Here is a 127,941-nt window from a genome sequence, read left to right as displayed (position 1 = left end):
ATAAAGTACATTACTCTGCAAGTTGACATTAAATGGTGCAGCACCTTCAACTCTGTACAAGTAGCATTTAGCCACGATAAAAGAGAGAGGCGTCACCTGGGTGCGTTTGCATCCAGATTTCATATCGTTTCAAGCTTAACTAGGATCGGAATGATATCAAGTTTGAATATTTTCGGGTTCAAACTTTTTAATTTTTGGAATTATTCGAACTTGGTGTGACTTTTAAATTCGGATTCATTTCGTCACCTCTACTAAGCTTGTATTTAATCTAATTTATAGCAATAATAGCATGGTGTTGACCCTTTGATAAGGAGTCTCAATCACAATAGTTGTACAGGTACTATTACCCAATAACTTAATGGCACAGCTTGTAAATGCAATCACTAGCTTCGTTGTAGTGTGAAGAATGTCAGTTTTTCTTTGCTTTGCTTGTTTATTTCCAAGAGAGAGGAGCATTAATCCGGAAAGTCGCACTGTTTAATCCAATCAGGGATTGATTGAGTGAAGTGAGAACTTTGAAAAAGCTCAACAACTAATTAATGAGAGACTAGCCATCTAGTAACTTGGTTTAACCTTGACTAACATGATTAATCAAGGGAAAATTTGTGCGACAGTTGACCAAACGGCGCAATGGATCAGAATTATGGAAACCCTTGATCAAGATCCTCTTCAAAAACCTTCCAACCCCACTTGGTTTCCTACTTTCCTTTCAATATCAGCTATGGGGGGAGTAGTGCTTGACTTTTCCTAACTTTAGTGGCCCAAAAAGGTGTGTAAAGTAATCCAGCTAGGATCTTATTTTGCAAGAAACATATAACTACGTGATCTATCATATATAATTCCAGAGTTTTGATAAATTCACAGAAATTGCATTCCTATAATTAATGATGATCTCAAGTGTCATTGACTCACCTAACTAGCTGCAACCCATTTTAATTTCCATTCCAGATTCCAAGTTTGACACTAAATATATATATATATATATATATATATATATATTTCTTCCTGCCCTATGATTCTTATGAGAAACAATAATTTTCCTAGTGATCATCACATTTGGTGCCAGAATTTGATGCAGTTTAGTTACCAGGTTTTGATAATTACAATAGTGGTTAGAGAGGTAAACAAGTATAATCAAACTACACTGACTTTTATTCTTTTTTATTTCCTTTATTTATTTTCCCTCAAAAGTCCAAACTGTTAGTGGAATGCGACCAATGCAAACTCTTTTCTGTGGGTGATCATGGGAATTAGCTCAAAGAGTTTAGATGGACAATCAGCAGATGACAAATCTTTTCTTTACAAGTAGAAAAGTTTTAGGTATTGCTATTAATATTAACTAATCTGTTGAGATTTTTCAAACTATAAAACATATCATTTAATGACACAAAAAGTTGTGTTAAAAAGCTTTAATACAACTAAAATAATTAGTTTCGAAAAAAGTTCAATTTCATTAACTAAGATTGTTTAAGTTGAAAATTAACAAATTGTAGGACCATTCAAACATTACTCATCGATATTATCAATGACATTTAATTTTGTGATCTAAGATAAAATAGAAATAAACGTAAATTGAATTCAATTAAATATATTAATTTTATGTAAGGGTTTCCATTACTGTGATTTGATTCAAAATCTAAATAGAACTTAGAACTGAAGATGAATCATTTCTATTGTTGTAGCAGAATTTTTCTTGTCCCCTATTTGTAATAATTACAATCAAGTAAGGGCTGCTATGCATGAGGAATAATATATTAGGAAAGCTATTATTATTATTATTATGAACTAATCTTTGATTAAAACGCCCACATGTGGCGTTGGATAAGAGGATTATATATATATATATAAGCAGCTAAGCAATAAAAAGACCTCTTTGCTTAGTTATAGTAATTAAGAAAAGACGAAGAAAACAATAAAAAAAAAAAAAAAAAAAAGGCAGTGTGCTTACTCCAAACTGCCCCTTCCTTCCATCCGGAGACTAGCTAGGTGGTCCTACATAACATTTAATTAGCTCTTTCAAAGCTTCTTAAAGGTTCATCACTCAACAGAAATTCATCGACTCTCTTGAGTATGCCCTAAGAATTGCTGGTGAGGGAGGACCTTAGCTTCCTCACTATAACCACATGCACCATTATTACTCATATCAAGCCACACACATGCACCTTTATCATTAATTAGGCCATATGTATAAAAAGCGACGACTCCACATATACACGTAACTAACTCATATATACATACATACATATCTACATTCATAAATATATATATTAAATTTCATCTTGAATCATCAAAATAAAATAATATGAAAAAACTGTCTCCAATTATATATATATATAGTTCAAGAGACTCGTAAAACTCCATACGTAAAGCATTAAAACAAAAAAAAAAAATTCAATTCTTTCACATAACGACTTAAACAATTTTGTTATTTGACGTTAATTAGCATATAAACTTTGAATTCAGATTATATATAGTAATTAGGTGTTAACAGAAAAGTTTCACAAAGTGAAAGGCCGCCTAAGGAGAAGATTCTCAGCAACTTTACCACGCAATTTCCTTTTACACTTTTTCCCATATTAATTTTTATTTGTGGGGGGAAGCTAGCTAAGCAGTTATTTGACTTGTCACTAAAGCAGTTGGGTTAGAATGCCCCAACCGGCAAGCCTTGTACCTATGATTTGATTAAAGCCTTAGCATGCTTATTACAGATGCAACTTAATTTATAATCATTTCCGAAGATTTTAATAATCACTGAGGAGTGTCGGCTGAAGCTTAGCTGACCAATCAAAGTAACTCAAACCTTGTGTACTAAAGTCATAGGACATCTAAACCAATTCTAAAGCTTTTGCTTCATGTAGTGAAAGAACCCACATGCCCACAATATCTATCTTTTCCTTTTGCAATGTCCTCAACTAACTTCTTTTTCTTTTTTTATTTTTTTCTCTTTGCATTATTTTCTTGTATCCAACCAAATTCATTTATGCAGAAAATGGCTGCACAACCTTATTAGATTTTGCTTTGCTATTCCATAAAGTTTATATAACAACTTGCATTGTAGTAGTATTTTGTTATTTACCAACATCAATTTATATTGTTGACTGATCTCTCTTCCCTATATAAATAAAATTTATGTTGAGAGTAATGTATAGAAATTATGTAATGCAGTGGCAATGTACAAATTCTAATTAAGATCTAGCATGAGCTATTTATCATACTGATCCTTTTTGGTGAATGTATAGGTTCACTTCTTGCTTTCAAGGGCTGAGGTCTTTTAATTCATGCTTGGCAAAAAGGGATTGAAGAGGGTTGTTTCCATATTTAAGAGATCCATCCAAGGAATCGTACTCATACTATCTAACAATAAAAATTTGTAGTAACAAGCCAAAACAATTTGCACCATCCAACTAGGCTACAAAGAATTCTTACATATTGATTCAATCTAGCTTGTTGTTGCTAGAGGATTTATTTAATTGGTTTCTTAAAAGTAACAGAATGCATGTATAAAGGTAGTGTGGATAGATTGAATATAAGAAAATCTTGGGGTTGGTGAGTGGTGACAAAGGAAGGAATGAAGAGGAGTAAGAGAAAAGAAAAAGCTTAGATGGGTTTGGAATTTTGGGAGTGATATAGCAGAAGAGGAATAGGGCTAGTGGGCTCATGCTATGGGTCAATGTCCCACCAATGTTGGTTCCAGGATTATGTCATATGACTCATGCATGGTCTGAGCAGGGAGAAGAGCTTCATCAAGCATAAAGCCAAAGTTGGGCATCTTATCTTACCCTGATATATATACTACATGTATAAATGTAAGGCATGGCAGAAGACAAGGAGTGGCCAAATCTTTCCTTGGAAGTTGTCTACTTGTCCATTTGAGCATATCACTTTTGAAGGACCAAGCTAGCAGGCCAACACTCTTGACTCTCAAGTGAAGTTTCTGCAGACAGCAGCCACTAGCCATTTAGCATATGCCAAACACCACTACACATTTCTGTGAATTACTTTGAAGCTTCTTCTATATTAGAACATTTTTCTTATGCATACAGTATATTTAACTATGGCCAGAAAACAAAAATAAAATTGGCTTGAAAAATAAGCTGAGATTGAAGTAAAACGAAACTTCCATTAATTATTAAATTGAACAGATGCATGCCTGGCAGGTTAATTAGCAGCATAAAATACATATTTCACTTTTGAGTTTGAAAGCAAATTGCCTACATCGATCTGTAATCATTTGTTGGAAAATATGTTCAATCAGCAAATTCACTGCAGCAATACACAAATTGTGCATCTTTCGATATGTGTAGTTGTGTTCAGAACTAGTTCCTCTTTTTGTTTTGATGGAAAATGGTAGATTATGCTTTTTGGAGGGTCTTTAATATCATATATTATATGTGCAGACCTGCATTAAATGATTTGGTTCCTATAACTATATAACTATATATATATATATATTTATTATCTACTAGTCTGTCTGCTTAAACCAAGTTCGAATCCAAAGGACAGTAGAAAATTATATATATTCCGAAGCAGTTAAAATAATTGGCTCAAACATTATAGTGCATAAATACTCAGTGGCCAGCATAGGCATTCATAATGTGCAAGCACATGATGTTTAGAATACTATTGTGGCAAAAGGCAAATAATATTCCATTTTTTGCCCTAACGGCTTTGTGTTTGACACCTCCTCAGCTATCAGTGCATAAACAACTAGGAGAGAAGAGATTTTTAGACGAGTTTACAGCTAAACATTGTACTAAAATGCCGGCAAAGAGGGCACAAAAGAAGGGAGTTGTGGCGAGTAAGATGCGATTATCAGCTGCTAATAAGACATTCACGTTGAGGTTAGTGCAAAGAAAGCCGGCTTTTGATCATGAATAAAGGCCGGCATCATCACTCACGTTTGGTCTTGCTGGACGGACAATTCCTGACAATGTAATACTGAACATGAGCTAACATCCAAACCCTCCTTTTGTTTTTCAAAATTGCAAAAGCACTCGGAAATCACAGACAGCTTGTATTAATTCATTTTTTTTGTGTTGGGTGTTTCATGGGATATAGCAATCCCAATGCTAGGAAAGGCACACTTCATAAAATATATATATATATGTGTGTGTGACCAGATTAATCTTCATAACTATATAGTACCCCCCCAACTTGTGCAGATAATTATTTATTTTTAGTTTACCAGTTTCAATAAGTTAGAGAGGCTTAAATCATCAACAAGTCATTTTAATTTATCAAGTTCATTTTACCTACACACTCCTCAAATATATACTATTTAATCAAGTTGACCTCCATAAGCAATTTATGTACAAGTGGCTTGTGAACAAGGCATTCCTTCACTGACTTGAAGAAGTGTTACCCAAGGATATAAAGTTCTGAATGGTGAAACAGTCAAACAGATCCTTCAAAGGCAGATTTTGCCTACAGGTGTTGGGACGAGGGTAAATTTTTTTACTGGTAATAAAAATTTCTTTTCTTGTATTGTTATTTGTAACACCTTTATTTGCAATCAAGGTGGCGTTTGGTACTTTACAATGTAATGTGATTACAGGTAATATGATTACAAGTAATGTGATTGCAGAGAAAATAACATTACAGTATTTGGTATACAAGTAAAATAATGATTAAAATGCAAGAAAGATAATATTGCAGCGTTTGATTTACAAATATTTTGTTGAAAATGTAATGTTAATTTTCAAAATTACCCCTATATATTAAAATACAAGTTTAATATACTTATATTTTTTATTATTAATTTTTATATAATATCATCTCTTAAATATATTTTTAATATCATATATTTTATTTTTATTTCTTATTATAATCTTATATAGTTTATTTTTATTTTTTAATATAATTTTTTATATTATATATTTTATTTTAATTTCTTTTACCTATATTATATAAATTTCAATTTCTTATATTTTATTTTATTCTAATTTTTAATTTTTGTATTATATATTTTATGTTAATATTTTTTATTTTAATTACAACATTACAAAATATTTTTAACTAGGTAATAAATTTAAAAAGTAAAGTATCTTTAAGAGTATTGTAGAGTGTAATATAATGTAATTGTATTAGTTTTAGACTGTAATCACATTACATCTCTTGACTGTAATATGATTGCATTACAATCTTATATTACAGTAATTTATTATAAAATAAATACCATAATATAATTTAATTGAGTATATTACAAAAAATGTGTTTTCACTTTTTTCATACCAAACGGTACCAAAATATTTTTAATGCACAGCAAGATAGAAAAATAAATGTGCGAAGGCTCTTAGTTAAATAGCAATCTTCCTTGCAGTTTACAATCCTAGGAAGATGTGCACAAATTTTATTTTTTCTTTTGTTTTTGGTAGTTAAAAAACCATGCTCGCAAGTTGCAGGCTTAGTTGATGGAGGTGTCAGATATTTCAACGAAATTACCTGCCGATGAAGCCAAAAGTGACTCTCTCTCTCTCTCTCTCTCTTTCTAAAAGAAGCGGTCCAGATTTCTTTCTTTACCTTCTCCATTAGTCTTACAGTAAAAGATGAGCTACATCATTCCAAACCCAAGTTAACCATTATGTGATCCATACTAGAAAGTTTAGCTGGAGACATACGGATCTTGAGGGGAGCAAAGATTATTGATTCCAGAAGAATACAAAATTATTGAAACAAAGAGATAAAGAAAGAGGAATGGTCTTGTGGGAATAGGATGCTTACAAATATGCCAACATAACAGCAGATAAATTATTATCTGCAGGCTTCCAGCAGCAGCAGATGAAGTACTCAATTGTGTCATGAGATCTTCTCAAAGTACAGCTTTCCCAAGTCCCACACCACCCAATCAGATCACTCCAAATGAACCTTGCTTAGCTGAAATGACCAGATAACCCTCGTCATTGATAAGCCCAATGACCATACACCACACCCAAAAAAGTACAAGAAATATGCATGCCCTTGGCAGGAGAAAATCTTTATTTTATAGCAGTGAAATGGAAAAAAGAAATACACCACTCATTTTTTAGTATGGAGTACGAAAAATGGAATTAGTCCAAAATTAAAAAGAATAACGGCCGGAGAGCAGAAGCTTTCACTTGCTGCTGGGGTGTGTGAGAGAGAGTGGGGCTGCCAATTCCTTAATAGCAAGACAAAGGAAAGAATAGTTAGGGGCAGTTAGTGTTTTAGTAGGTTCCTCAACCATAGGGATGCTCGACTGGAGGAATCACAGCCATTGGATGTCTGGGGATGGCGTAGGATTCTCAGTTGAGTACACGTGCTGCTATCTTTCTTCCCCCCTTTACCTCTCTTTATCTCTTTATCTTTGCTTCCATGCATGGATTTCTCCTCCAAATATAGTCAATTTTAGAGAAAGAGAGAGAGTGAAAGAAAAACTAAAACATACTTAACAGAGAGAGAGAAAGAAACGCTCGCTCTCCCTTACAATTCTCTTTTTCCTTCTTATTTGGCTTTGTTCATCGCCATCATTAGCAACAAAGGTAACAACAACAACAAAGACCCCCACCTCTTCAAAGTTTTGATCTTTTCTTCATATTTCAACTACCCCAAGAAGCCATATTGAGAGAGAAAAAAAGCTAGCTAGCATACTTAATTCAGCTAGGCCTCTTTCTTTTCAGCTATCAGATCTTGTTCTTTCCGCAGAATTCTATGCCATCTGAGAAAATTTCTTGTCTAGTCAGCAAAAACCGTCATTTGAAACATGTGTGCAACTAAATTTGAGCTACTACCTTAATTTTCTGATCTGGGGTCTTACAATTTTTGTTTTTAGAGTGCTCTGTTTCATCGCCGTTTGGCTTTTCTTCTGAGTATAATGAGATCAAGAATTGAAGCATTGTTTCCAATTCTTTAACCAGATTTAAAGTTTCATTTTTTTTTCCTTCTGATCTGTGTTTTCTTTATTGAATTGTGAATTATCTTTTCAATGGAAGAAGATCAAAAATTCAAGCATGTTTGCAAGTTTTGTAGCAAGAGCTTCTCCTGTGGCAGATCCTTGGGTGGTCATATGAGGTCTCACATGACTACCAACAATAATTCAGCTGAAACTAATGACAAGCTCAGCAAGAAAAAGCTTGTTTCTGTCAATAACGTTGGTTGTGGTGCTAACACTGAAGCTGGTCTAGATGCTGGGATTAATGGTGGTTATGTCCTCAGAGGGAACCCCAAGAAGACATGGAGAGTAGCAGATTCAAGTGAAGATACTTTAGTTCATGACAAGGTTTGCAAAGAGTGTGGCAAAGGTTTCCAATCTTGGAAAGCATTGTTTGGTCACATGAAGTGCCATTCAGAGAAAGAAAGAGCTTCCAATAATAGCTTGGAGGAACAAGATTCTTGGACTAGTGCTAACCAAAGGCTGGTCATGGATAGCCAATCTGACAATGAAACTGCTGCTCCTAGTAAAGGGAGGAGATCGAAAAGAAGAACAAGGTACATGGGCACTGCAAATTCTTCTACTTTCTCTTTAACTAACCATGCTTCCTCTTCCATGTCTGAGATCGAGCAAGAACAAGAAGAGGTTGCTCTAAGCTTGATGATGCTTTCTAGAGATGTGGGTCATTGGGGTGGCTTAAATTCTGTTGCTGAATCTTCCGATAATAACTCTGTGTTTTTGGAAGCCAAATTTGAGATCAAAACTTCCAGCTGTAATGGTAACGAGGTTAGGTTGTTGAAAAAACAGAAAGAGAAGGAGTTAGAATCTGGTACAGTGGATTCTGAGACTTTCCAAGCTGGAGCGGGACAAGCAGAATTTTGTGCTTCTGGGCTGTCAAAAACTGGGATTAGAGTGAATAAAAGTAAAAATGAAGTTTCTGTTCATGAGTCCGTCAAGGATGAAAGAAACAGTAAGTCCCAACTAGATGGTCAGTTTGGAGCAGAAAATTCTGAAGTTGAATTGAGCAGGAATTTAGTGAAACAAACTGGTGTAAATCGAGCTCAACTAGGTTCCAGTAAGTTGAATTCAAGCAAGAGGAAGTTACAATACTCTTATGATCCTGAACTGAAATCAGGTTCTGTGAACAAACTGACAACTGATGTTCTTGACTCTGAATTCTGTAAGGATCCTCATAAGAGAAGCAAGTTTGAGTGCACTACTTGTAACAAGATCTTCCACTCTTACCAAGCTCTAGGAGGTCATAGAGCTAGCCATAAAAAAATCAAGGGCTGCTTTGCTTCAAGAATTGACAGCAGTGAAAATAGCATTGAAACTGAACACTCTCCCGACCCAACAGCAGATAGCAAGCTTGTCAAATCAATTGGCAATGAATTTCCCATTGCTCAATTAACTGCAGACAGTGATGATAAGGCTGAGATAAGCTATGGGGTTAAGAAGAGCAAAGGGCATGAATGCCCCATTTGTCTCAAGGTTTTCCCATCAGGCCAAGCCTTAGGCGGTCACAAGAGATCTCATTTAGTCGCTGAGGCAAAAGCAAATCAAGCAATTGTAATCCAAAAGCCCATTCCGGAAATTCGTGACTTTCTTGATCTTAATCTGCCTGCTCCTGTTGAAGAAGAAACCAGTGCTCATGTGGGGTTCAAGCCGTGGTGGGTTGGAAGCAGCCACAAGCACGAAGCATTAGTGGGGTTGATTTCTAACTGAGTTTCCAAATCCTTTCATCGCTATGGTTTTCCAATAAAGATTCGAGAGTGTACACTGTACAGTGCAAACAAAGTTTCTGCATATTATTTTATTCATTCTTTACAGATTCAAGAATTCACCCAAGGTACTGCTGCTTGTTAATCGTTAAAGTAGGCATTCTTCAATCTTACAAGTTTCCCGTTAACTGTTTTTTTGTTTTTGTTCTTACAATTCTCTACTCATTCTCATTTTGGCTTCTTGGTCCTGTTGGCCATTGAATAAGTCTTTATTGCTGCAAAATTTTCTAGCTCCTTGATCTGTTCATGACTAGAAACTTGGAAACTGTAATTGAATATTTCAAGCTTCTCCTTGTCACATTTGGAATGTACTTTTCAATGAAAAGCAACTGTTTTTGAGGGCAATTATTTTATCTTGGGACCAAAGAAGAAATGAGTGAGGTGTTGAAAATTGAATCGGTGTGTGAAGTCATGGGGGAAGATAAAAGCATTTTTATAATGTACACAAGGATGGCATGTGAGCTCAAAGGTGGTTGTTTAGTCACCTACCATAAAAGCATGACAACCCATCTCACTTCTCCTCTCTTTCTCATACTCACTAGCCAGTACACTAGTGCTGTTAATTTATGTGTCTTCAGTCCAAAGACTAAGCTGGGTAGAAACTTCATGATTATACCCCCCAGCATCGATTAGAATATTGGACCACACCACATCTCCAATTTGCTGAGTTTGTTCAGCAAGATAATACCAGTACAATGCACCGCATATATCACTCCAAGATTCCGTATCCAATATTTATTAGAAAACCAAATGACAACTAGTTTTAACAAAGACAAATTCAGCCTAACTTCACTTCAATTCTTAGATGCACTAATTAAAGTCTAATCACTTGTCCCTAACTTCCATTAGCTTAATTTGACTCCAACACATAGAACTGGTCTGCGCTGATCACGGGCCTAATCTCACACATACTTGCCCGGAATGGTCATTTATTGCTGCGATCTTTTTCTTTTCTCCGGTTCAGAAATTTATGTACCAGACAACCATGAACCTGAGAGCTTCCGTCCATTAAGAAATATTACTTACGCTTAAAATACATAGGCCGATAGCAGACACACGTTGGCTAGCTCAGTCTTTACAGGTTCAGGATTATGGACGTAAAAAGCACTTTCGCAGCAACATTATTTGGCTACCAAGGCAACGCCCGCCCTTAGGTAATGCCAGGGTGATAGTGCAGGGCAATGATACTGCTAATGCACCAAGTTTCCTTTGTTTCCATTCATTGTGCTCATGCAATCACACTCTTTTTCACAGATTGAAAATTAACAAAGCTGCAGTGTTTAACTAGTTTAGTTTTTCGGCATGGACCTGGCAACAACATAACATGGAGTTGGCTGGGTGTGTGTTTCCCTTTGCTTTTAGTAGCAGCTGGCAGTTGGTGCTCCCTTGTCAATTAGTAGAAAGAACCAACCAGCAACTACCACCAAGAAAAAATTTTGTATCTAGTTAAGCTTTTACCCCCTTAATTTCTTAATAGTTTGTCTTGGTCTTCAAGTTAACTTTCCAAAGAGGAAGTGCTTCCATCAAGGTTATTGGATTTGGACAGGACAGGTCTAGTACACACACACACACACACAAGTGTGAGTGAAGATTGAAAAAGAAAAGCACAAGGAAGGAGGGAAGGAAGCGTGATGCCATGTGTCAAGTCAGTTATTGTTGTACTTGTCCAAGATACTGTGGGACTACTTTTTGCTTTGTTCTTCTCAGGGGTCTTTTTTATGAAGGTGTGACTCACGCTATGAAGTTTGGGCTTTTGCAGATCTAATCTAAGTAAGCTGGAAGCTTTAACCTACTGCTTTTGTTGTCTGATGATTCAAGTCAATTTCTACTTAAATGTCAAATGTCAAATTGGGTGGTTTAGAGGCCCAATGGGCTTGAGTTGAGTTGATCACACTTTCAATTTTTTTTCTATTTTTTTTATAATACTTAGAAAACTTTCTCAAGTATTTAAGAAAATTTAAATAATTTTTTATTTTTCTATTACATTCAATCAAATCTTTCTACTTTTTTTTAAATAAAATAAATTCTTATAATTAATAGTTGACTTATCATTTTTTTTATACAACATGGCATTGACATGTTGATGATATGGCATAAATGTAGAGAGTGAAAAATGTAACATCAGCATGTTATGTCATTATCGATTATGATATATTAACATACTACATCGACACTATGTGATATAGAATGACAATTGACATTTTAATTAATAATAGTTAATCAATCATTAATTATATGAATTTATTTAATTCAAAATAAAAAAATAAGAATTTGATTGAATGTAATAAAAAAATTATTTGAATTTTTTTGAATATTATATTTTTTTTCTTTAGGTGTTATGTCAAATTAATGGACTACTATGATGTTAATTTAATATTTAAAATTCAATTATTTAAGGTCAAATTCTTTACTCATTAGCAAATAAAATAAGTGAATAAAAATATAAGCTCAATTGGGAAATCTTTCTAATCTATTGCTATTATATTCTGTATTTGTACTTTATTTTATTTTCATTGTATTGTCATTGTCGTCATGTCATCATTTTTTTTATTATCATTATCCTATCACATTATTATGACTTTAGTTTGTAATTATATATGTTGAGTACAAATATTTTCATTATTTTTTTTCTAAATTATGTCATGTTGATGTCACAACATAGTAAGGAAATAGTATCAATTTAAAAATAAATAGTTGTCCAATGTATTTGTTTTTTGTAAATAGGGAAAGAGATATTAATCAAACAAAATCCAATTACATCATCTTGGGCCATACATTGCTTAACATGTCTGTTAATAAAAACAAAGTAATTCTAGAATGATGTAAACCCAAAGATATCTTCATGTTGAGTTACCATAAAATCAACATATTAGTTGGTTTTACGGTAAATGTGAGTAAGAGAAACATCCCAATCGAAGAAGCTTCTTTATATATCTCGAAAGATGTATATTCGGTTTCAAATTTGAAATTGAGCTTGAAATCTTTTGTATAACAAGTAAAGAATTTGATTCAACTTGAAACCTGTTTGTATCCCATATTGCATAGTTTTAAACTTTGCTTTGGTATCTCATTACATTATCTTTGTCGTTATTATCTTATCTTAAAATTATAATTTTAGTATTAATTTTATCAATAATTTTTAATCATTATGTCATGTTGATGTCGTAATTTATGATGAGAAACCATATTATAAATAAAAACATGAAAAATCATTTGCTCAATAATTTTAGTATTTTACCTTGATCTTTTTTGTAATTATAATGGTATATTGATGTCACATTTCCTTTCACTTGAATCTTTCAACCCTTTGATCCGTTCTTTGAAGTTTGTTTCAAGTAGGGAAATGTTTGTTCCTTTCTTCAATTATAAAAGTTGGACATAAGATCGATCACTCATAAAATATATTTGATTAGCTCGATAATTTTATATAAAAATAAAAAATAAAATAATATATACAATTTTTTAAAATTATTTTAAAAAATTTAAATAAACTTTTTTTTTATGGTTCAATGAAACTGTTATATATTTATTTATAATTAAATAAATTTTTATGATTAACAAAATGGTATGAAAGATGAATAATAACATGTGATTATGTCATCATATTATACTAACATGTCACGTCATATTTCATTATAACATAACCACGTGCGCTTTAGCATTACGTGAAAAAAATGACAAGTAGTATTTGATTAATTATAATTAATAGACCATTAATTATAAAAGTTTATTTAACTCAATATAAAAATTTAATTAAATCTAATAATAAAATAAAAATTTATTTGAGTTTTTTAATAGTTTTAAAATTTTTTTAAGGAATTATGATGATAAAAAATGAATAATTTTTAAGTAATGGGCTGTGGATCCTTGTATTCCAATTACAGCACCATGGAAATATTGTGGTTTTGTTATGAAAAAAAAAAAAGAGAAAGAAAAAGAAGAGATTTCTGACAGCCCAATGGGCTGGGCGGAAATGAAATCGAGAGTTGAGACCATTGGCTGGGGCAATTGTAAAACCAGAATTGGGATCAACTTCAACCGGCCCACTACCCTGCCCTTCCACTTCTCCTTCCGATTTCCACGCTCAACTCCATGGCAGCAAGCAACAACGAACAAATCCACAACAAAACCCTAACCTGAAAATTCTCTTCAAAATTCACGTAAATGTCCCAATCACAACAACTGCCACAATCTTCATTCACTTACCTCCCTCACTCTCCAAATTCTTTACCCAATACTCTTTTACCATTTCCTCAACCACCCAACCTTCTCTCTCAGCCACTCTTGTACCCTCCAGGAACCGAGCCGTATGCCCATTCTGGTCACCTCACCTTAACCCATGTCGAATTTGAAGCGCATGCTCAATTTCATGACCCAAATGTGGGTCAAAGTTGGATTACGAGACAGGCTGATCCCATTAAATATGATACTACTGTAAGCTTTTCTTGGGTGCAATTTCTTCTTTTTCCTGCATTTATTAATGTGAATTTTGGATTTTTTGTTGTAAATGTTTTATTTTTTGTTTGGATTTTATTGTTGGGTTTTTTGATTAATATGTTTGGTTCTAATTTGCATTAATCTTTACCAATAATCATTTTTGAAGATGTAAATTAGCCAGTATGAGTTCAAATTCAACCTCGAAAATTTACTACTATCCAGCCTCGAGTTTTTTTCCCAACTGGAAACCATTCATAGACTATTAAACTGATGAATTCTGGAATAATTTGGGATCAGTCGTTCCATTTGTATCCTTAGTATCTACGGTTGAGTAAATGTGCAAGATCTTTTCACTTATCACGGAATGGGTTGTGCTTTGTTCTGGATCCGTTATGATTCCTATAATACTCAGTGACAAAGGAATGCTTTCTGTTAATGAAGTTTTTGTTTTCTGTCTGTAATATCCTGAAAATGCTACCACCATATAATTACCCATTTTTTTGCTCATGTATGCATCTATATTTGCACATATTTGCGTTTACTCAACTATCTGGCTATTGCTATTTATTAATTTATTTATTTGTGTTAGTGGAATAGATTAATGGCTTTGAGTAATTTGGAGTTATTTATGTATTTTGGGGTTTGCAGTTGTCAGTAGAGACTTTGAATTCCTCTAATAACAACAGTTGGATGAATCAGTCTTTGGCGAATGATGTAATAGGAAGCACACCAAATGAAACCCAGTTGCTTCAACCAGTGTGGTGTGAGGTTTGCAATGTTGACTGCAATACCAAAGATGTTTATGAGAAACACCTTATGGGAAAGAAGCATCAGAAGAATTTGCAAGCAAAAACTAATCTCACTACTGTAGCATTTCCAGAAACTTCCAACACAATCAACAATGTAAGCATCGTTGGCCAAGCTGGCAATGTAGGCAGACAAATGATAGTTGGGGCTTCTGGTGTGGCAAATGGTCAGGAGTTGGAGAAAAAGAAGCAAAAGCTTTTGAATGCTGGGGCAGCTGTTGATTCTGTTAGGATATGCACCATATGCAATGTTGCTTGCAATAGCCATGAAGTGTTCAGCAAACACCTTTCTGGGAGAAGACATGCTGCTCAGGTATATTAATTAGTAAACTAAGAAATAAAAATGTAGCCCTTTATTTTAATTTATTAAATTCAAAGTGTTTTCTAATTACTTTTATATTATTTTAAAATTTGCATGTGAAGATTATTTGCCACTACCGCCTGCTAGTACTAACTTTTTTCACGAGTTCAATTTTCTTTTAAAGAAAATGCAAGAAGTTTCAGCTTTGTCTAGTTTCGACATATTAGGACAATTGTTTTCTTTCTAATTATTTTTCCCAATCCGGGACCTATTTTATTAATCCATTTGTTATCTTTTTAAGTTTGATTTCTGCTTTCCATTTTCATAAGTGTTCAAGTAGTGTGATTCGTATACGTGTATGCGATCATGTAGGCTGGATTAATTGCTGTTAATGGGATTGGACCTTATCTTGCTGCCATCCGAGCTAATGATCACTTTTGGAGTAAAGGCAAGAAGCCAAATAAGGTCAATCAATCTGCATGGTGTGAAGTCTGCCAAATCAACTGTAACAGCAATGATGCCTATGCAAAACACTTATCAGGTAGAAAACACCTGAAGAACTTGGAGAAATTGGAAAAATCTAAGAATGGCACTGGTGATCCTTCTTCAACTGGTGCAACAAATCTGGTAATTGGACCAGTGGAGAACCCAGTAGCAAAAAATAGCAGTAGTGATAATGTACAAAAATCAGAGAAGAGGGCAGAACAGCCTGAGGCACCCAAAGAGGATTTGGAGATGAAGAAAAGGAAAGTTATGGAAGGTGGAGCAGCAGCTGCTGCTGTTAGAGTATGCACTATCTGTAATGTGGTATGCAATAGTCAGAAGGTCTTCAACTATCATCTTACTGGACAGAAGCATGCTGCCATGGTAAAGAAGCAAGCAGATGCCAGAATATCAACTGCCACCCCTCAAACTATACCTTCATAAAGACGTAGATGGAGAGTGCATGGAAAATTACTCATGATCATTAATTGTGTGGTTCATGTGATTTGCGACATGGCCTCCCTACCGTGCCTTAATCCTCGTTTAAATTTTTTCCTACTTTATCTGCTGTAAATCTTGAACTGTGTATAATGAAAAACTTTTTGGAACAATGAAATGCACCTTTGAACTGTTTGTAGATGTCAGAACTTTTTTTAACATGTAGGATATGTTAAAGAAGAGTCAATCCCGACATGTGAGTGTGTTTATTATACCTAGGAAGGGGTTTATTTGAACTTGTAGCTAACATTGGTTGGATTAGGGTAGGGTAGTTTGCCAAGTTATTTTTGATAAGGATGGGGAAAACAACCACCTCTTTGCTTAGAGCCAATTGGACTAAGCTCAACCACATCTTCAGTGTGGGTGTGGGTAGCTTTCTAGTGCTATAGGATGCAATTTTATAGAAAGGGAGGCATTAAATCTTTGTTTTTGTTTTCTCATTTTTTGGATTTAAATCATTTAGTACAATACTTAACCAAATTGGCCAGCCAAATATAATAAAATTAGCTTTAAATCTAATTTGGCCACTCAATTGTACCAAAAAAAAGGGAAAAAAAATCCTATAGGTCATTATACTTTTTGGGCCAGATTATTTTAGGGCATTGAAAGTTGGGGTTTTGGTGGTTTGCTTTGCTAGCGGGGAATAAAATAGGAAAGCCAAGGAACTACCCACCAATAGTGGACCCCGACCCGACCCACACTGCTATCCAATTTGAACTTTTAATTGCTAGTAATTCCTGCAAAGCTGAGCTGGCCCATGGCCACCCCATCAACATTATGTTAAGTTTATGAACACATTCAAATTATTTTCGATTAAATCGCCAACAGTTGAGCACAACACCAGAAGACGTTGATTCCGCTCATTTTTTCACAAGGTGATAACTTTCTCATTTCTTTTTCCTTTTCCGATATGCAGGTGCATTGTTTGTAAAGTTGTCTCCTCCTTTTCAATTTTCCTTTTGCCCCCCTCTTTTTTTTTTTTTTGATTTATGATACCAAATTCATCATATTAATCTGGGTTCTGCCGTTTCTATTTTTTTTTTTTTCATTTTTCGGTTTTTTTAGTTTGTGTAATATATTATTAAGTCTAAAACGCTTGATTTAATTGAGAAATTTCAATGCCTTTTTTTTTTTTTTTGAGTCCTGACATTTACGTTGTAAAGCTATCCTATTTCACTTATCTATTTTATGCAGGTTTTTTTTTTTTTATTTTACTTTCAGGAAAAGTTTATGCTTGGGTTATAAGAAGAGTTAATTGATATTATTAGAAATGTCAAGTAGCTCAAAGAGTGAAGGAGACAACTCTATTAATGTTGAAGAACTCTTAGAGATTGAAACAAGATGCAGAGAGGTAGATTCTTTTCCTTCTTGCAATGACTAATAAAATTTGTCTTTCAAGTTTCAGGATTCTCCAATAACCCTTTTTCTTGTTTCAACATCTTTGTAAATGTTGTGTAAGTTTTTATGTATTTTCTATTGTTTCTGTAATTTTCAACCTTTAGATGAACAGCTTAGTGTAGTGGCTTGCACAGCTTGAACTGTCCTCTTTTTCTTTTCTTTCAGTTAATGTTAGAGAATGAAGCTTCATTTAGTTACTTTGTTGTTTTATGGAAAAAAAAATATGTATGAAAGTTTTTACCCTTCAAATATTTGAGCTTTTGAAGGTTGTTTGGTGTTTTATTTATTCATCCTTTCAGTGTATTTGTACTTATGATGATGTTTTTAATTTGTTATCAATCATGAATTCTTTTTATCTATTTGTGTTGAATATTGTATTGTTTACTTATCTTTCTATATGCAGTTACGGAAAGAAAAAGAGATGTTGAAAGAATCACAATCTCAGGGCTTTGAACTAATCAGGGTAATTTCTGTATGCCCTGTTGGTTATTCTGTCATCTGGAACATGCTATCTGAAATGTTCATAATCTTTCATCTTTTTTTTTTTTAAAGAAATTAAATCTCTGGTATGTATTTATCAAGCGTAAACGAACAGTCTCTGGGTATGCTGAAGTCTGCAATTGCTATCTATACAGATCTTTAATAATAATTTCTTGCCTCTAGATTTTCCATCTTGTTTAATAACATGATCAAATTTTGACCTGCAAGCCTGCTGCTAAAGTAACTGCCAGGGTCAGTAAATTTTCCTTCTTTTTAGTCCTTGACCATCATAGAAGATTTATAAACAAACACCCTGAAGACAGTAGGTTTGACATTAATAAGGGTCTCCATTATTTTAGTATGGATTGAATTATGGAAGTTGAGAAAAATGACGGGAAAAATTCTGCTGCACCTTTGAATATTTCAATGTTCAAACCTGAACCAAAAAAGGTAGCAATTAAGGTTTGAATATTTTGACCTTCAGTACAGTCTAATTGTAACTTGGTTCAGTGCAGAGTCTAGAAGTACATGTGAAGTCATTATCAGAAGCTCGTGTCCAAGACAAAAAACATATTAAGAAATTGGAAGGAGAGCTGAAGAACTGTTCTCAAGAAATAGGTAATGGTTCTATCTCTATTTTCTTCACAGTATTGCTAAGGGTTGCTTTTACTTATTTTATGTAATGGCCTTTCCTTTTACATGAAAGTAGGTTATTCGCTTCTGTTAATAACTCCCATTCTACATACTGTTATGGTGTTTGTAAAATACAGATTTCTCTTTGCACTTTAAATATGCGAGTAAGTTCTTCTCATTTTAATTTTCCAGCTAAGCTTACACGAATTGGATTTGTATTTGAAAAAAATATTATTATAAGAACTAAAACTGTCACCAATCCTTTATTTTTAATCATTTCTTTGTTTTTCTAGAATTTGGTTGGGATAATTGTTTTCATTCCTTCCGTTATAAAAGGGTTATTACAATACTGCATTGCTGTGTCTTGTACTGGGTTACATTAGCCTTTTACTACAGGCAGGGCAGGTTAAAAGATTTGTTTTTCTCTGAATACACATTTGCTTATGTTTTTCTTTCTTTATCTTCCCATGAACATAATCACATTTTTTTCCCTCAATATTTTACCGTATGATAGCAAATTAGTATATGGTATTAAAATCGATTCCCCTCTAATCTTTGGACCATGTATTGAATACTTAGTCTAACCTTTGTGGCACTGATTGAATAATTGTTTGTATCCTGCCTTCTATGCTTGTCTTGAGTATAAATTACTGTTTCTAAGGTCTGAACCTTATGGTGGCATTCTTCAGATTACTTGCAGGATCAACTAAGTGCAAGGAATGAAGAGGTCAACTTTCTAACTGAGCATGTACACGACCTTGAGATCAAATTAGCAGACAAGGGAAATTTACAGGAGAAAGTGGACCGGTTGATAGGAGAGTTGAACAGCTCCAACTCTGATCGCTTGTCACTAATGCAGGAAATAGAGAACAAAGAAGAAGAGTTGCAACAGTCAGCTTTATGCATAGAGAAATTGGAGGAGTCAGTTTCATCCATGGCACTGGAGTCCCAGTGTGAAATAGAGAGCATGAAGCTTGATATAACCGCCTTGGAGCAGATGTGCCTTGAAGCTAAGAAAACTGAGGAAGAAAAGTCCAGGATGAATATTTTAATTGAAGAGCTTGAGGTTCAGCTTCAGAATGCACTAAAAATTATTGAAGGGCTAGATGATGAAAATAAAGAGCTAAGAGGAAAGCTTATTACATCTGAAAAGAATGCTAAGATATTCTGTCAGAAGATCAAGGAGTGGCTGAAAAGCAAGGACAGATCACAGCTCAATATGCATTCTGTCTTGGGTGAACAGGAAAGCATGATGACAATATCAAAAGATATAAGGTTCGTTGCAACCTAAAATTTGTTATATATTTCCTAAGTTACACGGCTATCCTGTCTGATCAAAAACGTTGTTTGACTGTGTGATAATGCAGGGAAACAAAAGAAGCTTTTATTCAGCACTTGAACATTTTATATATGCTTTTTTGTTAAGCCTATTCGGCATATTCTTGATAAAAGATTTGTTTTCTAAAAGTGTCTGGTTGTTCTAAATCATTTAGCAATATAGGATTGATAGACTAATGAATATAATCTTTTTGAGGTGGGCTCAGATCTTGTTGAAGTAGTTCTGTGCATAAAATGCTTTATTTAGTTTTGTCTCTTAAAATTGATAGGTAATACCTTACAATACTGGTCTACATCTCTTTGGTATCTACTAAAGATCTGGTAATTTTTTATGAATTCCTCTAATTCTTTGTAACATTTTTGTAATGCTGTTGAAGTGGCTGCAAAGAACTCTTCAGCGCGCTCCTTTCTGAAGTGGCATTACTACTGGAATCTGATGCTGATTCGAAGGAGCAGTATGAAAGCATGTCACATCAGATAAATGAATATGAACTCCTGGTGAAGCAACTTAAGGTACAAATTATGTCCTTAAGAGAACTTGCAGTTACCCTTTATAGTGTTATGGGAGGGGGACAAGGTGAAATATGAGTTTAGTCTGCTCCATTTGTGTCCTCTCTAGTTTTTGAGATTTCACTGCTAAGTTAAATATAGTTGATCTGAAAATGGTTATTAGGATGAACTGAGAGAGCAAAAGTTGAAAGCAAAGGAAGAAGCAGAGGATTTAGCACAAGAAATGGCTGAGCTGAGGTACCGGATGATGGGCTTGCTTGAAGAAGAGTGCAAGCGCCGTGCTTGCATTGAGCAAGCATCTTTACAGAGAATAGCTGAGTTGGAGGCACAGGTAACACTCTTATGTTAGGCAACTTTTTGTCCCTGAGTAATGTATTTTACTTGGATTCTGATGTTTTACCTTCCTTTTTTGGTCAAGATTCAAAAAGAGCCTCAAAAATCAGATGCTGTTGTTAGCCATCTCCATGAATCATAAGGATTGGCTGCAGTTAGGATTTTTGATGTCCATTAGTTAAAAACTGAGTCAAAGGTTGGTACCTTTTTGAAATCTTTTTCTTTGTTTTCTGTAGATTGCCCTTAGGCTTTTTGTTTTATTTTCTTGTTCCAATGTCTTAGATGAATGTAAATGCAAATGCTAATATTCTTGTACTCACCTACTTTCTTACACCTCGGTTGCTGTTTTAGATATTTTCCATGTAGATAACCTATTCCCCATGCATGCTTCTCTATAGTTACTTTTCCCTGGTGCTTTATTTAATGTAACTGTCAATAGAATTATAGTATTACGTATTTGATTTCTGGACATTATCTGTGGCTTTATTTTTCAGGTCAAATCATGATAAAATCATTACATTTCACCATTCTAAGACAGCACTGCAAAAGTCATTTTAAACAAATGTGCTTCATGCATTTATTCACTGGTGTTTATTCAGTTTGGTGCTTAGTGCCACCAAATTTTCACCCAATTTGCAGGGTAATTAGCACAACATTTGAAACTATATAGTAGCCATGGATGGACTGAGAATCAAGGCCACTAGTGTTGTCATACACCATCCCGCTCTTTTCAGTTGCCATGTCAAGATTATGGTTGTTTCAATTGACAAGCATAATAATTTAGTTGTCTCCTAAGTTTGCTGGTTTACTTGTGTTCTTTTACCAGTTTTTTGTCATAACTACTAATTATTTTGTGCTGGGTTTTGGTTGCATTACGACAGAAACTACTGCCAATGGTTAACCTCAGGGAAGATGTGTATGATTTGCATTGACCAGGGCTCTCGGAAAGATGGCAGTACGAGGCAGCCAAATATCCCAAGGTAGAAATACTATTGTTTGGTGTGTGTGTTTTCAAGTGGTGTGCAATTATGCAGTAGTTTATTGTTTGGTGCAGCTGGTCTGGGAGGTTCTGAAGCTTTTGGATTCGCGTGGTCTTCTTCATTTTTCTTGTACAAATTTCTGTGATGAAAAGTTGTCAGTTTTACAATACATATAGAGAGAAAACATTGCATCCGGATCTGCGAAAAAGGATGGTGGACATGATAGAGTTTCTCTCCCCCTTGTAAGATCAAGCACTGATTGTGTCCAGGGTCTAATAGTGCAGCAGATTATCTGATTGAACAGTGTGTTGAAATTGGTTATCAATGGGAAAAAAGATAGAGTCTGGACTCTATATTTCCGTTTAAAAACATCAATGTTGAACGCATTTGCACTTTGGTCATAGGAGCAAAGATGATTGTTGTGCTTTGGATTAGGGGAATTATAATAAATTTGAATTCAGCTCTTAAGAGAAGAGAAAAGGCTTTACCATCTCAGCCGCTTTCTTTTGTTGGGAGTAATGTCATATTTATCAAGTTACCTAAAACTATTTGAACGCAATCCATGGAATGAGCCAAGTTATATGGTAATTTCTTCAAAGTGAAGGGAGTGCCAAATAGTTCAAAACTTCACATACTTGTCTTTCCTAGAAGTTTCGCCAATTTTGTTTTGGTCACCAATCTCTTGATGGAGTTTTGTCGGATGAATGGATAGTTTCAGTCTTGGACTTTTCCCAAATCTTCCATCAGCATGTAATGGGGTTATTATTGGATAGTTATATTTTTTAAACTTGGTCTTTTATGTTAATTGATGTGATTACTATGTTCAAAATAATACATTCAAATAGATATGGATTTGGTTACAATGTAATAGGATAGAGTGCTTTTCAAAAATCATGTTTTTTTTTTTTTTTCTAAATAATTGAATAAATTATACCCTATACATCTTTTCTTATACATACATAGATAATACTTGTATTTTTTAAATAAATCCGGTTAACGGGTATTTATAAAAAATTTTAATTTTTTTATAAATATAAATTTCTTCTATCATATGTTCATCTTACATATACCCATAAAAATATATTTTTTTTATTTACCACAATAATATTAATTTAAATTTTTTAAATAAATAATACATATATTTACTATCGAACAAAATGTTAGAATATGATTGTTTTGTTGATCCGAATGAATGATTATTATGTAAACAAATTTATGTTGGAAATTGTTGCTAGAGATTATACCCTAATTCCAAGAAGAAATAGAAAATCCAAGGATGACCTTGTCAAGGTCAATAGCTTGATTTTCTGGAATCATAAAAGGGAAAAAGAAAACCCCACTTTGTGAATTCCTTACCTATGCTAGGAAGAACCCGTCAAGCTTCATATCCGGAGCTTACCATAAAAGTCATTCATTACTTAACCATATGATTATATCACACTTTTTGTTGAGTTGCCATTTGGATTAAAACTTAGGTGGTATGACCAAAATTCAATTCAAGTAGGGGAAAAAAAAAAAAAAAAAAGATAAAAGATTGGTTGTCCCTAGTTACAAAAGAAGAGAGCAACAGATTTTAATTTTAATCTATTATTAAGCCAAGATCTAATTAATCGATCTATTATTGCATTTTTTTTTAATTAATAAATAGGTTAGATCGAGTTTGAGGGCATTGTTAATCTAAACATTATTCTAAACTATATGGTTTGGCGTGCAGTTAATGCGCATCATTTCAGTTGCTATCAAGCCCATAACTCGGAAAAGGATGTTCTCTTTTTTCTTTTTCTTGATATATTCAATTAGAGATTTATTTTACCAAAAAATAAAAAAATTATTTTCTCGATATATATTTTTGGTATGTTATTATTTTCTAATTAATCTTAAATTTTCAACAAAATTCACATCATTGTTTTCAATCAATCGAATAAATATGGTTTATATGAGTTATGATTAAATAGTTCTAATAAATATGCAGTGTGTTTTTCAATTATTACGATTTCAAAATTTGAATTTAAAAATTTTATATTTGATTTTTAATATATATATATATATATATTATAAAATAATAGTTAATAAATTTTAAAGTGGAAATAGCGGCCTGAATAGAGTGGGTTTGTTTAATTAAGGGAAATTAGCATCATCAAAGTGGGAGTAGTTCTGGTCAAAAAGGTGCGCGTATCGTAATTCACAAACTCCATGTTTGAATTGTTCAACAAAAATCAAAGATTTTTTTATTTTTGAAAGAAGTCATTTTCAAAAAGTCAAATAAAAGTATTATAACTATTTATTTTTTTAAAGAGAAAATATTCTAAATTCTCGAAAAGGCAAAAACATGATGCAGCGAAGAGAGGGAAAAAGGTTTTGTTATTATTATTATTTTCAAAAATTTAAATGGCAATATCTATTTTTAATAAAATAATCATAATTACGCTTCGCCCACTTCCTTACCAATTTCCACTTTGATTCAAGACTTCCTCTTTAGAGTCTCCAGACGCGTTTCCTGCATCTCCCTCTCTCTCTCTCTCTCTCTTTAAAAGTTGAAGATCCTCATTCTCGAATTTCGACCAACATTTCCAAAACTTTTCTCTTGATTTTGTTTGTTGTTAAATTTTGAAAGATTTATCTCTGCATTTCCATTTCTCCAGGTACTCCCTACCGTTCTATCTTTTCTTCTTTCTTCCTTTTTCGCCTTCATTTCTGCATATGGGTTGTTTCAGTTTTCTTGCTCCTTGTTGTGGACAGAAATCGATCTTTCTGGTTAACCAAACAACACCCCTTTTTTCTTGTATTATATGAATGATTTTGGTCCTTTTTATGTCATTTTGCTCTTTGAAATTTTAGAGCAGCCTCGATTGATATCTTGATGGGTTCTTCTCGAGTCTTACCTTTGATGTTTGCTTCACGGCTTTCTTCCTTGTTTCTATGTTTGGTTGCCTGCCGTGAAAACTTAGGGAATCTTATGCTTTTTTCTGTTTTCTGGGTATTCTAGAAAGTGTCGAAAAATCTAAAGTCAACCTACTTTGTTTAGTCTTTGATGATAAACTTCGTATTTTAACATCTCTTCTTCCAGTCATGGGTATTGTTGTTTCTGATTGCGTTTCTTTATACGTGATTGCTGATCTGGTTTTCTTGCTTTTGGCCTTTTGAATTCCGTTTTAAGTCCCCCCTTTTCCCACCTAGAATATTTTCAAAAGGAAGAGTATGAAGGAGACTGTTCAATCGAGTTCCCTTTTTTGTTTTTTTTTGAATAAAAGGTTTTACATATTCAATTTCATTATCTTTCTGATTATTTCACCTTTGCTGCTAGAAATCGATGCGTATGTTGTCTACTCACAGAATTCCTTGGATTTCTGCCTTTTATCTGTATTTTTCTTTGCACCACGATCTAATAAGTGAATGTTGATTGCTTTGCAGATTGAATATAATTTCTTCCTGTCTCCTGCCTGATCAAGCAGTGTATTTTTACTCATTAAAAGAATGTTAGGTTTTAAGAAATCTCCATTGAAGACTGCTAAGCATAATTCAGTTGATCCTGGGCGTGTTGTTCCTTCTCGCTCCAACCCTTTTGATTCTGATGACGAGTTGGACAATAAGCAAACCCTTAAACCTTCCAGAAGGACTTCTTCTGAGCCTACGCTGAATCCTCCTAACTTTGGCACAAATCCTTTTGATGATGATGAACAGAAAGTGAACTCTTCTTCTTCTTCATATTGGCAAGCTTCAGCAACTCGCGACAAGTATAAGAATGATTTCCGTGACTCTGGAGGACTAGAGAACCAATCAGTGCAAGAATTGGAGAACTATGCTGTCTACAAGGCTGAGGAGACTACAAAGACTGTCAATAACTGTGTGAAGATTGCAGAAGAAATGAGGGAGGGTGCCACCAACACTTTGATCACCTTACATCAGCAGGGTGAGCAAATTACCAGGACCCACAATGTGGCTGCTGGCATTGATCACGACCTCAGTCGGGTATGTCTTTCATTTTGGAAAAGCAAAACCTTCTGCTAAATGATGGAAGAATAGCCATAAAAGACAAAAACATGAAAAATTTTTATGATGACCTTTCTTACAGTTTATATTTTTATAATTAAGTGGATATTTGCATTTGTTCATGTTGCTAGCATGATGATCAAAAGGAGTCACCTAAACTTAAATCGTTAATGAGTTTTCAGTTTACGTTTCTATGGGATTGAACAGATAGTTACCCCTGAACATCACAATCATGGTATGAAGTGTTGATGCCATCATGTTCTGAAACTTTAGAACCCCAAAATGCTCCATTCCTCATCCAATAGACTACTTCGTAAGATTCCTACTTGAGACATATAAGATCATTTCCCTAACCTACTTACAGCTTTATAAAAGCTTCTTTCTTGCTTGATCTGTCACTGTCAATGTCTTTGATCTGGTGTTAGCCATTAGACCATCAACCTGGACAAGGCAAGGGTCATCTTGGCCGCCTGCTTGTGTTATGTAACTCATGATTTTTGCCTCTTCTGATAGTTTGTATAGGGGAAATCCTTGATCAAACGTGGGAAGGAAACTAGTCTTTACTAAGGTAGCGATGTTAATAGTTTAAGTAGAAACAAAGTAATTGTATTTTGGTGGAATTGCCACTTTTGAAGAAAGATGAAGAGTTGAATTTCAGAATTCATATCTTTCGTGCTCCATGAAAATTGCTCCTTTATGCATGTTCATCTTTCTTATCATTCATCTCTGATCCCTCATCATTCATGCCTTCCTATGTGTTGAAATACTGTTTTCTTTAAATTAAAAAAATCTTTCACTTTATTGTTCCATAGTATCTCTTATCAGATGCTTCTATGACTTTCCAATGGCATAAATTTAGAGCCTAAGTGCTGAAAGTAAATATCATTGTTGATTGAAAGTGATACACATGACTTGATTGAATGACTGTTAACTATCAATTTGTTCTTTTCTTGATCTTGAAAATTTTAATAAACTTGTACTTTTCCTCTTGTGGATTGATCTTATGAAATTAAAGAGTCTCTTAATCATAGTTTCTTTCTGATTTCAGGGTGAGAAGCTTTTGGGAAGTCTTGGAGGCATGTTCTCTAGAACTTGGAAGCCAAAGAAGACTCGCCCAATAGTTGGCCCTGTTATAACAAGAGGTTATTTTTCTTTCCGTGAATTATCTCTTCTTTTTCCTCCCATTTTATAGAAAATATGAAAGTTTTATTTCCTGTATAAGATTGAAGGCTGGTGGTGACTTCGAAATTATTTCTGCATCTATGTCTGTTTTGTTGCATATTTTCTGAACATTATGTGTAATCTACTTGGTCTTCAGATGTATCACCTAAGCGAAGTGGTGGCCACTTGGAACAGAAAGAGAAGCTGGGATTGAATCCTGTTCGTAGGGGACACTCGAAATCTCAAACACCACCCCCGGAACCCACAAATGCATTTCAGAAAGTTGAGGTATGTGTTGTTGTGCCTATTTTTTTTAATATAAATATAACTTTTTTTTTCTTTAAAAAAATATTTAAACAACTAGTATATGAGATAAAGGCATAATACAATGCACTAATCTAAGCTTTTAATGAGAATATGCAATTTATTTCATTATATGGGATTGTGAAACAGGTTGAAAAGGCAAAGCAGGATGATGCCCTCTCTGATTTAAGTGACCTACTGGGAGAGCTTAAGGATATGGCCGTTGATATGGGGTCTGAAATTGAGAGGTTAGTTTCTTGTTAATTTTCTTAAATGATATTGCGGTTTTTTTTTTTCTTTGGTTCAGTCGAATTACATGCTGGACTTCATTTAATCTTTTGCCCTTGTTTTTACGTTGCTAAAAGGAAATGAGCAACTTGATTTGTCGATTTTCTATTTTGGTGTATTTTGCCTGCATTTTTGGTTATTTAAGTACATCTCACATTAACACTACACTTAACACTTATTGCAGGCAAAATAAAGGTCTGAATGGTCTCCAAGACGATGTGGATGAGCTAAATTTCCGTGTGAAAGGTGCAAATCAACGTGCTCGTCGATTACTTGGAAAGTAAATTTCAAGTCTCAAAGATTTTGCTTATGCTGCCAGCCTTCCCTGCCCTTCTATTTCGCTGTTCTGCCCTGTCATAGTGATTCCGTGCACATACAAATTTGGATTAGACATCTTTATTCACATCTGTTGATATACAGTGAAACTCTTGACTATTTGTATCAAATTTCCTCCTCTTACCATGCATGGATGTGTTCATTATTAAGACCTTTTTGGCCTTTGTATGCTTTCCACTTATGAGGCATATGGCTTTTTCTATCTGCCATTGTCGGCACTAGTGCCATGCCATTTCCAAAACCAATTTTGTGATGTGCAAAATAAAAGGATGATTTTTGCGCAAGACAAACAGCAAAGCTTCAGTAATGACTCAATAGAACTGGAATGATGAGAATTACCGTGGAATCTCATAATGGTATCACCATAGATGTTATATAACAAGGTAATACGGTCTGTTAAAAGTCAAGATGAACTTGGTTGCGTGGCATATGGCTTGACGACCTATCTAACATTTAATACATTCAACAACATCATATGAACAAGGGCATGTCCCTGGATTTAGAAGCAAGAGATCATGCATGCTCTTCAAATATTTGTTAGATCTTTCCCGTCAGTGGCAGAATCCACTGGAGACATTTGAGTATGAAATTCTCATGAAGAAACTAACTAATTCAACCAAAAAAAATCCCTCATTTCTTCTCATCTTAGAAAGGGGAGGGGGGAGGGTGTCTAAAGGAAATTACCATCCACAATGAAAAGCATTATTAGACATTGATGAAGGGCAAAATCCTAGGCACCAACAAACCCCCAACATTCATAGGGTAGAATCAATGAAATGTTAAAATTCACTGCAAGCCATAACAAATCAAGTGACTAATGAGAGCCAAAACTCTGATGGGACTAATGGGGAGTCCCATTTTCTGGCAATACAACAAATGTCATGTGTCAAATATCTCTCAAAGGCACAAGGAAATTACACAACTTCAATGAGCAGGCCAATGGCACAACTCATCTCCAGACAGTAAAACCCAACCTTGCTTGAGATTTATTAAGCAGGCAGTGATCAGAAAATTCCTGTATTATATAATCCTTATTCTAAGCATACTGCCAGAAAGAGGGGCATAACTGCATGTACCTACTCCAAAGGAATAACAGTACTATAGTAGGATTTACTTGAATAACATATAACTACAACCAGTAAGAGTTAAACTCAAGAAACAAACATAATAATTACTAAGACTGAGTTGTCCACCATAATTCCTGGGATGCCAAACTTCTGAAAAGTATACACAGCGATGATCATAATTATAATATAGCTAAAAAACTCTACGAACTTCATGGATCTAGGCATCTAAGATTGTCTATGGGATGCTTAAATCTGCTCACTTTCACACTCATCGCCCACTGCTAATATGGAACATGACAAAGATTGTCCAAGACGATTATTCTGCAATTACACTCAAAACTGGCTAGTCATACCAATAAATGATTTCAAACTCACCCAGATCTCTTCATTGACCATGAAAACTCATTAATCCCAATAAAAGTTCCACTACAGCAATTCATTCCCAAAAATAATTGCTTGCAATTGTTACTCCAAAAGTAACCAGAACCTTTATCAAAGGCATGATAAAAGGCCATTAGTTAAGCCAGGATATGCTGTTGGACATGCTTCTCAAAACCTTGACTATCTAACGTCTAGTGACTTCCTTTAAGTAGCACACCCTGAATCCTAGGGGTGATTAAATGATTTTGATAACTTTGAATACTTCATATTAGGGATTGATATCAACATGTCTCGAAAACTACTTCAGCTTTTACCCGAAGGAGGGGAAACAAGGAAAAGAGCGAAGCTTGTTATCAAAAACATTTGCATTTCATAACAACATAATTGCCAACAACTCAACGCCTGCAAAAGCCATCTAATTCAACTTTTAACTCAAAATATCATAATTTAAATCTCTAATATCAGTCTTTTGCCTAAGTTCTCAAAAAGCCACAACTAATATGTGTTATTAACATTTACTTACATATCTAACATTCAAAACATGCTTTTGACATACTCGATATCTACCAAGGACAAAATAATTAATTAAAATCGTATGAGAATAACACATCAATAATCAAATTATATATCCACTTTTCCGCATAAAAGCGCAACTTGAACTAACAATCCAGCTATGCAAGTGCTTCCTAACCTGCATCTAATCAAGTTCCACCTCCACCAACGACAACCCAGACTACCTTTCACCGGAATTGGGCCAAAAAGCACTAACTTACTAGCTAAAAGAATATATAATTAAACAAAATAAAAAGAAAACCCCATATGTAAAATAAAACAAACGAAACCCAACATGCCACTAATCGAAAACTTGTATTAAATAACAAAAATTCAACTTCAGACACCATAAAAAAACTTACTTTTTCTCAATAAATCACAGTTTATTTCTTTTTTCTAAAAAATAAAAGGCAGCAAAAAGTAATTTTTTAAGAGGGCTTAATATCCATAATGCTTTTGACCTTAGGAGCATAGAGGGAATAAACGACGGCTTGTCGTTTAGCGACTTCCAGCTGAGCTTTGCCATCGGAGAAAGCAGCGAACAGCTGAGAAGGGTCTGTTAAGTTCTTGTTGTCTCGAAAAGCATCGATGGTTCGTCGTTTTGTGTACTCCCTTATGTTGTAGTCACAGAACTGCCGTGCCACTCGCAGCAGTGAACGGTATAGCTGTAAAACCTCCGTTCTTGTAGGCGATGCTACCCCCGACGCCGCCATTAGCTCTTTTTTTTTTTTTGAGAGAGAGCGGGGGTTTCAGGTTTGTTTGATTTTATAGAGCTGTGCCGTGGGCAAGACAGAATCTTTGCGCGGTAGCTTTACCTGGCTGAATGACTACGGAGATGTAGAGCAAAACGCATCGTTTTAGGTTTTCATGATAAATAAAAAAATAAAAAAGAAATTACAAGGGAATAATTATACAATCTGAAATAGGAGTAAAAGTCTATTTTCAAATAATAAAAATTTTATATTTTAATTTAAAATTAGATGATAAAAATTAGAGATTTATGTAAATTGGCATTTAAAATTAGAGATTTATGTTTTTTATGTGATAAAAAATATAATTTTTCCAAAAAAAAGAAATTGGCATTTAAAATTCGCCCTTTTTTTTTTTTCACATTATCTAAATAGGAAGTGTACAAAAATATTTATTTATTTGTTTACCCTTGTTCCCCCCCACAGTTCACCTGTGTCGGCAAAGGCCAATAATGTATAAAAGAGTTACTGTGTAAAACTGAGAAAAAGAGAGTGACCGGATCTCCAATTTTGTTACATATAAATGAGGATTTATTTTCACTCTCCTTGGGCTTAGATCTCTCTCTACCGAAAAACATGGCTTCCCTTTGGCCAATAGCTTTGATTTGCATTTTCGCATTCTCACTCTCCATTGCTCACTCCAAGACTCTCAAGAGAGATGGTAAGTTTTCCCTTCACCCTTTCCGCTGGATCTTCCTTCGTTTGCTTTGTTTGGTTCTGAGGAAATGCCGCGAGAAATAATTAAGAAGCCGGAAAGTTTTTTTTTTTTTTTACCATACCTAGAATGTCATACTTGTTCGTTTCATTAAAGTAAAGAAAACCCATTTTTTGGTTGAATTGGTTCTTTCAGTAATTGTGTTCATTTTTTATGAATTCAAGTTGTGATCTTTTTGCTTGTTTAGTTATTTTAGGATCTCTTTTAACTTTCTACCCATTTCGCTTCAACTTTTTAGCAACTTAGTTGATAAATACACTAAAATTTATCTTGATCTAAATGGATTTGACCCTTTATTTTTTGTTAAATATAAGAATTTGTTTTCCCGATTGCAAAAGCCATAGAATGATTAGAACTTGCAAATTGCTTTTTATGGTCTGATATTTGTTGTTACTGTTGATGTAGTGAGAATTGGAGTTATTATCTTTAAGAAGATTAGTATAGAATGTGAATGTGCACCATGCGATGGGTTAAGAGTTTGTATTTTTATTGCAGTAAAAGCCTTAAATGAAATAAAAGCATCACTTGGATGGAGAGTGGTATATGCATGGATTGGGGATGATCCCTGCGGAGATGGTGATTTACCACCCTGGTCTGGTGTAACGTGTTCTACTCAAGGAGATTATAGAGTTGTTACTGAATTGTAAGTATCATAGCTGGTTATTCATTCTATTTTAAAATTTGAAGTTTGTGCCTCAATTTTGCTTAATATGCTCATAAATTAAAGCGTATGTCTTTGATTTATTAAAGCAACCTAGTGAATAATTCAATTTCAAATCATTTCGCTTTCTCATTCTATCTTTGATTCCAACTTTTATTTATATCTTATGTCAGAGGTTAGGATACTTTTCTGCCATGATTCACCACAAATGTAATTCTATTGGTTTGTCTCAACTTTCTCCTTGGCTCATGATTATGATTATTTTCTTTTACAGGGAAGTTTATGCTGTATCAATTGTTGGTCCTTTTCCTATTGCTGTAACTAATTTGTTGGATTTAACAAGGCTGTAAGTTCAATCTTTCTTGCCTAATAAGCTAAAATATATTTGTTGTTTGAAGGTGAACAAAATGTGTACCTTGTTATTCATTTTCTGACTGTCCTTCAAAATGGCAATCGAATCTCCTGTAAATTGGAGCGTCAAATAACAAGATCAAGTTTTGATGCCCATAAGTTCTTTTTGGTCATGACTGTTAGGCGTCACAATATTGCATGTGCACAAGTGTCATTTCCTGCTCTTGATCTGTAGACCATGCAGATGAAATTGGCATTTTAAAGCGGTAAGCATATATAGAGGGAAAAGCAACCTGTGCATTTCTCCACTTCCGTCTGGTAAGGAGCAGAGAAAAAGGGAGAAATTAGGCTGGTAACTCAAAAGCTTGATGAAAATGGATTCTTCTATTTACCTTTTTGATATTGCCCCTTATCTCTTTTTCAGCTGCATCAATTGCTTTACTACGCCTACTGTGGATTGCATGTCTTGTATAGTGTTCATATGCATAATTTATGCATTCATTCCTTCGCATTGTTGCTTTTAATTGTGTACACAAATTACAACTCCTTGAAATAGTTTAGAAATAATGTGTCATGTAGTATCCTAGTATGTGGTAGTCTTGGTTCTCACTAACATAAAAATAATTTTATGAACAGAATAATCACATAGTGGGGCTATCATGTAGATGTTTTAGCCTCAAAAATTAATTTGAGAGTTCTAAGTGGAACTTTTTCCTTCTTGACTTTGCTAATGTGCAGGGATCTCCATAACAACAAGCTAACTGGCCCTCTTCCTCCCCAAATTGGACGGCTGAGACGACTTAGGATGTTGTATGTTTTCTTCTTCTGTGATCTGCTATTCGTGTGGGACACTTCATAATAACTCTCTTTCTGTAGATATTAGTATGAATTGACTCAATTCTTGTACTCTGCTTTGAGTTTCAGTTAACAGTTTCTTGCTTTTGTTTTTTCTCATAACTATTTTTCCATGAGTGAAGCAATTTTGATTCCAGGTCTTTGTTATCAGTGACGTACTTGTCTGTCTCAAATTGTTCTGAAGTATACTACATACACCAGCAAAGCTACAGCTTGCTATATAAATTATATTAACCATGTCACCCTTACTGGCAGCATTTTGTGTGCAACTATACTTCTGTTACTTTGCTACCTTACACTACATCAGTAGATCCAAAAGCTTCAGTATTGGATATTAACCACGTGCAATATCTAGGCCAATATTTATAAGTGCCATTCTTTTTTACTGAACAAATTATGTATAAACTTGTAGGCAAAAGCATTTTAGTTTCTTCAAAATTTTGTTAGCATTCATCTGAGAATAAGTTTTTTCCATAACTGCGATGCATTGCACAGAAATTTGAGGTGGAATAAACTCCAAGATGTCCTTCCTCCTGAGATTGGTGAGCTGAAAAGACTAACCCATCTGTGAGTAACTGTATATTTGCACAAATATCTCTCTCTCTCTCAGTGTTGAATGTGTTTGTATGTACATTCATGCTAGCATAAATTGGGAAAGATCTAACCGAAATTTCTTTAGGTCTCTGAGCTTTAATAATTTTAAGGGTGAGATTCCTAAGGAGCTTGCCAATCTACCAGAGCTTCGCTATCTGTACCTTCAAGAAAACCGTTTCGTTGGACGAATTCCGCCAGAATTGGGGACTTTACAAAACCTTCGGCACTTGTAATATTCTGTCGACTACTTCTGTACCTTTCTATAACATTTTTTTGAGAAGTGCCTTTCTATAACATTTAGTGGTTATCCTTTATTGGCAGGATATTTTAATCATTATGCTACATGTTCATGTTTGGTTTTTCAGGGATGTTGGTAATAATCATTTGGTGGGTACCATTAGGGAGCTTATTCGTTTTGAAGGAGGCTTTCCAGTTCTACGTAATTTGTATGTTATATTTTAATTGTTAATGTGTTATAAAACTCTTGTTGTCAAGAATTTATGTTGTGCAAGTTTTTGCATGATTGTTATGCAATATGATCAAAGACACAGTTTTCTTAGAGTTTGCATTGATGCAGGTACTTAAATAACAATTATTTGACTGGAGGAATTCCTGCTCAGCTGGCAAATTTGACAAATTTGGAGATTTTGTGAGTGCAACTAATACAGTAACTAAGCAATCTGTACTATGGGATTCTTCTTCTTTTAGGCTTTGGAATCCTTAAAACTTAATTTTGTGCTGGTTACAGGTACCTTTCATACAACAAGATGTCTGGTGCAATACCATCAGCACTTGCCCATATTCCTAAACTGACATATTTGTAAGATTTTCTAAAACACTTAGTCTAGTTTGATTTGGAAATCTGGACTAATTTTCTTGCTCAGTCTCTTCACTTTTTTTTGCAAATGCTTGTTCCATGGTCTTTGCATTTCTTTTAATTGATGAAACTTTAAGGGGAAAAAAAAAGGACAGGCGAGGGGGGGGGGGGGGGGGGGGGAACGGTGTCTATAACATGAAGAACAGGTAGCATGAGTCTATTTCAATTTGATCTTTAACTTCTGCACTTAAACTTCAACAATAACAGGTACTTGGATCATAACCAGTTCTCAGGCAGGATTCCGGATGCATTCTATAAGCATCCTTTCTTGAAAGAATTGTGAGTTGACTTCATCTCTTAATTTGCGAGGAAAATAGCCTCTTTGGAACCTCGCTAATGTCAAAAAGAAAAAAATATTTAACTTCATTTTATTCCAATTGCAGGTATATTGAAGGGAATGGATTCCGGCCAGGTGTAAACCCCATTGGTCCTCACAAGGTGCTTGAACTTTCTGACACAGATTTCTTGGTTTAGTCAAACTGTCAGAAGACTAAACTGCTATTATAAATCTATGGCCATTTGTTCCAAGCAAGTGTGGGACTCATATTTAATATATTCTTTTTACTATGCTAGAGAAAAAGGTTCTGCTAGTTAGTCAAGTCGGTGGCATTTGTACTGTAGATATGATAGACTCTTTCTTTAGCATCATCTGCAGCTCTATTGTATCAATATATGGTCTTTTTCATCAAACAGCCGAAAGCTTGAATATTGAGATAGAGAATGATCAAATATCACATTTGTATTAATGAAATTTGAAATTTTGAAAAGGAGTTGTCTTGTTGTTTTTCAGTTTCTCCGCATTTACAGGTTGCTCTATTTAATTTGGTTGCAGAGAATGATTGAAACAGAAGCATTGTTAACTCTTTTTTGTGTGTGGTTATCTTAAAAAATGAACTCCTTACTATAATTTTTATTTTGGATAAATAATCCCATAAGTGAGAAAAAGGGAACAAGAGAAGTGATTGAAATTTTCACTATGCAGTTTGTCTTTTTTCCTTATTTTCCTAATACATATGATTTTGTTTATTTTATAGATACTAATCTTCTACAAAAAGTATTTCCATCATTTGAAAATGTGAAGCTTTGAACATTATCTGTTCTTTTATCTTTCCTGATTCCTTGCAATAGGAGTAATATACTTTCCCTGAATGAGACTTGACACCAGGTAGTTCATTGTCATCATCCACCTTACAGAATGTGGTGTAAGTAACATAACATCCAGTAATTGTTGGTATCTACCACCCCCTCCCTCTAAGCTTTTAATTAGAAACTACATATCTAGCCAAATACAGTCTACATAAATGCATATTATACACATCCAGCTCCATATACATTTGCAAACATATATACATATATTAGAAATATATAACATAGTTGGCTCTGCACCACACTCACCACCAGGTATGCTGTATGCATCCATACCCTCCCAGGTTTTTGCAGCTCACAATGTAGTATATTCATGTAGGCATTCCATGATCCATGGCATCGACAGCATCAAGCTTTCCTAGAAGATCCAGTGTAGTCAAGCCCCAGTGTGCCCCATTCAGTATAAATTAGCTAGTGATGAACAACAATCCATTATTGATTAAACCCTATTAATTAATTAAAATTCAATATTAAAAGCCATAATAGATTTTAACTAAAAAATTGTAATTAATGATTTATAATATTACACCAAACATGACAGTTTGAGATTACCAGCAATCAAATTATCTTGATAATCTTATGACTATAGTAATTAGATCACCACACAGTGATCTTGGAATTGAATACTACACCCTGCCTTAAGTGCCACCTAATGATTAGCTTAGTTTTTATTTTATTTTCATTACTACTAATTTTACTAAATAAGTAATTACTATTTCTTGGAACTGAAAAAGTGAAAAAAAAAAACAAATAAAATATCATCATAATAATATGAAATGATATACAACTGATCAGTGCATAACTAGTAATAATGATTTATACAATTGCTACAGAAATTATTTTCCACATAACATTGCTGCAGAAATTATTTTCCACATAACATTGCTCCAGAAATTAGTGATAATTACAATTACTCAAAACTATATTCACCAAAAACTTAGAAATTCTGCTAGTAATACAATTATCATATGCAACACCTCATTCTTGAATCACTGCTGTAAGGAAAATGGAAAATCAGCCACAAGCTGGAGCATCGAAGTTGGGGAATACTATGAATGCAATCGACAAAGGAGCCAAAGATATTGGAGACATCACATTAACACGGATAGGGTCTAGCCTTGGGATGTTTCCAGCATCTGTAAGTAAAGGAACACCATTAAGAACCATAGTTCGGCTTTGAAGGTATCCATTTTTTGGAGTTAAATGATACTCCTCTCTGAGTAGAGGTTCATCTGAAGCTTTAACTCCAACCCAAGAAAATGTTTTCTTAAGACTATGTGTGAAACTGTCCGGGCTAATGTTTTCTTCTTTCACAGCCAACTTGATGTTGATGCTATTTTGAACATCCATTATGAATTTTGTCTGCTTGCTCAAGTTGATCAGGAGCAAAGTTACACCGGCCTGCAACAAGATGTCAGTATCATAATCAAAGAAACTATAAAAAGATACTACACTAGAGAAATTGTGTTTTAATTTCAAAAATTAAAATCTCTAAGATTTCAGGTGTTTCATAATTTCTGAGGCAAGAGCAACAGCCACAAATTTCATAGGAAAAATGAATAAAATTAATCTGAGAAAGTCAACAATTAGCATACTCTACAGATTGCGCATATGGGTCTGAGACATTGACATAATTCATCATGGTTCAATCATTATGTTCACAGCTCATGTCAAAAACTTAATGGTATTTATTGGTAATCACCTATCAGAAAAAACAAAAGGTTACTAAATTAATGCAAACCAAATTAAAGATGAATAGCAGCAATTTGAACACCTAGATGGGAAATCACCACATGATTAAGCCATTTAAAAGAACGAATTTCAGTTTTAAATGTTTGATAGTCTGCATTAATTGGAAGAGGGAGGTGGTTAAGTAAATTCTCAAATAAGTAAGCTTTGAAATGTGAACCATCAAATTATACGTGTGAACAGACCTCAAGAGAGCCTCAGGCAATATCATCACATTTGTTACCCCTTAAGCCCTGAGTAGAGAAACAAGGTAGGAAAACCACAACCAAAAGTTGACATAATTGGGCAAGTTGGTATGCTTGTTATTAGCTCGGTCCATAGCAATAGGGAGGATCTTGCTTAGAGTAGATCTGCCTATGACTAATGCTAAAACTGGACCAGCAGAAAAAAAAAAATTCTTTCAAATGGTTGTTAATCAGCTAAAAGTAATCATGGATTCAAAAATTCTCCATCATATTAAATAAAGCTAGAAATCTAAGCACCTGAGGCTTTTTGTACCACTGTCAACCTAAGAGTTAGGATGCCTGCATTCTCCTAATAGTATTTCTTTCAGAATTAACTGGAATAAAAGAAAAAACAATCAACTTACTCTTCCTTTCGAACAATGGGCATAAGTTCGCAGAAAGGATGAAGCATCACTATCAACAGCTAGAACCACTTTTCCCATTAGTCGATGCCATAGAAGTGCACTGTTCAGAACCATTAAAACAAAAGGTATAAAGACTCTGCTTATAAGTCCAGCATAGTCATATGTGAAAAAGGTTTTCAATATCTTCTTTCTCGCCAACCCTTCCCCTCCCCCTCCAATTTGATCAAACATTTAAACAACACACAAGCAAAGAATCTAGCATTTATACACTCCAATTAAGAATTTCAAATCTCTTGCTCTTGCCTGTAATAATCAGGGTTGGGAACATATGTTGTTGCATTGAGGAGACCATAGTTCCCACCAATTAGTGTTTGCCTACAATATACTTTAGTATGGTACTTGGATGCCATTCCAAGCTGATCCAAATACCTAAAATCATGTACAAGAGAAAGAAAACTTGAGCATTCATTCATGACAACAATACATTAATGGTAAACTTAATCTTTTACAACGATAAAAAAGCATAAATGAAGAGAGGAGAAAGATAATTAAAGCAGTTGAGAAAGTGTGATTACCAGAAGCTGTTCACAAATGTGTCAGACACATGAGGACCACCACTGTTATAGGCCCCACCAGACTCTCCAACCCATGCAGAAGCCCAAGGACCATGCCTTCGGATGACGTGTGTAAGATTGCTGAATGTATTTGCTACCTTGCTTAAGTGGTTTGGATCCAATATCTTACTTATAAGTTTGGGATCAACACCTGAAACAAGAGGAGGGCTTAAAACGTATTAAATGGAGGCAGGACTGACAAACAGCAATGTCTCAATGCGTTGAAGCCAACAAACACAATAGTTGATGGTTTGTCTGAATCTTGGATAAAAAATTATCTTAGATGAAAGTTTAGAAAATATTATTAGGGATTGTTTGAAATTATTTCTTTAGCGTTTATTTTTTTACTACTAATTCTAAATCAATAGTTCATTATGTAGGGCAGTTGGCTTTATAAGTACATTCTGCAAAAGAATTTGGTACTATCCCAACTTACCTGCACCCAAATTGTATATATGATGGCTCATGGCATCAAGTATGCTTGAACCCGAGATCTGAAGAAGCTTCACAAACCACTCTTGGTCAAAGAATCCTCCAGGTGCCACAAGTGATGGTTTGTATTGAGAGCCTTTGTATAACTCATTTATAATTTTCTTTAGGTAGATCAAGTCTTTCCCATACTGGCTAGCAAGAACATGCGCACCAACACCATTTCCACTCAACTCATTACCTAAAACAACAAAGGCCACATCAGAGGTGAGAAGGAGAGAAAAAAGGTATGGATATGCAAAGGCCTTTGTCTATAATTCCATACCAAATTCCCATGAATCTATTTGGTACCCCTTTGAAATGGTGTATTTCATAAAATCTTGTGCATTGCTAGAGTCCCAATCCCCTCCCCAGAGGCTCCTCCTTATTTTATGTCTCCCGTGGAGTGCATTCAAGCTAAATGTCAACATTACCCTGCAAATGTAGGATTCAAGTGAATACTCATAGCAGCAGCAGAAGCCTAAACTAATCCATTCATAAAGTTGAAAAACCTTGTGAACATTAGAATAAACTTGGGGAAGAACTTACTAAAATATAAGCACTTCTATGAGAATCACTTAGGGTAGAAAAATTAATCTTCGTCCTATAATTGTCCATAAATCCATCTTTACCACATATGATTAAAATCTCATCCAACTTTGTTATGAAATGAATTTGTAACAATGTAGCTCTTGCATTTACTAGATGTTATATTCAATAACGAACAGATTCAGTCAGCCTTTCTGATTAAATCACCTTGTTAATACGAATAAGAAATAACCCAGCTCAAGCCAGTTAAGTTAATGGACCATACACATGATATCATTGACTTCTGTTTATAGACAATACTGGAAATCTGCAGGGCAAAAGCATGTTTCCTTTTGGTGAAGAGAGAGAATGGTATTTGAAATGCTAGGATCTTACCCTGTTGCATTGAAAAAATGGTTCAGCTGGTCCCACCTCTCCATGTGTAAGCATCCCTTTGAAAATCCAAACAACCCATCTTTCATCTGTCTGAATGGATGGCAAGGAGACTTCAAATTTCCAACATTATACAACACTTGATCTTGCAAAGAGCCTCCAATTCTTATCCTCAAACGGTTGAAAGCTAACAGTGTCAGGAACATTGAGTAGCATCATACATCAGAACAAAAAATTTCAACAAGATACTATAACATTTATGTCAAGGGAACGGCTACATCATTACTGATGTAGAAATACAAACCTTGGACAGCTTTGGCAAGGAAAGGATGAGTCAAGTCCTGTAAAAAGAAAAGCAGGTAGAGCTGTTACTAAATTGCTTCAATTTTCCAGAAGCTTAACAGAATGAGTTGACAAAGTTCTAAGAAAAACCATTTACTCTTATGAAGATGATAGTTCTTCTTAAGCCTCACCAGATTTATTGCAGATGTATAGTGCCATGGACACTGCTTGTAATCACACTTATCATGAGGCCACCAATCAATTGTAGCACAGATGAAGTTATCATCAGTTTGAGCAACAGTTGTAGTCCCATCAACTACAATTGTCCCATGACTAATCTCTTCCGCCAAAATTGCAGGGAGGGAAGCCACAAATAAGAATAAAATGAGACGAAATTCCATTTGGTAAATCAACCGTGACAGCCTCGCTTCCACTTCAGTGTATTGAAGTTAACTGTGATAAAGGGTGTAAAATTCTATCAGAAACAGGACCTCTGAGGTGGCATTTGGAATGAAATGAGTGAAATTTTAATTATATTTCAACAAGAAAAAAAGGAAATTAGAAGTATCAAGTTCCAGACAGTAATTTGTCCCAAACTACGCAGTTTATCACCTGTCTTTCCAGATTATTAATAACTTGAAAGATATCAAACCTTAAAACCTAGGTTAGCTGTTTACAGCATCCAATAATATATAATCAATGACCTAAATCAAAGCCACGCCGAGTAAAGATATGGTGGGAATTGGACTTATATTGGATAACACACAACTTTACAATAGACTGCAACTTCCTACTTCTTTTGTTCCATCGAAAAATTGGCTCTGAAAATGAGCTAATTTAGCATTTTCTAAGTAGATTTAAGAAGAAGATACCTCCTTTAGAAAAGAAAATATTAATCATAGAAATGGGATGTGTGATTTTAAAGCTTCAGTGAGATTGCCATAAAAACAAATACCAACAACATCAATATTCAACATGTTTGAAGAGGTACTGAGCTGAATAACAGAAACATCAGATCTCAAAATATCAAAAACATTCTTAACGCATCAACAGACACGTCCTGAAGAATGGAACAAGAAATGCCTTTTTTTTTTTTTTTATTTCACAACGTTTACTGTTAAAGTACAAGCAAATGAAAACCATTCAAAGTTTCAAAATTTAACAAAACTAAAAGAAACCCATTGAAGAAAAAAAAAAAGAAACTACCCTGAAATAGCCAGAAACAAAGAATATGTTCAATTGGCATACACAATGACAAAGCTCAACTCCCAGACGCAATTCGAGGAAAACAAGGACAAACCAGATAAGAAACTAACCCCCAAAAGAGGCTACAAACCAGGCATTGGAAAAGCAAACAGAGAAATGCAGGGAAGTTTCCTTAGAAACAAGTACACCACCGATAATGTTGAAAAGCTACAAGTTTTTCTTTAGCCAAAACAGAAGCTGTATCTGTCTGTCTTGGCTTCTTATCCTTGGGCTCCAGTTACTTTCCCGTGACAAGATAAACATGTTTGGTGGAATGGGTGGGACTCAGATTTGTCGGTTTGGCTAAAAAATTACATTAAGATTCTTGTCCAAAAACTTGCACTAAAAACTGTAGGTATTTTGGTTTAGCCGTAAGCCCTTTTAGCACTCACAAAAGAAAGACATAACTGGCTTGGAAACAGGGGTAGGTGGCGGGGGCAACAGTCAAGTGTATGTTTCCATTTCCAAGTAGTAAAAGGCAAATTAGAAAGAGTAAATCAAATCTTGTTTGTATTTAAGATTCCAAGTTTTCCTGGGGAGGTTGCAGTTGGCTTTAAGTTGAGGTAATGCCTACACCAAATCTCACTTACTTGGAATAATGGTTTCTATTTTACTAGAAATATTTCTTTACTCTTTTTTTAATTCTAAATTCTAATTAAACATCAGCCGCCAGATTTGTTATACTTTATTGATTAATTAATTAATTAATTAATTAATTATAACAGAACTTGATGCCTTTTTCAACTTGGAAAATGAAAAAAGCAAGCATTCAATTGCCCATATTAAGAAAGGAGACTACTTTTCCAATGTTGCCTCATCATTACTAGTTTTCTTTTTCTTTTTCTTTGATTAATTTAGGCTTCATTTATTTTGTGAAAATGGGTTTTCAAACAAAATTTTTTTTGGAAAATATTGATTTTTTTAAAATATATAATATTTTTTATTATTTAGATGACTTTATGAAAAATATATATTGTTTTAAGTTGTTTTTCCAAAAATTGATTAGGATTCCTGTCAAAATTGTAGTACTAACATTACTATTAAAGTATTTATCATAAAATATTATATTATTAAAATACTTATTATATTTAAAAAAGTATTAAAATAGAAATAATAAAAAAGTATTTACTATTATATTAATACCTATTACTTATTATTAAATAATAATATAATAAATTTTATTATTAAAGATTAAAAATATTTAAAATAGCTATATTTATTATTATTATTATTATTAATATAATGAAAATATTTTATATTATTTTTAATTAAAATAAATAAAAATATTTATAAATATAATAATATTTTAAATTAGATTAAGTTAAACTCAACCTGCATCTGAAAATCTCAAAATCAAATAGCTCGATTCCTAGACAAGTCTAGTTGGGAAAAGGGTTTTAATTTTTGCATAAATTTAATCTAAAAATTGTGTTCTACTTTTGTAAAATGAAAGATAATTTTAAAAATTTTAAATTAATTATTAAATAATTTTCTAAGGGCCATCTCATTTTTAACCAACCAAACATAAAAAAAAAAAAAAAAAAAGTGAAAATCAATCTCTACGGAACAAACGGAGCTTAATTAGTGTATCCTAATAATAATATGATAGGGTAAAAATGTAAATTTGAAACACAGGGTGATACAAGATAGTTTAATATAAAAGAAAAAATGTGGTCATTTAAAGCACGTGATCGTCCTAATACACTCCCTGCCTCATCATCTGTGTTTATATCTGAATCTCACTATTACCTTAAGTTTGGCATCAAAACATTATTATTTTAATTAAGTATGCATGCCTTTGTCCTTTGTTTTTTTATTACTACAAAACATTCCTCCAGACCACCTGTACATAAATTATAGCGGAGGAAAATGTACCGTTACTTTGTAGGAACCAATCCATGTACGTGTCATTTTGTTAACGAATAAGTAAGGAAAGTTTAGGAATATTAAATAATTTGTGATAATTAAGGCATTTGATTTTTTAGTTGATGTATTATTTTTTTATTTAAATAATAGAGTTCGAATCTTCTCTATGCAATTTAAAAAAGAAGATTAAACACCCAAATAAAACCCTAAACTAAATCAAAAAAATTAATTCAGTCCTTATTGTATTCAAAAAAGCCTCTGAACTTTTATTTCGGGTCAAATAAGCCTCTCTCCCTAATCGTTGGCTAACTTCCATTAATTAATTGTATATGTGACACTTTTATACCATATTATATATCATGTGACAGATGACGTGGTATTAAATATTGTTGATTAGGATTAAGTAAATGGGTACAAAAGTAAGCACACAAATCTTAATCAATAATATTTAATGCCACGTCATCTGTCACCTTGTTGATGATATGGTATAAAAATGTCACATGTATCGTTGAATAATAAAAGTTAGTCAATAGTTAGGGAGATGAGCTTATGTGACTCGAAATAGAAATTCAAGTACTTATTTAAACGTGATAAAAAAACAATGATTGAATTAATTTTTTTGACATAATTCAATAGTTTATTTGGGTATTTAGCAAAAAAAAAATTTGTGATAAGTTTGATTCGTGGAGCAATTTTTTTAGGTGAACATGTCAATTTTGTGATACAAGGAAGGGACATGTGGAAGTGGAACCTACTTTCATTCTGCCCATCTTACCTATTGATGACAAAATGTGATCATGTTATTTTTTATTTTTTTTTATCTATATCTAACCCAAGATAATTAATCTCTAAAATGGAAGGTTTATTGAATACGGTATCACCAGCAACCTATATATTTTCTACCCAAAATAAAAAAGTTAATTAATTTTCACATGTAAAAATTAAAAATGAAAAGCTACTTTGACATTACCAATCTGGGATTCTAACTTTTTCTTCCTATAATATTGAATTAAGTTTTAGGTAGAAAATTTAATAGTTTTAATCCCTTGGGCTCCTAGATAATGAACTCCTTAAGTTTGTGAACATTAAACTTAAATTATAACTCATGGTACCTTATGACAAGATATATATATATATATATATATAGGTTTCATTTAGTTGATGCTTTTATTATTTAGTTTCAACTTTTATAAGTAAATAAAAAGTAAAAAATGCAGTTGAGTTTAAAACTCGCACAAAATTTTCTAAAGATTATACATAAAATATTACATGTTTTAGATAACAAAATGTCAAAAAAAAATTTCATACAAATTGATTATATTTTAATTGATATTACATTATTATTATTATTTTTATTTTAAATCTATGAAGATATCATTTTCCCCTTAAACTTTTGCTTTATAATATTTTTTAAAAAATTAAAAATAGTTATAAAATGAAACCTTAAAAATACAAATAAGAACATTTAAATATTGTAAGACCCGATCCAAAAGCCCAAGATTAATAGAAAGATCGGTATTTGGGTTAAAGCCCATAAGTCTATACTTATTGTACGAATTAATTTTGGAAAGGGCACATTCTAAATGTCCTTGGATGACTTAGATTAATGATTTGAGTCTCCTTTTGTGTTTTTATATTTTCAAAATCAGCTTTAATATGAGTTCATGTATAATTTTTTTTTTCATTTGATTTATTAAATTACGTTAAGTATGCAAAATATATAATTTATTTACTTTTAATTTCGAACCTGATTTTGTTTGATATATGTATTCTTACTTTTGCAAAAATGTATACTTTTGAGTGATTTTTGTTTAGTTTTATTATAATGTTATTTGGTTTTTGAAACAAATATATGTTTTTGAATATTAGATTATTCAATTTTGATTTCAAATCATTGTCTATGATAATTTAATTTAAATATTTTATAACTTACTCAACTCAAATAAAGGGATGTTAGTTATTTGTTGAGTGTTTATATTTATTTCTTTACTTTTATAGATTGTGATATATAGGGATTAGTTTCGGCAAAAGCTAAAGTTAGCGAGATTAGCAATTGTGTCCTTCACTTTTATAGATGTTGTTTAGATGAAATCTATGGAGTGATTTTTTTTTATAAGTTTGGAAATTTGAATTTCGATACATTATAACTTTTGAGATATTTTTAAATTTTGATTTTAGTTTCATATGATATTTGTTATCTTATATACTTATAAAATTCATTCTATGAGTATGTAACAATTCCTTTCTTTAAATTTTGGGTTGGGGGGTGACAAATGTGCTATCGTTTATACTTTGGAAATGTACATTTCAAGCACTAGCCATTGTTTGAGATAATCTTATATATATTCCTTTGGTAAAAAGGTAACGGCCTATGCATTATTTTTCATACCTTAGATGATAAAAATTTAAGATATAGAATTAAATTAGGAAAATAAAGTAAAATTTATGTCCAAATTATGTTAAAATTAAGGTATATGTTTGCTACAAATAGGTTTCATTGTAGGAAGTAATTGAACCAATCATGTGTGACATGTGATGTTAATTAAATGAAAAAAAGAAAAAAAGAAAGATGAAATCTCACCCACCCCAAAATAAAAAACACAAATCTCACCAATTTTGCAGCAACACTTGATAATGTCAATACCTAAACCATCTGATCTTTTCTTTGCAAAAACCTATTGAAGGAAAAAAAAAAAAAAAAAACCCTACTGGTAATCATTTGATTGACTTTGATTCTCCTAGCTAGCTTACCTTTGAGAAAGCCTTCTTGCCATTATTGAGCTCTTGGTCCAAGAAAGTCAAGATCACCGATTTTTCTTTGATTTTTCTCGTGACCTTTGGATTATCAATCTTAATGTAGAAAAAAGAAAAGTCTTTTTTTAAGATTAATTTCTCTAAAATTATTGTTGTTATTTGTTCAATCAAATATATATATATATATATATTTATTTTAAATTAAATAAATATTTATAATTAATTATTATTAATTAAATATTATTTATCATTATATACAAGTGTTGACGTGATATTAACGTAAATAATGATAAATCATATAATCATAAAATCATTTTATTGAAATATGTTATGTCATCATTTACATAATATGTTAATATGTCATATCAATATCATTTAATTAAAAATAAAAAATTTTGTTTTGATTAATAATGATTAATGAACTAATAATTATAAAAATATAAAAATTTAATTAAACCTAATAAAAAATAATTTTTTTTAAATAATTCAAAAGCTTTTTAAATATTATATTTTATATTGGGACTCCCCACCAAATATGCTTCTCTTTGGACTTGTATTCTAATCACAACCCATGATTTTCACTCATCAGCAAATTTATCATATTTAAAATTTTTTTTATTCTCTTTATTTTGGGCTTTCTGTAAGGGGAATTTGTGTCCATAACAATAGCTATAAGCTGCTAGTATAAATCAAGAAAATTGGTTTTTGGAGAGTATTTAAGCAGTTAGGTAAGGAGGCAGGCATATCTTTTATCACATAGAAATGGTAGTTGTTTTTCTTTTCTTCTACTTTGTGTTTCCTCCTACCATACTTTTTATTTATTTTCTGTTCCATCTAATGAATTGTCCTTTGTCTCTTTAAAGATGCCATAGACATTTAGAAATAGGCCAAGAAGCAGCACCATTTTCAGCATTCTTGTTGGTAGTGAAGAACATGTTTACCTCATCAATGGTTCATTGCCCTCAACTAAAGTCTTCCTCTAGCTCAAAATTTGGATGTAGTTTCACATACTATTTAGCATCTACCTACACTTCTTCTTTTTTTTTTTTTTTTCTTTTGGCTAATTTATATTGTGTAACACTTCTGAGTTTCTCTTTGCATAATAATATGCTCTCATTTTATTATAAATATTTTTAATGGAAATTTTCTTCACTGTTAGCACTTGCTGCAACAGATAATTTTTTTTAAAAAGAAAGTAAACAAAAAAATAAAATGGTTAAATTGCATATGGGATATATCTGTCTTTAGGAGGAAAAGTAAGGATAGATCAGTAATAATGCACTTTTACCCCACTTTCTTCTTTGCTATAAAACCCCACTCTTCTCCCTCTACTTGCCTTCTTCCCTTTCCCTTCTTTCCCCATATCAAAAAGAAGGACAAAAACCCCTTGAAAATTCCCCATTTCATCAAAAACCAGAACTTTTCTTCAAAGATTGAAGTCTTTTTAACAATTACCCACATTTCTCTTGATTCCTTGAAAATTCCATTTACCAGAAACCCAATTTCGAATTCAGAGCTCGCATTTCCCCTATAAATACTGGAAAGACTTCATTTTCTTTTTCTATTTTTCTTAATATAACAATTCATCACATTTGGATTGTTTTTCTCCTTACATCTTCAATCACCCAAGTATTTTTAAAATTGTTAATTGCCCAATTTGATATTGATCATGTTGATCGTGTATGATTAACAAAGTTTCCATTTTGCTGTACAAATTAGAGGAATTTTTGACTATTTTTCTTCTGTTGTAAAATGAGGGTTTTCTGATGATAACTTATATCCCTCTTTTATGTTGTAAATTACTTATTTTGAGTGGGTACTTAGGAGTTTTTATTGCTTGGAGATGATGGAGAACAGTGAAGAAGCAGTGGATGATCAAGGCTCAGGATGGCTTGAAGTGAAAAAGGTCTTCTTTCTTAGTGAATATTTATTTAATACCCATTCACATTTTTCGTAATTTGGTGATTTTTGTTGCGTTTTATGTTTATGATCTTTTTTGGTTGCTTGAAAGTTGAAAACTGAAAAATGGGGGAAAGGGAATTTTTTTTTGTCTTTTGATTATTGGCTTAATTAAACTTGATTGCTGCTTTGAGCTTAGTTGACTGAAATTTATTTATCTTAGTATGAAAAATGAAAGTTTGGAAATTGCTGTACTTTTCTCAGCAGCTAAACAAATGTAAAGAAAGTTATTAGAGTTTCTTCTATGCTGATTGCTGAGTTAATGATGGACATAAGGTTAGATTATGAGTGAAATGCACTTTCTATGGTTACTAATTCATAAGTAAATTGTTCTTAAAATAGCCTGGGGAATCAAATTGTTTAATTACAAATTATTTGGGTCTACCAGATTGGGGGGAATGTGTTCCTAAGTATCTATCTGAATGAAGTATGATTCCAACAACAAAGATTGGCTGGGGAATATTTTTGTTAACAAATAGACTGGGAGTCTCAGACTGAAAAATTTAGTTATTCACTCAAAAAGTTAGGAAACATTGCTTTGTTGGAGGTGTTCATCTTGACCATGTTGTGCCTTTCATTGCAACCCAAGGCCTCATTTTTCTTAACTTCGTGCTTGATGTGAGATTGTTAGTGTTATGTTGTTGGTATTTCTGGCATAAAGAGATTCTGGGTCTTGCTTCTCTGATATCGCCACCTAGTCCTTCTACATGGCACCACTTACATGGAGGTCTCTTGAGTTAACTAAAATTTTGCTTAAAAAATTGCTTTGCTATTCTAATTTGTCTCCTAAGACTATTACATGAGTATTTTATTCTCTACTGTCAATGTTTCTCTCATATGTCATATTGGTAATCCACAGCAGTATACTATTCAAGAAGTGGCATAATGATATTGATATATTAAAATGTTAAATGCTCTTTTGATTATGTGTCAGTGTCATGTGTTGCTGTAATTGTGACTTTTTCTTATTTCATTCTCAGAAGCACAGAAGCAGCTCGAAGTTTTCTGTACAAAGCGGGGTTGGGGGATTTTCAGCAAAAAATGCTAATAATTTGATTAGAGGTCAGCCTTCGTCATATGAGAAGGGTGGAATTGTGCATGGAAAATGCAGATCTCAGCTTCAAACATCTGGAAGAAATTCGGATGTACATAGCAGGGGTGGTCTTGCAAAGTCTACGGCTGAGTCAAATGAAGATAAAAAGGATTTGTGTTATCTTGATAAATGTGTTGTTAAGCAGGACCATGAAGACCCCATGACCCCTTCTTTTTTTGTTAAAAATTCTAATGGTAGTTGTGCAGATAACCAAAAAATTTTATCAAAGGATAAACCCCATATTGTTCACAAAATCAAGTGGGGTGATTTAGAAGATGATGTTCTGGTAGCGCATCATGAAACCAACATTGGAGCTGAAATCAAGTTCGGTGATATTGGAGATGATAATGTGCGAGGCTGTAGGAAGCATGACAATACTTGTAACTCACTTTCATGTAGTTCATGTACTAAAATCCAAGAAAACACCGTCGAAGCATCCATGGATGTAGATAGTCATTCTTGTCAGATATCTCCATTGACTCCTAAGGATGAAATAATGGAAGAAACCTTTAAAGAGGCGTGTGAAATATCTTCAGAAGCGTTGGAAGCACAGACTGACAATGACAAAGTAATTTCTGAGGATGATGGTTACAAGGAAATACATACTGAACACATCAAACCAATAAATGATAATCAAGTAGATTCTAGCTTCCTATCTTGTCAAGACTCTGGACCAGCAGCGATACTTGAGGTGCCTGATGTGATGTTGGAGGTTGGTAAGCCAAAAATATCAGAAGCATCTCTTGTAGATGGTGGTTCAAGCACAAAGATGGTTTCCCAGGGTGGAGTGTTACTTCCACCTGAGAACAGTGGACCTGAAACTCTGACTGAATCAATTATGACAGATTGTATACAGGATGGTAGAATACCTGGTGATCTGTCAAAAGCTCAGATTATAACTGCTTTTGGAGAAGGTGATGCAGGGGAAAGCAAAGAAAGGTTTAGGGAACGGCTTTGGTGCTTCCTATTTGAGAATCTTAACAGGGCAGTAGATGAACTTTATCTTCTTTGTGAACTAGAATGTGATCTAGAGCAGATGAAAGAGGCCATTCTTGTTCTCGAAGAGGCTGCTTCTGACTTTAAAGAATTAACTACAAGAGTAGAAGAATTTGAGAATGTAAAAAAGTCCTCTTCTCAAGTGGTCGACGGTGTGCCAATTACTTTAAAGAGTGACCATAGAAGGCCACATGCTCTCTCATGGGAGGTAAGGGTGCTTAGCTTGTTTTGTTTTTACCATATAATTGTTTGGCTTTTAATCATAATCTCATTTTATGTCATACCATTAGAAGAACCCTCATTCCTGCATTTTGCATCTGTGAGAACTTAAATTGCTGGATGCGCACCTTTCCATTTCATATATACTCAGGGTCCTTTTTGTCTCTTGTTACATATGTCTCTTTGACAAAGTTTAGAAGAAATAAAAAAAAGGGGGCTTTTGGAGTTGTGGGGGGGTGGGGGTCAGGAATGGTTTGTTTGTGGTGGTGAGGAAGGGGTGGGTTTGAGCATGGTTCTGGAAGATGGCACTCAGTGGATTAAGGATGCCAGCAGACACAAACATATATAAGTTTGTGTCAAAATCGATCGTTTATTTCTTTTTGAGGTTCTCTAATATCATTTTTATGCCATCAAGCCATCTAATATGGAACAGTATAGATGCTTTATCTTGAATGCAGGTTCGTAGAATGACAACTTCACCTCACAGAGCAGAGATACTGTCTTCATCTTTAGAGGCTTTTAAAAAGATTCAACAAGAAAGAGCTGGCCGACGTCCGGGTGACAGCAAGAAATCCTTGGGGCAGGACAGGTCCAACCGTGCTTCTACATCTGGTGATAACTCGAGGAAGTCAATTATGCCGTCTGATGTAACATCCAGTGATAAAGAATCAGGGATAAAGTCAAGAAAACTCGGTGGAGGTTCCGATCTCACTCAAGGGAACCTACATGGAGAGAAACGAAACATTGAATCAGGCAAGTCTAGCAAATTATACTCTGTTCAAAATGGTCGTGACCCACCAAAGAAGTATATCTCTTCTGATGTTGCTTCATCTAGGCCACTTCTTAAGGACTATTCTGCTGCGTCTGGTTCTGGAAAGAGCAAGAGAGAATATCTTGGGTCTGAAACTGAGAAGCTGCTCCCTAGGAAAGATAAAACATTAACAGAAAATATTGTTGAAAAAAACTCCAAGAGTGTGGATCACATTAAGAGGCAAATTCCTTCTGAAAAAGACAAAGATAGGAGAAATACTACTTCATGGAAATCCATGGATGCATGGAAGGAGAAGAGAAACTGGGAAGACATACTTTCATCTCCTTTCCGTGTTTCTTACCGTGTATCACACTCACCCAACGTTGGTAAAAAAAGTGCTGAACGTGTACGTATTTTGCATGAAAAACTAATGTCCCCTGAGAAGAAGAGGAAAACTGCTTTGGATTTGAAGAAGGAAGCAGAGGAAAAGCATGCACGGGCCTTGAGGATCCGAAGTGAGTTGGAGAATGAAAGAGTTCAAAAACTTCAGCGCACCTCAGAGAAACTGATTCGTGTCAATGAGTGGCAGGCTGTTAGGACTATGAAGTTAAGAGAGGGAATGCATGCCCGTCAGCAGCGTAGTGAATCACGACATGAAGCTTTTCTAGCAGAAGTTGTGAGGAGAGCTGGTGATGAAAGCAGTAAAGTGAATGAGGTTCGTTTCATTACTTCATTAAATGAAGAAAATAAAAAGCTTATGCTGCGCCAGAAACTGCAAGATTCAGAGTTGAGGAGAGCTGAAAAACTTCAAGTGATGAAAACTAAGCAGAAAGAAGATATGGCTAGAGAGGAAGCTGTTTTAGAACGCAGAAAGCTCATTGAAGCTGAAAAGTTACAACGTCTTGCTGAGACACAGAGGAAAAAGGAGGAGGCTCAAATTAGGAGGGAAGAAGAACGGAAGGCATCAAGTGCAGCCAGGGAGGCAAGGGCCATAGAGCAGCTTCGGAGGAGGGAGGAAAGAGCCAAAGCTCAGCAAGAGGAAGCTGAACTTCTAGCACAGAAATTAGCTGAAAGACTTAGTGAAAGTGAGCAACGTCGTAAATTTTACCTTGAACAAATACGCGAGAGAGCTTCTATGGATTTCAGGGATCAGTCTTCACCTTTACTGCGCCGATCTGTTAATAAAGAGAGTCAGGGCAGATCTACACCAACCAACAATAGTGATGATTGTCAAGCAAATGGTAGTGTTATTTTAGGAAACTCTGCACTTGCGACAGGCAATGGTGCTTTGCAACACTCGCTGAAGCGAAGGATTAAAAGAATTCGGCAAAGACTTATGGCTCTAAAATTTGAATTTTCTGAGCCTCCTGCTGCTCCTGAGAATACTGGTATTGGATATAGAACAACCGTGGGAACTGCAAGAGCAAAAATTGGGAGGTGGCTTCAGGAACTGCAGAAACTTCGTCAAGCCAGAAAAGAAGGAGCCTCAAGTATAGGGTTAATAACTGCTGAAATGGTCAAGGTATATCATTTTAGACCACCATTTAAGGAAATTATAACTCAATATTTATTATTGTTATGATGTTTCAACATGGGATGTTTGGTTTAAGGATATTGTGGATGTTTATGGAATTTCAAGGGACCCTTTAGTGGTAAGATTCAAAAAATATTTTCTTTCAATCATTTTAAGAATTACTCTGATTAATGCATTCTTTTGATTGTTGAGAGGATTTTGGCCAGCTAACTCTTGCCATTTCCTCAGATGTATACAATTTATGAATCTGTTTTCGCCATACTCATGCTTTTTTCCTTTTTATGCTGTTATAATCATCTTTGTTCTTTTTTACAATAGTAGTTATGCATTAGTTCTCTTCTTATTCATGCTGCAACTCCAATTGAAATGGTTATAGAATTAATGGTTCTAGCCAGCTTTTGGTTTTTCCTCTATGTGTGTGGAGGGTGTGAGGTGGAGTGGGAAGGGTAGGGTAGGGAATAATGTTTTTTTTTTTTCTAATTTATTGCTTATTAAAATTTCTTTTTGAATTAGTTTTTGGAGGGAAAGGAACCCGAGCTGCAGGCTTCTCGCCAAGCTGGTCTGCTTGATTTTATTGCTTCTGCCCTGCCTGCTTCACATACATCAAAACCTGAAGCTTGTCAGGTGACAATACATCTTTTAAAACTTCTGAGGGTGGTGTTATCTACTCCTGTGAACAGGAGTTATTTTCTTGCTCAGAATCTTTTACCTCCTATGATCCCCATGCTGTCAGCAGCCCTTGAAAACTATATAAAGATTGCTGCATCTTTAAATCTCCCTGGAAGCACCAACTCGCTATCATGCAAAACACTACTTGAAAATTTTGAATCAGTCTCTGAAGTATTAGATGGTTTTTTATGGACGGTCTCCGCAATTATTGGTCATATAAGCTCTGATGAACGTCAACTCCAAATGCGAGATGGCTTGCTGGAGTTATTAATTGCCTACCAAGTTATTCACCGGCTGCGAGATCTTTTTGCACTGTATGATAGGCCCCAGGTTGAAGGGTCCCCGTTCCCTTCTTCAATTCTCTTGAGCATCCATCTACTGGTGGTTTTGACATCCAGTCCTGGAAATAGTTCCATTAATTGGGAATCTTTACCTATTGAAATGGAACTGGGTAATGAAAGTCAAGAAACTAAGATTGCAGCCACTCCTGATTGTGGATGTTCCTTTGTAAATAGTAACACTCGAGATGATAGACCTCCATTATCTTCACTAAATGGTAGCGTAGTTGCACCGCTATCTGATGTACCAGAGGATAGACCATTAGATGAATCATGTAGAATAAATAAAAATGATAATTTAGTATTAATAGGCAAAGATGTTGAAAGGAAGACAACTGATGGTTCAGTTCAGTTGAATAATGTTAGCACTGCCAGGATAGATGGTACAGATGTCTCACCGAAAAATCTAGTTGAGCAGAAGGAAGAGAAACTTGTCATCATTCCCAGTGAGGAGAAATTGAATGAAAACATATCAAGCCTGAAACAACCGTTGGCATTCCTTCTTTCCACTATATCTGAAACTGGATTAGTCAGTCTTCCTTCTCTGTTGACGAGTGTGCTACTTCAAGCAAACAATAGATTATCTTCTGATCAGGTGAGTTTGCCACCTCTTGAAAAGATTTTTTTTTTAATTTTAATTTATGGCATGAAATTGAACAAGGTTGTTTTATGGAATCATTTAAACTTCTACCACTTTGGCACTTTTTTGGTCCTGTTATCTTATATCCTGACTCTGTGATCATTTAGTTTTCCTTAATATTAACTTGGCCTCAGTAATACTAGTGTTTTGTGGATGCTGTTTTAAATTTTTGCATCTGCTTATGTTATCTTTAGTATGTTGTCTTTTGCACAATAGTTCTTGAGCACTAAAAGGGAGATTCATGCTAGTACTGAACTACATGGCCAGTGCAATACATGACGAGCTCTTGGTTCATCTACAATCCTAATTTTAAATCATTATATTATGAATTACCTATATTTAGGAGGCTTATTAAGGATACAGTTTTGAGTAGATAAAAAGGTGAATATTCTTAAAACTGACCCACTTAGTGGGAAAATGCTTACTTTGTGGTGGTTGTACAAAAGAACCTTGTACTAGCATCGCAAATTGCCAAAGATTCAATTTTGGCTAATTAATAGGTTGAAATATTATTAATCTGTTTCAGGTTTCAAATGCCCTTCCATCTAATTTTGAAGAGGTGGCAACTGGAGTGCTGAAGGTTCTGAACAATTTGGCTCTACTGGATATTACATTTATGCAGAGAATGCTGGTGAGTAGATTTCATGCATTGTGTTGGATGTTGGTTGCATTCTGATGATAGTGGCTTCTCAAGTTTAACTCTATGATTCTATGCTGATTTTGATATTTTTCAAGGAATATCTCTTTTGAACTGATTTGGTCCCTTTTTTATCCCATGAACTTCCTTCAGGCTAGGCCAGACCTGAAAATGGAGTTTTTCCACTTGATGAGTTTCCTTCTTTCTTATTGCACGAGCAAATGGAAAGCAGCTAATGATCAGGTGGTTTTCTGCACTTCACTATTTCTGATGCATGCAGAAATGGCAAGAGTCATACAAATGACCTGTATCAATTCCAAACTTGTGGACGATATCCACAAGCCATATGTTTAATTTTTTTTTTCGAACTTGGGGAAGGGGGATTCGAATTTTGCTTTTTAAGTAGGAAGATCATGCACCAACCAATGAGTCAAATACTTAAGTGCAAGCCATATATTTAATTGATGATTAAACATTTTAAAAAAATGTAACTATCTGTATTTTGGGGATTTTTCTGTAAATGCATTTATGAATTCAATTTTATTTATAAGGAATCATACTGCACCAAAGAAAAAGAAATCAACTCTGAGTCTTAAAGATCATATCCTTGACATCTGCTGTCAGTTCTGTCTCAGATTGGTTTGCTTCTCCTTGAATCTATGCTGCTTCTTGGATACTTTGCCTTGTTCCACCCTGGGAATCAAGCTGTTCTTCGATGGGGTAAAAGTCCCACAATACTTCACAAGGTTAGTGAATCCTACATAGTTTTGATTTCTCATTTCTTTAGATGTTACTTGAGAAAGCTAACTGTTGAGCTGGAAGGACACAGGTGTGTGATCTGCCTTTCGTGTTCTTCAGTGACCCAGATTTGATGCCAGTCTTGGCAGGGACGCTTCTTGCTGCCTGTTATGGTTGTGAACAGAATAAGGGTGTAGTTCAGCAGGAACTCAGTATGGATATGCTACTTTCCTTGCTAAGATCTTGCAGAAATATCTTACCAACAGTCAGATCCAATTCAAATGCAGAAAATCTATCAGGAGAGGATTCTAGTGAGTGTAACCAGCAGGGTGATTTTAAAAGATCTCATGGGGACATTCCTATAAGATCCAGTCGTAACAATGCCAGAAGCACAAGGGTCTCTGGGGGAAAGGGCGGTGCTTTAGGAAACACCATCAGAGTTGGCAAGATGAGAAACCAAAGAGATAGCAGATTAACAAAAACGTGTGAAGAAACAATTATTAGACAAAACCTACCAGTTTTGGGGACTTCAATAATGTTATACTGTAGATTTCCTAGCAGCTTCATTGACAGAGCAGAGCATTTCTTTTCAGTTGGGATCACCAATATGGGTGGTGAAGTGTGAGGTAACCACCATGAAATTCTTCTCATCATATTTGGCATTAATTGGTTTTGCAGCTGAAATTTCCGGAGGTCATATACCTAAATACTGCAATAGAGACTCTTTTTGTGCTGCAGCAGATGCTTTGCAGAAATCTGCTACAGTTTATGAAGATTTTGATCATAATCACTGATCACTAGGCTTCTTCCAAGCTAGTTGTTGTGATGCGAATTCTTCTGGCAGCATTTTAGTTTGGAAAAAGAATAAAAGGTAGTTCTTTTGAGGCAAAACTTTGACTCATCTTGTAATTATGTGTCAGCATGGTTTACCAGCTTCGTCGTTATGTCAGCATGGTTTACCGGCTTCGCATGCATGTCTTATGTTAGATCTGAGTTATGAGTTAAGAATGTAGTAAACATTGGTTTAGGAAGCTAGCATATGTTACAATGGACAGGTTTCCCTTTGTCTATCGTCAACACTTGTTGGCTGATGTTACACTGAAAGTTGTATAAGTTTTTCCTGTATCATGCATTGCATGGGGCTGAGTTGTAAAGGTCTGACGGCCAAATACTTGTTGGTCCAACACTACGAGATCGTTGAACTTCAGTTTTCATGCTCTACAATACGACGCTCTTTTTTATTCTAGAAGAAGCAGGAAAGAAAGGCAAACATATTTGCCTTGTGGAATGTAAGGGAGTATAGGGTTTGTTTGGTAATCGGAAAATGATTTGCCGGAGAAAATTTTTTCTGTATAAAATGTTTTGTAAGAAAATTTAATGTTTTTTGTTATTTAGATAAATAGTTGAAAATATTTTTTGTTATTTGAATCATTTTATGAAAAATATTTTTCATCATGGTGAAGTTATTTAGGTGTTAAAATAATAAATAGGAGTTGATTACAAACAATATTGATATTTGATTTTCACTAATTTGGGATCAAAATTAAGAATGAAAATGAAAATGTATAAAATCAATAATGATATTTTTTAAAGTATTTAATCACATATTTGTGATAAAAATAAATTTTAATTTTTAAATTTGTTTTCATTTTATTACTTTTTATCATAACTATAAAATTATAAATATTCATCAATTGTGTAAGATATTTATACATATATTAAATAAGGATCATTAAAATATTTTTTTATTATAATTATAAGTAAGATTTAAATTTATTATAAATGTGCATTTATCAAATGAAGATCATTGAAATGTTTTATTATAATTATTAGTAAGATTTATTTTATTTATAAATAAAAAATTTACTTACATTGAATGGTTTCATTGAATTTTTTTTTAAAATTTTAATAGTGTTGTATAATTTAAATAGTAATATTTTAAATTAATTTTTTAAAAGTTAAATATTAATATTTTTAATATTTTAATTTAAATATCAATATTTATCAAACTTATATGCAAAAACTGAGTATAAAAATGTTTTTGTTATTCTTTAGAAAATATCTTACGTTTTTTAAGAGCGTAAAACATTTTTCGCGAGTAACTTTGATGACTTGTAAAATGTTTTACATCTGAAATTAATTTTTCGACTTTCAAACAAGTACAAGTTTTGAAAATGTTTTTCGTAAAATATTTTATTGCAAAACAAAACAAACGGATCTTAGGTTTTAACAAATCAATTTGATGCTCAAAAGGTCATAATAGGTTGGATGCCATAGACAATGGTAAAGCAGTGAACTCAGAAATACGAATGATACTACTACCATACGTTCATCGTTGAGTAAGTACACTAGTTTGTTACGTTTTATCTACATACATATAATCGTTGTGAAGATTAAAGCATGGTGATTCTTCATAGATTATCCCTTCAATCCTTCAATAAACTCAATTGATGAAGTGTGGGTCATAATTAACTATGCCTAAAAGTTCTTTTTTTATTAGGTGATTTGGTTCATGATACATTTTTAATAAATAATTCCACTTAATCAGATTTTAGTGATCATGTTAGTTTGAAATTAAACACTTTGTTATAATATAAATACTAATGGTGTAATTAACTATTTTTTTTTCTGAAAAAAAATTTGTTTTGGTTTTAGAGGTGAATTATAAAGTTGAATTGAAAAAAAAATTGATAAATTGAATAATACTAACAAATAATCTTAATTGTTGTAAATCTATTAAGACTTGACAAACACTTCAATTAGAAAACAATTGAAAATTATGTGATATCAATTTCTGATCGAGTTAATCGAATTGGTTACAGGATTATCTTAATAGAAAGGCCAGAGTTCAAAGTGCAAACAGCTAGGTCTCTCGTCTGCCACCTTCTCCAACAGAATGTCTACCTTGTTGGCTTCCAAGTAAGAAGAACAAAATGTGAGCAAGAGAAATCCAGATGATACTTGTAGGGTGCTCCAACAGGTTTAGATACTTAATCTCCCAAGGATTTCTGCAAAAATTCAGGATTGCACACCATATCTACATGCACATACATACATAAGGCTGCTCCCAAATATATGCACTTCTGCTTCAGGATCTTGGAAGTGGCATCATCACTGAATTTACCAACAAAAAAAAAAAAAAAAAAGAATATAGCACCATTACTATTAGATAATAGAAAGGGTATGCATCAAAAATGCAAAAAAAAAAAAAAAAAAAGAAACAAAATTAATGGATTGCAGTCATCTGAACATGAAAGCCATTTTACAGAGTATATATTTCCCACAATAAAATGACGAGCTAGTATTTTCTAATATCTATTCCCTTGAGATTGCTAGGTAGCCACTGAGAATTTAGAGATTTCCATCAACCAGCAGGCCTATAAAAGCCAATTAACAAACGTTTCGGATACATACCTTTCTTGGAAGTTTTTGTTGTGCAAGGTTACACAACATATAGGTGGGATGAGTTCAAGTGACAATCCAATACACAATAGGATAACATGCAGATGCTTCTTCACTATAAGTCTGATCATTAAGGTGTTGGGCAATCCTTCAAATCCTTCGTTTGAGGGCTGCTGCTTTTTCCTCCAGTATAGGCACTTCCAGGAACATTGACTAGAAGTTCATCATCAGTTATGTCCTTTATTATCTCTGAGGGTCCTTGATCCTGAAACCAATTAAGATGTTATCACTTTGTAAACCATAACTAAATAACATAAAATCTAAACGTATGGAATTTCTGACTATAATCATAACCATCTTACAAACTTCTATTTTTATATTTTTTTTCCGGTTGGACCATTGTATGATATAGAAATGAACAGCTCTAAAAACAGTGTGCACTGTTCACCCTTGCTGTATACCTTTCTGCAAGAAGCATTCTTTTCTATATTCCCAGCATTTCTTAGGTCACTCATGATGGCTTTAAGGTTTTTCTTTGCTTTGATCCTCATCGAGCTTCGTTCAGCACATTGTACTGCAGTAACATCGGCATGACAGGCCACGCAAAGAGTCCTCATATTCTCTAGCCTGCATTCACCTTCAGAAAATTTGTGTACTGTATGAGAAACGAAATCATGCTCAATTTAACAGCATAGTAATAGAACAAGAAAAATTACAACACTGTCAAGACAGGAAAGTCTTAGAAAGAGGATGTTTTTGAATGATAACATACCTCCCCCTCTGTAAACAGGGACGATGTGATCTGCATGCCACACATTACCCTCGGAAGGATCACTAACAAGCTTGTCAACCCTGCAGAACACAACCCAGGAAATTGGTTCCTAGAAAATAAATTAATCTGGAAAGCACCGATCAGTATGACTTATGTGGTCATGTGCCAACAAAATTGCTTAATACTGGATGTCTAGCAGACTTCTTTGCATGAAAAACTCAAAACCATAATTGCATAATTTCCTATGACAGAGTATTCTGCAGTAATTAGGAAATAGCACCAGCAACTTATCCCGATTGACATACAAACTCTTCTGACTTGCAATCTTTGGTGCTACTTTTGCAATATACTCCCGCCGCCTCTCTGACGATAAAGGTTTTAAGTGCTTCACAAGTTGATGGCAGTCTAATTGGCAATTTGAGCAGATACCGTGCTCAATTTGAAAAAGTTCCTGGAAATCTTGAGTTGTCACACCAAGCATGCACCCGAAAAAAATAAAAAAACCAAAAGATGTAAAGGTCAAAAAATAAAGAAACATTATGCCCAGACCTGGCGGATGGATCTGTTGCTAGTTCTTAGGCGGTATTCTTCATAGCAGCCAAGATTACAGAAAAGATCCTCAAAATATTCAGGCGTCTTGGCACTTCTCCCCCTGAAGCCAAAGAAAGCCAGTGACATATGTGAAAAATGGTAAAGCAAGAGAAGACTAATTGGTTCTTACTTGCATGGTTTTTGGCAGAGTTTACAGAGTGGTTCATCAGTCAGGGTCCAACCTTGAGTGTACTCTCTCTCCTTTTTACGAAAACTACCCCGTAGATGGACCTTTTTCCACACAGCATTTGGAGGTAATGAAATGCTTATCTCACACAAAGGTGTAGTGCGCCGCTTGCTCCCACCTTTCAGCAGTCCCTGCAATGGAATTAAAAAGCAACACCTTAAATCATTCATAATGCATTATATATCCAAGGACAGAATACATGCTCATTCAGACTTACCCCACGATCATGGTTTATGCTTTCCTTCAAATACCATAATTCAACAGATAAAGGGAGTTGCAAAGGCTTTCCATGTAATTTTCTTTGTTCAATGGGTCTTAGTTTATTCCAGTCATTAACGAAGACCCAAAGAGCATGCCTATAGGCTGGGTTGTCCTTGAAATACTTGGAAACTGTTTCTTTATTATCACTGGCAAGAGCATCTTCTGACTCAATTTCCTCTGGTCGGAAATTCTGAAAAAGTGGCCTTGGTCTCAAATCTGTCCCAGGGATGCAAGAATACAGGTGGATTCTTCCAGTATACTGGCTTACCTACACAATACAAGTAGAATATTAATGATGGAAAAAACCATTAGATTGCTTATCGTAGTTCTTGGACTGTCACTAAAAGTAACCAGCTGATCACTTACATTTTCATTATTGTTGAAACCTCAATTCAACCCTTTGCTCAAGAGAAACAAGAAATATTCCAGTGATATTTTTTATCTCTAGAAAGAGATGGGTTTTCCTAGAGCTCTAGGAATAATTTTGTGCAGGATTAGTAAGGAAAGGTGAACAAAAGTCAAAGAGAGTTTAATGACTGAAAAGGTAATCATGTGTGTTCAATCTAGTTATCCATATGCAAGTGTATGTGTGTCTGCGAGAGTTGTGTTTGTTTGAACTAATAAACCATACTCCTTCAAAACTATGCCATTTGTCACTCCTTTTGTCAATTAAAGCACATAAGAGACACAAGCTTTGGAATAAATTTTGTGGTCAAGGACAAATACAATAGCGAATGCACTGAAAAATACACAAATCTTGGGAAAAACAGCTCCACTAAAAAGTGTATAATCCCAGAAGGATTTGACAGTTTTGAAAATACTTTATGGCATTGTAAATGTCATTGACCTATTACAAACTATAGGAAGAAGATTCAGCTCAAGAAAAGGAGGTGACGTAACAAAGAAAGAGAGAGTAAAGTTCTGCTGCAGGAGGAATCAATCACTAAAGTCAAAAGCCTTGGAGCTATGTCTTTAAACAAGCAACAGAAACCAAAGAGGAGTGTTCATTGACCATCAGTCAAATTTGAACCCAGCCTGAAATTGTACTAAAAAAAAAACCCAACCACTCTCACTGTCTAATTATACATCACCTAAGCCGAAGATTAAAAAGGTTCCAATATACAGTTTTCAGAAGACTAGGATTTACTAGTATTTTATCTCCGCATATCAGCAACTAATTTTTAAGTCCAGCTTGGCTTGGTTCCTTTCTTGACATCTTGAATAGGGCTGCTATTATAATCCTTCATACTATGATAAAACTATGAATTTTATAGCATACCTTCTAAAAGAATTTTTAATAAACAACTTGAAGCTCATGTCTAAATCTTGTATGGTCGTAACTCATAAGGTTTAGCATTTGAAATCTAGGATAAACTTTGTAATCCCATAGACTGTATAATATTAACAGGACATAAGTCACCATGTTGATCTAAACAATGATCTTAGGTTGGTCAGTTTACAGGTTTACCAAAACACCACTCAAAGGCAACAATTTGAAAAACAGAGATTTGCTCTCCATTGCACAGGGTGACCAAACAAGTAGAAAGTGTTGCTTAATGCAAATAAAGCAGAATCTACAATCAGGTATAGTTTCTTTACCTCAAACCGCAGAGAATTGACTTGATTAGAACAACATTCATCATCTAATAGTTGAATTGGCACACCATCATCTGCTGTGATTGTTTGTCCCTGCATTATTATACTTCAACTTCAAATTAATTATTTTTAAGCCAAAATCTAAAGAAAGGTGAAATTTTTTGCCGTATTGGAAGCAAAAATTTCCAATTAGTACCTTTGGCAGAGGATCACGATCTTTATTTATCTTATTCATTTCTAAAGGAGGAGCTATTTCACAAATTCCAATATCAGCTGCAGAAGGATGCAATTCGTTTTTGTCTCCCATGCAAACAAGATCTTTGTTTATTAGTAGATCAGGAACCATACCACCCTATTATAACAATAAAATCAGTATTAGTTAGTATATATAAATAGGCAAATTGCTCAAAGTGAAAGAGAAACAAGAAAAATTAATTCTCTTCATCAGGAAAATAGCAGAAGAACAAGATAAGAAAAGAAGAGAAAATTTTATCCCATAGGGCTAGGTAAGTGGGTAACTAGGTATCTTTGCATGTGCTTGGTTTGGGGAAGCTCAAGTATGCAGGTTAACCATGCCAGTGGAGCTCCTTCTATTAAATAAATAAGTAAAAAGAACTTATTAATTCTAATAACGTTAAAGCTATACATCATTATGAAGGTAGCTGCCATAATTTTGATTAATTCCAACGGATAGATCATTCATTTGAACAGTTGCATCAGCACATGCTTCTGAAAGTTGCATATCCAGGAAACATTCAGAATCTTGCATTTTCTCTAAATCCAGTGAAAGCTTGCCGGGTGCTGCTTTCCTCAAAATTTTACGTTTACAACTTCCATCAGGTGTTACTAGATAAGAAATGCCTTCAACCTACCAAACAAGAAGAATAGAGTTCAATCTTTTAGAAAAATTCTGAAACCATAAGCTGCCCTGCTAGACAAAACAAACCATCAAAAAGAAGTCATATACTTTATCAAACATGCACATGCAGACACACATCATTGTCAGCATGGAAGGAAAATGGGATTTTTAAGCAAAATCTTCAGCTGGCAAAACAACATGCCAGTCAAGTGAAGTTTTAAAACAAATTTAGCTGTGGCAGAGACTGAAAGCAATACTAATAAATAACCATCAACAGCATAATATGAACAGAGAGCCTTTAGCTATTTAAGGCTAAAGTATTCTAGAGTGCAATCTATTACATACAACAATTCTGAACAACCACCACTATGCATAAAGATGTGCAGAACAGGTAATTGCAGCAATAACAGAAAAAAGCCTTAAATAAATCACATAATCCCTAACATATCCTTTCAATTATCTGAATGTGGATAGCTATCTCTGAATCAGTAGAGAGACAACATAAAATGGTGCAACAAAACAATGTTACGTGGCTCCATCTTTCCCATACTTCTCATTTCAAGAAAGAACTTAAACTCTGTGCCACATATACACTAAGAAATTAATTTTAAACGAGCAAAAAAAAAAAAAAAGAAATTAATTTTAAACACAATCTTTTAAAGACTAGTCCACATATAGGAAGTTGACACTTATTTTTAGGGGTAGCTGTGGGAGCAGAGAGAGAGAGTAGATACTTCTATCTCTTGCATTGCATCATATTTTCCATTTGTTGTAGATGAAACACGGTGCAGACTCTTGTTTAGACTTTGCCAATATGATTCATCCATAGTATCCTGTAGTATGAGAAAACTATAAATCACATAAAAGATTAATAACTATTGACAATTTGAAGAAATCTTTGCCTTAACACATGCACACCTTTGCACAGAAGATGTAAATGTTGACCGCACTGGTCTGCCCTCGTCTGTGAGCTCTATCCTCAGCCTTTAAATGACATGGATGGATAGGGGAAGACAATTGATCAAATTTAACATGCATTATGTATGTATATATATCACTCTGGGGAAGGTAGGTACTTTAGCGAAATAAGGATTAATACATGAGAAACCAATAAAAGAATGTAAAAGCTTTTCTAACTCTCACCCCCCCCTCCCGGCTTTCCTGAAGAGAGTGCACAGGAAATACAGATATAGAAATCCAATGACTGCAACCTTTATATTGTTTAAAGCTATCATTGTCACTGCCCCAGCATTGTTATTTTGGTTTCAGGGATGAAGGAGACCATAATCAAAGGTCAAAGAAGATTGTATGTTCTAGAATCTGGTTATCTCTGTCTGTCTCTCTCTTTTTCTCGAAAGAAATCACATTGGACGTAAGGATGCAGAAAAATGCAACAAAAAGGATAAACTATTTTGCTTCTTCGACTGAAACTTTAATCGAGATACATTTTGATGAATATCTTCACTTTTACTGTTCACTTAGCTGTGACTGTTATCCTATCCAATTAACTAGCAAGCAATGCCTACAACATAACTGTTCTATATAACATTTACTCAAATTTTTTTCCATATGCATATATGCTTTATGAATCTGTACTCTTCCTTCATCCATTAGAAAAAATAAAATGTAAACATTTCATTTTGCAGTATTTAAAAAATAAAAAATAAAAAAAAAATAAATTGGAAAAGCAAAAACATTGGTCCAAAATGGAAAAAGTAGAGAGAATAACAAGCAAGTTAGTAATCCAAAACAGGACTAGAGAAATCTGGAGCTCCGAAAGGCAATAATAAAAACAATATCAACAAAACAATCTTGTTAACATAAATTGTTGACTTACAAATTTGAAACTCAACCTCTAAATATTTAAATTAAACAGTTAACCCCATTCTACACTTAAAATTCACTGCACCCAATATTTCAATAAGACTAGAGCAACAAAACTGAGCAATTTTGATATGTATAAACCTGAAGCATCAATGATGGTGACTGAGGCAACTCCAAAAACACAACATTTTGTGCTGATGAAAAATCAAGTCCGACACCCCCCGCAGTTATACCAATTATTGCAATTTTGACCTGAAGTGAGGCTTGATAAGGTCAGTATAAATCCAGGTAAAAATAACTAGGCTGCAAATTTGGAAAATGGACTCTTTAGTAATGTCTGCAATACTGAAAAAGGATGTAGGACACAGTTACATTTGACATGTTGATCTATGTTCATGTTTTTGCCAGTGCTTATAAGAATCCAAGGAGATGCAGAACATGAAAATTGTTGCATGGATGAATTGGCAATTGAAATAAACATCTCAGGTTACAAAATAAAATGCTAAGTGAAAGGAGTCTTTCCACTATATCAAAATTCTGACATATAAACCTAATTCAACAAAGAGATTATTGATAAAAAGGAAGACATAACATCAGCGACAAAGAAAATCTTGTAGCAACATAAACACTTTGGGAGTGTACAGATTTCAAGCTTCATGAACTATGCAATATGATCCTATCAAAGTGTTTAAAATTGTTAATTATTGACAATATTGTCAAATGACCAAAAGGTCAATAAACAAAATCCAATAATATTTTTCAAACAAATTAAATGAATACAGAAACAAAGAAAAAGGTAATACAAACCCCATTGGATGATTGAAATGACAGTACGGCAGACTGTCGATCTTTTGGAAGTGTGGTTCCATCAATACGGACAAAACCAATCCCTTTCTCACATATGAATTCCTGAATAATTCAAAAAAATTTCCAATGGACAGTCACAAAATAAATTGATAGGCTTAAAAACCATTTATTTAGAGCTGATAAGGTGCCATCATGAGCATAGCATACCAACATCGTGGTATTCAAATTGGCTAGAGACTTAAAAAAAATTGAATAAGCAACAAAAAATCTTAATTTTTATGCATCACAAGATTTCATATACATGCCACCAAAACTAGTGGAATTAAATCTTGACAAAAGATAGCAATTCTTTTTTTATTATCTAAATTAGAAAGTGATGATTAATTTCATGCTAACCATATCATTCTTGGTTTTTGTATATTGATGTGGTAGAGTTATCATCGATGACACAGAAGAAATGATGCACAAATTTCAGAGTGTAGTTAAAGGATCTAATCAAATCTTGTTTATTTTATCAGTCTTGGTAGTAATCTTCCATAACCAAGGAAACATCTGCAATATTCTGTTAGATGTCATTACTTTAGTGAATGAAGGGCTTCTCATATTTGTCTACAGACATGAAAGGACTATTTAACATGGAAATATTTACTCAATCTGACCTGTATTCCATCAAGAACTTTATGGTGATGGGCAAAAATTATCATCTTATGAGAACTGGAGTTTGGATCTAATTCTTCAATAGCATCTGACTTCGCAATTAGTGGGTGAATGGAAAACCATTCACGAAATCCACGAAGCTTTGCAACACCAAGTTCTTGATAGGAGAGTTCCCTGGAATTGCAAAAGCGTTCACCATCTGGAAGCAACAAGAAGCAATATCCAACTCAAAAACTATACTCAGGCATTGCTGCCATCCTGTGAAATACTTATAACCAAATTAAACATCTAGCAAAACAAGCAAAACTTGTGATATCAGCATTCAAAAGCAACCAAGTAACTGATTCAATGTTCTTCCTGATCGTGAAAGTTTCTTCATAATGATTCGTTAATCAGAAAGAGTTCAAACTACATGTTAGACAAAAATGTATGTCAACAATAGATATTTGTTTCTTCATATACCTAACAATGTAGGAAAGGAAAAAGAGAGAAAATCACTAGAAAATCAAAGAAATTGAAGAAAATTCTCAAAACTGAGGCAAATCTTTAATACTCTTTCTCAAATATCTGAATAACCTCCATAATCAAAAGCTAACTAAAATTTAAATAACATAGGTATTTATAGGCTACTTCCTAACCCAATAAGCAGCAAGACTAATTAATAAATAACTTAACTTCCTAAAGAGAAATAGAATTTACAATTGAGCACATGAAATATAAGATTAATAAAATAGATCCGACTCATTTACATTGCTTGGTCTTAAAGCATCAAATAGGTCAAGAGTCCACATAGCCCTTAAATTAAATTTAATCCACATTAAAAATCTGTGGTCGCATTACAAACAACAATACCTGACAACCTCAGTGAGAATAGAAGATTCATCCTAAATGTAAAAGGACTATAAGGCATCTGTACTAGAACCACTGGCAAAAAACAGGAATAGAAGAAACAACAACCCTTCATGTATTAACAAGATTCTACAGGAAAAAACAAAAAAGAATATGCCTGTGCTAGGTGTTTGATGATGATGATGCTGTACCTGCAACCAAATCTGATTTCTAATTCTTAGGTTTAAAGAGATAGATATGCTTTAATTCTATTAAAACATACTAGTTGTAATGCACCCCAAAGACAACAGTTAATAGAAAAAAGGATCACAATAATTAATTATATGCTATCAACACGATGCATTCAGCAAACTTCAAAGGCATAGGCAACATAATATGGACAAGGGATCATCTAGAAAGAATTTCTTCATCATTTATCCAAGCCACATGTGCTTGTCAAGACAGAAAATGAAAAAAAGGAATCTGTATACAGTGCTCAAATGGTACAAATTACTGCCTAATCTTCCACTAGAATTAAATAACTCTACTTTGGTCTATCCAAAAAAACTAAACAAAATAATAATGATAATAACATTTCAGAAAGTGCCACCATCAGAAGTAGGCATAGAGAGATAGAAAACCAACATAAAGGATTGCCTTACAAAATTGAATATTGCACACCTGAGATAGATGCAAAACATCCACAAATTACCATGATTTTCTTCAAGGTTCTCTGAAGCAGTATCTTTGGAAGCATTCTTTTCAAAATCATCACCATTGGCAAAACTGATAGCTGCCTTGGCTGACGCTATATCTGATCTCTTCAACTGCAACCTTATAAGTTGCCGACGTTTGGGTGGTAACTGGCCTAGTACATGCTCCTTCAGACGTCTTATCTGCAAGGGGCCATCATCCATCTAAGAGTGAAATAACTTTTTAAAGAAAAAGGGAAAATACTTGCAAAAGACCATGCCTTATTAATCTCTAGTATGATGATTTAATTTGCATTTGGATGGTGAAAGCAACAGTTACTCCTCTAACATCATTACAACCATGCCTATAATATATGTAATTGTGAAATAGGTAAGATATTCCTATAAGTGCATTATGTTGTACAATGAAAACAAACTTTTAAATTTGGAACAGTGATTTGAACAAAATTTGGGTCTATGCTCATATTTAAGGCAGACTTGCACCTCGGTGTTCCTTTACCCCAAGATAATAACTACCATACACAGTAAAAAAATAAAGAAGAGGAAACTCTACAGTATTCCTTTAATAAAAAGACTTAACTGATAAAAATGGTAATTTGAGACTAAATAAAACTTCCAAATAAGAACAATCATTTAAAGATTGCCTTGAATGTACATGGCAAAAAGGAATTCCATACTCAAATTCCAATGATTAGAATGTGTGAAGTGAGACTAACCTTTTATTAAACACATCACAGTTAAATCCCAACAGATTGCATGCTTGCTATAGCAAAAGAGATTATACTTAACAAATGAACAAACTGAACAAGAAATAGCTCAAATAAGAGCACAATGGTGAAGTTTAATCCACAAAGCCAACCCCATATGATGCAAAAGCAAATAGTGTTGAGTGATCAAATTGACAGATTTTACACTATTCTGCATCTATTGCTTACTACAATGGCTAAATAAAATGGTAAATGCTCAAAAAGGCACATTGATGCAGCTTGTCCCCTCAATAATATCTGATAGTAGTAAATTATGAGAACCAAGGGCACACCATAACCGTTTGGCTAAGTAACACATTCAACTCCTCCAATCGAATGCCCTTTGAGAAATCCTGCAGCAACAGCTCCACCAAATGTGTTAGACTTTCATGCTAACAATCAAATCATAAAAAAAAAGGATGTTGTTTAATAAATAGAAATTAACGCCATAATATTTATTTTAAAGCTAACAATCAGACAACCAAACACAAACAATCATATAACAAACCAACAAAGCTTCTAGGACTGCACACAAAAACTGGCTTATGTTATGAACAAAAGGGTACAACGAAGCAAAAAGTATCACCAAATGCAATTGAGCATTTTTGGAAATTGACTAAAGCAACATTAACTTAAGCCCAAGCATAGTAAAAATTTGCAAGAAACCATATCATGCTTATTCAAAGACTACTCTAATGTTACCTTAAAACCTTGAGAGCTCTGGCCAAGGTTGACAGCACAGTAAGTTTCTGCAAACTTATACTTGTTCTCTCCCAACAAACCAGGCCTATACAACAGAAGCACTGTAAACCAATATTCTAACAAACCTAGAGAAAGGGTGGCACGACAAAAAAGTGTAAAGAAAGCTTACCATAACATATTTATCTGATGAAAGATGTCATATGGCCTATTAACCCCTAGGAAAGTATAGGAAGGAGGATATTAGAATGCATTATAAGCTAATCAGAAATAAAATCAACAATAAGATAAGAAAGTTATCAAAGATAGAAGCACAGCTGAAAATGATTATATATATATATATATATATATATATATATGTATGTATGTATGTATGTATATCATGTCCATGCTAAATTTAATATTAAATGGATGAGGATGGTGCTGTTGTGCTTCAAATTCCATGCTACAACCTTGACAAAGAAGGGGTTCCTGATAAGAGAACTATGCGCCTGACCCTCTCAGCCAAATCAAGAACTGTTTGTATCTGTTAATACAAGACATATGCCAATATTCAGTGTAGGATTTTAAGCAATGAAACTACCATAAAAACTAACAATAGTACTCATAGTATTACAAGTTACTTCAATCCTTCATGCCTTAGAGGGATTATTATCTGATATAGTCATATAGAATTACTCTGCTTTTTGTCTGGACAATGGAAAAAAAATTCAACTCATGCAAACTATGATTAAACAAAAGGGAGACATTTTATACCTCTCCTGATTCTGACGCCTTTTGTGAACATCGTAGATGGTGAGATTCATCAACTATTAAGAGAGCCCATTCTTGCTCAAGCATGCTTTTCCGCAAGTGTTTAAGCATTGTATAAGATATAACCACAACTCTAGGGCATTTCTTTAAGTAGGCAGGATTATCCCGATGACCAAAAACTGTAGTCATATAGAACATTAAAAATTTCCAGATGTTAATACAATGATAAAACAGAGAAACTATGCTTCAATGATTTCTCAACATAAATATCAGTAACACAAATATTTTGAATCTCTACGTAAAATTATCTTTTCGCTTGGTTCACCAGAAATTCAAAAACAATTGACATGTTACCAAATAAGAAGGGTCAACACTAACACATGCTGCCTGAGTTTAATAAATTATAAAAGAGATGGATATCACATCAACCCTTTTTCAACCATGACAACAAGCTTTTTTCCATTGTCCGAGGAGAGGTATATGCATATTGTACCACCATGGTCTACTTAGGACCATATCCCCAAAAAGCTTAGTAATAGTGAAGTCCTTTTTCATGGTTACCAATCAACCATGTTCTTTAGTCTTCCTCTTCCTCTTTCAACATGGTTATCCTCCATTAACTCACACCTGCTCAAAGAAGCATTTTTAGGTCTTCTTCTTACATGTCCAAACCACCTTCACATGTTTCTCTTTCACAGAATGGAAGGGAAAAGAAAAATAACTAGTAACAGACTTTTCTCCATTTTTTAACAATGAGCAATCTCTACCTACTTCTGTTAGGAGTAAAATTCTAGGTCAAAATTTTCCTTAATTGATAATTTCAAACAACAGTATGATAGCAATTGAGCTATAGTTTACAGAAATAAAAAAGGGGTCTTAAGCTTTGATTTGGTGGGATGATTTTGATGAGGCCAAATGTGGGAGTTGTGCTAAATTTTGAACAAGGTTGCTAAGGCAGTAATCTTCACACTTCACAATGCTGCGGTAATGTACAATTGACAGCAACCTTTTCTGGGTCCAGAAAATGGGCTTTGTTTGAGTCTTTATGAGGTTTTTTTCTTTTATAGATAATATTGTGCTGTCCAAGTAACCTATTTTCAATATTTTGCCTTGTTAGAGTTGAATCTTGGAGAACTTACATAAGCTCAAGGGCCATGCTACATAGAGCCTGTTGAGGTTAACTTCACGAAGAAATGATAATATATATAATAAAACGAAAATCTTAAGCTTTTTAATATTGACCCCACCTAAATTACGTAACATAAGAAAAAGGGTCAATGAGTGAATTCCACATCCTTTTTGTCATGGAAATTGGCTGAGCATGTGGAGTCCAACCAAATATTTATTGGGTTATTAAAATTTCCTAAACTTATGCCTTTTAAGGCTATTCCCTATATTAAACTATGAACACCAATAATTAACAACGAAACATAAACTCTCAAAGCAACTCTTATGACTGGAATAAAGATCGATCAAAGCTTCCTTTAGTAAATAGTGATCTCCTATCATTGGCCTTCCTCACTCCTACCCAAACCCTCTGACAACCAACCCCAAAAATATAAACCAAAAAGAAAGAGGATGGAATGAAAGTCAAATTTACCAAGATGTATATCAGCCGGTAAACAACAGGGTAGCCATCGCTCCAACTCTTCTGCCCATGAATAACGCAAAACAGCAGGGCAAACAACGAGAATACAACCTTCATTCATGAAACAACCAGCAATAGCAATAGCCTGAACACAAATCAGGTGCATATACAAATTTCATTTTCATGTCATCTTGGAAGAAAAGTCAAAAATCAGTGAGGAGAAACAATCTTCCAACTATAAACAGTAAAAAGAATTGTAAATTCTCAAATTTATAAATATTGCCATTGCACTTAAAAGAAAATATTTCATGGTAGTTATAGAACATATTGGTAGTGTAAACTGCACGAAATAAGTACATTGTTAATTCTTATGATACTATCTGCAGTGCACTGTTGTTATAGTTTTTTTTTTTTTTTTGGGTGGGGGGTGGCACATTTTCATCAATGAGCTGTTAGGTATTAAAGGATCCACTCTGTCTTTTTTTTACCTTTTCTTAGATTTCACTATAATACAACAAAGTAGCAGCATCAATTGTAGTAGCACAAAGCTGGAAAAAAATTTCAGGCATAGAGGGCAGCCATGAAGCCATGGTCATAATTTATGGCAAGCAATTAAAAGAACATCATAGTTATACAACTACCTGGAGTGTTTTCCCAAGCCCCATTTCATCTGCAATGAGACACCGACCACCCCTTTGCAAAGCAAATCTGATACCATCAAGTTGAAAAGGCAGAAGCCTGTCCAATAGTGTTCTTGGTAGCTTTCCAATTAATTCATCAACATCCTCCTCAGATAAATGTTCTGGCCTACATGGTATCCATTGTCCAGTAACAAAGCAATGTGAAAACGTTTCAATAACTCTGAGCGTTAGATGAGGTATCTCCTTGATTTCTATATCCTTTGATTTCCGTAAACATGATAAAACAGAACCGTAATCCCTGAGGTTATAGACACATGCCTTTTCACCTCCACTGTTTTGGGTGTAATGTGATGGCGTAACCTAACCAAAAACAAAACAAAAAAAAAATCTAATCGAACTTCCAATGCACAATACAATCAGGTTCTCTCAAATAATTTTTTTTCATGTATTTCAACCACAACAAAGGGATAGTAAATCGGATCGTGCTAAAAGTATCCATTTCAGTGAAAATTAATCAACAATAAAGCAAAACCTTAAAAACATTGAGCTTGATTGATTCTTTAAGAATTAATTTATATAATTTCAAGAAAATGGGAAAAAAAAGAAGAAGAAAGAAAACCTTAGAATTTAATTGATAAGTAAGCAAAGCTTTAAATTCAAGTCTTGACTAGCAAAACTTAAAAAAAAGAAAACCCAAATTAGAAACCAAAACCCCAACTCACGTCGGATAAAATATCCCTCAATCTTCGCAAGCACTCTTCAACTCCCTGGTAGGGACAACCCTGCACCGTCCGCGGGGTGACCGAGAAGGAGTCAGGGGAGCAAATTTCGAGCCTGACCTGGAACTTTTTACACAATTTGGTATTCGAAACTGGGGCCAAATTCGAATCTTGAGGTCGTTTTGGGATGTGGGCATTGTCGTTGGCGAGTTTAGGGCACTTGGTGAGCCTCCAATAATGATCATGGTTTTGTCGATAGTGAATGTTAACGATGGAGGTGGAGGATTCAATTAGGGCTTTTCGCTTTGCGATTGCGGCTAATCGGTTTGCTTCTGCTTGTCTTCTTTGTTCTTCTGTGAGCTCCATTAATGGGGGTTTTATGTTTTTTCTTTTGGCGTTTGGGTCTGAAAGTGGAGTGTTGAGCTTTTGAAGTCGGCTGCAGAAGGCGGGGAAAGTTATTCGTTGTCTGAATTTCTACCACGTGGCATGTGCACCTGACATTTAAGGTTTCTGTGTGTTTTTTTTTTGGTTGATTTAAGGTTTGGAACCAAAACCCAGTTCATGTGAGGGCTTGGGCTTGTCTGTATGTGTTAAATTTGAAGTTTTTAGATGAATAATAAAGTTAGCCAGATTCATGGTTTTTTTATTATCAAAATAGTAAAAAAATATTTATATTAAGAAGAGATAGATACTTAAACTTATGTAAAATTAAATTAGTTTTTACTTTTTGTATCTTTTTATACAATATATATATTAATTATTAATCTAATTGGTACATTTTATTCACATTGAATATGTATGCCAAGTTTCAAGTCAACTAAAAATATGTAATAATTGTCTATTAAATCCAACAATAAAATTATAATAGTAAAATTTATGTTGAAAAAGATATTCTAAATAAATGTAATATGGATATCAATTTAATTTAAAATATTATATGCACGATGGAAACAAATAGATTGTTAAATTCAATAATTAATTTCTTAAAATTTTAATTATACATGGAGTTATAGAAAGATGGAAAATCTTCAATTATTTTATAACGCTATTCCTTCTCTTATATTACTATTTCACAATATGTTTAATTGAATAAAAATACATTACATTGTAGTTAGAAAAACAATGAGTTATGGTTCCAACTTTCAATACAAAAAGATAAAGGGATATTAGCTTTTGCTATGGCATTGCATTATTTTTATCAAATACAAGTCTTATGCAGAAGAGTATACAATTTATGGCATTACATTGTTGATTGGTGAGTATCCGGAGATGGCACCAGTTGCACCATAGGCCTTTGTCATGTGACTCGAGAAGAAAGAAACTTAGGTTTAGGGAGTTTGCTGTTCTTGGTTCCATTAGGCAATAAAGAAAAGAGGGGGATTTTAAGAGAGGTAGCTCTTGGGTTTGATGGCGAGCCTTTGGGTTGTTTTTTAGATTTCAGAACACTTGCAATTTTCTTATCTTAGTTATAATAGAAATATCTTGTCATCTCTACCCATGGATGTAGGCTTTGTGCCGAACCACATAAATCCCAATGTTTTTGGTATTTGTTTCTTGTTGAGCATATTATATCTTATTGTGCGTTGGGTTATTTTTTTACCATATTAACTTGCTTAGGTCGATTGGTCCAACATACTAGTATCAAAGCTATCGCGTCGATTGTCATTTTGATAATTTTTGTTATAATTGCAAAGGTGGTTGTTCACTTGGTATTTAGTTGCTTCCATTGTGCGATCTAAGCAATTGAAAAAAAATTGTTGAAATAGCTACATGTGTATGTTCATCCAAGTTTTCAAGTCATGAAATTTATCATAAAAAATAACAAAGTCTTTAGCATGAAAAACCATGATTCGAAAAGGGCACACAATACGATCTCGCTTAGTTTTAGAGATGAAGTATTATGGGAGGTAGCATATGAGACCATTGTGTTGGGTTTGTGGCTCCAGTTAGAGAGCATGTACATGACAAAAACATTGACAAACCGACTTTTTTTCGAAACTTACATATTTCATTTAAAAATGAGAAATAATGAGTTCCTTGTGAGACATACAAGAAATGCACCAAATTTTAAGTTACTATAGATCAGATCTATATCAACTTAAAATCTAGACTCATAATATGCACAAAAGCAAAAGTATCCCACCTATTCCTTATACAACAGACCCTTTAACAAGAACAAGGTTCATAAGATTCCATATACAACAGACATTTCTCAATCTCTATTATGTCACCATTTACATATTCAAACAGACAAGAAAACAACAAATCACAACTCATTGGACACCAGTAGAAAAGCTAGAGCTTTATCTAAAAAATCCAATAACCTACGATCAAGTGCTGTCTCCAGAAAACAAACACATACTTGATATAAGGTACCAACATCAAACAACCAAGCTCCTTGTAATCTAGAACATCTCAAAATCATGTTTCCAAAGCACTTAGTAGATCCAGCTCCCTTTGAATTCCATTATTGGCAAGTTTGTCTGCAAGTTTGTTCCTGTTATAATTAACGCATTATTTGAGTCTAAGTTTTAATGACAAACGAGTGATCAAAATTATTTTTCAAATGTTCAAATAAGTCCAAAAAATCCTTGAAAAAGGTTTAATGAAAGAGCTAAGCACTTTAAATAGAAAACAAGCAAAAAGTCTCTTTAAATTTTAAAAAATGCATTCAGTCTATCGATAGATGTTCTTCATTTATCGATAGATTATCAATAGATATTTTTATCTATCGATTGATAAGCTCATTTATCAATAGATGAAGAAAATCTATAGATAGTTGGTTGTTTTAGCACTTGGACATTAAAGACTATGAACATTTATTGATAGATGCTGCACATCTATCGATATATAATCAACTGAGAACAATATAAAAAGACACTGACTTGAATCTATTGTGTGTCTATCAATAGACAAGCACCCGAGAACATCTCAAAAAGATCCTGACTTGCATCTATCAGTAGATGCGTGACATCTATGAATAGATAGCCACCCAAGGATACTTCAAAATGATCCCGAGTTAAATCTATCAATAGATACTTACATCTATCAATAGATGTGCGTAAATCGATAAATTGATAATTCTATAGATAGATGATAATCGTTGGAGTTTGGAACAGTGCATTGTATGACTATTTTCACATTTAATGCATCCTCAACAAATTTTAAAGCTTTAGCAACTATAAATTCAAGCTCCCAGAACATTTATGAAGGTTGGAAGACTCTGAAACACAACTCCAAAAAGAAGAATTCAACTAAAATCATTCAATACTCTTAATACTCTTTTTCTGGCATTTAAGTTTTTTATTGTATCATTTATTGAGCCTTCATTGCTTGTTCTTTTCCTCACCAAACATTGTACTTAACTTGTTACTCAGCCTTTAAAGGCATTCTAGCTACACTTACATTTCTCTCATTGTATTTACTTGAGTGGTTATACCTTAACCAATTGAAAATGTAGTTTTTGAGTAGTTATAACGTAACCAAGATAAATGGTAGAGTAGTTGTGCTTGAACCATAAAAAGGCATTGTGTTGAAAGGTTGTGCTTGATCCACAAAAAGCATTGTATTGAATTTTCTTATAAATAGTGAACTTTAAACTCCTTAGTAAATCTAAGGGAGCAAATGTAGGCAAAGAGGCCGAACTTCTATAAAAATCATTGTGTTGATTTTTCTCTCTCACTCATTCAATCATATTTGTGTTTCTAACTCTTTTTATTAGATAAAAATCAACTATCTTATTTGTTCACAAAAAGAGGATTTGACTTGAAGGAACCTCATTTACTTGAAATTGAAAAGAAATTCTTCAAAATATTTAAGACATTCTAATTCACCACCCTTTTAAAACTATATACCTTGAGCTTATTGCACTAACAATTGGTATCAAAGTTGGGGCTCAATTTTGCAGGTTTAATAACCTTAAGTGATCTAAAAGCAAAGTTCAACACTTAAGATGGAATCCACCTCAATTGTTCATGGTGAAGGACACTCAACTTAAAGATCTCCATTTTTCTCAAGTATAAACTACCCTTATTGGAAGAAAAGAGTGAAGATGTTTATTTAATCAGTAGATATTGATATCAAGAATGTTATTTTAAATGGTCTTTATGTCCCCACCAAGGAAGTAGATGGAAAAACAATTATAAAAACTAGAAAAGTGTGGGATGGTAAAGAAAATAAGATGATATAAACAAATGCATGACCTTCAATACACTTCTTTGTTCTCTAAGTGATAATGAATTCAATAGAGTATCCATGTGTGAAACTGCTAAGCAAATTTGGGATACTTTAAAAATAACCTATGAGGGAACAAACCAAATTAAAGAATCCAAAATAAGTGTGAGCTATTTAGGATGAAAGAAAGTGAGACTATAAACCAAATGTATGAGAGATTCACAAACGTAGTTATGTGACTAAAGGCCTTAGGGAAAGATTTCCCAAATGCCCAATTAGTTAAAAAGATACTTTATAGTTTTTCCAAGTCATGGAGACCAAAAGTGACAACTATAAAAGAAGCAAGAAACCTAAATGATTTTATGTTAGAAAAGCTTATAGGATCCTTACTTACTTATGAGATGACTCTAAAACATGAAAATGCTTAAGATGATGAAAAGAAGAAGGACATTAAGAAGAAAAGGATAATCTTAAAATTTAAAATTGAAGAAGATGAAAGGAACATAAAAGATGAGAGTGAAAAAGATGAGGACATGTTAGTCAAAAGGTTCAGTAAATTTGTGAGAAGAAACTATAGAGGTAGGAAACCCTCCAGAAGTAATATGCCAAAGGGAGAACATAGTAAGGATCATTTGATATGTTATGAGAGCAGAAAAAAGAGACACACTAAATATAAATGCCTAAACAAGAAGAGTGCCCTAAAGAATTTCAAAAAGAAAGCTATGGTTGCCACTTAGAGTGATATTGACAACTTTGATAATGAAGAAGATGAAGTTGCTAACCTTTGCTTCATGGCACTTGAACACACTAAGGTATGCTCTACCTCTCATGATTCTAGTTCACGTACTTTAGATCAAGACTCATATTCATTTGATGAACTACAAGATGCATATGATGATTTAGTATTTGCATTTGAAAAAAAAGACATTAAAATACAAGAACATCATATCCAAGCTTAAGGTAGACAATGAATTTTTAGTCAATACAAAAATAGAACTAGAAAACATAGTCAAAGACTTGGAAATTGAGAGATATGAGCTGAAAAAGAAAAATGAGAACTTGTATATTACACTTTCAAAATTCAACACTAGTCAACAAAAATTAAATGACATCTAGAAACACAAAGAGCATTCTTTGACAAAGAAAGAATAGGCTATAATGGTATTCAAAAGGAAACTCATTTTTAAAATTTCTTGTTAAAGGAAATGAAAAACATGACTCATTCACTAGATGTATTTATTGTTATAAAGTAAGACATTTGACTTATTCTTACCTATTGAGAACTATCACTTATAGAGGTAAGAAAATAAAAAGTGTTTGGGTTCCAAAAAAAACCAAACCTCCACATAGTAGGGTCGTAAAATTGGAGTGGGTTCCAAAAGGAATCAAAGACACTAACTCATATGGATCCAAGAAAATTTGGGTACCAAAATCAAATGTTTGAATTTTGTCTTTGTAAGAGGAGCTTAATTGCTTAAAATCAAGAGCACAAGAAAAAGGAAAATGGTATCTTGATAGTAGATGCTTTAGACACATGACCAGAACTAAGGAGTCTTTCAAGGAACTAAGGCCAAAGGAAGGAGGAAATGTAACCTTTGGTGACAAATCAAAAGGTCACATTGAAGGTATTGGTATCATTAGTAAAAATTCCTCCTATAAATTTGAAAATGTTTTATTGATAAATAGTCTTAAGCATAACTTGTTGACTATTTGTCAACTCTGTCACAAGGGTTTTAAAGTCATATTTGAATCATTGACATGTCCTGTTGTTGATATTAAAACCAATGAAACTTTCTTTGTTGGTCATGTACGGGTTAATACATATGTTGTTTTCTTATATGATTTATCTTCTAATAATGTATGTTTCATAGTTAAAAAGAACGAGGATAGTTGGTTATGACATTGAAACTTAGGACATGCTAGCATGAATACAATTTCAAAACTATTATCTCTAGATCTTGTAATAGGGCTCCTTAAACTAAACTTTGAAAATGACCAACTTTGTGATGCTTATGCTAAAGGCAAACATAAGAGAAGTTCATTTAAATCCAAAAAGGATGTAACTACCATTAGAGCCTTACAATTACTTCACATAGATATTATTGGATCAACTAGGGCCACTAGCTTAGGTGGAAAGAATTATGGTTTAGTAATCGTGGATAACTATACTAGGTTTTCTTGAATTTTCTTTCTTACTCACAAAGATGAAGCTTTAAAAATCTTCAATTTTTTTTTTTTGCAAAAAAGTTGAAAATGAGAAAGGGTCTAAAATAACAAATGTTAGGAGTGACCACGAAAAATAATTTGAGAACCTAGGTTTTGAGCAACTTTGTGATGAAAATGGATATTGGCATAACTTTCAGCTCCCAAGACTCCACAACAAAATGAAGCAGTGGAAAGAAAAAATAAGACTCAAGAAGAGATGGTTATAAACATGTTATGTGAAAACAGTTTACCAAGGTACTTTTCGGTCGAAGCTGTTAATACTTCATGCTATATTGTAAATAAGGTAATGATTAGACCAACATTGATGAAAACTCCCTATGAACTTTACAAAGGAAAGAAACCTAACATTGTTTACTTTCATCCATTTGGTTGTAAATGCTATATATTGAACAATGGAAAAGACAACCTTGGAAAATTTGGTGCTGAAAGTGATGAAAGAATATTTCTAGAATACTCTTTGATTTGTAAAGCTTATAGAGTGTTCAATAAGAGGACATTAATTGTTGAAGAATCTATTTATGTTTTATTTGATGATGTTAATCTTCCTCATAGAGAGGGAAATTATGATGATGATGTAGGTATCCTTCAAAAACAAATTGAGGAGCTTGATCTCAATATTGAAGGATCCAAAGTGAATGAAGAAGCAACACAAAAAGAAGAACAACAAATTAAACAAACTGTTGAAGAAGGTGAGCCTAGCTATCCAATGGTAAGAAAAGAGGTTGTTGAAAGTAAAATTATTGGTGATCCTAATCAAAGGGTAAGAACTAGAGCTAAAGTTCAAAATTTTTGTCAGTGTGTAGCCTTTATCTTTTAAATTGAACCAAAAAATATTGATGAAGCCTTAGATGATGATTATTGGATACTAGCTGTGCAAAAAGAATTAAACGAATTTGAAAGGTGTCAAGTATCGGAATTAGTTCAAAGGCCAAATGATTATCCAATTGTAGGTATTAAATGAGTCTTTAGGAACAAAATGGATGAAAATGGAGCCATAACTAGACACAAAGCTAGATTAGTTACCAAAGGATATAATTAAGAGGAGGAAATAGATTATGATGAAACTTATGTTCTAGTAGCTAGACTAGAGGCCATTAGAATGCCTTTAGCCTTTACATGGTACGTGACTTTCAAGCTATATCAAATGAATGTGAAAAGTACCTTTCTAAATGAACTAATAAATGAAGAAGTATATGTTGAACAACCTCATAATTTTGAGTGTCCCACTTTTCCAAATCATGTCTTTAGATTAAGAAAATCCTTGTATGGTTTAAAGTAAGCTCTTAGAGCTTGGTATGAGACTTTATCAAAATTCTTAATAAAAAATGATTTTAATAAAGGGAAGGTTAATAAAACTCTTTTCATCAAAAGCAAAGGCAAAAACATTTTAATTGTGCAAGTTTATGTTGATGATATTATTTTTAGTGCTATAATGGGCTTCTTTGTTAAGAGTTTGCTAAGACTATGCAAGGAGAATTTGAGATGAACATGATGGGTGAGCTAAATTATTTTCTTCGACTACAAATCAAACAAAAGGAAAATGACACATTCATAAGTCAAGCTAAGTATATAAAAGACATGCTTAAGAAGTTTGGTATGGACGGCACAAGAACATACCACACACTAATAAGCAATTCAACAATACTTGACAATGATGAAAAAGGTACGCTTATTGATCAAAAGCTCTATAGATCTATAATTGGTTCCTTGCTTTATCTCATTTCTAATAGACTAGACATAAGCTTTAATGTAGGTTTATGTGCTCGATTTCAATTATCTCTTAAAGAGCCTCATTGAAGTGTTGTTAAAAGAATTTTTAGGTAATTCAAAGACATCTAGTTTAGGAATATGGTATCCAAGGAGTTTCACTTTTGATTTCCATTTATATTCAGATGCCGACTTTGTTGGATGTAAAATAGATAGGAAGAGCACATTTGGTACATGTCAATTCTAAGGTAGTATGTTGATCTCTTGGTTTTTAAAGAAACAAAATAGTGTAACTCAACCCACTAAAAAAGCTGAGTATGTGGTTGTCGGGAGTTGTGCTCAAGTGCTATAGATGAAGCAACATTTAGAAGATTATGGACTAAGTATAAAAAGAATTCGTATTAAATGTGATAATATTAGTGCCACAAATCTTAAAAAGAACTCCATCCATCACTCTCGAACTAAACAAATAGAAATAAGGCATTATTTTATTAAAAACCATGTTAAAAAAGATCTATCAATAGATGGGGTTCAAAATGATACTTCAAAATGATCCTGAGTTGAATCTATCAATAGATACTTACATCTATTGATAGATGATGTGAATTTGAAAATTATTAAGGGCCATCTATCGATAGATCGATAAATCTATAGATAGATGATGACTGTTGGAGCCTGAAATAATGTTTTGAACAGCTATTTTCATAATTAATGCATCTCTAACCACCTCTAAAGCTTTAGCAACTATAAATTCAAGCTCCCACGACATTTATGAAGGTTGAAAGACTTTAAAACACAACTCCGAAAAGAAGAATTTAGCTAAAATCATTCAATACTTTGTATACTCTTCTTTTAGCATTTAAGTATTTTATTGTATCATTTGCTGAGCCTTCATTGCTTGTTCTTTTCCTTACCAAACATTGTACTTAACTTGTTACTCAACCTTTAAAAGGCATTCTAGTTACACTTACATTTCTCTTATTGTATTCGCTTAAGTGGTTATATCTTAACTAATTGAAAAGATAATTTTTAAGTGGTTATATCTTAACCAAGGTAAAAGACATAGTGGTTGTGCTTTAACCATAAAAAGATATTGTATTGAAAGGTTGTGCTTGATTCACAAAAGGCATTGTATTGAATTTTCTTCTAAATTGTGGATTTCAAATTCTTTAATAAATCTAAAGGAGTGGATGTAAGCAAGGAGGTCGAACCTTTATAAAAATCATTGTGTTGTTTTTTCTTTCTCACTCGTTCAATCATATTTGTGTTTCTAACTTTTTTTATTAGATAAAAATCAACTATCTTGTTTATTCACAAAAAAGGATTTGACTTGAAGGAATCTCATTTACTCTAAATTGAAAAGAAATTCTTCAAAATATTTAATACATTCTAATTTATACCATCTTAAAACTATATACCTTGAGCTTATTGCACTAATAGTTCCTTTTTTTGTAAATGTGATTCACTTCCCAATTCCCAACTTCCTTCTTTAGCTTTTCAAAGTGGAGAATTCAATTTCTTAATCTCCATGGAGTTTCAATTGGGTTGTTAACCCATTTGACTGCATTCTTTGAGTTACTTTCCACAATCAAATGGTGTGAGTTAACCCATTTAGAAGCAGGGAAAATAAGGAATGCCTCCTTTATAGCTTTGATCTTAGCAACATTTGAATCTTCCACTCTAATAGATTTGGAGGAGATAACTTTGACGTGCCCCTTATTGTCTCTTAATGCGCCCTTTATTCTAGTTTCCTCGAGGCATCCCTGTGTTGCCCCATTGACATTAAATTTCATCTTACTTGTGGGAGGTTTACACCAATCTTCCATATTTCTAATTCTCTTATTTTTGGTTAAAGGGTTACCATAATTCAAGAAGCCATAAGTGTCAAGAATCACTCTGTAGTCTCGAGGCCATTTTGCTTTGGCTCTTATAGCCACTCACAACTTAGTAAGCTCATACACTTGATCCTCATTCCATATGATTCCTTTAAACACCAATTCATTTCTATGTGCCCATACGGACCACAAAATAGAGTAATATGCGATTTTCGCCCTTTTCACAGTCATAGCATGTTAAGAATTGTCCATTCACACCTTCATTCCTGAGCCCATTTAGTCCAGATCTTCCATATTTCATTGCAATGCAAAGATAAATGTCTAACCGACTCATTTTCCTTATGACACAACACACATATAGCCAAATATTAAACAACAAACACCTTCTCACTAATTCTTATTTGATAGTAACTTTTTCATGGAATAGTTGCGAGTAGAAGACTTCAATTCTGAATGGAGCAAGATTGGACCAAACCACCTTTTAAATTTCATTATTATTTCCACTAATCTGCATAACTTCTTTATAAAAACTTTTAGTTGAATAAATACTTGAAGCTGTACCTTTGCATACCACTGAATCCTCCATATCATTGCAAAGATGATAGTCACGATTGACTTCTTTAACTGATGCCATTTGTGCTCTTCCCAATTGAAAAGTGCTCTTCTTAGTTAGATGTGCCAAACCCACTTGTCATCTTCCCATCTACCATAGTCGCTTAAATGCCCCTTTTTGTTTTAAGCAAGAGAAAAAGCTCTACACTCTCAAAGACCTTTGATATTTTGAATTCTATTATCATGTATTTTAAGAATATTGATATTAAAATTGAGGATGAAGATCAAGCCTTGATTTTGTCTTGTTCTTTGTTATCTTTATATGCGAATTTTGTTGATATTATGTTTTATGGTCAACATGATATTTTTCTTCAAGATGTGAAAGATGCGTTCATATATAGTGAGTTTTAAAGAAACTAATTAGAAAGGCAAGTGAAAACAGTTAAAATGATGGTCATGTTACTTAAGGTGAATTGATAGGTCATGATAGTTTGAATAGGGGTCAACCTAAGGTTAGGTATTTTCATTATCACAAGTTTGAGTATGTTAAAAGAATTTGTCCTAAACTATAAGGTACGATTAAGAATATGCGTACTGAAAATGAAGCAAATATGATAAAAAATTCTTGTGATGTTGAGTTTGTTCTTGCACTATCGCTTGATCACATTAATGATGGTTGGATTTTTGTTTCAGGTGCTATGTTTCGCATTAGCACTAGTAATGAATTTATTACCATCTATGAGAAGTGTGCTAACTTGTTGATGGGAATGACAATTCATGTTAAAGTTGTTGGTATTAGCATTGTTTATTTCAATATATTTGATGTTGCTGTGAGAGTATTGTTTGAGGTTCGACATACTCTTAAGATAAGGAGAAACCTAATTTCCTTATGTATTGTCAACTTATTGGATTTTTCATATTTTATTAAAGATTGAGTTTCCAAAGTTTGGGTAAAAGTTGGTGCTTACTCTGTGATGATAAATGGCCTCTATGTCTAGGATGAAACATGTTTTGTTAGTGTTGTTAGTACGTCATTTTTGGTTATTATAGATTTAGGGGTTACTTTATGTGAGGAGGATTTGTTGTGCAAATGTAGCTTGCATTATGGCCACCTTATTGCCATGTGACTTCTTTTTATATTATGTTAAGTAGTAGTTATTTTAATTTGTGAAGTTTTGTTAATGACAAATTGTGTTTGGTGTATTTTCGAATTTTTTGCAACTTGTATGTAATGAGTTACTACTCTATTTTTGGAACACCATTAGAGTTGTAGGACATTTGGCAATTCTTTAATTTTTTTTAATAGTATAAAGAATTGGAATATTCTATCCTCTTTTAAATGCTTCTGGTTTAGGTGAGACTGTTTGGATATACTACTCGTTGGGGTCTTTGAACACTATGTTTAGGTTGACCAATTTGATGGTATGTTGAGATAAATAGTGACTGATGACTCTATAATTAGAGTGTGGTTACACTCAAGTTGGTAATGGAAAACTTGGGTTGTGCTGAGGTGAGGAATTTTAGTTTGTGGACTTCTCATTACTGATTAGTTGTGTTAATGGATTTGTGATCGTTATGTTATACATACCACTCACTTGTTATTAGTGCACCTTGGAGTCAATTGTAGTGGAAGACCATGGTGTCATTTAGCAAGTTGAGCTTGGAGTGAGAGCTTTATTGTTGGTGCGGTTCTCTGTTGGTGGTGTGATTTTTTGTGTAACTTACTTAAGCCTAATTAGGTGGTAATGCGGGGCATATCACTCAAGCAATAGTTTAATAAGATTAAATTTTACAAATTTTGGTTATAGCGTAGTAGGTGCCATTAAGTGTTATTAATATTGTTGTTACCTTGTTTCTATCACCTTGGATGAATTTATTACAAGCTATTGTCTTGGCAAAGAGTTTGAGATTCCTTGGAAGATGCTATTGTGGGAGTTGTTGTTTGGTCATGGCTGTGCCCTTGGAGAGATTGAGACCTTGAAAGTGATTGCTAGTTGCTCCTAGGTAGCTCTTGTAATTAGTTGTTTTGTATTGCAAATACATTCTTTCTGTATGATTGGAGTGATTGATGTAGAAGTATCATGGTTTTTGTGGACTTTAATTATATTGGGATGTTGTTTGGATGATATCTTTAACATGGTATGTCTTCACTCTTTCTAGAGATGCCATTTGTTACAAGGATATACTAAAAATGATTATGGCCTTGCCTATGATGAAGGTGGAGCTAATGAAAGAGGTTTCATGGCTAAAAGGTCAAATTAGCAATCTTGGTTTGGGGTAGGGTTCCACTGTTGTCTTTTGTGGTAGCCAAAATACGATTCTCAAGTAAACTAAACATATGGATGTTAGATAACACTCCATTTGTAAGCATGTATCGCTTGGTAATGATGTAATCAATGAGGCTTTTATTGAAGAGAATTTTGCTGGCATGTTAATGGAGGTTATCCTTGCTTGCAAGTTTGAACATAACTTGGACTTGGTTAATATTCACGATATATGAGTACCACCCTATAGAAGTAGGTCCAAGGGAGGCAATGGGATGTTTGTTTCGTTGTAATGGATATTTGAAGAAATTTTAAGTCAAAGTTGAGATTTGTCAAATATGGCTTAAAATTTTCAAAACCAACCAAACAATTGGCCTCACCTTGCTTGCCTTGGCTGTTAGTAGTTAGTAAATTCTAACTGTTTATTGGTGGTGAGTATTAGGAGATGCCATCAATTGCACTGTAAAAAAGCTATCTTAGGCCTTTCTAATGTCAACTGAGAAGAAGAAAATTGATTTAGGAAATTGGGTCTTCTTTGTTCTATTGGGCAAAGAAAAAAAAGAGAGTTGAGGGATTTTGAGAGAAATAATGTCGAGTTTAAGTGATGATGAGCTTTGGGTGTGTTTTGAATTTCAAAATACTAATTTTCACCTTGTTTTGGTTATAATGGAGATTTTTCTTTGTCTCCACTCATGTACGTAGATTTTGTGTCCAATTACATAAATTTCGAGATTTTTTGTTGTTTGCTAAATTTTTATGTATTATTTCTTGTCGCATATTGAATTATTTTTTAGCAAATGTACTTGGTATTATATTGACTTGCTTGGATCAATTGTTCAACAATATGGAACTTCTAAAATACATATTACTTGCTTGGACGTCAACAGAAATTGGAACACATTGTAAAAAGTTTTCTCTACAATACAAAGAAAAAAAAAAGGTAAACCCCACTTACACCCAAAGAAAAATACAAAAACCTCCCTAAATACACCTTTGAAGTACACTTTGGGCCTTCTATGATTCTATCTCAAAATACATTATTTCCCCTTTGACCATCCAATATCAATAATCAAACCGTTGATAAAATGTTAAAATCCTAAATTACCCATATTCCTTTCCTTTACTAACTTTATTGTCTTCTAAATTCTCCTTTTTTACATTTTCTCTCCCTTTGTTACTTCTCACTAATATCAATCACCACCTCCATCTCTACTTTCATTTTTCCTTTTTTTTTTTTTTAATGCAAAGCCTAATAGTAACAAAATTTAACAAAATTACTTCTCTAATAAAATGATAAACCCAATAGATTTGAAGCACATGAGAGTAGATCTATAATTTCATCAACAATAGATGATAGATCTGACTTCAAGCAAGTTCTTATGAGATCAATTTTAAATTTAAAACGTTTTAAGGTGAAATTTATAAGATTTGATTTATTATTTTTAGTAAAATATTATAAATTTATTAAACTTTTCTAGTTGTTGTTGGAATATTCACTATATGGTGTTGGTGTCTTGGTAATAATGATTTTGGATTGTAGTCATGGCAGTGCATTAAGATCGAAGGAGGGAGAGAACAAATTGGGAGAGATAAAGGAAGAAAGGGAAGAAAAAGAAAAGAACTTTACAGTACTTGGCAAAAGAGAATGAGAAGAAGGAAAAGAACAAGGAGAAGGTAGAAAAAAAGGAAAATAATTAAAATATTATACCTAGTTTAATCAGAATATTATTACTTAACTTTTTTAGATTTTTTTCTTTTCAAAATTATGAGTTTTTTTTTGGAATTATTAATAAAATAATAAAAAATAATTTGTTTTGTTTTTTAATTTTTCCTTTTCATCACATGTCTCGTTTTTATTATTTAAGTTGGTAAACAGTGAATAAAAATATTATTATTATTATTATTTAATTAAAATAGATTATGATATTCTTTGTATATTTTTTATTTTTTTAATTATTTGAGGGTTATTATGATTTTTCATATTTATAAATAATTGTTGACTAATGGTAGTTGAATAATCAAGGGCCAACAATGTATTTTGAAATAAGAAGTGTTAAAGTGTACTTTAGCGATATATTAAAAGGGGTTTTAGCTTGTTTTACATGACATCTTATGATTTTTTTTTTCCAAATTAGCAACCGTGGATATATATATATATATTTTCAATTAACATCTTGTGAATAACCTTTGTTCTTATAAGAAGTTAAGTTGTTAATTTTTTTTAATAAAATTACAAACTATCATTAATTCAAAGTTAATCTATTTATTCACATTAAGGGTATTTTATATAATTTTATTGAGTAAAATTAATAGCTTAACTCCTTGTGGGAATAGAAGTTATCTTGAAAGTACTAATTGGGAAAAAAATATTCTCAGAATACTAATTAAGAAAAAAAATCACAAGATGTCTTGTGAAAAGAATTAAAATTGTAAGAGGCGTAGATGAAATTTAGCAAAAAAAAGAAAAATGAAACTTTGTCGTAAGTGTATCTATATTTAATAAATAGCTTTCACCCTAAGCAGCACATTGCAAAACATCAAGCGGGGGTTAAAGAGAGGTGAGAAAAACCTAAGAGAGAGGCCCATAGGCCAGCCAATGTATGAATACTCCAAGACAAGCAAAGCAAGATTCTTCAGCCAAATAACAGGCACCCTAATATCTATCCATGCAACTTCACAGCACTCAATACTCATGCATCAGTTTATCGACCTGGGCAAGGAACAGTGGTGATTTGCTTGTGCAGGTGGGCCACTAGTATCCATGATTCCACATAATTTGCCAACTGGTTCACGTGTGATTATACCCTCCCATTCAAGGAGCATAAGGCATATATAGCTGCATGAGAATGGGATTGATATTGTTGTGAGAATCCTTTTGATTGATTCCAGACTTGCATTCAAATCTTTGCTATTTTCAACAAAGAAGTAAGGTTTAAGTTTCCTTATAGACCATTTGTTGATAACTTTTCTTACCGGCATGGTTTGGAAAGAGGCTGGCTTGAAAAAAGAAATTAGTAACCTTTTTAAGCCAAAATTCCTTGCATATATTTTGTAGGATGATGCTTGTACCTGAATTTTACTTGTGAAGAGTTTCTTGTCATATATATATATAAAGATGAGATAAAGATGTCTTTAATAGAGAGAAAGGGAGTTGTAATTGAAAAAGACAAGCATTTCTACATGAGAGATTCTTTGCTTTCATCAAAAGCTGCATGGAAGTCATATCTTCCTCCTCTCCTCTTCGTGCCTGCACTGTTCAGGAATCATGGTTAAAGGCACCAGAAGACTTTTCTTAATCTCCAAGCTTCTTATTCCAATCAACAGCCCATGGTTCTTGTCTTATTTAAAGTCAAACAGTTCCCACAGGAAAAAAGGCAGGAGAATCAGACAAGAATTGGCTGCCCAGGTTCTGCATAATTGGAAATTTTGATTAAGCAAAGGAGGTATGTGCCTGTACACCTACAATTCCGATTAAAAAAATTCTTCAGTTATTAGTAATTTCGTTGTCAAATTCTGTTTCAGAATTCTTTCTTTATGGCTTTAAAATAATTTGATTAGGTATTAGCTTAAACTTGATTTCTGAAATTTAACATTTTTTTCTTTATCCTCTTTGGTTGAAGGACTTCGGTTTCAATCACAATGAAAGACATACTGGAATTCTAAAACTATGTACTGACTAAAAACCAATCACACTGGAATTCAGGTGAACCTAAAATAAAGGCTAAAACAATAATAAGCTATGAGGATCCTGTTTATCACCAATTATTAGTATGTAACAGAACATGTCCAGTAAAGATTGATGCCAAAGATTTTTGCAGAACATTGTTGTTCTGGTTGGGTATTGTCACTCTTGTTTATGGTTGTGAGGTTTGCTGGTGCAGGACGAGGAGCGCAGAGAAGTACTAGAGGAAGAACAGCAGAATCCTTAAAAGGAGGTACCAAGTTATGTATTCTACAGTGCTAGAACCTACTTATGGCACATTTTTACATATTATTGCTTAAATTAAGTCAAAACACATACCAAGTAAATATTGTACATTAATAGACCATTACAGATGAGAAAACAATGCTATAAAAAGGAAAAACTGTTGTAAAAATGAAAAACCATCTTCAAACAATGTCTAACTTGAAGGTAGAATCCGGTGTTATGATGATCATGACGCAAAGGTATAAGAATTTCAATTACTAGCTTTTGTAGACAACAAGGCACAGAGCTGGTTCCAGGGGCAGTTTTCTTGGCAATGAACGAGGAGTATGACACTGAGTTTGCTGTTGCAGTGGCGGCTGCTGCATATGCCATCAACTCACTTGAAGAAGATGAAGCACGACGTAGGATCAAGACAGAGAGATTAAGAAATGATACCACAACCAGGGTGCGAAATTCTGACAGAGTGACTAGGCGATACTCTAGCAAGGAAGTGAGAACTGTAGGTAACAACCGATACTAGACATTGCCCACTACTAGCTTTAGCAAGATCTTCGTTAAAACTAACGCAACATTCAACTCATGGAATTGTGAATCTGCTTACAGGCCAACTGATTTTAGTTTCAGTGCTCTTTAACAAGTCTTTTGAAGGAGAATAACGATGAATTCTTTTTTGTTTTAATTTTCCTCAGGTGAAACTTCCAGCAGAAAGTCAAAGGAACAGGATTATAGGAGACAAGAGAGCGCTTTAACAACTCGCAAACCAGGTCATTCATCCTCTGCTAGGCCTATGACCATGGAAGCTGGAGACCAAAGGTGGAAGGGAAATTCTTCCCAACTCAATGTTGTGGAAACCAAAGCAGATGCATGGGAGAAAGCTCAGATGGAAAAAGTTAACAGGCGGTAATCATTAATTTTCAGCACTTAAGAATCAAAGAGAACACCCTGTACAATCACTTGTTATTTGCAACAACACCATTAAGAATATTTAAAACATGAATATTCAACTATCGAATATGTAATAAAACCTTTCTTATGCTCAACAACCTCTGGATATCTAGTATAATAATAGGAAATCGTTTTTGTCATACTAATGTGCAAAAGTTCAGGTATGAGGATAAGAAAGCATCAATTCTTGCCTGGGCGAATGAAAAAAAGCTGCGAGCCAAAATTAAGATGGAGAGGAGAAAGGTTAGACTAACTTTTAGCTACTACTATTATCTGATGGAATTCACAAATGCCATAAATTAAATGCCACTTTCCAGCTGAGTCCTGATTGCCTGAACTGCAGAAAGAATTGGAGCAGAAAATAAAGAGAAACCAACAATTTTACCAGGCCAAGATAGCAAGAATTGATCATGTTGCTGGTGGAGCTAGAGCACAGGCAGATGAGCAAAGAAGAAACGAGGAATTGAAGGTTAAAGAAAAAGCAAGGAAAACTAGAGCCTCAGGACAGGACCCTGTTACATGTTTCTGCTTCTGAACCACATGAAAAATTGAAGACATTTGAATCAGGAAGAAGATCAAATCTTTAAGTCAGATAAAATGCATTTAGCAACTCAAAATGTTAATCATGGTGAGAACATGAAATGATCTACAGTATTTCTGTGTTAGCCATTCCCCTCAAATGTATATATTCTTGTGTGTACTGTACACAATGGTATATAGGTTGAACACAATAAGAAATCATATGAATGATTATAGCCTCTTGCACTTTTCTGCTAAATTTTAGGAAAGATGTGTGGTGAATCAGCTTTGTTTTATTTTTGGGAAATCAGTGACTTATGTTACACTTCCCTCTTAAAAATTTATATTCTTTTGACATTGTTGAGAATAATGCTTACATGGCCTGTGTGTTCATGTCGAGTTTTACAAAGAATACTATATTTCAAATGAAGAATAAAGGGAAATTTGAAAGAAAGAAGAAAGTGAATCAAAGAGTCATTGAATTCTCATTACATTTCAGTTTTTATACAACTATTTGAATAAAGGATTAGCTAATTGAGCTAGATCTAACCTTGAGATCCAAGAAACCACGAAAAAATAGGATCAAATTCATCTTAGTGATCCTTGACTTTTATGTACGTCTAACAACTAGTAACAGAGTCTATTGAACACTCTTGAAGATGAACAAAACAACAACAATACTTATCGTATAACAAAGAAAATTAAAGACATGGCTAAAACGAAACTAATGTGTGCATTTAAAGCCTTACAAAATATAAACTAAACTAAAACGACACAAGAAAAACCCATTTTCTAGCCCTAGAATTTGGTAAAAAGAAGAAAGACAGTGTTTTTGAATCATCTTCAATCTTCATTTTAACTGTTGCTCCCCTCCATCCTATTACTTTTCTTCTTTAACCAAACTCAGCAGCTTCCTACCAGAATACTAGATTAATGATTATTTCAACACATCCCCATAATCATTAATCGATGAATCCCTGGACAAGAACGCAGAAATTCAAATCTCTCTTTACTAAGGGCCTTAATGAATACGTCTGCAATTTGAAAATCAGTGGGACAATACTTCAGATCAATCTCCTTATCTTTAACGGCATCTCTCAATGAATGATATTTTACTCTAATATGCTTTGTACAACTGTGATGAATGAGGTTTTTGGCTATGGCTATAGTAAATTGATTATCCACATGTAACATAGTCCTTTTTTTTTTAAGTAACTCCAAGGTCCATTAGTATCTTCTTCAACCACTTAGCATGATTAGCAACTGCCATTGTTGCTAGATATTTAACTTTAGCTGATGACAGAGTAGCAACCTCTTGTTTCCTTGAATTCTAAGTAAACATTGCACTACCAAATGAAAAACAGAATCCACCAGTACTTTTAGAACCATTAATTGAACCAACCCAATCACTATCATTGAACCATTGAAGATCACCATTATCCTCCTTCATGTATCTTAGACCAAAATCAACAATGCCTTTATCATACCTAAGTATCATTTTGGCAGCCTTGAAATGTATCAAAGAAGGAGTCTACATAAATTTGGGCAAAAAACTTGTAGCATACATGATATTAAGTTTTGTTGCAAACAAATACAACAATGATCCTATCATGCTTTTGTAAATTTGTCCATCTGCATCTATTGAACCATCATGCTTACTTAATTTATCACTCAAAGTAAGAGGATTGTTAACTGGTTTACATGCACCTATGTTAAACTTCTTTAACAGATCTTTTGCATATTTAAGCTGATGCAAAGCAATCTAATATTCACTTTGCTAAACCTCCATACTAAGAAAATAAGTTATTACCTAAATCTATTATCTTAAATGCAGTAATCATTTGTGACTTAAATTCCTTCAAGCCTTCTGCATTTGGCCTTATAATTAACAAATCATCTACATATAAAGCAACTATCAACTTCACTAATCCATTTGAGCCTTTTATATAAAGTGTTGGTTCAGTAATACTCCTATTGAACCCTTGACTTCTAAAATGGTTATCAATTCTCTCATACTAGGCTTTTGGAGCTTGCTTAAGTCCATACAAAGCTTTAACCAACTTGCATGCTTTGTTTTCAGCTCCTTGCTTTACATACCCTTCAAGTTGAGTAACATAAATATCTTTTTTCAAAATATCATTTTAAAAAGCTGATTTTACATCTAAATGATATATTTTCCATCCCTCTATAGTTAATAGAGCTACTAACAACCTTATAGTATCATGCTTGGCCATTGGTGCAAAGGTTGCAAAGAAATCAATATCATAAGTTTGTGCATAGCCTTTAACCACTAACTTGGCTTTGTACTTGTTAACTGTGCCATTAAGATTTAACTTGGTCCTGTAGATCCACTTGACACCAATCACATGTTGATCACTGGGCTTGTCAACCAATTCCCAGGTTTCATTTTTCTGAATCATAGCCATCTTTGCTTTTATTGTCGCTCTCCAGTTAGCATCTGATTGAGCTTCTGCCAAAGTTGTAGGATTTGCAATTGCCAAGCTACAGTTGTTATAAATGTCTTGCAATGATCTTGTCCCTCTGACGAACAAGCTTTCATCCTATAAATCAACATCATCAAGTTTCTCACCCTGTACTTGCTCATTAGTTCCAAAAAACACATTTTCAAGACCACTTACTATTTTCATTTTCCAGTTTCATTTTTGCCCTTCATCAAATTGAACATTTTTGCTTATAAAAACCTTTTTGGACTTAGTGTCATATAGTTTGTACCCTTTAGATACATCACTATAACCAATATGAACAGCTAACACTGACTTTGAATCAAAACTTTGACCTTTTTTCATCTAGTATTTTAGCAAAACACACAACCAAATGTTTTGAAATGAGAAACACTTGGCTTATGTTCATACCACATCTCATATGAAGTTTTAAGAGTTAATACTTTTGTATAGGTCATATTCAAAATGTAATTAGCTGTGTTAACATCTTTTGCCCTAAATACTCTTGGCATATCACTTTGGAACAACAAACATATGGCCATTTCTGCCAGTGTTCTATTCTTTCTTTCTGAAACTCCATTTTTATGAGGAGTATAGGTGATAGTTAACTAATGTTTAACACCTAGTTGAGCCAAAAAATTCTAAAATTTAGAAGATGTATTCTTTGACCATTGCTTATTCTCAAAGTCTTAATTTTCCTACCAGCTTGAGTTTTAGTCAAAGCTTTGAATTTAAGAAACTTAACCAATGCTTTTAACTTTTGCTTTATAAAATAAACCTAGTTGAATCTAATGAGATCATCAATGAACACTATATAATACCTACTTTGATTTAATGAAAGTGTCTTCATAGGTCCACACAAATCAGTATATATAAACAAGCTCAACTTTGTACTTAGCAATCTAACTTCTTTGCTTGGGAAATGGTTTTCTACTTTGTTTCCCAAATTAACACACTTGACACAATTTATTAGGTTTGTTTAAAATAGGTAAACCACCAATTAGACCAGCAGCAAACATTTTGCTTAATGAATGATAATTGACATGACCAAATCTCTTATGCCAAAGGTCAGTAACATCATCTTCACTCACATATGCTCTGTGCACAGATTTCATTAAGTTTTAAGGATAACAATTATTTTTTATTTCAACAGTTAATATCTTAGCTCTAGCAGGATCAAATATAGTGCATAACACACTTTTAAACAACAATGCATCATTTTTCTTAGCCAATTGACCAACACTCAATAAATTTTGATTAGTTTTAGGTACTAAGAAAACATCAGAAATATATTTAATACTTGACAAAGTGTTGACAGAAACAGTTCCTTTGCCAATTATATTCAAATATACTCCATTTCTTATCTTGATTTGAGCTGTAAAACTTCTATCAATATTTGAAAATAACTCTTCGTTGGTTGTGAGATGGTTAAAACAACCACTATCCAACAACCATACACTTCTTTCATGAGAATCACCCTTCAATTTGGCCATGTACAACACATTTTCAGATTTTTTAGTTTGCTCAGCCACAGCAGCCTTGTTCTCATGAGCTTTCTTCTTAGCTTTGCAAACTTTTTCAACATGACCAAGTTGATCACAGGCTCTGTACTTCACATTGGGCCTATACCAAAAATATTTAGGGGTGTGATTACTCTTCTTACAATGAAGACATGGAAAATACTTGTCCTTCATCTTTCCTTGCTTGCCATCACTTGCTCTACTACCATTATGCTTTTTTGAGCCTTCACATTTGATCCTTAAACCTTTGGTTTTGGCAAACAAAGCATTTTCAATAAGAACTCCACATTTAAGAGCTCTTTTTTACTCTTGAGCCAATAGAGCACTAATCAGTTCATTAATCGAGATCTTAGTCAAATTTTTGGAGTTTTCTAGAGATGATACTTTTGCTTCAAATCTCTCTAGAATATTGACTAAAATCTTATTCACTACTCTCTTGTCACGAACGTTTTCTCCCAATTGCTTGAGTTGATTTACTAACTTCAACAATTTATCTATATATTCTTGAACATTTTTTTCCTCTTTCATTCCCATAAGCTCAAATTGTCTAGTAATATTCAGTACTTACATAGCCTTGGTTTGATTACTACCTTGATATTTTTCTTTTAAACTATCCTACACTACTTTAAGGTTTTCATAATTCTTGATGTTAGCAAAAATTGATAATGACACAGCAAACTGTAAATAGATGAGAGTCTTGTACCTTTTAGCTATTTCCTTATTATGTTGTTTGATCTAAGTCAATGTGGGATTGGCATGCCTATGCACAGGAACTTCTCCAATCTCAATAGCATCCCAAAAATCAAAAGCCTTCAAGTATGATCGTATCTTAATAGTCTAAGAAAGGTAATTCACATTAGAGAAAATTGAAGGAGATGCAACATTAGTAGCCATATGGTTTTTAAGAAGAAAATAAAAACCCATAGTAATAATCGAGTCACAAGTCCCTTGAGAATGAGAGCTCTAATACCATAACAAATTTCACAGAGAATACTATAATTCAAATGAATAACATAGGGAAATTTGAGAAAAAGAATAAAGTGAATCAAAGAGTTACTGAATTCTTATTACATTTTAATTTTTATACAACTATTTGAAGAAAGGATAAAGTAACTAAGCTAGATCCAACGTTGAGATCTAACAAACTACAAAAAAAATAAGATCAAATTTAGCTTAGTGATCTTTGACTTCTGTACAGGTCTAACAACTAGTAACAAAGTCTGTTCAACATTTTTGAAGATGAACACACGACAACAATACTTATCGTTTAACAAAGAAAATTAAACATATGGCCAAAATGACACTAATGTGTATGTTTAAAGCCTTACAAAATATAAACTAAACAAAACGACATAATAATTACCCATTTCCTTATAATCTGGTAAAAAGAAGAACGACAGCATTTTTGAATCATCTTCAGTTTTTATTTGAGTGTTGCTTCCCTTTAATCTGTTACTTTTCTTCTTTAACCAAACTTAGTAGTTTCCTACCAAAATACCAGATTAATGATTATTTCAACAGTTAAATAGGTGTATTTGTATGTGTTTTTTGTTGATTAACTCAATCAACACTTGCAATTATTAGATGTTAACTACCTTTAAATTTCCTTTAACACTTGTAATCCATGTCTTGACAAGTGCTATGCATGTAACTTCCTTCAATGTGTATAAATATGGATGTTGTATTAATAAAGTGAGCTACTCATCAAAACAAGTCTCATTTCTCTATTAAATTTTTGTCTTGTTCATTAACAGTGTCTTCATATAACAACCTTATTCTTGTCATTTTTTGTCTTCATGGTATCAAAAGCTTATTTTGAATCTTAAGAGACTGTTTTTGTAAGCTAATTAAAAAGCCATTTTCCTAAAATTTAAAGAAAAACCATAGTACTTCCAAAATGGCCTCTAGCAATATTTTTCGTCATCAATCTCCACCAATCTTCAATGGAGAGAATTATGCAATTTGGTCCATTAAAATAGAAGCCTATCTTCATGGTTACGACCTTTGGGATGTCATAGAATCTGGAGGTGAGGTGCCTATCTTGAGAAAGATTGCAACCTTCGCACAAGTCAAATAACATAATGAGGAAGTTGCTAAGCGCTATAGAGTGCTGGCGTGTATCCATGGGGTTATTTCGGATGCCATATTTACAAGGATAATGGGATCCAAATCAGCAAAAGATGCATGGGACAAACTTAGGGAGCAATTCCAAGGCTCAGAGAAGATAAAACAGATGCAGGTGATGAAATGTTTGAGGGTGTTTGAGACCTTAAGAATGAAGGATACCGAAAACGTTTAAGAATACATTACAAAATCATGTGAGTGGTGAACTAGGTGTGTCTATTGAAAGAGAATCTTTTTGATAACGTGTAATCCAAAAGGTCTTTGTGTCTTTACTAAAAAGATTTGAATCTACAATTACATCATTAAAAAGGGTTAAAGGAATAATGCGAGTTGATAATACAACTAAAAACACTTTATTTACAAAGATAAAAAGGATAACAAGAGGTGAGTCAAGCATAAAAAAGGGCTCAGGTGATCTAAAGGAGAAAAAAAAAAAAAGAAGGGTTCAGTATAACAAAACTTATGGGAAGAAGAGCAAGTTCTATATGTGCTCTCATTGTAAGAAAAGAAATTAAGTGGCCTACTGCTGGTTCAGACCAAGTGTAAAGTGTTGTGCATGTAACTAATTAGGTCACATTGAGAAAGTATGTAAAAATAAACCAGAAAAGCATGATTAGGCATCCCAAGCAGATGAAAAGGCTGATGTTGTTGAAAAGCATACTTTTATGACCTTGACATGACCCAAGGTAGTTGACTCGAATCAATGGTTATTGGACAGGGGTTGTTTAAATCACATGATCCATAATAAAGAACTCTTTGCTGAACTTGATACTATGTATCGATTTATTATTGAAATTGGCGATGACAAGTATCTATATGCTATAGGGAAAAGTATAATCAACATTCAAACTTCTCTGGGAATCAAGTATGTCACAAACGTGTTGCTTGCTCTTGATATTGCTCACAATCTCCTAATATGTCTTGCTTTTTAAAGATAAATCATGTACTCTGTATATAATCCATTAGGTGAGTTTTTTATGAATGTTCCCATGAAAAGAAAATGCTTTTCTGTGAGTTTGGAAAATGTTTGTTATCTAGCTTCTGAGGTAAAATGGAATACGACAACTTTTTAGCATAAATGATTTGGGCATTGTAATCTTAGTTCCTTGGTTCAAGCTAACAAGTTAGGCTTGATGGAGAATTTGCCTTTGTTAATTGAAACAAGCCAAGTTTGTATTACATGTCAGTTTGGGAAATCTACAAAGAAGCCTTTTCCGTCTCTCGTTCAAGTAAAGCAACCAAGAAGCTTGAACTAGTATCCACTGATATAGAAGGCCCTATGAGTGAAAAATCACTAAATGGAAGCAATTTATTCCTAATCTTCATTGATGATACTTCCAAAATGTGTTGGATTTAATTTATGAAACATAAATTCGAAGTGTTTAATCTCTTTATGAAGTTCAAGGCCAAAGTTGAATAAAAATTTGGGAGAAAAATTAAAACTCTTAGATTCGACAATGGTAGAGAGTACAAGTCGTTAAAGTTATCTTAATATATCGAAAAAGAAAGGATTCAATATAAACTCACAACTCTTTACACTCCTCAATAGAATGGAGTTATTGAGAGGAAAAATAGAACTATAATAAAAATGACCAAGTGTTTGTTATTTAAAAAAGAGCTACAAAAAGCTTTTGGGCGGAAGCAACCAATACGGTTGTATATTTGCTGAACATTTGTCCCAGAAGAGCCTTAAAAATTATGACTCCATACAAAGCATGGATTGAAAGAAAGCCATCTGTAAGTCACCTGCGCGTTTTTGGGTGCATTTGTTATCAACATGTCCCTAATATGCTAAGAGATAAATTATAGTCTAAGATGGTGAAAGGAATATTTGTAAGGTACATTCTACAATCAAAAGCCTATCGCATATATTGAATTGACTCTGGCAAGATTCGCCTCAGCAAAGATGTCACATTCGATGAAGAACCAGCTGATATTGGAATGAGAAGCAAATCAAAGAATTAAATGTTGCTGTTTACATTCAGAATGATGATAGTGGTGAACTTGATCTTGATGAGGTTACTGATGAAACTCCTATACGAGGTTCTTGCTTTATTCAAGACATGTACAACAGATATCAAGTTGCAATAGCAGAACCTGCCTTTTTTGATGAAGCTGTACTTCATAAGGAATGGAGATCAACCATGAGAAAAGAAATTGCAATGATTAAGAAGAACAAGACTTAGACTCTTGTAAATCGACCAAAACACAAACAAGTGATTGGCGTGAAATGGATCTTTAAGAAAAAGATGAATGCAGATGGTTCCTTAAATAAATGTAAAGTGAGACTCATTGCAAAGGGTATTTTCCCAAATGCCAGGAGTGGATTATTTTGATACTTTTGCTATTGTAGCAAGATTGGATACCACTAGACTTTTCTTGGCACTGTCAGCAACTCATGGTTGAAAAGCCTTTCATCTAAATGTTAAGTCTGTATTTTTAAATGGTAGACTAAACGAAGAGATATATGTAGAACAACTAATGTGATTTGAAGTGGAAGCTGATAAAGACAAGGAGTATATGCTACATAAAGCCTTATATGGGTTGAAACAGGCACCATGTGCATGGTATAGTAGGATTGACTCCTATTTACAGAATCAAAGGTTCCACAAAAGTTTGAATGAGGCCACATTGTATGTGATGGATGGGGTACTGCCAATTCTTTAATTGTATCATTATGTGTTAATGATCTCTTGATAATAGGTGCAAACGCAAATGGTTTCGCTAAACTTAAAGCAGTGATAGAGAAAGAATTTAACATGTCAGATTTGGACTTGATGACTTACTTTTTGGGGCTTGAAGTGTCACATACCAAGAATGGTAGTCACCAGACTCAATAGAACTATATAGCAAAGGTTTTGAAACGAATCAACATAAGTAATTGTAAGACAACCAAAACTCTTTTGAATGCAAAGTAAAAACTCTCAGTTGACTCAGGTAACAAGTTATACAATCCCAATGAATATAGAAGCCCAATAAGTTACCTTTTCTATATATGCTCAACTTGACCAGAACTTGTGTTTGTCATTAGTTACTTGTCATGATTCATGCAACAACCATGTTAATCACATCTTATAACAACCAAAATGATTTTGAGGTATCTAAAAGGTACAACAAGCTATGGTGTCACATTCATACTAGTTGAAATAGTTGAGCTTGTGGGATCTTTTGATAGTGATTGGGGAGGTAGCATTGATGATTCCAGAATTACCTCTTGGATATGTATTTACTCTTGGGAATGGAGTGTTTTCCTGGAATTCACATAAGCAAGAATCAGTGGCATAATCCTCAGTAGAAGCAGAGTATGTAGCAGTTGCAAACCAAGAAATATGGTTGAGAAAAGTTCTACTTTGATCTTACAATGTCGTTGATGAATCCTACCAAGGTGTTTGTTGACAACAAATCTGCAATATCAATAGCTTAAAATCTAGTCTTCCATGGGAGAACTAAACTCATTCATGTAAAATATCATGCATTGAGGGATGAACAAAAGAAAGGTGAAATTCTCGTACAATATTACTTATCTGATGATCAAGCTGCTAACATTATGACTAAGCCTTTCTTTAGGGTTAAGTTTGAACGTAATTGAGAAATGTTTATGGTGAAGAATGCAAGCATTAAGGAGGGGTGTTAAGAATAATACTTGTATGGCTTATGTGTTTTAGATGTCTTTGTTTGTGTTCTTTGATGATTAACTCAATCAAGATGTCACGATCTGGAACTCTCATCGGGCCCATGACAACTGTCGCGACGTCCCAATAGGCACTCATTACCCCGAATGCCGATCGAAACCCCGCAAGGCTTAGCATCAGCTTTCGCATCTCTCTGGTTAATGACAGTTATTAAATCTCGTATTTCAAGAAATCATAAGTCGTTTCCAAATCAAAACAATAAAATATTATTTTTTGGCTCACAGGGGCATTTTCATCATTTTTTTTTGAAAATATCGAAACCCACCAAAAACATGGTGTAAAAGCTAAATATGTTCATACATACATTAAATCAGATAACTAAAGTATAAAATTACTTTTACAGTGACACGTGGACCCCCAACTGACCAAAATGCATCGAAAGCTGAAAACCTTCAGCTTTTGCCGATTCAAGTCCAAATGAAGGTCCTTGTCAAAGTCAGCTAACTATGGAATTTCCTGAGCCTGAAATGTGAGGAAAGGAGGGTGGTGAGATTATAAAATCCCAGTGAGTAAATAGACACCATCTAAACTATCTAAAGGCGAGTAAATAGAGACGAATTAAAATATTCTTTTCCAATATATGTTTCATAACATGAATATTCAGTTTACTCAATTAATCAACATGGCTTATATATCTCACAAAACTTGGCTCCTGCCAAAATCATTCTCGCGGGTACTTTCGTCAAGGTATCCCACTGAGACCTCCAAGGCTGTTAAATGTCCCATACCCATAAACATGTTTTTGCATCTGACACACAACCGTTCCTTGGCGTTGGCTGAGTCTCACTCTCACGCGGTGGTCCATGTGAAGTGCACTCAAATCTTTACCTCAGGAGATACTTCATCCAACATCTCCCCCCGGAGGTAAATATATAACTGAGTTACCGTGCCCCTCTCATAGGCAGTCCACGGAAACCCCCACCACTGTAGTGACTATGGATTATTTTATCTACCACCTGATTTATAAAATCCTTATCTGCATGACATGACAATTTATCGCAATCTAACCTCTCAAGGCTGACTACATAGTATATATAATTTTGATACAAATACCAACTTTGCCATTCATGCTCACATATTGCTATAAGCCATATAATTTAAAACACAATTTATAACACAAGCAGGCAGTCTCCAATTACTCTATTTTCAAAACCAGTATTCAATTTTCCAGAAAATTTATAAAATCATTTTATAAAATCACAATTTCTCCTAAAACGTAGCAATTTACCATTTAAACTCATTTTCTATAAAATCACACAATTGTATAAAACTACTCTAGATAATTAAGACGATAATAAGTTTACTCACAGTTCTAGGAGTCGATGTACTTCTAATCCCAGTCTTTAAGCACAATCTCTGTACTTTTACTAGTGTAATTTACTCACCACCTATCCACCATGTACAATACATAATTCACCACATTAATGGTTGACCATTATAAAATCAATTCAGGCTCGGTGTATATGCATGATATGGTATGCAACTTATTCGACTACCGCTTAAATACGGTGCTGACCTAATTCGGCCTATTACTCGATTAAATGACAATTGTATCCGATTTGGCTCCAAATTGCTCCATTTCATTTATAAAATTTCAATTCACTAAATACAATTCCAATAATCTAAAATTCAGCCTAACAACCCTCACAATTCTTTTTGAAAATTTTGGCCATTGTGGTGCACTATCACTAAAAATTTTCTCATTCAATTTTCTCACCATAAATCATCATTTCATCAATTTTTCAACCAATTCACTTGATCACAAAATCAATTCATTACTTCTACACTTCACATAGGGTTCGGCCATTGAAGGTTCATGGGGAAAATGGATTCTTTTCTTGTTGTTTTGTTTCTAAACATGCTTAACTAACTAAAAACACTAACATAACTTAGAATAAAATCAATCTAACATCATTCTCTCTCCATACCCATTTTGACCAGCCATGAATTCACCATGAAAGCATGTTTTTCAACCATGAAAATTAAGGGAAAATGCATGGGTAAGGTAAATCACTAGCAAAATCAAAGAAATTTTACCTTTGCTTGATCAAATCCTTGAATTCCAACACTTTCTCTTTGATTTTTTCCCACCTAGGGTTTGTTCTTCCTTGGTTTCTCTTCTCTTTTGTTTTGGCTGACCACTATGGGAGAAATGGGCTGATTTTTATGCCTTTTTATAAAGAAACAATAAAATAATAAAAGTATGACACATGATATTTCCTTATTGGTTCAAATTTTAAATATTTGACTTTTAATTCTTTATTTCTCCACCACACATTTCTCATGTTTATCCATTTCTATGATGAATAAAATCCCTTGGTCTTGACAAGTGTTGGGGCTGAAAATTTACCGATTTGCCCTCGAGGTGACAAAATTACCATTTCGCCCCTATACTCCAAATTTTATCAAAAATTAAAATTTTTCACTTATAAACCTCAAATCATACTCTAATACTCAAATCATACTCCAATAAGTCAAATGGGGCAAAAAACAAAATCTTTTCTAAAATTCTCATTTTGTCCTCAAGTGACAAATGACCATTTTGCCCCTAGATAGTGAAAATTTCGGTTTGACTCCAAATTGATCCTCGAACTCCAAATCACCATTTTATATCATTCATGGACTGTGAAACTCTTAAGTTCACCTTAAAATTCCTATTTGAACTAATTCGAGGCTTAATCGACTTAATGGTACTATTAGGGGTAATATCGTCTTTTAACGATTTTTTGAACTTCCTAAATATGCAAACATTCTATTGAGTATGTAAATGACATCGTAATTATTTTATAGAGCAGGGTTTGACACAAGACTTGTAGTTATTGCATGTTAACTGCCTTTAAATTTCATTTAACACTTGTAATCCATATCTTAACACTTGTATCCATGTCTTGACAAGTGTTATGCATGTAACTTCCTTTTATGTGTATAAATATGGGTGTCTGGTATAAATAAATAGTGCCATTCATCAAAACAAGTCTCGTTTCTCTGTTAAATTCTTGTCTGGTTTATTAACAGTGACTTCATATAGCAACCTTATTCCTATCCTTATTTTGTCTTTAGATGTCAGTACTAGCAGCGGTACAACTATGGTGCAAGAAAGTAATACTATTTTCAACTAAAATTTTGGACTAAGCTATAGGCCAGTTATAAAAATGATAAACTACATTTCAATGTCATTTGGTCTAAGTTACAAAACCTTTCATGGTTAAAATATTTTGAGACGAAACTATACTAGTTTTTATTAATGAAAGCATGCAAAGATAACTCTATAATACAAATTTATTTAGTCACATTTTGATTATTAAAAATAACTAAGTCTTTGTGTTTTTATCTAATTTTAGGTAATTTTTATGCTTTTCGTTATTAAGTTTAATACATTTTGAAATATTTTAATTTTAGTAATTTTAGCCTACTTTTATGTTAAAAGTTCTAATTTGATCATCACTGATTTAGTCCTTATTTTAAAGGTGTGTAAGTGCATAAAACTTTGTGGAGGTGAGCCTAGCAAGGATGATTAAGTGTAGAATTTTCTAAACATGTTGCGAGTATTTTGATCATAACTCTCTCTTCAGAACTCCAAATGACGTGATTTTTCAATCATTGGAAAGCTAAAAGAAAGGGCCCAGTTTTGATCGAAAGGTGGTTGAAATCCTTATCGAAGTTGAAGTCTTGCACCAGAAACTGAGAAAACAAGCAGAATAAGTGAGGGCCACAACTTTTTTGTTGGGGTGGGGGGGTAGAGACAAACAAATAAAAGTTAAAAATTTCAAAACTTAATATATTGAACTTAACCAATAATAAAAAGATTGATAAAAACAAGAAAGACTTCAATAGTGTTTTAAGAAAGTTGTGGTCGACTATATTTTCTGAATTCAAATTCATCAATTAAAAATTATATAAAAAAAAACATCTATTAATTTCTTTAGGATTGAGTGCTGGACAATTTAACTCACATTACTTTTGTTCATGAGTTGAAGTATTGAGGCTTGATGGCTCAACCATAGAAGAATCATTTGAACAATTTGCATTTTTTCTTTTAAAGAATTTGTCAATTGTTTTCAACTTACTCATACTTTAATCAAATTTGAAAAAAAATTAATGCATTTAACATCCAATATTCTTATTTTATTGCTATTTAAACTTATAATACTAAATATAAAACTATAATGTATAAAATATAAATAGTTGAATACGATATAAAAGATTAATAATTTCCTCTTATATAATTAGGATTGTTTAAAGACCATATATGATCACGATAATTTCTTTTCAACTAAATATAAAACGTAAAGTATATGAAAAAGATATATTCAAAATAATTTCTTCTTACATAATCATGATTAATTAAAAAATGATACATTGATAAAATTTTAAGCAACAATGCAACAGTGCAACACTACAACTTATATTGAGAATTACATATTAATTTATTAATTTTTAAAGATTAAAATCATGAAAAAAAAATCCACATAATAGAAAAAAGACGAACATGACAAATAGAAGATGAAACCTATATATGACATAACAAAAAAAAAAAAAGAGAATATGGTTGTTGGTTCATAGAAATTGGGAGAAGCAAATTTATAGAAACTTAGAACATATAAGCAAATTGTATAAAGAATAGAAATAAAAATAATAATATAAATTGAAAACAAACAAAAAAATTTAAAATTGAGTGAGGCATGTGGGATATTTTTTGTTATTCTTTATTTTTATTAATTATTCAATAAAAAATTATTGAAAGGACCATTAAGATAATATATTAAAAATTTTATATAAATATAAAAAAATTTTAAAAATTTTAGAAGGCCAATTATGAGGCTCTACCTCTGGCTCTCACAAGGTGTTTTTCCAAAAAAAAAAAAAAAGATCTTACGAGATTTTAGAAGGTTGGGCTTTTGAAGGTTATTTAAGTGTCTCTTTCCGAGGTTTTTGGAAGAGGTAGCAAGCAATTTTTTTTAGAGAAAAAGAACCAAAAACAAAGTAAGAAAGTAAAAGAATTTGAAGGAGAATCAAGATCACAAAGCTTCAATTGTTAGTTTTCTTTTCACTTTTGTATTTTTCTTATTTTCTTTGACTTTGATTTAATGGCTAATTTTTTTGTTGAAGTTTTTATTAGATATTAGGAACTAAACTATTTTTCTAGGATTATGGTGGATTTTAACATGTAGTGTGAATATTAGTTTCTCTTTTATTTATTATGAATGAGTATATAATAAGAGAAGTTGGTGTTAGATGAATTGTGAATGAACCCATAATCTTAGATTTTAATCTATTACCTTTTTCTAGTGAATTTTTAGTTTTTGTTAATTAGTTTAGTTTTGATTGAATTTAAGTTTAATTAATTGTATATAAAATCGAGTTACTTGAATAAGATTAAGTTATCATAATTTTAGTATTTAGTGAAGATGTAGGAACAAATCTTTATAAGATACGATTTTGGACTTATTGTCTATATTAGTTATTCGATACGTACATTTACGTGTGCAAAATCGATAATATGCAGCAGCATCTAGTTCTTTGTTGAGGGAACAAATGTTGGTTCTGAAATCTCACAGGAGCTGTCCAAAAGATGTAGCACAAACACCAGCACCTGCCTTGAGTCACAACACCTCTTCACTAATTTTCACGCACGTTGAATGTGATTAGCGGTGAAGGATTTCACTTTTTTGTTTCAAAATATGTGCAGGGGAGCGGCAGATTCCATTCATTCACCAACTTGCTTTATGGAGTCTACATCATTTCATTGAACGGTAATGGAGACTTAGGAATATATACCTGCCAAAAGAAGGGGAATAAGAATTGGTTCCTTCTTGGGTTCCATCAGCCTTTTTCCTTTTTTTTTTTTTGTTTTCTTTATGTTCCCTCCTTGTTCTTACCTTGAAGAATGCTGTGAATCATGCTAAACTAACAATAAGAGAAGACCTCATAGAAAAGTTTTGCATAGTACAGTAAGCAAGCAAGGAAGTCCACTGAGCTTTGATTAAATCCGCATGTGAATTTGACTTAATTCATTTCCTTTTTCCTGTTAAGAAGCTATAAATACGTGTCTTAGCAAGTCTTCTTAGCAAATCACATTTCTGCTGGGAAAGATCAAATTCACAATAGGGGAACTTCAATATAGAGTTGCCTGACCATGGAAAACCAAATTAAGGAAAGCAGGTATTGACCTCTGATTCATTGTTTTCGTTCTTATTGACGAACCCTTTTTTCATGTGGCTACTGTAGTATATTAGCACTATGAATAAATTAGATGGTCTTAACTAGTAGAAACGCTTAGATATTCCCATGCTTCCTTACTTTTATCTGTAGCAAGAAGAAACTAGTTAGAATCTCATATTATCAGTGGGAATTAGTTTCTTTCACTTTTTGTGTTTTGACAACTAGAATCTTGATAGATCAAACTTTAAGCAAATAGCTAAACCAGTTAGAATTCAGGAAATGTACTGAAAGTTTATTCTGGACAAAGCAATGTCCCAAAGATAACACTAAAATATCATAACAAGGGAGGACATGTTTTTAATTATCATTCATTACAACTCTGTTGCATATTATATGGTGCTGCTGAATAGCATTTTTCTACACTTTAGTTGAGCGGATTGTATGTTTCTTTGTTAATAAATGCAGCAAAAATAATGGAACCGTTTTTCTCTGCTATTTTAAGGAAACAAAACTGGTTCCAGAGGCAGTTTTCAAGTCAAAACAGTCAAAGTAATCATCCCATAGAAGGTGCACATGAAGCTGCAGTTGCAGCGGCTGCATTTGCGATTCAGTCACTTCAGGAAGCTAAAGCAACCAAGCTTAAGACTAAGAGCAGAAAAGACAACGGCAGAAATGCTATGCTTCATTCTAAAGGAACAACCAGCCTATTCTCATACAAGAAAACAAAAATTGCAGGTAACTTTTCCAACAATTGATATGATTTTCTGATGATTTTTCTTTTCAAGAAACTAATGAAGACTATGTACTAGTTGACAATTCCAAGAAAAAGCCAATGGAAGAAAAAACTAAGGAATTCGAGGGAGTTTATTCAGCTGCCAAGCCAAGCTCTAAATCTGCTGTAATACCAATAGCACCAGGAGATAATGCTGAATGGTAAGTATTGATTTTTCAGGCATATCTTCTTCTGTTTTTCTTCTTTTTGAGAGTTTCCAAATCACACCAATTAGCAGCCGGTATATTTATCACGCAGGTTCTGCAAAAAGATGCAAAACAAATTTTTTTATGCTCCAACGTGCCCAAAATCCTTTAACATATAAAAGCTGGAACTAGTTTTTGACTCTTTTCCTAAACTTCATGATCTCAGGTATGACAAGCTGAAATCAGTTGTTGCTTGCGGAAGTGTCAAGATGCTGAGAGCCAAGGATTAAACAAAAAGAAGAAAGGTTTTGATTTAATTTTTGTTGTTAATAGTATATATATTTTCGTGAACGCCTATGGTACAACAGTACCACTATTGATTGTTGACACTGCAGAAGAAACTGGAGATGCAAACGGCAACTATTGTGCAACATCACTAAAAACAGGATAGGAAGATTTCATCCGATTGGTGGCAGGGCAAGAAAATCTGAAGTTATAGAGGAGATCGAAAGATTAGATAATGAAATAAATATATATTAGAATATATATATATATACACACAATTTGTTTTGATCATAGGTAGCATCAAAGCAAAGGCAGTTGCAATAATTATGACGCTATATATCCCTTTTCTTCTTGAATCTTTAAATGATATTTTGCTTCAGGCTGGATACACGCTTTGTTACTGAACAAGTCTTTAATTCCTACCACACAATGAAGGCTGCCGGCTACTGGTGAAAAAGATAATACTTGAAACATTGGTATTCATTATAATTTTCTTTTCAAGTTTTGAATTTAATAGAATGAGTAACTCAGTTTTTGAACTTGGGAAAAGGAAAATTTGATTTTGAATTTCTTAAAGAAAGCTATGGATTTCCTTGTTTTAAATGAAATGGTATTATTATCTGACCATACCATTGTCAATGCTTCTGGCAGAGTTGTTATGTGAGTGATGCAGAACTGTCTTCGATTAGTACTATATCTGTCTTTCACATTACAGCGGTTTGTACCTTGATTCCAGTCCAACCTGATAATAACAATGCATTCAATCAATAAGTCCCGTCGGTTCTAGCAAGAAGGCCTGTGAGGATATGACTTTTCAGACTGTACTGTCATCTTGTTTAAGTTTAATCATTGTTGCGGAGATCAATCATAACACTTATGAAAAAGATATTACGTTTATTTCCCATCTGCACATATAAGAACAGAGCTGATACCTTTCTGAAGTTGCAGTTATATCTCTGTGAAGAGGGGAAAGAGAGAAACAAAGTCTAGAATTGAAGTTTGGCAGCTCAGTCTAAGAAAAGGATAAAAAAAAAAAAAAGAGCAACGTCTATTGAAACCAATGACATTGCACATCTTTCATCAGAATTGCAGAGTAACTAATTGATACTACTGCCATTCTCTTACAGAAGCTAACAGACATAAAATGCTTTAGCAGCCTAAGGAAGGCAACCTGTGAAATGAGACCATTAACCAATTTTATGGTCTCAGCTTGGAACTTTGGGGCAAAAATGATGTTGTGTACATTCACATCAGAACAAAAGTTGAAGGCATCGCCGACACTCTTTAGCAGAGAAAGCCTCATGTTGTGTCCTTGATTTCCATATTCTTTACTGGTTCCTAATTCAACTGCTTATTCAATTAATTCCGGATTTTATGTCAAAAGATTTCAGTGACAGTCTACCTCACCTTTGGCATTCCTTTTCTAGCATTAAATTCTTTATTTTCTCTCTCTCAAATCTACGTCACAAGCTGCCTCCTCTCTTTTCTTCCCCTTAAATTCTAAAATGCAAGTTTACAGTTTAATCATGGCTGAAGTCCCAGAAAAAGTATATATTCGAGAAAATTCAAGGTGGCGCTTCCACCTGAAACACTTTCCTTTTGCCCTTATAGCAATTCATGTACAGGAATGTTTATCTGATGATCAAACAACAAACAGAAAGAGAATTTTACAGTCTTGTATTCATCAATGTTTGGATCTATCAATAAAGCAACCTATCTAGATGAGGTGTCATTGGAGCATGTTTAGTTAGGGCAATGTCAACATCCATTTAAACAAAAATCCTACAAAATGATGTGGTGACAAATGCTGCTCCTGATCTAATCTAATCTAATCAATATGAAACTTTTGTGCATGTGGTTTGCATCTCCGAATCAAGATAAAAATACTAAATTCTGTTTACACTGCGGCAATGGCTTTGTCTAAATGACATCTTCCCGTTTAGAAACCACACAAATGTATGAGTTTGTCCTCAAGGGGAAAAAAAACTTGGTGAAAAACAAGGGGAGCGTTGAGATTCATTGTCAAATCTAAAGCTGGAAAATGATTGCTGATGACACGTGGTGGCCATCAGGGACGATATACGGCTCAATAGGATAAGTCCACTTGGCTGCTGATGGCTGTGTTCACGTGTCATTGCTTCCTGCAATCCAATGTCTGGTTGAGATCTAAGCAAAGACTGGAAGGTTTGTGAGTTTGGTTTCATGAGTATCTTGAGAGTAGCATGTCGCATCTAAATGATTGGCAGCTTTGGCCCATTCAGGGGCATTTTAGTCTGTTTCCACTCCAAGATAGATTGTGTGTTGATACTTTGATATCTAGCAAAACCGGTTGCTGTTAGGGATGTATGTGCTGCTACATATACATATTTTCCCTTATTCTAATATATACTGGTCGTTCATATATTTATAAACTTTGATTTGGGTAACTGTTAAATGTGATGAAAGGGGCAAAACCCAATTCAGATTGTGATGATTTGGTTGAGTGCATGCACGGAGAAAAAGGAGTATGTGAGTAGCAAAATTGATAAGGATTGTGTAGGGGTTGAAAGAAAATGTTGCCGTCAACCGGCCAAGGACATTTTATTTATTGAGAGGATAAAATTTTTGACTTGCTAGCTTCCCTCAAATTCCTTGACAATGAGTGGAAAGTTGTGTGAACCAATATTTAATTTTTGTAATGAATATAGTGACATTGACACCAGTGACAATTGTCCAAGAGGATCCTCACAATTAACTCAAAGTCCCTACATTAGGACACTCTTAAGGCCACTTGCCAAATATATGACTGGTTTGTAATTTTCATGGACTCATAGCACACACACACATATATATGTTATTTTTGAATATGGTCCCAAGAAAATAAAAAGCTAGGAGAAAGATTGATTTAAGCTCTTATTCTACTCCCCATTTCCTCAAGAAAAGAGTTTCTTCGAAAGTATATTCTTTGGATTCTCTTGTTCACAAATCAAATGGAAAATATCAATTTCAATAAGAAAAAAAGGTCATCCCGAGCATAATAGTCCTAGCACGATGCCATTAGTTGAAAAATCAATTCATTGTGAAAAAAAACTTCACCGATAATTTTGTTGGGAATTCCAATTTCAGTCATTAATTGCATAATATTTATCAATTTTAATCAATAATTATCGTCTTACGTTAAAAAGATTAAATATTTTTAACAGGAATGATGATTTTTGAAATGAGAAGAGTGGCAAACATAGAACATACCGTCATAGTTGGATGGATTCCCAAGATAAAATGAGAAGAGTGGCAAAGCATATCCGATTCTCTCTCTCTCTTTCATACATTTTTTGGCTACCACATGTTGTGTGTCAAATCTCCATCTAATCAATTGACATCCAAGAAAAGGGGCCAGAGGAAAAGGAAATAAGAGAGAATCCAGACCCAAACTCAAGCTGCTCTTCATTAGACAGAAAGACTAAAGACTAAAGAGAAGTAAGAATCATCATCATCATGAATCAGTGTGTAGTACCAAATTGGAATCTAAAGCACCAAAGACAGGAACAAGTCGAAGAAGAAGGCAACAGATCTTCTCACGTGCTCAACTCCAGTAATGCTCACCTTGTCCCCATGTATGAACGATCATCCTAGCTAGCAACTCTCTCCTCCTCTTTGTTGCCCTTCATGTTTATTTTCTTCCTTGTTTCTTTCTATGCTTATCTGATAGTACATTTTTTTTTCACTTTTTCATTTCTGTTCATGGAGTTAACTTGAGTTTGGGAGGAATCCCACTTTGTATTCTATGCCTCACCTGCTGTGTGATTCTCCTTCAACTTTAGTTTATTCTAAAGACTTTTCTTTTCCTTGTTTCAACTATATCTCAACCAAAAGAAAACAAAGCACAGCTTAAGAGCTATCCTCCATTTTCCCTATAGCCTTTGTGTCAGCTTTATTTTCTTCATTATCTTTTCATTCTCTTTCCAGGTTGAAACACAACTTATCTTCAGCTACTTTTCAGTCTCTTCCTTTTGCACATGTTTTCAACTATGAAACCCTCTCCTTTAAACAGACCCCTTTTTGCTTTTGCCCTGCTTCTCTTTTTCAATGGATTGCTTCTTCAAGGAGTTCTTCTCCTTCTTATGCATTACAAGAGCCATATAGCTTTGTTAAGCTCGTTTTCTTTCTTCAGCAGACTCACCCATTTTTTTTCATAATTTGTCCCTATGACATTTATTGACCTCTATTAACCATATTTAGTTTCTTCTCAGTCACTTTGATGTGTTGATTTTTTTGAAAAAAACCACTAGTATGTTTAGTTCCCACCTACTCGAATTTCCAATCATTATTTCATTAATGCTACCAAGAACTATGTAAACAACTCGTAGTTATTTTTCTTATAAGATTTATGTTAAAAATATGGATAGTCAGAGGTATATTCTTTTGTTGCTATTGTTTCTGAGTTCACTCCTTTAATCATGGAAATGCCTTGTTTCAACCAATTTTTGTACTTGAAATTCAGGTCTAACTATGAAGTTGCAGAGCTAACATGGGAAAATGGCCAGCTAGCCATGCATGGCCTCAGTGGGCTCCTTCCTACTGCGCCCCCGACAAAGCCAACGTGGGGTAGATCCAATGACACCCTAGAGTCCATAGTCCATCAAGCCACATGCCACAAACAAAAACAAAATTTCAACTTACTTCAACACGACCAGACCCGGTCAAACAGAAGTTCCATTGCTGCATCATCCGTGGGAAACTGGGCTGAGAGCTCTTCTCGATTGCCAGTGGCAGCAGCAGCTGCACTCTTAAAGAAACGGGCACGGTCGGATTCTGATCAATGCAGGAAAAATCTAAGTGGCGGTATTCAAGAAGATAGAGCAGACCGCAGTGCATGTGCGAGTGCTAGTGCTGCATTTTGCAGGGATAACGATGCAACTATGATGACTTGGGCTTCACATGAATCTCCTCAGAGCATGAAGACTAAAACCGCCGATGAGGACTCTTCTTACAATGATGGATCGGTAAAATACTAGGCATCTTACGGGAAAATAAATTTTTTATTAAAAATTTTAATTTATAAAGTAATCTAATATATCCACCCAATATTTCGTTTAAGTTAAAGTTATGATTCTTCCCCCACCTACCAACATAAAAAAGAATGTTTACGTGTTAAAATTCCTTCTACCTAAAAATAGTTTTTGAGACAACTTGCACAACTTGTAGGAAAACCAAGATGAAGATAGGGAGACCAGAGGAGAAACAGGTCGCTCCCACTCTACGAGACGAAGTAGAGCTGCAGCTATCCATAATCTGTCTGAAAGGGTAAAAAAATGCAGTCCCCTGGCCAGAATTACTAGTAAAAAGTCGTGATATTATTTTTTTTTTCTTTTGCTCGATTATAACAATTGCAAAAGGTAACGTTTTAGTTAATTTTGGCAGAGACGAAGAGATAGAATTAATCAAAAGATGAGGACTCTTCAGAAGCTGGTGCCAAATGCAAGTAAGGTAAGATATATAGTCATTTTTATCATTTTATGTATTGAACTTCTTATACTTTCATTTATTCTAAATATGAGTCTGAGCATTTGGTTTAACATTATAGACAGATAAAGCTTCAATGCTTGATGAAGTGATTGAATACTTAAAACAACTCCAAGCACAAGTCCAGATGATGAGTATGAGAAGCATGCCTCAGATGATGGTGCCTCTAGGAATGCAGCAGCATCTTCAAATGTCTCTTTTAGCTCGGATGGGCATGGGAATGCTGGACATCAACTCCATGGCTCGGTTTCCTTCCCAATCTCTTCCTCCTCTCATGCATCCTTCACCAGTCACTGTTCCTCCCACATTTCTTCCTCCCTTTGTGGCACCGCCTATGATTCCAACACGCGAGGCAGCTCAAGCAAATTCAGATGCTATCTCTAATGCCTCAGTTCCTTTGCCTGATCCTTATTGCGCTCTCCTAGCTCAAGTATGTCAAATTTACATTAATGATCGATTTGAAGCAAGTCAAGCAACTACACTGAAAGCAATTCAAAAATGGTTTCTACCTCGCCCAAAACCGACACCATTCCATAATTTCTGCATGAAGTTTAATTTCCTAATCAAAACAAGCAATCTGATAATTTTTAATTTGCAACCTTAAATTATTACTTTCAAAGCAAACCAAATAATGCTATGTTCGTCAATCTTGCTATTATTTTTTGTGGTACTTACACATTTAGATAAAAGAGTGTTTTTTATATTGATTTTTTCTCTGCAGTCCGTCAATATGGACCTTTACAGCAAGATGGCAGCACTCTACAGGCCACAAATTAATCAAACAACACAGACAGCAAGCAGTCCATCGCGGTCAAACAACGTACAAGAGGATTAAGACGAAAAGTACTAAGCAATAAAAATCAGAAACAGGGAAAATCTTTGAAGTCCAAAAGCCATAGCCTATTTGCGTCTTCGATCAGTTTATGTTAATTTGTCACATAGCAAAAACAATCTTGAATAGTAGGACTTTGATTTGTTTAAGTCTGGCATATTTTTTTCTTTTATGTATGTATTTGACTGGCCATTGAGGTCGACTGTTTTCCTCTGTTGCTGGTTTGGAGTTTTTAACTAAACCCTAGCCTCCCTCTGTGATGCTTTCCTTAGTCTACGACAACACAAGAAGCGGAAGACTTTAGGAAACTAGAATAGCGTGAGTGTTCTCATTTGCAACTTGGAAAGCATGTTTTCCCTATTTTCTACAGTTCCCAGAATGTAACAGTACAATCCCTAGTAATCAACATGGATGTATATTTATTGCAAAATGAGGCCTAATATGCAACACATGAAACAACAAGGGCCACTGATGAACTAATGAAATCACTGTTAGCTAGAAATAATTTCTTTCATATGATGCCCTTGAATGATGAAGAAATTAATATAAATTATGGGGCATTACTCAATAAATGGGTTAAAAATAAGTTGGAAAAAATTGAGAGGAGTTGGCAAAGGGGGTTAAAAATGAGTTAGGAAAAATTGAGAGGAGGTTTCTATGGAGTAAGGTGGATGAGAAATGAAAAATCCATTACATAGGGCAAGACAAAGTTTGTAGATACAAGGAGGATAGGGGTTTGGGGATCATTGACTTGGAAAAAAAAAATAGTGCACTACTCAACAAATGAGCCGAGAGGTACGAAGCATGAAAAAAATTGTCTATGGAGAAAGGTTATTGTAGAGAAAGTAGGAGGTGATCTCACCAAGCTCCTCCTCGAAATAAACACTAATAAGAAGGCATCCTCGGTTTGAAAAAATATCATAAAGCCTCTTTTGCCTACTAATGAGTATTTTTTGTAGGTTAATCTTAATTTTCATTTGGCTTTAGGAGATGGTAGCAGTATTCGGTTTTTGATAGTTGGTGGATTGAGGAAGGCATTCTTAAAGAGCTCTTCCCTAGGATTTTTGCTCTTGCGTTGAACAAAGATGGCCGCATTAACTAGTATGGGTAGTGGGAAGAGGATAATTTAGTTTGGAACATTGAATTGAAGAGAATGCCATTCGGGTGGGAAAAGGACCACTAGAGCCAACAAAAGTCCACTATTGAAGAATACCACTTGAATAGGAAAATGGAAGATAGTTTGATTCAGAGGAAATCCGCTTCAAGTCAGTATTCTGTTAAATCTTTTTGCAAAGAAGCTGTTAATGTTGAAAACAACCAAGGGAGTGTATGGAGAAAGATCTGGTCCAACATCGCTCCTTTCAGAATTGAGATCTTTTGTTGGCAACTTCTCCATAAAAAAAGTAGTCGTCAAGCAAGAGTTGGTTAGGCAAGGATTGACAACAAATGAGGCGGCTGTTTGCTTGTTATGTCTCAAGGACCAAGAGATAATCAATCATTTATTTATCCACTGTCCGATGTTCAAAGACATGGAAAATCTAGTCAAGATGGAGAAATGAATAGGGATCCGAATGAGCTATCGCTAACAACATTGCTAATTTCTTCAGTATGTGGAACACACATCGACAATTAAGAAAGGGAGAGATCAAAGTGTGGAAAATGGTTTTTTATGCCATTGCTTGGTCATTGTGGCTTCATAGGAACGAGATGGTTCTCAAAATAAGCATATGGGATGGGAACCAAGTCTATGAGCTAAGAAAATTGAGAGTGGCCACATGGGCTAAGGCGAAATGGCCTCATGATTAAGGTCTAGTGCTAGACACTTATTTAGACCCAGTCATGTGCAAAACTTTAGTAAAAGCTAAAGAAAAGAGAAATGTTAATGAATGAAGTCCACCAAAGTAAGGGCAAATGAAGTTTAATGTTGACGGCGTGGCTTAAGGTTGCTGCAAGGAAGCTGGAATTGGAAGAGTAATGAGGGATGAAAATGGAATGGTCAAAATCACCTTCTTGAAATCCATTGGGGTTGGAGATGCAAGTTTAGCAAAAATCAAGCCATCAGGGAAGCCTTTTTTATTTTTCTTGCTTCCAAATGGGCTCATTCTCATGTTCTTGTTATTGAATCCAACTCGAAAAATGTTGTCAAATGGGTCAAAGAACCTGTTATGGCTCTGTGGAGGATGAAAAAATGGATTTTGCACATTGAATAGCTGAAGAAAAGTGCTAGGGAATGGGAGATCAACCATATCTTAAGAAAGAAAAATCAATTCCCTGATAAGCTTGCAAAATAAGGGGTTCAACGACAAAAAGAGCTTTTTCAAGTTTGTGAGTAAAACAAGTGTTGGTGACATGAAACACACAAAGTCCAGGTTCATGGTCGTGTTTCTAATGTCCTTTCATCATGGTTTAGGTTTAAACTTTTTACCTTGTGTGAATTGTGCGGACCTTGAATAGGTATACCTCATGATGGATTGCTTTTATGTATAGATGGATATTTTCATTGAGAGCTAATATGGTAGGAAAGTTCGTAGATATTTAGGGTTGTTACAATGTCTTTGTGTGTTTTTTTTTTTTTGTGATCCTAATCTGGTTTTACATAAAAAGGATATGAGGGAATGATTCTTGGGTTGTTGGATTGTTTAATAGTTTGTTCTATAGGCGGGTATGTGAGGACTATGATTTTAAGATGATAGCACTACAGTTTCTTAAAATCATGCTCTTTTCTTTTCGTACCTGACAGGGAAACATTATTCCCTGTTTCTATTAATGAATCCTTCAATTTTCAAAAAAAGAAAATATAAATTTTAGGGACGGAAGCATGCTCAATTACAATTAAGATGTGTTGAGGGGTTCTTGTGAGAGAGAGAGGAAGTGTTGCAAATAAGAAAAATGACATAGTAGAAACGATAGAGAGGAGGATTGAAGTAGTCCTTAAAGTAGTGTATGGCAAGGAGAAGAGAATAGTTAAGTAGTAGAGTAATGTTGAGAATAGATAAAGAATTGGCTAAGAAGATGAGAATTAGAGAGAGAAACTTTAGAGTGAAAATATGTTGTGCCAATTCTCAAAATTTTGTCCTCTAAAATGAACTGTGAAGGCTCTATATATTGAGTTAGAAGAAATAGTTATTCAAAAATAGACTTTAATAAACATAATGAGTAACATTGTTGAGAAGAACTTTAATGCACAAAATAGGTAACCGTTATTGAAACCCATTATGTAGATATTAAAGTAGTGGTTTTATTACATATACTGAGTAATGATTAGATACTTATTACGTAATCATTAAAGTTGTGGGTCCATTAATAATGTAATAAGACTTATTCTTGAGTAAAAGGTAAAGGGAAAATGTATACATGAAAAGATATAAGAGAATAAGATAAAAGGGAAAAAGGTGAGATGGAGAAACACTTGTGTCTAAGGAAAAGTGAGATGGAGAAACACTTATGCTTTAAGAAAGCTTAAGAGGAAAACCTCTTAACTACCTCTATATTTAAACCACTAAACTAAACTTTTTAGAATATCCCAAGGGAAAGCAACCCGTGAAGCTTACCACTTGCTTTAGATTACTTTCATAACTATTCGCGCGAAGCAATTGTTCACACTATTCTCCGTATAGCATTACACTTGATGTAAAACAATTCTCAAAGAAATAATAATTGAGTAACTAAAATCAAAATCAACTATCTACAAAAGGCTTGATAGTTAAAACTTTTGTTGCAAACTAAACCATAGTATATTTAACAAGTTAAGCTTCCTTGGCTTAAATAGCTTAAGAATGATCATCCCTTCATAATAACGCAACACAATCACCAATGTTTAGCTTTTTTTCTTTACTTTAGTTTCTTTGACCTTTTTCTGAGTTAAAAGGTAATAACTAAAGCTATTTGAGCTATATAGGCTACATTCTACAGTCCACTTATTTCACCTATAATAGTTGCAAGAACATATTATTTAATAATGCAATATAATTTTACATTTTTCAATCTCTTTTAGTTTCTTCCCCCAATTCCATTGTTAAGAAGATAAGCTTAAAGTCAAGTAACCTAGAGGGTGGTGAATTGATTATGAATTAAAAATTTCTCTTTTTTAAAGAACTTCAGAAAATGCAGTAGAAATTAAGCAAAAAAATAGAGTATGAATCGAATAAACAAAGTGCAGAAAAGTAAAGAGTACTCAATTGAATTTTTATAGAGGTTCGGCCTTCCAATGCTTATGTCTTCTCCCTTGATAGCATAAACAGCTTGAATCCATTATCAACTTGCCTTTTCAACAAAATCAAGTATAACCTTTTCAACATGCCTTTTAACAAGATTAGGCGAAACCTTCACAACATACCTTTTCACAGGATCAGACATAATCTCAACCAAGACACTGCCTTTTTCAAGTTTAAGCACAACCTTTACACAAGATACAGCCTTTGAAAGAATTAGGCAAACCCCTTTACCTTTTGCTTAGAGGTATAACCAATACAAAAATGGATTCTGAAGAATCTCTGGTTTAAAACCTCTAACAAGCCTGATAAGGAAGTTTATGATCAAAAAAATAAGAGCTTTCTCAAAAGATAGGAATGATAAAGGAAGGTTTAAGCTCAAGCGGTATCATTTAAAAGATAAAAATGTGATCTTTAGGTTCTATTCTTACTTAAAGATATGATTTTTCTACTCACAGCTCTTTTGATTGTTTTTTCGCTTTTTTTCTCTTCAAAGATGATTCAAAATTGCTTAATTCCTCTCCTTTAACATTCTCAAGGTAGATATTTACAAGCCTTGTGATTGTTTGCTTGTTGGAGTCAAATTTTAATCAGCTTTCATATGTTCTAGCTAACTTGCACATTTTTATCAGACATAGAGAATCGATTCTTTGATCATGAGTTGTCTATTCTACATAAAGTCTAGAGCTTTCTATCTCTAGAGAATTAATTCTTCTATTTTGATATGTCAATTCTTCTACAATTGGGTTCAAAGGTGTCAGTTCTTTTAGGGAATCAATATTTTGCTAGGATTTGACCTCATGCAAAAAATATGAAAATAATCAATAATTAAAATAGTAACGCAGCAGAAAAATACAATAATATTTAATCAGAGAAATAGTCAAATTTTACAGGATCAATGTTTGTGTTTTTCATGTAATTTTTTATTAATAATGAACACTCGTAAGTTTAAGAGTTACATACCTTGCTCTGGATATCGTAATCAAGAGCCAATTAAATCCAAATCTTTGCTTCTTCACCTTTAGGATTTGTCAAATCTTTAGCCACCCAAGTGTTTGGCCTCTAACAGTAATCCACACAGTGACTGAATAAGACCTTCTCAAAGGTAGGATTTTTTACTTGTGCTAGCAAGTTTTTGTTTCAAAAAAAAAAATTCTTGTTGAATCTTATTTTTTTTTTAAACAAAGAAAACTATTTTTCTTTTCTTATTTTATGAAACAGCTGAGAAGTGGTTGGAGGCTTCTGCTACTTTTAGTTTGCTAATATAACATATTTATATAGCCAAACTAATATGTAACCCTAAATACAACAGTTGTATTTTAATTTAATTAAGTCTCTGAAAGCTTAATTAATTTCTCACTTTATTTTGATCTCTTTTAATTAAGTCCAACTTAATTAATTATCCTTATTTAATCTCAATCATGTCACTTAATGTGTGTGACCCATTAGGCTTCTAACATGTTGGCAATAAATATAAATGATAATCAAATATCAATTTGATAATTAATTTATATTTGTAGATCATGAGCGGCATCTAGCACTACATCATGACCACCCAAATGTTAGAGAGTCAATTAAAAAATTTGACAAAGCCCTTCAGTGATAAGCCTCTCAGTGCAATACAGTCCTTTCATCAAATATCTCGGATATGTCATTAGGCATGGCTCGATGTCTACTTATAACATTCCATATTAGTTCCCATAATTCATGACTAACCTTATGAATTTAGAAAACTAACTTTCCTCAAATTCATCATGCTTTGGCCAAAGACTTTATACAAGTTAATCAAGAATTGAGAACAAGTGAGATACATCTCCTCATATCACTTGGGGTGATGAATCCTCTCTTGACCACTCATTCACCTTCGCATGCTTCATGGCATACCCTAAAGTACCCTGTTTGGGCATCTAGTTGCTTCCAAACCCGTAGGGGTGAAATCAAAGTATGTCATTCAACATACAAGATGACCTAGTGTCTCAAGTCCAAAGACTAGTTGCATGACTATCACATGAGAACATTTTCCATAGACACTTGAGTGAAATACCAAATAGAGTTCTCATAGCAGGTCATGTTCAGTGAACTTGTTATTTAACAAGCACCTACACGTTATCCTCAAGTATCCCATATACTTCAATCTATGAGATCGATTGCTTACTTTCCAAGTAAGGAAGCTTAACATGTACCAGTCTTTGAGCATTGTCAATGCCCTATCTTGACAATACAATGACCAGGAACAATTTTAGGAATATGGCTATGATGCATAGTGATCTCATAATTGTAACAATTTTACAATTCCCTTGCAAGGCCTTTATATTCCATGGGCTTCATCCAATTAGTACTTAATAACTCCTTATTATTGCATTAACATGAAGGAAAACCTCCATCACATATAATTATGTGATTAAATATGCATTAAATGAGAATATATATATATATATATATATATATATATTTATTTATTTCTTGACCAATCCAATTGGCTCAAGGGCATATACCAACATTTTTCTACCTCAAGCTGTTTGTTCTTCACTATGGTCTGGCACCAAAATTTGAATTTGAGTTTATTTTGTGTGCTCCAATCTTTTCTAATTGTACCATCACTTTTTTAGTCACCAAGTTTCTAATCTTTCTTTTGGTGTTTCAAGAATCGATATTTTCTCCATGCAGAATCAATTCTTTGTCTTCAGACTTGTGCTCTTTGGTTTGTTCTTCACCTAGAACCGACTCTTGCTTCTTGGAGAATCGTTTCTTTCTTCTTCATATTTTTTCCTTCTACATTCTATTCTCCTAGAATTGATTCTTTTTTTCTAATGTGTCGGTTCTTCTCAATTCTTGAAGCTTTTGTCTTCCAAGAACCAATTTTTTCTTTTCTCATAATCGATTCTTCATTGTCTCCAATTTTCAGAATTGATTCTTCTTATGATAAAGAAATAAATTTTGCTTTTTTCTCACCTAAGAGTTAAGTCTTTTCTTTTAAGAATTCGATTCTTAGACTTGCACTTTGAGTTTGAAATATTTGAAAACTAATTTCTTTGCATATAAACTTTCAAAATTTCTTGAGCATGTTTAAAATCATATCATTCATTTCCAAAGCATGTTCAATAAATCTTAACATTTCAATATTTCTTTCTTTTTAAGCTCAACTTTAAAATATTTATGAGGATTTTCTTCATATTCAAAAACACATTTCATTCCTTTTCCAAAGCATATTAAGTTCAATCAAATTTGTCATTTCAAAGTAAGAATAAAGCTAACAATCTCCCCCTTTTTGATACGACAAAATTAAAAGCTAAATTTGCCCATTGAAGAACTCCCCCTGAAATTATACTAAATATTTCAAAACCAACGCAAAATGTTTGCAACCATTTTTTAAAGTAAAGCTCTCCTTAAGTTTGTGCTCTTTTCAAAAGGATTTATAATTGAGTTTGGAAGCATTTTGAAAAATCTAGCCATGAGAGTTGGAGAAGTTAAGTTTGGCAAATTTACTCACAATATTCTCCCTTTTTTGTTATATAAAAAGGGAACAAAAAATAGAGTATAAGAATATAAAACTCATAGAGACAATACACCATTAGTAGCAAGAATTTAATTAAAAACATCCACGACAATTCCTTGCATATGGCTGGTCAAAAATGTCAATCAACATCAGGAAGCTAAGCCATTTACTATTCTCATGTGCTATAGATATCATAATAACTAAACTATTCAGATCAACTTTAACAAAAAAAATATGATAGATGTATGCATACAAATGAAAATGTAGAAGTCATCCAATAAAATTGAAAGTTCAGATGTTCTAAAAATCACAATAAATGTGTTCCATATCTATAAAAATTTAATATATGTCTTTAATGGATTGACTTGAGGATCAGCTATTTAGGACACCCAATTAAGATCGCTGCTTCATCAAATTTCACATCTCTACTTATGAAGATTAATTATTCTAATTTTGATATTGAACATGTAAGGCTTTGAATCATTATTGAACCTCAAGTGAATTGCAGCGTTCGCCTTTTGATCCATCTTGCCTCTTTTTACTTGTGGAATTTGAATAAAACACACACATTCAAACACTCTTAAATGACACACAGTAGGTTTATCGCTGTGCCGAACTTCATGTGAGATTTTATTTTCCAAAGCTCGTGTGCGCACAATGTTCAACAAATTGGCAATTGTGTTCACTATTTCAACCTAAAACCTTTTGGACAGGTCTTTCTTGAACAATAAACACTTGGACATCTCCATTAAGGTCCTATTTTCCTTCCATGTACTCCATTTTGTTATGGGGAGTAAAGGACTATCAATTGATGCTTGATTCCAGCATGAGCTAAGTTATTTTTGAACTTAGAAGATGTAAACTCAATTCCATTATTAGTTATTAACATCTTGATAAACTTTCCTATTTGTTTTTCCATTATAGCTTTAAATTTAAGAAAACAGGTAAACATTTCAGATTTGCATTTGAAAAAATACACTTAACACATCCTAGAGAAATCATCAATGACAATAAAAAAGTATCTATTTCCATTAAAAGAGGGGACACTCATAGGTCCACGTACATCAGAATGAATGAGTTATAATTTGTCATTGGCTCTCTAAGTACTGTTATGATGACATGGTAGTTTGGATTGCTTGCCAAATTGACAAGTATCATAAATATGATCAATTTCCATGATGGTAGGTATGCTTTGAACTAATTGAGAAGTATGCATAAGCTTAATAGAGGCATAATTAAGATACACTAGTCTTTTATGCCATTTATCATATTCATCAGCTATACTAGGAAATGCAAGTAGGTTTATATTCTACGAATCAACAACGAAGCATTTGTTTTTCATTTTAGTGTTCACTAATCACTTCTTGAAGGCTTAAATATAGTGTTGTTAATGTAGGCCTTGCAAGCTAATCATTTTTTTATGCTTGTATGACAGTACATTCATTAGTCGTATGTCATGTATAATACATTATGACTATATATATATATATATATATATATATATATATATATATATATATATATATATGTAATGTATAAGGTATTTCTTTATTTATGATTTTATTTGTAAAGAGTTATAGAAAACTTATGTAGATAAAGCTCTTGAAACATAATAGCCTTGCAAAAAATTTATAAAGAATTATAATTATGATATTCTTTTGCATCAAAGTCTTGTTCCTAAATATGTTCCTGGTCATTGTATTGTCAAGAATAAATGTATTGACAATGCTCAAAAATTGGCACATGCTAAGTGTCATGAATTACGCTCATTCGCTTAAGTATACAATAGTCCATGCAGCACCTAAGTGGATGCTTCGACATAAGCCAACCAATAACTAATGTATATATGAACAAACATTAATAATAGGCACAAATTAGTTTAAGACAACGTAACATAGAAATCATAGGGCATAATGAATATTATATACACAACCATTGAAGCCACATAAAGAATATTTTTTATTAATATCAAGACAAGTATAAAAAGACCATGACACTCCATCATTGAGCCATAAGGGCAACCCTAGGTGGTTCGTTATGGATATACCTTTACTAGTGAGGCAGCTTAACAATTCGTTGATTGCTTACCCATTATAAAGAGTTTATGAAGTTTTATAGGTATTTCACCAAAAACCATTACAATATGTGAGATGAAGACATTCCTTTCCTAAAGGATCTTCCCTCTAAAGACTGAACAAGCATTTCTAGAGATCTCACCAAGTGCCATTACAATATTTAAAAGGGAGACATTTCCTTTGAGGGTACAAAAGATTTAATCTCCTAAGTAGTTCTTCCTTGTCATAGCGTTATACAAGGTTTCATGACATCCTCCCCCACTCATTCTGTTGACGTTCTCATTAACTAGTTGACTCAGAACTCTTCAATCTTCTGTTTGAAGGAACGGAGATTAAATGTTTTTTCTTAGGTGATTTCATTTAGCTTTAGACTGTCCCATTTCACCAAAAACTCCTGTGTTGGTCGTCGGTTAATTATGGTCATCCTTTTTGTAAGAATCTCCTCTACTCAACATTGTGATGGTGGCTTGGTGGTAATGGTAGCTCTTGTGGCTTAATTCCTACTTGCATCTATTGGATCTGTATGAAATAACTTCAAGTTGCTGACGTGAAACACTGGATGCACCTTCATCCACTTGGGTGGATTAATCTTGTAGAGGATCTTCCCCAACTTAGTTGTAATCTGTACGTGGCCTTCATGGTTCCACATTAGCCGTTTATATCTTTCTCTTTAAAATCTAAGTTTTCTGGGTACTAGTTTCACTAGCACAAAGTCCCCCACCTTGAAATGTTGCTCTTTTTGACTTTTGTCTGCATACTTCTTCATGCGGCTAGAGACTTTCTCTAGATAAGCTCAAGCGATCTTAGTACTTTATCTCCACTTCTTGGCAAAGTTAAATACTTAAGGGCTCTTCCCACAGTAGGTTTCCATTAAAGTGTGAGAAAGTCTAGGTTGTTGCCTTATGATGACCTCGAAAGGGGTTTTGTTTATAACAAAACTTTTCTATGAATTGAAACATGATTGAGCCATATCTAATAGATTAAGCCAATTCTTCTTATTTGCCTGTACGAAGTATCGTTGATATTCCTCGAGTAGTCCGTTAAAGCGTTTTGTTTAATCATCTGTCTATGGATGATAACTAGAGGAGATATTGAGTTTTGATCCCAATAACTGGAAAAGCTATTTCCAAAAGAAACTAGTAAACCATGGATCTCTATCACTAATAATGCTATCAAGTATCCTCTAATACTTTACCACATGTTTGAAAATCGTACAGGTTGTTTCTTCTGCAGAGCCAAACTTATATACTGAGATAAAAATAGCGTACTTTGAACAACAATCCACTACCCCTAGGATTGTTGTCATATCTCCCACCTTAGGAAGCCCTACTATGAAATCAAGAGAAATGCTTTCCCACAACCTACTCGATACAGATAGCAGTTCTAGCATTCCTACCACTTTTTGCCTCTCCACTTTGTATTGTTGGCAAATAAAGCATGTCTTGATATAATCCATCACATCTTGCCGCATATGGGGCCAATAGTAACCTTGTTTCAATAATGCCACCATACGCTGCCAACCTAGATAGTCTGCTCATAGAGTATCATGACATTTCTACATTAACTTTAATCTTAACTCTCCAACTCTCGAAACAAATATTTATGGCCCTTTTGTTAGTAAGAGTCCATTTTCCACCTAAAAATACTTAGACTTCTTTCTCTCCACTAATTTCATGATGGTAATGGGTTAAGGTTTTTTTTTTAAGTTCTTTTCAATAAGGTTACGAATATCTGTATTTACTTTGCTGGCTGTGATCGAATCTGACACTGAGAGTTACAAATTTAGCCTGTCTGCTGAGGACATCTACATTTGATTAGTTTTCTTATACTTGTGTTCAAAGTAGAAATCAAACTTGGCTAAGAATGTTTGCCATCTCATTTGGTTAGCTGTAAGTTTCGGTTGCATGAGAAAGTAACTAATTACAGCATTGTCTGTTTTAAGCACGAATGGAGACTCTAATCAGTAGTGTTGCCATGCTCGTAAGCAATGAATCACGGTTAAGAATGCTTTTTTCTATGCCATGTATCTCCTTTCAACTTTATTTAGCTTTTAACTTTCAAATGTGACTATATGTCCCTTTTACAATAATACCCCGCCAAAACTAACTAACGCATCTATTTATACCTCAAAAGGTTTTTCAATATTTGGGAGTGCTAGGATAGGATTCGTCATCATCGCTTCCTTTAAATCTTTGAGAGTTTCTTGGAATTGAGGTGTCCGGTCCCATTTTTATCCTTTTTTAAGTAGCTTTGTAAGTACCATCGTTCTTTTGAATACCTCTCCACAAATCTCCAATAATAGTCACCTAACCCTAGTAATGAGCGAAGCTCAACTATGTTCTTCTAAGTGGCCCACTTTTTGATAGCCTTCATTTTCTACATATCCATCTGGATATGCCTTTGTTTAATTTTATGGCCAAGGAACTGAATTCGGGTTTGTGCGAGTGCACATTTCTCTCTTTTCATATACAATTGGTTGTCATGTAACCTTTGGAAGACCTATCGCAAGGGCTTCTAATGCTTCTCTAAGGTTGAACTGTACACCATAATATCATCCAAGTAGATTACCAAGAACTTGTCTACATAATCATGAAAAACCTGATTCATCAATGTGCAAAAAGTGGCAGGAGCATTGGTTAGTCCAAAAAGCATAACAAGAAATTCAAACGCATCATATCGCTTCATGCAGGTGGTTTTCGGTTCATCTCCATTGGCAACTCTTACTTAATGGTAGCCCGATCTCAAATCTAATTTAGAAAAGTACTTTGCATGACTCAATTGGTCAAAAAAATCTATTATAAAAGGAATTGGATATTTATTCCTTATTGTGACTTTGTTCAAAGCCCGGTAATTCACGCATAACCGAAACTCCCATCTTGCCTTTTTTAGAAGGTACGGGAGCCCCAAAAGGTGCGTTTG

General features: G+C 33.6%; 12 protein-coding genes across 30 annotated transcripts; 9 read left to right on the top strand and 3 right to left on the bottom strand.

Annotated features, from left to right (window-relative positions):
- Window positions 1–7,023: 7,023 nt before the first annotated feature.
- Window positions 7,024–9,964, top strand: LOC18604787 (uncharacterized). The gene has a single exon (XM_007037437.3). It carries the CDS (start codon window positions 7,940–7,942, stop codon window positions 9,608–9,610), a length of 1,671 nt encoding a protein of 556 aa, XP_007037499.3. The 5' UTR covers window positions 7,024–7,939; the 3' UTR covers window positions 9,611–9,964.
- A 3,736-nt stretch (window positions 9,965–13,700) lies between these two features.
- On the top strand, window positions 13,701–16,332 carry LOC18604786 (uncharacterized). Of its 2 annotated transcripts, none has more exons than XM_088804143.1 (3): window positions 13,701–14,100; window positions 14,803–15,222; window positions 15,583–16,332. In XM_088804143.1, the coding sequence occupies exons 1-3, from the start codon at window positions 13,831–13,833 to the stop codon at window positions 16,135–16,137; spliced, it is 1,245 nt and encodes a 414-aa protein (XP_088660269.1). In that variant the 5' UTR covers window positions 13,701–13,830; the 3' UTR covers window positions 16,138–16,332. The 2 variants fall into 2 exon arrangements, with proteins under 2 accessions (XP_088660269.1, XP_007037498.3); XM_007037436.3 differs by having other exon boundaries at window positions 13,703–14,100; window positions 14,752–15,222.
- A 506-nt stretch (window positions 16,333–16,838) lies between these two features.
- Window positions 16,839–22,358, top strand: LOC18604785 (uncharacterized). Of its 2 annotated transcripts, XM_018116687.2 has the most exons (10): window positions 16,915–17,066; window positions 17,413–17,542; window positions 17,993–18,052; window positions 18,585–18,687; window positions 19,392–19,977; window positions 20,418–20,553; window positions 20,714–20,881; window positions 20,969–21,079; window positions 21,765–21,863; window positions 21,938–22,358. In XM_018116687.2, the coding sequence occupies exons 2-8, from the start codon at window positions 17,462–17,464 to the stop codon at window positions 21,023–21,025; spliced, it is 1,191 nt and encodes a 396-aa protein (XP_017972176.2). In that variant the 5' UTR covers window positions 16,915–17,066; window positions 17,413–17,461; the 3' UTR covers window positions 21,026–21,079; window positions 21,765–21,863; window positions 21,938–22,358. The 2 variants fall into 2 exon arrangements, with proteins under 2 accessions (XP_088660303.1, XP_017972176.2); XM_088804177.1 differs by lacking the exons at window positions 20,969–21,079; window positions 21,765–21,863; window positions 21,938–22,358 and having other exon boundaries at window positions 16,839–17,066; window positions 20,692–20,830.
- Window positions 22,359–24,325: 1,967 nt separating this feature from the next.
- On the top strand, window positions 24,326–28,090 carry LOC18604784 (SNAP25 homologous protein SNAP33-like). Its single transcript, XM_007037431.3, has 6 exons — window positions 24,326–24,505; window positions 25,275–25,832; window positions 26,902–26,995; window positions 27,172–27,302; window positions 27,468–27,565; window positions 27,790–28,090. Exons 2-6 carry the CDS (start codon window positions 25,338–25,340, stop codon window positions 27,887–27,889), a joined length of 918 nt encoding a protein of 305 aa, XP_007037493.2. The 5' UTR covers window positions 24,326–24,505; window positions 25,275–25,337; the 3' UTR covers window positions 27,890–28,090.
- Window positions 28,091–30,237: 2,147 nt separating this feature from the next.
- On the bottom strand, window positions 30,238–30,738 carry LOC18604783 (LYR family of Fe/S cluster biogenesis protein). Its single transcript, XM_007037430.3, has one exon. It carries the CDS (start codon window positions 30,652–30,654, stop codon window positions 30,370–30,372), a length of 285 nt encoding a protein of 94 aa, XP_007037492.3. The 5' UTR covers window positions 30,655–30,738; the 3' UTR covers window positions 30,238–30,369.
- A 431-nt stretch (window positions 30,739–31,169) lies between these two features.
- LOC18604782 (Leucine-rich repeat (LRR) family protein) lies at window positions 31,170–35,510 on the top strand. Its single transcript, XM_007037428.3, has 11 exons — window positions 31,170–31,351; window positions 31,901–32,048; window positions 32,341–32,412; window positions 33,156–33,227; window positions 33,768–33,839; window positions 33,952–34,095; window positions 34,232–34,312; window positions 34,444–34,515; window positions 34,615–34,686; window positions 34,951–35,022; window positions 35,127–35,510. The coding sequence occupies exons 1-11, from the start codon at window positions 31,267–31,269 to the stop codon at window positions 35,215–35,217; spliced, it is 981 nt and encodes a 326-aa protein (XP_007037490.1). The 5' UTR covers window positions 31,170–31,266; the 3' UTR covers window positions 35,218–35,510.
- Window positions 35,511–36,713: 1,203 nt separating this feature from the next.
- LOC18604781 (heparanase-like protein 1) lies at window positions 36,714–42,129 on the bottom strand. Of its 5 annotated transcripts, none has more exons than XM_007037426.3 (10): window positions 41,849–42,125; window positions 40,704–40,965; window positions 40,535–40,571; window positions 40,234–40,417; window positions 39,596–39,744; window positions 39,278–39,511; window positions 38,803–38,992; window positions 38,531–38,656; window positions 38,228–38,327; window positions 36,714–37,290 (listed from the first exon to the last, which is right to left on the bottom strand). In XM_007037426.3, the coding sequence occupies exons 2-10, from the start codon at window positions 40,911–40,913 to the stop codon at window positions 36,904–36,906; spliced, it is 1,617 nt and encodes a 538-aa protein (XP_007037488.3). In that variant the 5' UTR covers window positions 40,914–40,965; window positions 41,849–42,125; the 3' UTR covers window positions 36,714–36,903. The 5 variants fall into 5 exon arrangements, with proteins under 5 accessions (XP_007037488.3, XP_007037487.3, XP_017973710.2 ...); XM_007037425.3 differs by having other exon boundaries at window positions 41,829–42,124; XM_018118221.2 differs by lacking the exon at window positions 41,849–42,125 and adding an exon at window positions 41,719–41,742.
- Window positions 42,130–47,733: 5,604 nt separating this feature from the next.
- Window positions 47,734–57,158, top strand: LOC18604780 (uncharacterized). 7 transcript variants are annotated; one of them, XM_088804535.1, is made up of 8 exons: window positions 47,734–48,283; window positions 49,320–50,633; window positions 51,103–52,917; window positions 53,443–54,531; window positions 55,103–55,207; window positions 55,367–55,520; window positions 55,838–55,959; window positions 56,043–57,158. In XM_088804535.1, exons 1-8 carry the CDS (start codon window positions 48,221–48,223, stop codon window positions 56,574–56,576), a joined length of 5,196 nt encoding a protein of 1,731 aa, XP_088660661.1. In that variant the 5' UTR covers window positions 47,734–48,220; the 3' UTR covers window positions 56,577–57,158. The 7 variants fall into 7 exon arrangements, with proteins under 7 accessions (XP_088660661.1, XP_007037481.3, XP_007037484.3 ...); XM_007037419.3 differs by having other exon boundaries at window positions 49,317–50,633; window positions 55,367–55,456; window positions 55,849–55,959; XM_007037422.3 differs by having other exon boundaries at window positions 49,317–50,633.
- Window positions 57,159–58,621: 1,463 nt separating this feature from the next.
- Window positions 58,622–74,150, bottom strand: LOC18604779 (SNF2 domain-containing protein / helicase domain-containing protein / HNH endonuclease domain-containing protein). 2 transcript variants are annotated; one of them, XM_007037415.3, is made up of 25 exons: window positions 73,598–74,150; window positions 72,876–73,235; window positions 72,247–72,379; window positions 70,650–70,825; window positions 70,346–70,419; window positions 70,066–70,101; window positions 69,897–69,981; window positions 69,488–69,547; window positions 68,448–68,631; window positions 66,910–67,106; window positions 66,251–66,352; window positions 65,585–65,695; window positions 64,538–64,603; window positions 64,354–64,452; window positions 63,407–63,628; window positions 62,957–63,112; window positions 62,764–62,853; window positions 61,121–61,432; window positions 60,847–61,034; window positions 60,675–60,777; window positions 60,431–60,576; window positions 60,126–60,205; window positions 59,815–59,990; window positions 59,366–59,618; window positions 58,622–59,065 (listed from the first exon to the last, which is right to left on the bottom strand). In XM_007037415.3, exons 1-24 carry the CDS (start codon window positions 73,958–73,960, stop codon window positions 59,484–59,486), a joined length of 3,654 nt encoding a protein of 1,217 aa, XP_007037477.3. In that variant the 5' UTR covers window positions 73,961–74,150; the 3' UTR covers window positions 58,622–59,065; window positions 59,366–59,483. The 2 variants fall into 2 exon arrangements, with proteins under 2 accessions (XP_007037477.3, XP_088661191.1); XM_088805065.1 differs by lacking the exon at window positions 69,488–69,547.
- Window positions 74,151–89,322: 15,172 nt separating this feature from the next.
- Window positions 89,323–92,002, top strand: LOC18604778 (Remorin family protein). 4 transcript variants are annotated; one of them, XM_018116951.2, is made up of 7 exons: window positions 89,323–89,794; window positions 89,972–90,054; window positions 90,233–90,286; window positions 90,550–90,782; window positions 90,969–91,179; window positions 91,386–91,467; window positions 91,568–92,002. In XM_018116951.2, the coding sequence occupies exons 4-7, from the start codon at window positions 90,593–90,595 to the stop codon at window positions 91,757–91,759; spliced, it is 675 nt and encodes a 224-aa protein (XP_017972440.2). In that variant the 5' UTR covers window positions 89,323–89,794; window positions 89,972–90,054; window positions 90,233–90,286; window positions 90,550–90,592; the 3' UTR covers window positions 91,760–92,002. The 4 variants fall into 4 exon arrangements, with proteins under 4 accessions (XP_017972440.2, XP_017972441.2, XP_017972438.2 ...); XM_018116952.2 differs by having other exon boundaries at window positions 89,324–89,794; window positions 90,541–90,782; XM_018116949.2 differs by lacking the exon at window positions 89,972–90,054 and having other exon boundaries at window positions 89,324–89,794.
- A 15,405-nt stretch (window positions 92,003–107,407) lies between these two features.
- Window positions 107,408–109,290, top strand: LOC18604777 (uncharacterized). Of its 2 annotated transcripts, none has more exons than XM_018116957.2 (5): window positions 107,408–107,703; window positions 108,169–108,438; window positions 108,513–108,636; window positions 108,848–108,926; window positions 109,017–109,290. In XM_018116957.2, exons 2-4 carry the CDS (start codon window positions 108,177–108,179, stop codon window positions 108,909–108,911), a joined length of 450 nt encoding a protein of 149 aa, XP_017972446.2. In that variant the 5' UTR covers window positions 107,408–107,703; window positions 108,169–108,176; the 3' UTR covers window positions 108,912–108,926; window positions 109,017–109,290. The 2 variants fall into 2 exon arrangements, with proteins under 2 accessions (XP_017972446.2, XP_007037475.3); XM_007037413.3 differs by having other exon boundaries at window positions 107,409–107,703; window positions 108,206–108,438.
- A 2,901-nt stretch (window positions 109,291–112,191) lies between these two features.
- PIF7 (phytochrome-interacting factor7) lies at window positions 112,192–115,670 on the top strand. 2 transcript variants are annotated; one of them, XM_007037408.3, is made up of 6 exons: window positions 112,192–112,499; window positions 113,387–113,888; window positions 114,091–114,189; window positions 114,307–114,372; window positions 114,470–114,838; window positions 115,130–115,670. In XM_007037408.3, exons 1-6 carry the CDS (start codon window positions 112,381–112,383, stop codon window positions 115,241–115,243), a joined length of 1,269 nt encoding a protein of 422 aa, XP_007037470.3. In that variant the 5' UTR covers window positions 112,192–112,380; the 3' UTR covers window positions 115,244–115,670. The 2 variants fall into 2 exon arrangements, with proteins under 2 accessions (XP_007037470.3, XP_088661119.1); XM_088804993.1 differs by lacking the exon at window positions 112,192–112,499 and adding an exon at window positions 112,728–113,297.
- Window positions 115,671–127,941: the final 12,271 nt, after the last annotated feature.

The sequence above is a fragment of the Theobroma cacao genome, chromosome 3 (genome assembly GCF_053813885.1).
Source record: "Theobroma cacao isolate CCN51 chromosome 3, ASM5381388v1, whole genome shotgun sequence".
In the NCBI taxonomy this organism is placed as follows: Eukaryota; Viridiplantae; Streptophyta; class Magnoliopsida; order Malvales; family Malvaceae; genus Theobroma; species Theobroma cacao.
The sequence above is the reverse complement of the archived record's forward strand: the minus strand, read 5'-3'. Positions and strand labels throughout refer to the sequence as shown.

Excerpts from the sequence above, each read along its gene's own strand:
- LOC18604787 (XM_007037437.3), top strand. The coding sequence starts at position 7,940 with ATGGAAGAAGATCAAAAATTCAAGCATGTTTGCAAGTTTTGTAGCAAG.
- LOC18604786 (XM_007037436.3), top strand. The coding sequence starts at position 13,831 with ATGTCCCAATCACAACAACTGCCACAATCTTCATTCACTTACCTCCCT. Across the intron at positions 14,101-14,751 it reads CCATTAAATATGATACTACT|TTGTCAGTAGAGACTTTGAA; the intron begins GTAAGCTTTTCT and ends TGGGGTTTGCAG. Across the intron at positions 15,223-15,582 it reads GGAGAAGACATGCTGCTCAG|GCTGGATTAATTGCTGTTAA; the intron begins GTATATTAATTA and ends GCGATCATGTAG.
- LOC18604785 (XM_018116687.2), top strand. The coding sequence starts at position 17,462 with ATGTCAAGTAGCTCAAAGAGTGAAGGAGACAACTCTATTAATGTTGAA. Across the intron at positions 17,543-17,992 it reads TTGAAACAAGATGCAGAGAG|TTACGGAAAGAAAAAGAGAT; the intron begins GTAGATTCTTTT and ends TTCTATATGCAG. Across the intron at positions 20,554-20,713 it reads TCCTGGTGAAGCAACTTAAG|GATGAACTGAGAGAGCAAAA; the intron begins GTACAAATTATG and ends AATGGTTATTAG.
- LOC18604784 (XM_007037431.3), top strand. The coding sequence starts at position 25,338 with ATGTTAGGTTTTAAGAAATCTCCATTGAAGACTGCTAAGCATAATTCA. Across the intron at positions 25,833-26,901 it reads TTGATCACGACCTCAGTCGG|GGTGAGAAGCTTTTGGGAAG; the intron begins GTATGTCTTTCA and ends TTCTGATTTCAG. Across the intron at positions 26,996-27,171 it reads TGGCCCTGTTATAACAAGAG|ATGTATCACCTAAGCGAAGT; the intron begins GTTATTTTTCTT and ends CTTGGTCTTCAG.
- LOC18604783 (XM_007037430.3), bottom strand. The coding sequence starts at position 30,654 with ATGGCGGCGTCGGGGGTAGCATCGCCTACAAGAACGGAGGTTTTACAG.
- LOC18604782 (XM_007037428.3), top strand. The coding sequence starts at position 31,267 with ATGGCTTCCCTTTGGCCAATAGCTTTGATTTGCATTTTCGCATTCTCA. Across the intron at positions 34,687-34,950 it reads ATTCCTAAACTGACATATTT|GTACTTGGATCATAACCAGT; the intron begins GTAAGATTTTCT and ends CAACAATAACAG. Across the intron at positions 35,023-35,126 it reads CATCCTTTCTTGAAAGAATT|GTATATTGAAGGGAATGGAT; the intron begins GTGAGTTGACTT and ends TTCCAATTGCAG.
- LOC18604781 (XM_007037426.3), bottom strand. The coding sequence starts at position 40,913 with ATGGAATTTCGTCTCATTTTATTCTTATTTGTGGCTTCCCTCCCTGCA. Across the intron at positions 39,745-40,233 it reads CATTTTTTCAATGCAACAGG|GGTAATGTTGACATTTAGCT; the intron begins GTAAGATCCTAG and ends CTACATTTGCAG. Across the intron at positions 39,512-39,595 it reads AATAGATTCATGGGAATTTG|GTAATGAGTTGAGTGGAAAT; the intron begins GTATGGAATTAT and ends TTGTTGTTTTAG.
- LOC18604780 (XM_007037422.3), top strand. The coding sequence starts at position 48,221 with ATGATGGAGAACAGTGAAGAAGCAGTGGATGATCAAGGCTCAGGATGG. Across the intron at positions 48,284-49,316 it reads GATGGCTTGAAGTGAAAAAG|AAGCACAGAAGCAGCTCGAA; the intron begins GTCTTCTTTCTT and ends TTTCATTCTCAG. Across the intron at positions 54,532-55,102 it reads ATAGATTATCTTCTGATCAG|GTTTCAAATGCCCTTCCATC; the intron begins GTGAGTTTGCCA and ends AATCTGTTTCAG.
- LOC18604779 (XM_007037415.3), bottom strand. The coding sequence starts at position 73,960 with ATGGAGCTCACAGAAGAACAAAGAAGACAAGCAGAAGCAAACCGATTA. Across the intron at positions 62,854-62,956 it reads ATCGTGATCCTCTGCCAAAG|GGACAAACAATCACAGCAGA; the intron begins GTACTAATTGGA and ends ATAATAATGCAG. Across the intron at positions 59,991-60,125 it reads CCCTGTTTACAGAGGGGGAG|GTGAATGCAGGCTAGAGAAT; the intron begins GTATGTTATCAT and ends AATTTTCTGAAG.
- LOC18604778 (XM_018116951.2), top strand. The coding sequence starts at position 90,593 with ATGAACGAGGAGTATGACACTGAGTTTGCTGTTGCAGTGGCGGCTGCT. Across the intron at positions 90,783-90,968 it reads CAAGGAAGTGAGAACTGTAG|GTGAAACTTCCAGCAGAAAG; the intron begins GTAACAACCGAT and ends AATTTTCCTCAG. Across the intron at positions 91,468-91,567 it reads TTAAGATGGAGAGGAGAAAG|AAAGAATTGGAGCAGAAAAT; the intron begins GTTAGACTAACT and ends CCTGAACTGCAG.
- LOC18604777 (XM_018116957.2), top strand. The coding sequence starts at position 108,177 with ATGGAACCGTTTTTCTCTGCTATTTTAAGGAAACAAAACTGGTTCCAG. Across the intron at positions 108,439-108,512 it reads CAAGAAAACAAAAATTGCAG|TTGACAATTCCAAGAAAAAG; the intron begins GTAACTTTTCCA and ends ACTATGTACTAG. Across the intron at positions 108,637-108,847 it reads CCAGGAGATAATGCTGAATG|GTATGACAAGCTGAAATCAG; the intron begins GTAAGTATTGAT and ends TCATGATCTCAG.
- PIF7 (XM_007037408.3), top strand. The coding sequence starts at position 112,381 with ATGAATCAGTGTGTAGTACCAAATTGGAATCTAAAGCACCAAAGACAG. Across the intron at positions 114,190-114,306 it reads TCCATAATCTGTCTGAAAGG|AGACGAAGAGATAGAATTAA; the intron begins GTAAAAAAATGC and ends TAATTTTGGCAG. Across the intron at positions 114,373-114,469 it reads TGGTGCCAAATGCAAGTAAG|ACAGATAAAGCTTCAATGCT; the intron begins GTAAGATATATA and ends TTAACATTATAG.